At 40.9% G+C, this 144,179-nt stretch overlaps 2 protein-coding genes and 1 long non-coding RNA gene across 5 annotated transcripts; 1 reads left to right on the top strand and 2 right to left on the bottom strand.

Moving 5' to 3' along the window:
* Positions 1–31,261: 31,261 nt before the first annotated feature.
* AQP9 (aquaporin 9) lies at positions 31,262–60,653 on the bottom strand. 2 transcript variants are annotated; one of them, XM_037393491.1, is made up of 6 exons: positions 60,316–60,653; positions 48,064–48,190; positions 42,483–42,620; positions 39,821–39,939; positions 37,925–38,142; positions 31,262–32,605 (listed from the first exon to the last, which is right to left on the bottom strand). In XM_037393491.1, the coding sequence occupies exons 1-6, from the start codon at positions 60,415–60,417 to the stop codon at positions 32,443–32,445; spliced, it is 867 nt and encodes a 288-aa protein (XP_037249388.1). In that variant the 5' UTR covers positions 60,418–60,653; the 3' UTR covers positions 31,262–32,442. The 2 variants fall into 2 exon arrangements, with proteins under 2 accessions (XP_037249388.1, XP_037249389.1); XM_037393492.1 differs by having other exon boundaries at positions 60,165–60,332.
* ALDH1A2 (aldehyde dehydrogenase 1 family member A2) lies at positions 48,357–130,248 on the top strand. 2 transcript variants are annotated; one of them, XM_037393488.1, is made up of 16 exons: positions 48,357–48,538; positions 62,987–63,089; positions 64,394–64,476; positions 69,924–70,041; positions 96,836–96,940; positions 97,124–97,264; positions 98,868–98,997; positions 104,874–104,935; positions 107,676–107,804; positions 107,938–108,051; positions 117,391–117,493; positions 120,339–120,523; positions 121,249–121,413; positions 121,864–122,021; positions 122,812–122,886; positions 128,021–130,248. In XM_037393488.1, the coding sequence occupies exons 2-16, from the start codon at positions 63,087–63,089 to the stop codon at positions 128,091–128,093; spliced, it is 1,644 nt and encodes a 547-aa protein (XP_037249385.1). In that variant the 5' UTR covers positions 48,357–48,538; positions 62,987–63,086; the 3' UTR covers positions 128,094–130,248. The 2 variants fall into 2 exon arrangements, with proteins under 2 accessions (XP_037249385.1, XP_037249387.1); XM_037393490.1 differs by lacking the exons at positions 48,357–48,538; positions 62,987–63,089; positions 64,394–64,476; positions 69,924–70,041 and adding an exon at positions 72,465–72,684.
* Positions 80,857–97,175, bottom strand: LOC119150748. Its single transcript, XR_005105195.1, has 4 exons — positions 97,097–97,175; positions 87,365–87,430; positions 82,893–84,346; positions 80,857–81,109 (listed from the first exon to the last, which is right to left on the bottom strand). It is a non-coding gene; the product is annotated as an uncharacterized LOC119150748 (long non-coding RNA).
* Positions 130,249–144,179: the final 13,931 nt, after the last annotated feature.

The following is a 144,179-nucleotide window of genomic DNA, read 5'->3' as shown; positions in this document are numbered from 1 at the left end:
CAGACTTAAACACATGGGGCAATTTGCAGGCTGAATTTGAAGTTAATTTTTGACATACAAAGGATATTACAAGAAACTGTGGTGAAGTTTCAAAAAAATCAGTACAAAGCTAAAGTTTATTGCCAGTACTGTTCTTGCAGATGAAGGCTATGCTAATGAGATCTAGGGTTACTTTAATATTTTGCAGCCTGTCATTCCCTCGGTGTGTGTTTTAAGCATGCATATCACTCACTGACTTTTATAACAAAATAACTTGAAAAAGCCTTCTGCTTTGTGTTGGCCTCCTGAGGTAAAAAGTCACAGAGATGTTAAGCCTCACATTGCTTGCTCCAGCTTCATTAAGCTTGATGAAGGAAGTATCTTGGTCATATCTCATAACATGCAGGACTTCCTCAGAAACTGGATTGTTGTAAGGAAGCACACTTTTTACCTGCATAATGAAATTACATTCTAGTTATTTCCCTGGTCTTCTTCAGATTATACATGTAGGAGGTTGGCAACATGTTAACAGCTGCTGCACAGCATGATGGAAAGCTTTGAAAAGGAATTTTGTCTTTAGGAATGGATGAGTTGAATCTTTACAGTCTTCCTGAAAGATGTACTGTGCAGCTTTTTATTCTCTGTGCAGGAAGAGGTGTGTGTATATTCTAAATATAATTATGGGTCGGAGTGTAAATGTTAGGCTCCATGAACTCCATGGCTAAAACCAGACCTTTCAATTATGTCAGTGGGAGGTTACTGCCAAGATCAAAAGTAGATTATAGGCTTAGCTAAGTCTGCACTCATGCAGCTTCGCTGGTGCAGCAATCTTGTGCTACCCTAGCAAAGAGCGTGTTACTAATGTGGATGCAGCATATTTCAGATTGCTGTGAGTGGAAGACCCTCCTTTGGAAAAAAAGTCCATATAACTGTCTGTGCGCTACAGCTTTTGCTTAAGCAAATAGTCATCTGTCAGTTTTGTCCATGCTTGTGTGAAGAGTATTTAACAGCTCTGATTCATCACCATAGAAGCCTGGCCTTCAGTAAGTGGACTAACAGGGCTAAGCTGAACCCCATTGCCTTATGCCCTGGTGAAGGGGTTGAGCAGCCATAAAATTCTGTGCCACACATGGGGCAGGGATAGAAACAATTACTCACCTGGGACAACCCCAAATAATCCTAGGGCATCCGAGTCCCCAGTTAGTCATCAAATTAAAATTGCAAAGGACACTTTTCTTTCTGATCTTAGTTTTGGTAAGGAAGTAGAAAAAGCAGAAAAAGCAACACCTAGCAGAAACCTAATTTGTCCTAAAAACATTGGATGTGAACTTCTTGGCATTCCTCATGGGTATAAGACAAAATTAATAACTTTTAAAAAATGAAGGCTTTTCAGTGTGCACACTACAATGTAATTACTCCACTTTCTTAATTTTTGCCATACTAATGCATGGGGTATATATCTAATGGATTGCAAGGCATTGAATGTAGAAGGACTGAGAGATGATGAATGCAGAATCTTTGTTACACAAAGAAATAGACAGTATTGATCAAAAAATGCTCTGAGGCAGACCAATTAGGGACCCATTGACAGCAAAATGACCTGCTCATCTGTCTTTCAAGTGAAATGTAAAACTTAGGTCCACATCATTTGTGGCCATTTTAAACACTTGAACATTTTCACTGAAGATTGAATGCTCTTAGTTTTGGTCTCCTGGCCAAACTCCAAACTGAATAATTATTCTGCTTACTCCTTTCCTAATTTACAGCAACAGCTTCATTAGGAACAAATACATTCATAGTTTGCTGACCTAAACTGCTCTTATATTGCTATGCACTATTAACTGTTATGTTGCTGAATTTCAAACCATTGCTGGCTGTATTTCCATGGTGGATTAAATGACTTCTGGACAAAGCATGTATATCTTTAGCTTGTTTAAAAGGTGCTGAAGTGTGGTCACTGAACAGGGGAAGCTGTTGGCATTTGGTGATGTAGTTGGTTGAAGGACAGAGACTGTTTGGGAGCAGAGGGTGTATGTTCATGGTGGGTTGTGGAGCTGGTGGCAACTGATTATCATGAAAAAGGTACTGTCAGTGAAAGGCATTACAAAACTACAGAGCAAAATAGGAAGCAAAGGGAGAGTGGATTCCTGTATAATGAGGCCAGCTAGCAGGATGTACTTTGGCTTTTTTTCAGAAGTGAAGGAGATCTAATTGTTGAGCAGCCTGATAAACTATTCCAGAAATTCTATTCATGGTTTCTTAAGGTTCTCTATTTCATTCCAATTATGTTATAGCTTCTTTTAGAAAGGTCCATACTCTGCCTGAAAGGTGAGGGAAAGCCTTAAACAGCTTAAGATATGAGCAAGAGGCTTTTACAGGCTTTATCTTCCTACTGTACTGGTTACCTACAGCATCACCCTTGGCTTCCAGTGCTCTGGTCATTATACAGAACCTGAACTACTTGCCTGGAGTGCTTTTAAGCTTAGATGCTCAACTCCACAGCTGTTTCTGAAAAAAGCAGACTAGATTAAATGCAAACAGTGAAATTAAAAAGTTATTTATATGAACTTGTTCTAACTGTGGGAAAGCCGCATAGCAAGCAAGCACTCTTTTCTAATCCACAGAATGGCTACAGTGGCAGCAAGGAACAGATTTTCACCCAAAGGCCTTGGCTTTTGTTGACCTTTGTGTTGTGAGTAGAAGCACTGTCTAATCTTTTCACATAGCCTGAAAGTGGACTGCACTGTAGAGCTGGAGAATTTTCTTTCTGTAGACAACTTGAGTTTAGCAAGTACAAAGCAGAGCTGTGCTCCCATTCTCCTGAGTATAAGCAGCTTCTTTCTCCTTCACTGGTTAGCAGATTTATAGTCAGGAAAAATCAGAAATTTATTTCCAGCACCAAGGCTGTTACTAAAATATATTTTTAAGTGTCTAGAAGTCAGATCAGTACTTAGCAAAACCAAGAAAATACAACCTTCTACAGAGAACTGGTGAGGTCTTGACCCAGTAATGTAGTCCAGTGTTGTGGTTTAACCCCAGATGGCAACTAAGTACCACGCGGCCGCTTGCTTGCTCCCCCCATGCTGCGGCGGAATGGGGAGGAGAATCGGGAAAAAGGTAAAGATCATGGGTTGAGATAAAGACAGTTTAATAGGTAAAGCAAAAGCCATGCACACAAGCAAAGCAAAACAAGGAATTCAGTCACCACTTCCCATGGGCAGGCAGGTGGTCAGCCATCTTCAGGAAAGCCGGGCTCCATCACGCGTGTTTGTTACTTGGGAAGACAAACGCCATAACTCCAAGCGTACCCCTCTTCCTTCTTCTTCCCCCAGACTTATATGCCGGGCGTGACGCCACATGGTGTGGAATATCCCGTGGGTCAGTTGGGGACAGCTGTCCCAGTGGTGTCCCCTCCTGACTGCTTGTGCCCCCCAACCTGCTCGCTGCGGGGTGGGGTGAGAGGCAGAAAGGCCTTGGCTCTGTGTGAGCTCTGCTCAGCAGGAACTGAAACATCCCTGTTACCCACACTGTTGTCAGCACAGGGCCAAAACACAGCCCCATAGCAGCTACTATGAAGAAAATTAACTCAATCCCAGCACATCCACTGGCACAGACAGTCCAGGCCCCTGTGTAGCTTCCCATCATCTCTGCATGAGTGGCTGTATCATATCTGTGGTGAGAAGTACCACTGGCTTGCTCAGGTACTCAGGACCCAAATGGGAGGCTGTCTGGATGCAGATGTTTATCAGCAGTAATAAGGTGGTCGTTTGTGCTCCCCGGTTTCTTTCTGCCTCAGTGAATGAGGCTGCTGTCTCCAAACTAGAGCTAATGGTTTGAGCATTAGCTTTTTGGCTGTGATTTTTAAAGTGTAGCATAAACCAGTGGGGAAGTGCAGTACTGAGAGAACAATAAAAATATATATGGATTTTAAAGTATTATATGCTTTGGAATAAAGGTGCTATATTCAGTGTGCTATATTCAGGTGTTCATGGTGAACTTTGATATGAGTAATCTGTCAGTTGTTGTGTGACTGGTACCAGAACTCTAAATCCCTACAGTTTTTCCTTCCTACATTGAAGCATTTATACCAGAAGTGTTCAGTTCATTAGTTGTTACCTGAAATTATTATCATGCTTCTATACGTTGCTAGGATCTATTCCTAGTACTGTTAGGATGTGTTGGTACTTCTTTCTTTTCTCTCTTATGGAACTGTACTGAAAGTACACTGTTCTTCACAAATAGGAAAGTATCAATTCCCCCCAAAATTCAAATTTCAAATTTCATCAACGTTTGTCATCAGGGAAAAGAATGAAAAATATCATATTGTGCACATTACCAGTCAAAGGGACTGTGACCATTGTAGATGGTCTCCTAATCCCTACCAGACCAAAAAAGGAAAAAAAAAAAAAAAAAAAAAAAAAAGCAACATTTAAAGAAATTGAAGGATCTTTGGACAGCCTGCTATGAGTAAAATGTGTTCATTTTGCAACAGACTTCATTTGCTGTGGATAATTTGATGAGCTTTATTTAATTGGCAGACACAATAATAACCAATCATGTCACATTTCCCACAGGCTCTGAATCATGTTATAGCCCTTTTGCACTGTTAAATGGTTACTAGTTTTCCTCTTTTGACATCTGTTTTAGTCTTGCCAAGTATCCATTCATTGATGTTATGATGTTAAATATTCAAAATTATAAAACAGCTTTAGGATGGTGTCTGCACAGCATTTACCTCTCTCTCCTTTTACATTTTTTTTTACTTTTTATATCATGTACAGAACTTTAAAAGAAAACACAGAAATCTATTAGTAATTGAAAAGGGAAACAGTGAGTACATCATTAACAATTTCAATAGAAAGATTTCAAGATTCTCATTTGGATTTCAGTAGAATATAGATATCTAAATCACTTAGGAAAATCAGCAATTTTATATTGAAACAGAAACAATCCACAGCCTTTTCCATCCTTTCAATAACAGTCCAATTCATTGATGTTAAATTATACTGGAAAACCTAAATACAATTCACATGTCAACAATTCTCATTCTGATGTAGTAGATAATGGAGACTCAACACTGCAGTATTTGGGTCCCAGGATGAGTCAGTTCTTTTTGACTTGAAAAAACCAGCCATGGATATAAACAGTAACATTAGATTTCTAAACCTCTCGTATAAACCCATTAGTCTTTTCACTAATATTCTCATTCATAAGCAACAAGGGATCTTATGCTGATTTTAAGCCTTCATCCTACCCTCTCTGTAAAAAAGCAGCTTAGTAAAACAGCTTCAGTCTGAACAGAATTTGGACCACAATGTACTTCTTATTATATACAGAAAACATGCGCTTACCCAACTTCGCCTTACTTGATGATATGTTCCCGTTTGGCATAAACTATTTTACAAAATGAAAACTGAAAAAAGACGTTAATGAAGATTCCCTCCTAGAAACAGTGGATAGATATCACAAGCAAACATTTCTCAATTTTATATCCTCTTTAACAGAAGGCACAACTCTGCCACATATTTGAATGGCTGGTTTTTCAAAATTGGCATGTTCTTAAAAATATTGCTAAGTAAGATCATTGTGTACCACATTCTTGTGCCAAAATACACTATATAAGTAAGTCACATATGCCTTTAGGCATCCAGGGCAGGATCGCAGAATTGGCTTTTTTTAACTGTAAAATAACAAGCCTCTATTACGAGCTAAATGCTGTTCTCTCTGTGAGACAACCATAACATTTATCTACCCAAACACAGCAGAACTGCTTCTCTCAAATTATAGCAAACTGTCAGAGACAGAAGAAAAAGACAGAAAAGATTTAGGCCCAGATCATGGGCATTTTTAAGTCAAAGGCTGATCTGTAATTCCCTAAAAGAGACCAGTATTTTGCCTATAATGAACAGTTTGAAGATGGCTTTATGGCCAAATTAAAGATTAAGGAATTGTGTATGAGGGAGATCAGATTTCCTGTTATGACCAAGGATGCATAAGCTGGTGTGCAGATAAAAATGTGCACAGTAGTCTTCTACGTGCTGGATCTTGTATAGGAAAATAGGTACATGTAATAAGATACTTATTTTGAAGGAAACAGAAATAAAAATGAAGCCCTAGCATGGGATTTAGTTGATCAGATACAGGGACAAATATAAAACCTCTCTTCAAGGAAGGGTTTATGTGATGTACAGGAGCAGGTAGCAGGCTTGTTATCTTACCATCAGTTGTGACTGAGAATATTGTAAGTCTATTTTGCAGGATTTCATGAAAGAATACCCAGAAAAGTATGATTTCATGGAAGCCAATCAACCTGGGCTTCAGACAGAAAGGTTTTACCTCGTTAATTTTCTTGATTTTTCAAGGATACAATGTCACAGCTGTGGCTGGAATGGATGATGCAGGGGATGTAATGCAGTGCATGTTGAAATGGAAGAAGATGATTCTATGCTTTAGTGAGAATTGCACAGCAGGAGAAAAAGCATGTAATGGATAAAAATCCATCTTTGAACAGGGTACTGACTGTGATTATTAGAAAATGGTACGTTTCCTTAAGGATCCTAGAGACACCACTTTTGTTTGTGACTACATATAACTACATGGGATGGCAGTATCTATTTTAAAATAATCAATTGCTTATGAAACCAAAACGGAAGGTAAAGAAATTGCAGAACAGTGCAACTATGTCCTAGGAGACTTCTTATTTAAGATTATAGCAGAGCTAAATGATTGGTCAAGCACAATGCAGATCAACTTCAATTAATACTCTCACGTTTACATAAGTACATACTGCATGTATTAAAAGCATATTCACAGTAAAGCTGACTTAGAGCATTTTAAGAACTCTGGCTGCTTTCATCTTGAAAAAACCAATTGAACAGCTGTCCCAGTGAATTAGAGAAATGAACCCTGCAGAGGGTTTGAGGGGAAAAGGGGCTTAGCTGAGAGTTTCTGAAGAATATATTTCCTAGCCTAGGGAAATTATATGAAAATGAAAATGATGCTTGGCTAAGACAAGGACATTGCTCTTGTTTGCTTTCCCAGGGGAATTTGCCTTTTGGTTCAAATGGAAGAATCCATAGGCATTTAACCACAGTTCTGGAGATTCTACTCCGGCATAAAACATTCACCTCTCCAAATTGCAGGCCTGGCATATCGCTTTCCATATCTCTTACAGTTTCCTTCCTGTTAGGAGCCCAGTCACTGTATGTTTGCAGATCAAAGTACACTGAAGTCTCAATCTCTGAGGCACTTTAGAGCCACAGCACTCTAGTAAAGAGAATATTCACAGCAGGTCGGACGGAAATAAAATGTGAGGAGGGAGAAAAGATAGAGAAAAAAAAGAGGAGGCTGAACAGAAGTGTTAAACTTTCATCTCTGGTTTGTGGGATAAATGCAGGCCACTCTACTCAGTAGACACAGCTTTAGCTCTCCAGGTTTCATGAAGAGGCAGGAAACTCAAGTTTATAGTTTAATTCATAGCCCTGGATTTTACTCCCCCACTACACTGCCCTCGTGTGGTCTTAGTTCCAGCACAAAAAATGTGCTAGAAGCACAAAAAATGTGCTAGAAACACAAAAAATGACACAGGGGTTTGGAGTAGCAGGAAGCCAGTCGCATCAGGGTTTGAATGTGATTTGGGTGCTTAGTTCAGGAAAATTTAACCAATCCTCCTGTTCTGGGCTAAAATCTCATATTGAAAATTAGAATCTATTGTTATCTGATCAGAACAGTGCTTCTTAATCTGATTGTCAGCCGCTGTGCTCTGAGAACAGGCCTTACTAGGATCTAAAGGCTGGTTTCTTATCCTATTTTAGCCTCTGGGTTTATGTCCCCTGGTTGTTATTGTGTGGCTTGTGTGAAATGAGTTGATGATTCCAGTCCTTTGTGTAGGAAATGGGTGGTTATATCATGAGAATCAGTATCTCGAAGCAAAATGGCATGATTATCACCATCAGATCCCTGAAACAGAGCGGTGGAGGCTTTGGGGTAGTGGGACTGCCCCACTTTCTCTTAGATGTGACTCTTACAATGATCTATGTCATTAGTTACTGAAGTTAAAAATCCCCCTAAGTATAGAATGTGCTGGATGTGTTTCATTGATGTATAGAAGAGTTGGTTTCCAACACTCACATCCTTTCACAGCTCTAAACTGTCTAGGAAGCATAAAGGAAATTCCATAAGACTGGCAGGAGGCGAGTGTGTGTTGTAGTCTTGCCCATCAGTCACCGCAGGGTGATTTGGGGCTCCCCTTCACCCCCAGCAATGTCTGAACAAGATCTGACAAGAGCCAGTGGGAGCCAGCAGGTTGTGGCTGTGTGTAGTGTTGCAAGCTATTTTCTTCTCTTAAAAAGATGGGATTGCCTGACTGTCAAAGTCACCTCTTCTTCCTTGGATTCCAAAGTCACCTTCTCTTTCTTGGATTGCACCCAGCTGCTGCCAAAGGAAGGATGGCGCTTTTCAAGGATCGAGGGCTCACTGTGTCTGCAGGATAGGCAAGTGTAATTCTAATAAATCCAGTGGCAATGCACTGGCTTACACTGAATTGTGGCCTATAAATATTTCTACACCAGTGACTTGCTAGGCAGTGTTTTTTACTTTAACTGCTGCCTTAACTATTACTAAAACAGAGCATGGAGAGGGCACTCAGCCAGAGCCCTGGGTTCTCTTCCTGGCTCGGCCATGGTCATGCTACATCTGGTTTGCTGTCTGTCACATGGGAACAGTAATACTGAAATTCCCCTGTAAAGTGCTTATATAGCTACAACACACTATGTAAGAATTAACTGTTATTACTGTAGACATTGGGAGCCAAATTTTGACCTTCCCTTGCACTTATATATCATCAAATTGCCATAAGCCTGTCTAAAGAAATAATTTAACCAGCAGGCTGTAGCAGAGTGAGGACTGCAAAAACGGCTCACATCACAGATCTAATTGAAGGCTGTTGTCCCACCATCAAAATGGAACAGGAGAGAACAGATCTAGACAACAGCAGGTCTTAGCAACTATTTCACACCAACTCCTCCTAGGAGAGGTGAACTGATGGAAGTTCATTTGTGTGTGATTTGAAGAAAAATCTCAAGAGAAGCAATGGATAAAAGAAACAAGTGTTGTGAAACTGAATGTGATGACACTTGTTGGGCCACGTGACCTTGGCTGTCTGCTTGAATCCTTTTCTGCTTGTTAGTGAATGCCCCTTCAGTACACGCATTCTTTTGTCTAGGCAAACACAAATAACAGCTATGTATATTTGGTCTAAGGGAGAGAACAAAGAAAGCAAAAAGAACAAAAGTAACTTTTCTGTGAGAAACCACAGCCTGATCTTTAACAGGCTGTAGCGACTCTGACAACAAAATGGCTAATGCCTCTGCTAACCAAGCTCTTACAGCTTTACAAGAGGGAAAAGGCATGGCAATTTTGTGGCAACACACCTCATGCTCTCACTTCCATACTTAAGAAAACGCAAGGGGTACTGGTAGACTATATGAGAGCAATAGCCTTAGAAATCCGTAAGAGAATGTGAAAAAAAATTCCTTTTCAGTTATGAGTCATGATTTCTCAACAGTGCATCCATTATACAATAAAATACTACCATGCATACCCTGATTGTCAGTATGCAGGGATTAATTAATCATGGAGGAAACATTTTAACAGTCATAAAAATGAAGGTACAATTATTTGAAGATCATCTGGTAACAACTGGTTTGTGGAAAGAAGGTTGGATTTTGGTAACTCCCTCCAAAGAGAAATTAAACCTGGAGAGAATATGATTTGCAAATAGCAATGACCTGTACATTCCAGTTGTATCAGAAAAGAAAGCATCTGGAATACATAGCTGTGAAAACAGATTTTACAGCTCTTCTTCTATTTGTTCTCCCTAATTTTCTGCAAATTTCCTGTGTTTGAACCAATGCTTCCCAGTGTTGGCCCCAGTCCCCTTTCCCACTGGGATTCTCAGATGTTCCTTATTGCCTTGCTCTATGCTAAGTTATATGCAAGATTGCCACAGGTGCTTCTAGCATCCTTGATTGCAGTGATTATCAACAAATACAAAAGTGGATTAGCACAAGTGAACAACATAACTGGACACAGAAACACATGGAGAGAGCAGGTAGTAGGTTAACTGCCCTGCTCAGTGAAAGGTGTATGGACAAATACCTGAGATTCTGCAGCTAAACTATGCAATGAATATGTTATTGTTATAGAAGGTACGTTTAAGCCATCACTTGTGGAAATAATCTGGTGACAGGAAGATGAAGAGTCTGCCATACATTTTGGTGTTACCTAGAATTTGTAGATATTTGTGGATTGGTTTTCCTTTGTGTTCATTAAGTGATGTGTGTAAGTGTGTATGTAACTTCATTCCTTAGAGATGGCCATCATTATTGCTCCTCTCCTCCTCCCACAAGTCACTGTCAATGAAAGTGATCAATTCTAATGAAAGAACTCAACTACTATGTATTAATTTTAGATGGCATCTCAGATATACTGGCAAGTTAGATTCCCATAGATCCTTTGTGCACGTTTATTAACACTGTGCTAAAGCCCATCTTTATTGTATCTGGATGTTGTGCTTTGTGCTATGAGAACTCTGACAGCAAAGCTTTTGACTAAATCCACAACAAAGCTCTATTTAACACTCAGCAATCTGATCTCCATTACCCAGCTGGACCATTCCTGTGGGTTGTGCCTGGAAGTTTTATTGCAACTATATGGACCTAAACTAGACATCAGAGTGGAAAGGAAAATTTGAGAAGGAAGAAGCGAAGAAAGATTACTGCTTTTATTTACAACAGAAGGCATTTTAGTGTGTGCTCAAATAGGAAAGGGAACAATTTGAAATACAGCCTTTCAAGATGTAGCTTTCCATGTTATTTTAAATTTGAATCAATGTATTTCTGTGACAGTCCACCCCCACCCCACCCCCATTTAGAAGAATAGTAAATTGCTGCATCAGATTCTGACTGTGCAGGAGCGAAGCTTTTCTGGTGCTCTGCCCCAGTCCTACAACAAATTAACAAGCCAGGGAACAAACTCACTTTTGAGCTGCAGGCTTGTTACAGCCCCTTCTCCTATGCCCTAAAGCAGAAAAGTAGGGTGGAGGTTAGTGCACCCAAGCATGGGATCTCACCAACCTGTTCTCCACCAGTGAGATGATGAATTTGCAGGACAGAAAATACCCCAGAACATTTTACCTTTTGTACTGTGGGCCAAATTTAGCTTGATTTCCCTGGTATGAGTCAGAAATGGCTCAGTCACAACAGTGTAAATTGGATAAGCCCTATTTGCCTCAGTGGGATGGCTGAATTTGGCCCATTGCTTTACAACTGTGTTATTAAAACAGTCAATCTTCTGGCTGCAAGGAATAACATAAAAAAAATGAAATTTACATACATTGGGATATGCTGTGGATAGCAGTGTAATAGGACAGAATATCAGACTTCATCTTGTTTTGTACTACCATGCTGACAACATATGTGTGACAGCACTGGAGCCTCCTCATTATTCTCAGTGTGTTTTGCAGCACATCGAGGCATCTGGGCAAGGAGACTCTCAGAACCATGGCAGGGCTGGAAAAAATTGCCTGAAAAGAGGTGTAAAGATCAATAAAGAATTATTTCCTTGTTTTAGCTTGAAGAAGAAAGTTTTTTTTTAAAAAAAAAAGCAGGAAGATGAATTAGAAAGATTTGCATGTAATGTGAACAGTTCCATGTATCTCCAATTAACAGAAAAAATACATCAAAATGTATGATGAATGATACATCTGCTTGGTCCTGTTCTCATTATACATACATCTAAAGTGGAACCAACGCCATTTATAAATAATTTAATTAAAATAATGACAAGTATTATTTTTGTAGTATACTAAACTGTAAACATTAATTTAATAAGGCTGAGAATCATGAAATGCAATCTTAATTACTAGAAACGAGAATTATCAGCTGAACTGAGGCAAACAAGACAATTAACTCTTTAGAAAGGAGTTTACAGCTGCCAGGGTGGAACTAACATCCTAAGAGAGTTAGCACAGTCATTATTTTGGAGTGCACAATGTTTTGGAATAAACCATAAAAGCCACATAAGATCTCTTCATTCTGCATATCTTTTGAATTCCCTACAGGTCCTAGGATTTCTCCCAATATGTTGTTTCTGATGCCTGCCAGCCCTAGGGCTTAATAATAAATCTTCAGTCCAGCTCTTCGTCATAGTGGTGGCTAAGCTGTCATGCACTGAAAGCAGACCAGGTGATACCCCTGGATCATTGCAGGATTTGTGCCATGTTACCTCTCTCCTATCTATAACTACCAAGGTCTGCTTAATAATGAGTGAAATTTCTTGCATCTTGCAGTCTCCTGGGAGGAACTCCACTGGCTTGCTAGGTAGAAACCTCCTTGTGATTTCCCAGCTCTCCCCTGCTTTCAGCTGGGGACACTTTTTACAGCTACTTCTCTGTGCAGGTTTTTACCCCTCACTCTGATGTATTTAAAGAAAACAAGGATACTTTTGTACTGTCAGGATAAGCAAAGAAGTTGTTAGAGCCTCCTCTTGTGAGATGGACTCACCTTTCCCCTGATTATTATTTCTAGTATGATTTTGTCTACCAAAATCGTGCAAAGCCTTCTGTCTGGCTGTAGGGGAGAATGGTTTTCAAACCGGGTCATCCTCTGCAAGGGCGAACTTTTAGTCCAAGTTCAAAGTCAAAAGCATCAAAAAGCTGAGAGTTATCACCCTGAGGATAAAATATATGGAGCTTTTAAACCATAAATGCTGTGCTTGGCAGCACCTCTTGTTACTTACAGCAGGCCAAAATGACACCGTCTACTCTGCAAGTGGCACTGTGTTTTTTCCTCAGTGTGTTCATTTCTCTGCTTTTCATTCTTGGTGCCTCATTTCTGACTCATCGTATGAACTGAGCAAAAGAAGAATGGGGACTGGTAGCTGAGGCTTCCAAAGTCGCCACATGCTTGCTCTCATCAGCCATGCTGCCCCTGCGTGCCAAGGGCCAAGTGTTTCCCAGTTCTCTAATTCCATAAATAACAAACAAGGAACGATGTGGATTTGTGGAGCTAAAATTCTCATCCCAAGTTACAAATGTGATAGCCACATTTAGACGATGTTTACACTTTCTGAATAAAGGGGGTGATTTAACCTTTGCCACGGTGTTTTGAGAGATCACATTTTGGAATATGGAATAATCACAATTATTAAATTGGGTAAAATATTTTTCCGCATCGCTAGTCCTTACTGAAAACGATTTAAAATGAGAAGGAAATTAAGAAGTTATCCTCTAACACGAACGCAACTCACAGAGTAGAAAAAGCCTCTTAATCAAGTGACATCTAGTGGCTACGCTGAAACTGAGCGGCTGGTCCCCGAGCCAGGCTGGGCACAGCCTGTGCAGTTCAAACCAACACAGGAGCGGCAATAAAAGCAAATGCCATGGAATTTTGATGGGAAGATACCTGAACCTGGCTTTTTAAAAACTCTGCTGTTAGCTGGCACCCGTGTCTCCAGAGAACGGTGCATCCCTGGAGCACAGGGCAAGTCACGTTCTAACATGAGAAGTGGGTCCTGCTGTAGTCTGTGAAATATTAAAATTTATGTCAATGGGCAAGGATTTCTGACCCTAAATTTTAATTCCGGATTTAATACTGACTAATTCTGTGAACCTAATTCCTCCTGGATTGAGTTTCTCTATCTGCAAACTAGGGACAACACAGGGAGATTTTTTATTTCACTGTGGCTTTCCAGCAGTGCTTTATTAGGTCAATTCTTACAAAATGTTTGCCATTTTCAGATGCAAAGTGCTACTAAAGAGCTTGATATTGTCAGGCATTATAAAAACAGTCTTCCAATGGCAGGTAATTGAATTGATCATGCACAGGAGATGGAGAAGCTGGTATGCTGCTCAACCTAAAGGGAAAGAAAGTGAAGACAAGTATTGTTAAAACAATAAAATCTAGTCTTTCTCTCTCAGAAGTGGCGTATTTGGAAGACTTAGAAGAGGACAATTCTAATTTCACCACTGTTCTGTGCACACCTGTGGTATTTATTAGCCAGTGTGTCTCACCTTTTAAAAGCTGATGGGGTCATGCTGTGTAGCCTTTTTTTCTAAGCACAACCAGACATCTTTCTCTGTAGCTTCACTAAGAACACCAGCATGCAGGAGCAAAAGTATTAACGGACTGTGTACCAGTACAATAGAGCTGTCCGGTGTTTCAGACAGTGCTATGGCCAAAGTCCAGTTTACGTGAGTAAGACTGTCAGCTATTCTGACAGACACCTGGAATGATAATGCTGCTTCTCTCACAAATGTGCAGAGCAGTATGATGCTGCCAGGAATGGGAATGATTCCCGTCTTTGTATTCTGCTGAAAATCTTTTATCCTACATTTATTAAAAACAATTTTTTTTTCATTTTTTAATTAACACAAATTTTGCTGCTCTTGGCATTTTCAGTGTGTGTCAAAGTTTCCCTTCCCTTTTTATTTTGTGTTTTATATTTTCTTGAATGTTAATAGGTTTTTCTAGTACAATTCCAGCTTGAGGGAATATAAGGAGACTAGAATTCGGTGGTATGAAGTACTGAAGTAGTACAAATTTCAGCAATATCTGAAATGTCTGTTGCTCCTGAGTTTGAATATATGGTATATTTATTAGGTTTTATTTCATTCCATGTGCATTCATCAGCTTAGAGTCTCTTCAACAATGGCAACTTAGTAAGTCACATTTGCCAGGAGCACTGAAGTTTGTATGTTGCCAAGAGCAGTTTTACAGAGAAGATGGATATACCAGGGCTCTTAAACATAAACAAGTAAAAATACAACTGTAGTTTACTAAATTTTCCGTTCATGTGTAATAAAACTATGTTGGCATTGGAGATAATTTCTATAAGAAAACGTATGTATTTTTTCCTAGAAAACAAAATATTGTTGAACAACCTTGCACACTAAGGATTGGATCACAATTTCTGATGGTTTACATGGTGCATCTCTTTCTTTAAAAAATTATTATTTCCATAGTAAGTTACAATGGTAATCAGTAAGGTTTGACAGTAAGTAAGTTTTAATGACAGCAAATAGAATTGCGCTTTTATATGGACAGGCAACTGATTTCCTGATGGGCAAAAAATATCTGAGGACACTTCAGAACTAAATAATGGGGTTGTGTTGGTACAGAATTAATCTATGTTGAAATACATAATTAAATTCAGGCTTTGACTCAGGTTGCAAAGTTTTGTGCATCTGTGAATCCATGGGGTTTTAGAGGCACGACTGTAGGAATCAAAAAATTTAGGAGGGCTGGAAATACCCACTCAATGGGAAATGAGAATTCAAGCTGTGTGGAGTTTTGTCTTCAAGTGTGAGTCCAAAAGAGACCTTGGTTTTCATCTCCCCTACCCCTCCCTTCAGCCAGTATCGGATTATAAATGGAAAGAAAGCTTCAGCTGGGTCTAACCAAATGCCCCAATTCCAGTTCTTCAAGAAGTCTCAGCTGGGATTTTACTTCTTGTTTCTGGCCTAATGCTTGATAGGTTGGGGTGCTAGGTAAGTCATTCACTTTTAACTAGTGTTAAGAAAACAGGGCAGGGGAATCAGTTTATAAAGGCTGCCTACAGGATACGTTGTAGTGGTGGCCAGAGAACAACCTACTGCTGATAAACACAGAGAAATTACTTCCTAGTTTACCACAAGTCTTAAATGTTTCTGTAAAGCAGAAAGCCAATGACTACTGTGTTAAGGCCTCAAAGCATACTTGCAAATTGCCTGATTGGGCAAATAAGGACATCTCACAATCCAGTCTTCACAATTCTTAAACAAGAGGGAGAAGCAATTTATTGTATTGTTGTTAGACAAATATTCAGTTCTCAGATACAACAGTATTGAGTATTTTATTGAAACTTGTAGACATCAGCCTGCACTCTCTGCATGCTCAGGGGTTTACAAGCTGTTACCATTACAAAAAGAATAGGATGCTGAAGCCAGATAATTAATTGGTTTAATCCTTTTTGTTTACCAAAAAATGTAGACAAAACACCTTTTCCCTCAGCACATTAGGCAGATTCCTTTTCCATGCTTTCAAGTCATCTTTTCCAGAAACTACTCTGTTTATAAAGTTTTCTCTGAGGAGGATGATTCTTTTGCTCTCTCTTTACTTTTCTGTTGCTTTGTGGTGTTTTTTTTTAATTGCCTCCCATTAATTAGGGCAAGGAGTGTTTTTCAGCCATACAGAACTTCTAAATCCAACGCTTTAACAGGCCTGTTCAGTTCTGCTGTCTTCTGTGAGAGCGAGTTTCCAAGGTAGTCTATATTTTGCATGGGTTACTAATTGTTGACACTAATTATGGATTGGTAGAAAGTATAACCTCCACTGTCTGTATAATTAATGAAAGTGCTGGAAAGTTGCTGTAATCAAAAGAATGTACTCCTGGTTTTTGGTTTGTATTTTTTCTTCAGGATGAGTAGGACAGGACAAAAGACTTATCCATCCACTGGCCAAATGATAAGCTAGAACATGCTTCACAAAGGGGTTATCATCTTGTGAGTTTTGTGGAGGGAAAAGCTGTCTGCAGTAAAAGGTTCAGGACACTAGTTGGCCCAGCTGCAGTGACTCTTCAGGTAGAAGTGGCCCCATGATTATTCAGATTGTCATATCAGTCATAGGTCCACTGAAAGAGATTAAATTTTGGGTATGCAGGTAAGCTACACACATTTCAATTTGTTAATTGATACTGAGTGTTAATGTTTAAGTTGTTTTCTAACTTTTGGTGGCATCAGCTCACTTACCTGAAAGTTGAACCAATGGAAGAGATCAATTTAGGAGCTCTCAGGGGTCCTCCCAGACTCTCATTCTGCACCGTGGTGAAGGTAACCTAGATTGCATCTGCTACAGTCACACCCCTCGTTGGCACTGTGGAGGAAACCAGATGGAGCAGCTGCTGCTTACCTACCCTTCCTAAGCACCAGTGCTGCATCACAGCCTGCTTTTTAGCAACTGCTGGGAAACAGGGACAGGAGGGCCAGCAAATTAACCATCATTTTAAAGTGCGCTGTCCTTTCTGTATAATGTCTGTCTCATAATTCTTTCCCTTGCCCTAGATTTAGAGTAGCTTTATGTGTGAAAAGCTGTCTTGTTTCCTATTCAAAAAAAACTCAAGAATTTCTAAACTGCTGAATATTTCTTGTGAGGCAAATCCAAACATAAAACACCTTGTTACTGATCACAGTGGTGTAATTGCTATTGTGGAAAACTTAATTTTAGATTTTTTAAAATAAAAAAGGTCCATCTTGTTTGACTTTTCTGGGCTTTATAACCAGCAGAGGCTCAAGTACATTTCAGAGGTAGTTTTTTCACTCATACTTTTGTTCTGTGAAGTGTAGATCAGAGTGTGCTCTATAAAGTGGAATAGCCAGCTATGGTCTTTCCTCAACCCCTTTTTACAAAGTGTTCTTTGAACACTTTTTTTTTTAATCTCATCTTTTCAGCACACATGGTACACCCTTTCTCTGAAATGCAGGGTATGTATTCCCTATTCTGGTAAGCAGTGTTGCCTCTTTGAGACTACTTCTGAAGATTGTGAGATTTGGAGCTATAACTCTGCCTTGCAAAATTTCAAAAAATAAGTGCTATGGTGTTTTTATTTTTTAAGTCAGTACTTTTAAGTCAGTGATGCTCCAGATAATCTAAGTTCTATGTAAGACTTTTTTGCTAATTAATAATAGACCATGAGGTTCCCTGGCCGGCTTTTAAGAAATCCATTTATTGAAGTAAATTAGTTACACAATTGCCTTAAAATTTAGGGACAGCAGAATGCACTTCAGTAGGCAGAATTTCAAATAAATAATTCTGTAAAAGAAAAAAAGGCTAGTCAGAGGGTATAGTCATTCCTTTAAACTAACCTCTCCTGGAAAGTTCTTTGCATCACCATTCAGCTGATCGGTACCATGTGGGTGGAAGGGTTTTATTTAGAAGGGTGCAGCTGAACACTCAGTTGACATGCTGTTAGGTGTGTGCAGTTTTACTGAAGTGAATGGAGTCCTGTGCAGGGAACAAGGTCTTAGACCACTGTAGCTCATGTGATTTCCCAATACCTACAGAAACCCTTCCATCCTCCATGTGCATTACAAAACAAATAGGGAGAGCAAACAAAAAGTACCTTTGACTCTTCAAATACAGGCAGTACTTGTTTGCAATAGGAGATGGCCAGCTTCATGCCACCTAGGGAGAAGTAGCATCCAGTTCTTCACAGATCTGCCACTGGCTGCACTGATAATCTACAGAAGGCCAAACTATCAGATTTTTGTACTCCATCCTGCAATTCAAATGGAAAACATTTAATTTGTAATGAATATGAATGTTTCTGTTGATTTCAATGGTCTTCAAATCAGGAGCTTGTTGTGTAATCAACATGGAAAGAAAATGAGAAGATACATGTTAAACAGAATGGTTTTGGCTATAACACAAAGACTGAATTATGTTTAAAGAGAAAATCTGGTTGGCAGTTATGTAAGACTATTTTATTATGTTTGTTTCTGACTTGGGAAAGGAGGAGAGCTTGGCAAGGGAATGTTTTGTTCTAAATCCTAGCAAACATGTTCATATGCCAAAAATGCTGGTTTGTCTACTTTTCGTTTTTCTGAATTCTGTAGACATCCGAAAATACCCACGTGTGTTTGTGGACATTTGTTCTGTTGTGAGAATATAGATTCATCATGTGAATATGAAATCAGAGCATTAAAAAATTAGGTATCACAGCTATCTCACATGTACATGTCAGAAACTCAAAGTTTTCTCATTATGCATTCTGAACAGAAAAATACCCAACTCGGTAGAAAAATTGCCTTGATTTTCCATTCACTTATATGAGTTTTACATTAGTGCAACCTTAATGCTTTCATGGGACTTACTCCTGATTTACCACATTGCACATGAAAACTGAATCAGGTCTATATGCTTTTGCAGACTTTCACTGATTTTTGGTAGGTTGCTGATTTAGTTGGAGAGAGAATACTGATCAAATGATTGTTATCAAAACCATCTCAATTTCTTGAAGACATTTTTCATAACTTATCTGGCACCTTGGCTCACTTGTGCTTTGGGTTTCAGTCTGCTGTAGAGTAATACAAATGATCTATAAAGAACTGGAAATAAGGTTTTATTAAAAATTTGAAATTGTATTTACTAAAGGCAGTTTTCTTAACTGTTTGGTTTGCAAACTTGATGCTTCATTCTAGCCTTACACATTCTTCCTTTTAATTGTTTTATTGCAAATGTTCTCTCTTTCATCACAAGGAATTGCAATTTCACAGTCAGCAGCTTGTGATTTCAAACGAAGGAGAAGGAATTGGGGCTGATGAACTTCAAGGAAAAAAACCTTTCTGTTGTGTAAATCTTAATAAATGAAGAACAGGGAAGCAGAAAAAAGAATGTAGGCTCTCAGCAGACTCAGTGAGATTGCATTCCATGAAAAATTACTGGTTCTTAATGAATTACATGAATCTGTTTAACAGTACTCTCCCTTTTTTCAGCATATAATATCATGACTTTCTGTGCAAAATACAAAACTAGTCTGATTTGAAACCATTTAGGAGTGTACCAAAATAGTAATCACATACAGACATCTGAAGGGAAAGATGAATCTCCAAGGTAGTGCCTGACTAGACCTGTTTGGACCTATTTGTATCAAAATTCATCCCTACCTTTGCCCTCCAAAGTCTTGTTGACTGAAATACTTTTTCCTTTATGCTTATGCATAAACCAGCAAATTGAGCCCCCGAAAGCCTATCTGCCAGGCCCTGCTCTTGCTTGCTGTCCTGGTTTCAGATGGCATAGAGTTGATTTTCTTCCTTGTAGCTGGTACAGTGCTGTGGTTTAGATTTAGGATAAGAATAATGTAAATAACATGCTGGTGTTTTAGTTAAGGACTTTTCAACTTCTCTTGCCCTGCCAGCAAGAGGGCTAGAGGGGCACAAGACGTTGGGAGGGGTCACAGCCAGGCTACAAACTGGCCAAAGGGATATTCTATACCATATGATGTCATGCTCAGTATATAAACTGGGGGGTGTTGGGCTGAGGGGGAGAGGCTGAGTCACTGCTCAGGGACTGGCTGGGCATCAGTTAGTAGGTGGTGAGCAATTGTATTGTGCATCACTTGGTTTTCTTGGGTTCTTTTTCTCTTGAGTTTTATTTCTCTTTCTCTTTTCGTTATCTTCCTTTTCATCCTCATCCTCATTGTTGTTATTATTATTAATAATAATTATTATATTTTATTTTATTTCTCTTATTAAACTGTTCTTATCTCTACCCATGGTTTTACCTTTTTTCTGACTCTTCTCCCCATCCCACTGGGCAGGGGGTGAGCAAGTGGCTGTGTGGTACTTAGTTGCTGGTTGGGAATAGACCAAGCATGAATTTCACCAGCTCAGATTATTCCTGTGTCTGCTTTCCCATTTAACCAGCGCTCCCCAACCACTGTGGACCACCGTGAGATTTGTGAGCAAAAAGCATTATTTGAGTACTTGATGGCCAGTTAAATCGAAGGATACCTTTTCTGGGAAGAATTCTATTCATTTCAATAGACTTTGCTAATGTGAGCATTTAATAAATACAAATTCCTTGGGGAACCTAATAACCAGATTTTCATACCAATGACTGATGAATGCACCATAGGGCTTGACCTGGCTAAAAGCATTTAAAATATTGGTCATGTTGAATAGTTACAACCTGACACGAATCTCTTGGGGTATATTGCTTCTAAATAGGAAGTTCCCCATTGTAAATGGTTTCCCTGCTTTAAGGCACCAGACTTTTAATTCAGCCTTTATTGCAAATGTATCTGGTTAATGTTAAATTAAAACACCCCAGGAAATCTGTACTTTTCACTGTATTTGTTATTTATGTAAATCTTTGGACAGCATCCATTGCTCCAAAACCAAGTTAATTGGAAACACAGAGCAACAGGCGTGAACACAGTCCCAGTGTTCTATGTCAGATGCCGAACTGTTAATCCTCATTATTCTTCTAAGACATTCTCCAGATTTCCACCCTGTGAAATCTTCAGATGCCAGACAAAAGCACAGTCTTTTATACCGAATGTCGTCTTTTTTCTGAAGACCATTCCTAATCAGCAAATTTTAGGTAAATATTGTAAGTCAGATTGACATAAAACTAAATCTCTGCTTTGTTGACTTGGGGCTTTGGCTTGTATTTGCAAGGTCTGAGTAGATTGAGAGGTCGGAGTCCATGTCTAAAGCCACAGATGCTATGTTGATTCACTCATCTATGGCCCGTGGAATGTGATTCTCTGAAGGAATGACAACTCACTGTTCAGATCTGCTGCATCTCTGTGATGTTTCAGTGACATTTGATACTGACATAAGACTTTGTAGACTGCTCCCAAGGTTTATAATAGCACAGGTCTGTGCTGCATGAGACCATTTCCTCCACTGCAGACTCATGTAGCTTTCACAAAATATTTCTCTGCTTGGCTGAAAGACTTACTTTCAGCATGATGCATCCCATGTTTGCCCAGAAAACAGCACAGCAGCAGAAGCAGCAGTAAGTAACCATGGGTAAAGATACAGAAAATTTGGGATCTATCACTTGGCCATATTTTTTTCCTACTATGATGAGTCCATTTGAGTGAAGTGGCTTATTCTGCATGGAAGTGCTTTTGCCAGCATAGGCCAATCTAAAGCTTTAATGTATGTGCGCCTTAACCACAACGTTAACCAGCTGTCTGTGTGCTGAGACTGGGGTAGTTAGCATGGTATTTTGACCAAGTGAAACTCAGGCAGAAGAACAGGCCAAGTGGCTTTTTGGGACTGAGCTCCCCCACATGTAACATGCCACCTAACTGGCAGAATTAGAATTAACTTGAGAATCACAAGATTCTCTGAGACAACCAAAACTGCGATATAAAGTTAGTGTTTGTATCATAAAGTTTCCCTTAAGTAGGCCACAGTGATGACAGCGAGGGAGGAAGTTTGTTCTTGGATTGCAGGCATTGCCATGGCAGTTTGCAGATGTTAGTTTTCAGGAAAAGCAGCTTTCATGGAAATGAGCTGTATTTGTGGAGAGAGGCTTTCATTTTGTGATACTGGTTTTGAAATGGGTGCAGGTCTGAGAAGTGGCACATACAAGAGTAAGGTAATCAGGATTCAGCCCCCTGTTGCTTAATCAAGAATTACAAATCATAGCAACAAATAACAGCATGTTTTTACTTCACAAAGTGAACACAAACTTTACCACAGGACAACACAGCCCTCAAACTGGGGCAAAATGGAGGCATCAGCAGGGTGTTCCACCTTGGCCAATTAACTTCAGGAACAGGTGAGGCTAATTAGCCACAGCTGAAGCCTCATTAGTATGTCTATACAGCTCCTGGGGCCCAAACTAATACCTTCAGTCAGGCATGCAAAGAGCTTGGTACTGCCTTTGGAGAACTGCAGCTTTTTTAGATAACAAATGTTGCTCAGCTACCTGAGGACACAGGTATGTGCTTTCAGTCAAAGTCTTCAGCATTTCCACTTTGGAGAATTTTTGCTCCAAATCATATAGTTGTCTCCCTGCCTCCCTCCCTCCCTCCCTCTTGGCCACAGCTGCGTCTTGTTTTCTTTGCCTTTTGGCAAGTGTGGCTGGTCAGCTTGAAAAAGCAGAGAGGTGGTCTTTTGTACTTGCAGAACTGCTGCTAGGTAAGATGAGGGTATCTGCCCTGTGTTTCTCTAGGTCTGTATGTTCTAAAAGCTCTTTCAAAAGCCTTGTTTTTTGAGCTTTATTTCATCATAAGCAATCATAATTTTAGGGAGTGCTGTCTTTCAATACTTCAAAACTAATGACATGGGGTTTTTTTATGCAAGTACAACAAATAACCTAAAAACAGAACTGTAGCTGGAATGTGAGCTACTTAGCATAGATTAATGTGTTTATTAAAAAATCTAGGGATTTTGGATAGTCTTGTGAGATACACATGACCTTTTCATGATACTCCCCAGAGATACTAGTCATGCTGTCCAAAAGCAGCATAGGGTAGTTCAGTCTCATACAAACAGTATAATTCAGGCAACTTTGTGTCTGCTAATGGGTTATGAACATAGTAGTTCTGCTCAAATCACCTTTCCAAATATACCACATATTTGAAATATTGCAATTATTGATGCAGAAGGCTTGTACCTCTGGATGTAAGTTTTGTGCTTTCATTGTTAAAGAATCAGTTTCTTCTCTTAGCTTATGCTAAACGCTTCTCTGTGTGACAAGGAACCAGAATCTGCCTCTGAAACTCCATGTGGTAGAGTATGGTAATCTCAGTTTACTGGAAGTTCTTGCAGTCATAAAACTTTCTGCATTTGTTGGAAACTATATTATTGGCAAAGAGGTCAAGGACTGCAGAAATGGTGTAGGCTAATACATCTCCCCTATGATAAATGGCTAAGTCTGGGGTCAAGGATTCTTGTGGGGCAGCACAGAGAAGCTACGTATTATCTTATCCACAGTACTATGGGGCCTCATCATTGTGTTTAGTATCATACAAACACGTAACAAAACAGTCTGCACTCAGACCTTGAAGTCTAATTGTTGTCCTCCCTGTCTGGGCACAGAGGACCTGAGTGACCCAAGTGTGGCATCTCCTATTTGCATTATGTTTGCTCACTCTGTTTTATACTTACGCTACTATTGACTACTGAAGCCACCTCTGTAAAAACAGTAGGATCAATAGACCTTGCTCTTACAAATTAATTTTTAACAAGCTGTTAACATTCGAAAAATGTTCCAAGACAGTCAAATAAGCAAATGGCTTAATAAAGTACAGACATAATCAATGTATTTCAAGATTGAGACAGATAAATAATTTTTAAAATTAATGTGATCTTGCCATACTCATCACACTTACAATGTATATTTTTACATTAAAATGATGTTTCTGTAGCATTTACCACTGTGTCACAATCTCCAAAAAATAATATAGTAAGTAATGATGACAAACAGCATCCCGTCCAAATCAAACTAAAACCAGATTTTGTTTAAAAATAAATAAATAAAAATAAATAAATAAAAATACATTGGTGAGTATGGGGCTCATTATTAAAACTTGAATTGCTGTGGCTTTTGATACGTAACTGACAAAAAATATTCTAGGTGGTATCGCAGTGTTGATGTTCAGACAAAAAATTGGGGTCTTTAAAGTACTGCCTTCTGCCAGGAGCTGCTCTTTGCCAGGTAAATGCTTATGGCAGCAGCCTCAGCAACTTACATTCACCTCTTCTGCATGTGTTTGTAACACCCCTTGGCCCAAGGTGTCCCAGAAGAGGAACTGCATGCCTGAAGTACCTCCTTATGCTGTAGTTTTACATTTGGTACCATAGATTTTTTTTTTTTTGTCTAATCTTTTACCTGCCCCTTACTGCAGAACAGCTGGACACCCGTAGTCAGCACTGCACCCCTCCTAGGCAGTCTGGCTCCCCTCTTCCTCCGTAACAGTGAGGCTGAGGTACTGCTGTGGCCTTTGTGCTGGATGCTGCTGCTGATAAAGCTGTCCTGCAGAATAAAGGACTGCTTCTGACAGGGAAAATATTCCCAAAGCCACTTTAGGAGGAAGGGCTGTGGGATGAAGCCCTCTAGGGCTGACTGAGCTGCTGCAAATTTTTGGAAGCCAAGTGTGTAACACATTGCTCTTCCACGGTCCGACACAGCACGTGCGTAGTGTCAGGGAGCTTCACTATATACCAGAGTTGAGGAGTGAGATGATAGTGAAGGACGATGTGTTTATTATTGGACCAAATAAAACCACCAGAAAGAACTGCATTTATGTGTTGGGGTGGTTTTTATTATTTTCAATAATAAAAAAAAATATTTAACAGTTCAAAAAAGTTGGAACAGAGCAGAACACCTTCAGGAGCATCGGGGAAAAATGATGACAGAAGCAAAGTTCATAGCCAGACACTATGAAGTTAGAAATCTATTAAGGAAAAATAAGTTTGAAAGTAAAGCAAACTAATTATTTTTGAGCATGCTTATTTCAGTCATGATAATGTTAAAACACCATCAAAAAGGCTCAGATCATAGGAGTTCTTTTGCAATGTTTCATTTTTCTAAACTGTACACATTTGCTATTTGGGAATGGAGTGAAGTCTCTACATCTGAAGAGAGATGGTTTGGGCTTTTTTTTTTTATACCTATGCTCTAAAGTTTACTTATTACTTTTTTAGGGATATATGTTTGTTTCTGGCTTTCTAATTTCTAATGAAATTACTTGAAACCAGATGTACAAATAAGAACTCTGTTAACCTTAAACATTTTCCATCCAGAAACTGCAAGACCAGCTGATTCTTACTGATTTATATATAATAACCTGTAACATGATTTAGCTAACTACAGTTTCACAGGGTCAGTCTTTTATAACAAATAAAAATTGCCAATGCCTTGGGGGAAATCCAAATCCCAAGTACTGTAGATCTCCCTTAGTGAGATTATTTTTGTCCTGCCAGGTTGCTGTAAGCAACACAACTGACCAAAAGCAAGGAAAAAGTGTGCCAGATGAGTTGTTGGAAACCCAGTTTACTAGTACTATAGATTGTATGGAGCCATATGCATTTTGAAATATGTCTTGAAATTGTTTGGGGGGTTTTTTTGTTGCATCATTGAAATGGAATCTTTTGGATGGGGCCTGGTGTTCAATGGATATGAAAGATGAAAGACCAGTGGCACACAGTCAAGACAGGAGTCTGAGAGAGATCCAGAGGCCTGCTGCGGGTTGTACTATAAACCAGGTAAAACACTTGGAAGAAGAAAAGGCTACAGATCTACTTGCAGGCAGGGTGGATTTTTGTCCCTTGTTTTAAAGCTGTACTGTTTGGTTTCTTGTGTTACCCTAATTTCAAGGAACCACCTGTGATAGCAAATGGAGCTTATAATGGCTTCCAGTATTCTGTAACTTTTAGTATTTTTTATTTTTGTGACAGAGCAGATTGAAACGTGTCTGTGTTCATATCCATATTTTGTTCCAACATTATATTTTCTTGGATCAGAAGCCTCTGAACTGCTAGTAGTGTTTGCGTTGCCTTACGTTTGCAAATGGCCTGTGTCTTTGAAGCATTATTATGTGAAGACTATTCGTAGGTATAAAGGCTTTCCATCAAGGTTTGTCTGTTGTTGCTTTTCTCCTCCAAGACTTGCTGGAGTAGCCTTTGCATTTGCTTTATCCCCTGGGATTCCATGGTAATCTGGCAGCTGGATTCACGTTTCTTTTTATTTGTGTTTCTGATAGCTGTTCTTCAGTGCTAGCATCTTCAAAAACATGTGTTGTTTCTACAGCCTGAAAAACATGAACCCACTGGGGATTACACATGTATGAGGTGAAATTCTCTCTGCGCTGAAGCCAGACAGGCTTTCTGCCTTAGATGGCAAAATGGTTACGTAGCAGAAGTTTTCTGCAGTGCGTAGCTATCAGTTGCCAATGTCTTGAATGTCTGAGATGGAAACTAAGATAAAACAATTCTAGTCTTAGTATTGTGCAGTTTTAATAGAAAGGTCCTTAGTGCCTTTTGAAGGGCTGCAGCAAGGTTCACAGGGCTGGAAATTAATTAAAGAACCTTACTCCCTTTTTCCCACTGAAATTTGCATTCTATCTTTTTTTTTTTTTTACTTTGATTTGGTACTCTGTAAAATGTTCAAATTGTCAAATTTTGCTACTTTGTTATGGAAAACAACACCATGGTAGTTTAGTCCTTTTATTCTCAAATATAATTTATTTTGTTAGACTATTTAAAAGGCATTGACAAAACACCCAAATCCATAATTCAGCAATGTTTGTTGCCAAGCATGTGCTGCTGCTTTGGCTTAGTGTTTGTTATTTGATGCCTTGGTCATGCTACAGAAAGCGTTGCATCTGTTCAGTTCTGGTTGAGATGGTTCATTTCCTTCTATTCAGATGCTGACTTTTCAAGTCTTAACGCATTGTTTGCTTTGTTGCTTTTTCATTTACAACCCTGTTAATAACTGGAAGGCAGGCAAAAGAACTCTTAATGAGAAGAGTTGTGCAGTGAAACAAAGTACTGTTATTTCTGAGGGTGTGGAAAGTATTCTTCACGTATTACACTCTTATGTGCCCAATGCTGAGGAATAAGTAGTAATAATGTGCCCAAACTGGTCCTCTTGGTGATAATAAGAATGTTAGAATTTGTATCCAAGGCAGACGTGAGGTGAACATGTCTAGTAGGTGAACAAAAAGACGATCTTTTGATGGTGTTACTTCACACTGTTTATTTCTGTGTTCCTTGGTGAAATGTACACTATTTTTCGGAAGTTACCAAGCATTTATCAATCAACCTTCTGGCTGACCTCTGGCCAAAAGGGCTTCCTTTGTTTTACTAGCTTTTGAAGTTTTCTCTCTTCTTTATTATTGCATTATTAGTCAGCGTAGCATGTAGCAGGATCCTTACTCTTGATTTCTGTATGGTTAGAGCAATGTTTTGAGTGTGAAAAGAAAGCTTGATTTCTAATAACTTAAAGCAGGCTGCTCAGTCCCTAGGCAGGTCAGAGAGGGACTGTATTAGTCTGTCCTCCCCTGTCATGGGAAAGGAGCTAACTGGGTCATTGGGCCAGAAAGCTTGATCGTAGGTGATTAAAGGTGCTGTAATATTCATACTTCATCTTAGTAACACCTTTTGAAAGAAGTTGTGGTCAGCAAAGAGAGAAAAATGACATAAACGTTATGTCTAGCTCCATACTATATGGATTTCTTTAATGTTAGATTCAAATATACAAAGAACCATGAATGGCTAAAAATATTTACCTATTGCTTTCTCCTGTGAGACTATGCTATTAGAGTGTGCAAATCAGTGGAAAGACACTAACACTCTCAGTACAACAATTATAAATGTTCTTTTTAACAATCTGTAAGTGCGAACTAGGAGATAAAAATCCAAACTACTAACTGATATGTTCGGTTTATTTTTTCTGGATGATCTTGCACTATTTTTAATAGTAGCTTGAAGGAAGGCTTTAAAAACTATACATGTTTGAAAGAAGTAATCTGTCATGCAATAACAATTGTACTAAACAGAAAAAGAACAGCTGTTACTGGAAGTTACAGTTAATTGTTGTATTTTCCAGCACAAGGTTGCTTGGTGGGAACAGTGGGGGGAAAAATGCAAGTAACTGCCAAAAAACAAGCATGTGAGGTGAAACTTGAATTTGCTCTCATGAGAACTTTCTAAGATTCATAAGTAACTGAGAAAAGCATGCTATATTTAAATCTCCGGAGATCTATTGTACTGTATAGAGACAGAGCACAGTACACTGTTGGCAGGAGAAAGGAGAACAGAAAATCAGAAAGACTGATGGGAAGGTAAGGGTCATTGAGATGGATGGAGGATAAAACACCTGATGCCACTTCAAGTTGGTTTCTTTTGTGCCTTCCTGAGTAAGTCTGAGGTTCCTAATCTTTCCCTCTCCCCTTGCCCCCACAGAGCAGGTTTTCATGTGCTTTTTAAATAAAATGAGCAAAGCCTGTCTCTGTTACGAGTCTGTAGAGTAGAAGAGAGATAAACTGACTTGAGGCATCTTGTAAGTGCTGTAGGCCAGCTCTGATGTGATATATACATGCCTTGAAAGCCATCTCTGAAGAGAGACTTAAGCAAAATATCTCACCTAGGTTTTGGCCATCGTTAGACCGGTGGGAAAGCTGTGGCAGAAAGCATCCCTAGGCAGGCTGCAGACAGGAACGGGAAAAGGTCCAAGAGGCAAGAGGCCTTGCTCTCTCGCTGTTGTTTGGGTCCTCCTGGCCCAGCAATGGCCATTACTCATATGTGAGCATTTGGCACTGCTTCTGACCCCAAAAAATCTGCCACAGGGTCTGCGCTTCGGGAATACAGCTTGTTAGTCAATGTGTTTTTGCAGCACAAGGCTATAACACACTGTAGGTCGTAATAGGCAGCTCTTTATTTCTTAATATGTCCTTAGGTGCCAGAGGGGAGATTTCTTTATAAAAATAGTACTGGAATGCATTTATTGGGGATTGACTGTATTTATTTTGAACCACAATACATTCATCCAGATCCACAGTCAAAGCTACAAGAAAGTACACTTTCCACTGTACTCTGAGCACTTAGCCTTGCCTGTATTGCCTCCCGTTGTGAGTAATTCCACTGGCTTCTATGAAACAACATGCAGTAGCCAACCTTTAACACCGTACTATTTTCAGGATCATTCTCAAAATTACTTTGGTACTAAGTTTAGCTCTAAAGAACAAACACATTGCTGTTCCACCCCCACCCCACCCCCCAAAAAAAACCCCAAAACCAACCCCCCCAAAAAACAAAACAACAAAGTTGAGCAGTGCACTAAAACCTATATTTTTAGCATTAAAATGAGTAAGCCTGATTACTATTAATTCATTAACCAGAATGTCTTACAGCTGGAAAAACTACTTCTTGCCAACTGTATTAGATTAATTCAACATGAGTGTGACCACTGAATATCAGTTGATATTAGAAAATTGCATAGTTTATGCAAAGTAAAAACACGTTTTTGTTTTGCACAAAACAGATCATGATGTCTGTGTAAGTTTATGGCATGAGATGATTGTGATTGTTCCCATTTTATTACGGAGAGACTGGTCATGGTTCTTTAGTGAAGATCCAGCTAAGTTTTTGTCTCTAAAGCAGGAATTCATTCTTATACTTACAAATGTAAACTATGTAAAATTTGAGGCAGGTCTGTAACACCTTGTTCCTGAATGAAATTCTGGCTTTTGTGAAGTCTGTATGGATTGTGGTATTAGTACCATGTGTCTTCAAAGAATTCACAAATGTATTCAATGAGTAATTAAAACTTTAAAATAACTTTTTTAAGCAAACACAGAACTGACAACAACTTGTTGAGAGCATATTTTAGATATTGCTATGCTATCATGCTAGTGTGTCACTGCTTGCATTTTGTGTGCTGATTACTTCAGCTAAGTAAATATCAGTTATATAGAAATTCAGTACATAGGAATGGCATAAGTAGGAGAAACAAGGTTTTGTGTTGTTTTACAGACAGAACCTATTGTGATCAGAAGGATTTTGAGAAAATGTGCAGCTTTATGTACCTTGATCAATGCACAGCAAGTGCAGGCTGGTCACTCAGTAGGTTGTATAAATAAACTATCCCTTTCTCATTCTTGACCCTAATTCTGCTTTTCCCCATGTTTTCCATGGTGTATTTAAGGAAGCAATACCACGAGGTATACGAAGCCTACTGAATGATAACCTGCCCTTACCATTTTGGAGAAAATCAGTTACTTCTGGTTCATCAGCTGTCTATTTTGATTTTCTAAACAGATATTTCATTTAGATGTTGGCATCAGTGGAAGAATAAGTGCCTTTTAGACCTGAGGGCAGCCCTCTGACTGTTCCTACTTATGTAATCCCCCTCTAGACACCGATGGCTGGTAGCCACCCAAGAGTGCTCCTGCCAGGTATCACCAAGGGGTGAGAGACAGCACACATTGCAAGAGGGAGGAGCAGTCTGCGATTGCTTGTACACACCACCTTGTTTTACGTAGTGCAATTTATCAGTATTCAGGACAGATGAACTAGTTTGTCTGTGCTGCCAATGTAGGGTCTACAGTTAGGAATAATTTCCCTATTGTGCTCTTGATTGTCCTGTATCTGCCTCTGCTCACACCGAGGACTGATTCTGTAAACGCTCCCTCCTTCTTATTGCAGCTCTCCGGATAATGATACAATGCAGCCAAATGTGCATGGGTATAGCTATTAGCAGTTTTTACCCACAGCAGAGAAACGCTGAATCAAATGAGCATTTTCATTATAACAACTCATAAAGGGTTGATATGGTCTCTGGGCAACCTGAGTTCATTACAGTTCTGTAAGTTTTCTTCAAAAACATAATTAAAATTGGAATTATGCTCCCTCAAGTATACAGCATCATCTGACTTTGAGCCACAGCAAGCAGAGCTTTGCTCAGCCTGCTAATTCAGCTCCTTTGCTGCCATGAATCTGGCAGGGAGTATGACAAAGGCGTGCAGTGGCACAGGCCTGATCTGCCCAAATACTGGGGCAGATTCTGACCATGATATTTTCCAGACTGCTTCTGTGGATTCCTTGCCAAAGTGCACAGGCTGTTACTGGCAACATGAAGGGTTCCTCCCTTCAGGAGTGAAATTGGAGAAGTGTAGAATTCTAGAGCAGAGCAGTAGGCATTCAAAGGGAAGGGCACCCCGGAATAAGTGCATTGAACTAGTATCCTGAAGTTTTGCCATGAAAATAGCTCGGTAGCATCACTGAATGGGATGTCTCTTTTATTCATAATCACCACCAACAACCATATATATGTGTACATATTGGGAATGAACTTTGATTTAATCGGATACATTCAACTCACAATGATTCAGCAGAAATAATTCCATTTTTCAAGGCTGGATATTTAGGAAGTGGCCTATGTCCAACCACTGCTGTTTGGCGAGAGAGAACCGCTTCAGAACTCTGCAGAAGCGGGCCTTTGGGAATTCAGACCTACGACTAGGTCTGAGACCAGTTTCTAATTTTAATTACTGCTACCAAGATAAAAATTACTCCCACAAGGCAAATGAAATCCCCCCATGCAGATCAGCAGCAGAAGGCCTCTTTAAAGCTTATACAGATGTAGGCCTTGTCCTGACCTCTGCACAGCATAGGCCGGCAACAGAGGCTTATCTCCACAGGAATGAATTTTATCCAGAAAGCACAGTGGAAGATGTTCAGATTAATATTCTAGATTAGCCTTTTCATATTGGGTAGTATAAAGGTCAAGTAAATAGTTTAAAAGTAACTGAACATTACTGCTGTGAAGAACCTATACAGAAGTACAGCTTTGTCTTTTTTGGTGTGGATCTTATAACATTTTACTGGTTTTGATAATATTCTGAGTTACTTAACCTCATCACTGATGAGCTGATTCCATGCTGTTCAATTAGTGGCTCCATAAAATTAAGTTATTTAAAAATACTTCAATGGACATTTAGGCAATTTGGGTATTGTTCTTAATTTTCAGACAAGCCATTATTAAATAATGGCTACAAGAAGTGAGCAATGCTCTTACACATTAAATCAGCACTGAATCAATTAGTTACAAAACTGCATGCATAGGTAGTTATCTATTTTCAGTCAATTAGGCAACATGATTAAGATCATATGTGTTGAATTAACAGGTCAGTGCATAATCTTGCTACAACTTAATCTAGAATATAACTTGATCTGAAAGACATATGAAAAAAACAACAATTTACCCTTCCCACTCCCAAGTTCCCAGTTTTGAATGCGATCAGCCCAGTGTTTCATGGAAAGTGTTCAGTTCTGAACTTGTCTTCTGTATAGCTTTTCTGCTTTGAAATGTGAATTTCTAATTGAGGCATTCAGGTTTTATAACATGGTCCAAACAATCATTCGCATAAAAACTGCACAAGACAATGAGAATTCTTTACTTCTTACTCCATATTGGTTAGTTCGTATTTATCGTATGTATCATTTTCTTCTCCTGGCTGAGTATCTGAATGATGGATTTCAATAAAAATTATGTAGATCATTGCTCCAAGTACGCCTCCCAGCATAGGTGCAACTATAGGGACCCACCACCAATTGTTTCCAGCCCTGTAAGACACACACACAGACAAAAAAAATAATTGTTATTCTAGTGAACACCCTGCCTTATATCTGGCAGTGAACAAACATGAAGGTGTGACACTTGCTATATTGTAGACCTTTCTATTTTGACTCACATTTCTGTAAAGGGGTGAGACCCCTGTCTGTCCTACCCCTGTTGTGGTTGAAAGGCTAAGTAACAACCACAAAGCACGTTGGTCTACGTGCTGTATTTGTGCCTTAGAAACAAGGCCTCTTTACTGCATGTCTGTTTTTGGGGGCAGGGGATAATTTCTCTCTTGTGGAAAACAGGCTTCATTGACTTACAACGAAACAAACAGGGACATATTTATGGCACAGCAGTCTTGACTGATGCTGTTGCCAGATGCTCATGAATAGGTTTTCAGGAGTGATTGATGCAAATGCATGTTGCAAAAATGCGTCACCTCATCTGCATGGAAATTTGCAGGTTCAGGTCTGCAAAGTATATATGGTGTTCCTCTTGACAAATATAACAGATTATACCTGATTTTAAGTAGATTTGCCTTAAGGACTGTAATAAAACACTGACTGTAAAGTAGATTATACTTGACCAGAGCAGTCAAGAATCAAATTTCATGATGTACTGTCTCATCCCTGCGTTTAAAGTGTGGGGTCTTTCAGTAAGAGGTAGATAAGCATTTAGAAGTTTTATACACCTAAAACTTAATCATTTTTAGAATGGCTGTGTTCAGTAAGAAAGTCTGGTATATTGACTCCACTGAAATGTTTACATTCACTTTGCACAATTACTAGGATTTAATTTTAAATGTGAAGATTTATGAACATTTTTAAAGAAACAAGTCTACTGTTAAATGATATAAAACAATAATTAACAACCTCCTTATGCAGGAGACTTGGGCTTGTAGAATTACTCTCCCTTTCTGGAGGTCTACATCCAGACAGTAAATTACTGAGTACTGGTTTCAGAGCACAAACTTTCCTAACTGTACTGGTGCATGAAGGTTTTTTTGATTCAGTAACATGCTGTATTAATTGAATATGTGAGTCTGCAGTGAAAACCCAGCCACCTCAATTTCATGCATATTGAAAATGGAGAAGTAATGTATTTTTTTTTCTCTCCCAGAAATACAAAGGGACAAATTAATCTGTGAGAAGAACTTTACAGGAAGATGCCAGGGGAATTTTTAAACTGTAAGGATAATTATGCAGCACTCATTCTATAGACGTATGGAGAAGTGAACTCATGGTTAAGAAAAGAACAGAGCTAATCTCAGTGCCCTGTTCGTGATAATATTACTCCTTGTTCAGAAATGCCTTGAATGTGTATGTTTTGCCTTTGGAATTATTTATGTTTTGCCCTGAGGATATAAAAAAGGTCCTGATATTGTTCTACTGTGTTTATAGATATGTCTGTTGTTGAGTCATGAATGTCTGAGCCCCTGAATTCCTGGAACAAGCACGGACTAAGGTTTTATTGACTTCATCAGTACAACAAAATCTCTATCAAGTACTTGCATGCATTCCTCTGTGTGTGCCCGTGTGTGTACGTCAGCATATGATGGTGTTTCTGGCAGGTTTTTCTAGTCTTGTTCCATGAACTGACATGTGCCTTGTTGGCTCCTGAATGACCTTCCCCAGATTGTGGCCTGTATTTGCACCAGCTGCTGTCAGCTGCACTTTAGGCACCCTCTGCTAAGGCAACGTGTGTAAAGTCTTTATAGAGGGCGATGCCAAACCTGAAACAAGATCAGGACACAGCTGAGTTACAAGTTTCCATGACGCTCAATCCTCCTTCACTGCCGCGGGAGCAAGAACTCTTTGTGACAAGCACAGACAGCTTCACCAAAGCTCCCTTTGGTTGCCCTATGCCCTAGCTTATAGCTTTGCTGCCAGGTTAGGGGGAGGGCATCCAGCTATGCCTGGGTGGCCATCAGGTAGCTTTGCTGTGGAGCAGAGCAGGATGGAGCTGGCTGTGAAGGGCAGGAGGTGGTGTGCAGGGCGGGCAAGGGGTGCTTGTGTTAACTACAAAAATTTCTGGGAAGCTGCAGCGTTTAAGCTATATGGACTGGGAGCCGTGGTCCGTTTTAGGCTGGCAAAAGGGCATCTTGCCTAGCCAGCTGCTGCTGGGCGGTGGGATAAAGCAGTTTGCTTAGGGAATGCCGGGATAATTCAGCCGTTCGGCAGCGTGGAACGTGTCTGGCTACTGTTCCATGCTCCGGGAAGAATGCAAAATATTTCCGAGACCCTTGGCAGTCCGCATCCCTGTGCAGGCGAGAGGTGCGGCTGCTGACCCTTTCCCAAACGCCGTTCAGTTTAGCCCGGGCGACGTGTCCCCAGTACCGGCGGCCACGAGGTGTCACCGTTACCGCGCCGGTGGCTCCGGGCGCTGCCGGGTGCGCTGCCCGGCACAAAGGGACCCTCGTACCCAGGGGCAGATGTGCTATGGCCAGCTTCAAACGCTGCTGGGAATTTACTGCTCTGCGGGGCCCTTCCTGGCGTTCTCATTGCCGTTTCACCCTGTTACGCTTGTCAAAATCCAGGCTGGGGTTTGTACTCGGAGCGCTGCTGCCTTCTCACTGCAGACAAAACTGCGGTGTCCACCATTTATCTTAAACTTGTTAAGCATGTGCTTAAGAAAGGCTCCTGGTTATCTCCGTGGTTTTAGGACAAACAATTAGAAATGTTTAGGTCTCTAAAACCAGCTGTTCCCTCTAATGATGGGGACAGTTGCCACCCGTGACGCCTACCCCAGTAGGTTGAGCAGTTTGCAGGAACAGGCCACAGCGCTGGCTGCATCTGCTGCATGGAAAATGGTGCTGTCTGTAGGGTGCTGGAGGGACACCCCCTTTCCAGCTGCACTGGGTCAGAACAGCTTCTGATGGGAGCTTTTAATGAACACAGATCCAGGTGCACCATACCATAGCCTGTGTCCCTTAACTTGGGTCTCAAGGAAACTACACCTTCAGGCACCTTTGTGCAAAATGTAGTAACAGCAACGTTTAGCAAACTCCTGCTTAGCTGCGTCTCTGTCCTCTGGACAACGCCATGGTCCAGCAGATGTGCTCCCTTCCAGTCTATTTGAAGTTCCCTGCCTGAGAACATGGCAAAACCAGAATTCACTGGACCTGCAAGCACAAAGGAGGGTAGAGGGTATTCCTCCCTGTGAACCAGTTATCTTCATGTTTAGAGCATTTGCTTGGGATCAGGGTGTAGGGAGTCTCACCCTTTGTATCTGACCTGTTCTGAAGTAGGGCTGGCCTGGTCGTCCCTGGCTGCTCTGCAGGCAAACTCGCACACTCACTGATGCACACAGGGAGCGACTCAGCCGCCTTGCGAGGTCCTCCTTGTTCCAGTGAGTGTCCAGTGTCTCTTCGGGATTTCCTATCACTCGGTTTGTGCAGTGCTCCCTTGTGTCACTGCGGAGGTTTCATGCTTAGGTCCCAGTTCTTGGGCATGCCTTTTACCGGAGAGCTTAAGCACCTTCCTCACAATTGTGAATTCCATTTAAGCTGAGACATCTAAGATTTAGCTGTCAGCTGTAGCTGCATCACTTCAGCCTCTCATGCACATGTAATGCCAGGAGAGCACCAGGCGGTTCAGGACCCTAGCCACAATCGCTCAGGCTTTTCCCATGGCCTGCAACTGATGCACAGCTTCCAGCTGCCCAACTGAGCTCAAGTTCCCCTGAAGTTCCACTTGGATCTGTACTGTAGACAAGAACATATTCCTGTTGGATCATTCCCTTGAACTTTGCTATAGCTGTAGCCTTAAAACTGAAGGTAGGGAAGAAGACTTTAAGTTTACCCTAGCAATGACCAGAGATCTTGTATCTTGTTTTTTATGTTTCCATTTTCAAATTTCTTAGTATAGTCTTCACAGTGGGGATGCATTCCCTCTCTGTATATAAATCCTAAAACTAAATTAAGGAAGAGCTCGTATTGCTACAGATATAGTTTGCTGGTGGTTTCTTAAATGTAAATAAGTAAGACCTTTCTGTTAGAGAGGGGGTGAGTTCACAGGTATTCTGTGACTAGACTACAGTACAATTGGGCTTCCAGTCTGTTCCAGCAACATAATAGCCAATTTAACAATATATTACAATTTTAGCACACGACACTAATTAACATCATAGTCAACAACTACTTGCATTAAATAGTCATGAAAGAGGAGAATCCTAGGTATAGGGTGTCACTCTGTGTGCTGCTGCCTTTTTTTTCCTTAAATAAAAGTGTAGTCTAATGGTACAGTGGCAGGAGGTGCTGGGAAGGAAAACTTTGGAGGTAATCAGGGCGAAGAGCTGACGTCCTGCCAGTGGCTCACCAGAGCTGCACTACATCGGAGCTTTGGATCTGCCCTATGGCATGACTCGCTGCCTGTTTTTTCTATGCCATGCCTAGCTTTTTGTTGTTGCTATTCAGATGAAGCTTTGCTACTGCTCTCCTCTAAGGCACATGATTTGTGTAGATGGAAGTCATACTAAATAAATACAGATTATTTGTACTTGGTGAAGTAGCTAAAATGAAATCTCTATTAACCAGAGCTCTCTAGTGGTCTACAGTACTTCTGGAGATTTCGACTTGTAAATAAATGGAAAAACAAACTGTACAAAAATAAACCGAAAGATCTACCTCCTGATGACAGATTACTCTTACTTAGATATCCCAGAGTGCCTCTTACACTGGATATGTGTAAGCTGTGGATTTGATGTGCAACTAATTAGCTGTGCATTTGGCCAGCCAAAACTGTGTGCGTGCACACACGCATGCATAGGGATTTGAGAGTGTGCTCTGAAATGTGGGAAAATGAAGGGAGCTTGCTTTCATTCACTCCTTCGCTCCCAGGCAGGAAATCAGGCTCTTAGATTGTTGTGTATTTCTGCAATAACTCGGTAGGAATAATAGCCTAAATCAATCTGATATGTCTGTGTTTTTTACAGCACTCAGTAAATACTTCCAATAAATATTCCCACCTAACTCTCTCACGATTTCCTTTTTTTTCTGAAAGCTGCAGGACCAGAGAAGAAAGCGCTTTTATATTTTCAGTGACCTCTAAGAATCTTTGATATTTTGGGAAGGGTCTGCTTGAAACAATGATTGATATTGGGGATAATGTGTGTTTGATTTGCCCTAGGAATAGGAAATCCTTTTTAAAGCCCAGTTCCTAGAGGATGTCTGGCTTAAAGTGCATGAATAGCTTCTTCTGGTATGCAAAGAATTACCTGTATGTATATAAAGTATGACTTGGTACCATGTTGAATCAGGATCTTGCTTTCCTACGAACCAGTTTTAGTTGAGAGCATTTTACTTCATATCTAGGCATACTTACGTGAATACTTCCATCCCCCATCCTGCAACGGCTGTGAAGAGCCTTGGGCCTAGATCCCTGGCCGGGTTCATGGCACAGCCACTGTTCATTCCCAAGGAGCACGTAAGAACGATTATAAGAAGTCCTACTGCAATTGGCTCCAGGCCCTTTGGTACGCTGTTATTTCTGGTGTCAAAAATAGCAAATACAGCCAGAAGAAGAACAGCTGTTGACATCACCTGGCCAATGCAAAGAAAAGAATTTGTATAAATATGTGCAGATTCCTTCCAATAATGAAAAGAGGGGTTATGGCAGCTTGGAGGATTGTGGTGGCTTAGAGCTGGTATTTAAATTTATCCCACCATACAGAGTAGCAACATTTTGAACCCGGTGCCCCTCTGCCTCACACTAATAAAAAGTTTTAATATCTGTGCTGAAAGGAAAAGATAAGGAATGTGCTGAGTACATTTGGGGGGAAAAAAAAAAAAAAAGGAAAAAGCAACAACCTGGTGTGGAAAGAAAAGGGATTTAAAAGGCATCTCCTGTGTGAAGTCTAATGCTTTGTTTCCACATTTTTTCCTATCAATATAACACTTCCATTTACTTGATTTTTTGGTAGTTCTGCTATGCCAATGCAATCAATTACACTGATACCAAAGTGTTTTATTTGACTGTATCCTGCACTGATAAATGAGACTACATATGTGTGTATAACTCTTTATCCAAGTATTGCATAACATAAGAAGAAAAAAGTGACGCCTACAAAGTCAAAACTGAGCACCTAAAACATTAGGAATTACCTAAATTAAGGTTGTATATATAACTAAAATGTGCATTCTGTATTGCATATGCTAACTGAGCTGATGAAGTTAATTTTCTTGGAATTACTTTGATGGAAGTGATGCTCTTTATTTTTTAATTGATTTAAATTGAGTGCTTTGTAAATGTCAGTTTTGCTAATAATTAACGTGGGGAAAAACAGACAAAATTTTCAGTGGTGTCAACACATTAAATTCCTATATTGATTTAAAGAAGTTTAAGTTTGGGGGGTTTAAAGATTATTTTGGTTTCATCTGTTTTTAATTTTGTTTTTAAACATCCATGGGCAAAAAAGATTTTCTGGAAAAGTCTGCTGACTGATCCAAAGACCAGAATTGTCTGTCTTACAAAATTTCAAAACAATGTTTGGATTTTTTTGAAGCCAAATTGAACAATCTTCAATCTTTTACGTAAGAAATTCCTGTGCTCCAGTAATCCCTGGTTTTTCATAGCGTGCTTATGCAGTATTTATTTCACATATGCCTGAAGAAGATGGTTAAACTGATCAAAGTAGGCAGAAGATATCAAACAGTGAAAAATGAAGTTTCATGAATGGGATTAGAGGATGCAGATTGGAAATGGAGATTTTTTCAGATTCAGTCATTTGAAAAGTAACATATAATACAAAACTATTTGCAAAGAGAAGGTTGGAGAGGAGTCTTACAGAAGCAAAAAACTCAGTTGTTCAAGGTGTGTTAAACTGTCTGCTTAAGCATTGCTTAAGAAACACTAGGCCTGCAAAACGGGCTAGACTTTGACATAAATGGACATGGCTCTGCTGAAGCTTTTGTAGAAACATTGATTTATGCTGGGGAAAGCCTCTTATACATATTGCATTAAAGACATGTAGAGTGCAACAATTAATATGATGTATGTGAAAAGAACAACTTGAAATGATCTTACTTGTAAAATACGACTAAAATGTAACCCCCACAAACAGCATTGCATTCTCATTGCTATTGTACACAGTGATATATGACCAAAACCATGAGATTCATCATACCCATTAGAGACCTTTTTTTTTTTTTTTTATTACTGCTTGGTTTTACAGTTTTCAGTATGTTTAATTTGTAGAATCAAGACAGCAAGTGCACTTACCTGATCTGCAAATCCATTTATGAGGGAAAGATACGGAGCAGGATACGTTGCAAAGATATGTGCTGTTGCATTAGGTCCTGTGACTTCAAGTGTTCCATTGCTATACTCCATAAAGGCATCTATAGAAAACAGCCATTACCTGGATGCATTCCTCCATGAACAGTAGATTTCCTAGGACTAGAATGTATGTGATAGGTCTGTGCGCTTCACATTCTCAGCTGAAATCTATGCTTTTTTCTGGGAGCAAATTAATGGATTTGAGGTAATTTACTAATCACACCCACCTCCTGTGACTTGAAGTACTCTTCTTATGGACACCAGCTTTCACCATGGGGCTGGTTTTTCCGCTCCCCCCCCTCATTACTCCAAACTCAGCGCCAAGGAGTATTTTCTGATTCTGAACGTAGTTGCATTATTCAGTAAGCGGTCCTACATTTGGCATGATGCCCCTATAAATTCATAGTGTTCTGATTGTACTGTTGTGGATTCCCAGCCGCCAGGAATTGTTGTATTCCATTTGACAGTTGTGCAACGACAGCTTCTGGGAATGATCTCTCCTGAGAGACCTCCTTTTTTAAAGGAGTTTGAATTTTTCACTCTGTGTGGGCTTTACACCCAACTGCTATGCTAGTCAGCCAAGACAGGAGAGGGGTGGCAGGGCCCAAAACTTCAGTTCTTAGTATACTTAAGTTAGTGCATTTTTATATGTGTTGTAAACATTTATTTATATTGTAAAAACGTGTATATTTATGTTAGACTATTTAAAACGTATTTGAAGTAGTATAATATGACTTCTGTACTGAAATAATTCACTGCCTTGACAAGCCCTGAAATGGTAGAAATAAGAAGACACTAAGATGAAGCACTCAAAAATCTCCGTAGGCAGGCATGAATAATTAACACTATGCCTTTATTTCACGAGTGGGTCCAGTGATAAGGTGATACTTGTGGGTAGAGAAACAGCTCCCCATCTCCCATGGGAAGGCATGGTGAGGATCATTAGCTTCTCCTGAAGATAGCAGACAAACCAATTTTTCCTTGCCTCTGTTTTTTCTAGCTTTGCTTATAGCCATGATGTGGCTGCAGAGAGTATTTAATTGTTAACTGTGGTCAGGCTCTCTCATTTGCAGCGTCAGATAATTTTGTTGCATTTAACTATTAGAAAAAAAGGATAAGAAAATTTCTATGCTGTGGATTATTTTGTACACCTTTGGAAAGGCCCCATGTTCAGCAGCCTAGCATGTCTATTCATGGGCGTTGCTGAAAATGAAAGCACCTAGCTCAGATATGTGTGTGTGTGGGGAAGATGATGGTGTTGAGCACCTTTGTCTATATTTTTACTGGTGAGTTTTCAGTGGACCTCAGTGAGTACACAACTCTCTTACAAATTTGCAGGAAGAAAGAAATACAGAAGAGGTTTGGGAATTAAAAAGAGCAAGAGGAGGGCAAAGTACTTGAGCAGAGATAGGGACATGAGAAAATCCTGCGCTCCTGAATAACAGGAAGAAGTCTCTAACCCTAGCCCTAGGTCCCCTGTCTTGGCTCCCTATCCTGCTGCTACTCTTTGGCAGAACACAGCAAATCCACCCCCAGCCCCATGTGCATGTCGGCGTACTGCTGCGTCCTGGCCACAGCCTTAATCCTGGCTGCCTGGCTTGAGGGGGACTTGGATTCAGATGCAAATCCTGTTCTGGACTCCCACAGTCTCCAAATTATGACACTAACCTTAAAACAAAAACCCAACCCTCCCCTAAACTCAAATAAACAAACAAACAAAACCCCACTAAACCCAAAAGAGCACAGTTCCTGAAGATTTTTCTGTTCACGATTGCTACTGGTACTGAGCACCTAGCTGGCATACAAAAAAGCATTTCCATTTTTATACTTTCTCTGTTGCACCTAGATCCAGCACTGTCTGCAGGCGTAACACCCATAGGAGAGATGCTTTGGATGAGGTGAGCAGGGTCAGCAGAAGCAGAGTTTTGGAGTAGGCGATTGAAGCAACTGATCCAACTGAGTGTATTGATCAAGTCAGGAAGTCTGTTACTAGGGTTTTTCCTTTTGTGGCACACCATGTAAAAGCAACATGCCTCAAGGATGGGGTAATTTTTTTTTTCCTTTCCCCCACCCTTCTAATATGTGACCCCTTTATCACTCTACCTGGAGTTCATTGCCTTGGAGAGCTACCTCTCTAGGGTGGTCTGAAGTTTAGTCAGGGGGGACTTGATCTCATATCCTGTAACCTCAATGAACGATGTTGGTGATACTTGCCTACAGGCACTTGGATCAGGTCTTTAATGTTTTTAATTTGCTTGGAAGATGAATAGCCCTATATCCTGGCTATTAAGTAATTTAAAATCCTTACTGAGAAATACATGCTCTCAGAGTATCTGATTTCCCCTGAATAATTTTTCTAAATTTCAGAACATTTCTTGGAGTATTATTGTTTCAGAAAAGTTGTAGGATACCTGTAATGTTTGAGCCTTTTTTTCCCCTTCAAACTCTTTATACTTCTTCCTTTCCTCTTTATTGGCTTTAGCTTCAGTCCTGCCATTAGCCCTGTGTGAAGTCCTCTGCCTGCTTGGCATTCATTGAAAAACTGAGGCCTCAGAGACTGCCTGACCTCTAGGTTGTCCTGTGAGCATGTCTAAGGTGCACTCACCGTAATAAATCCCAAAGACAGCTGCTGCTCCAACAAATGCTCCCAGGAGTTGTGCTAATATGTAAATTGGTAATTTGGTCCATTTTAATCTTCCAGTCACGCACATGGCTAATGAAATGGCTGGGTTTATGTGACCACCTGAAAAATAAATCACCACATAAGTCATATGGATGACTCGGATACATGAGAATAGGTGAAGGGTTTGTTTAAATGTGGACACTTTCGAGCACAAGACTAGTACATGCTTTTCTAGATGTTATTTTGCAATTAAATGCTGACTGCAATTAAACTTAAACAAGTTGGATGGAATTAGAGTGGGGGGGAGGGGGAAAGCCACCAAGATCCAGTTTCCCTCTTGATGTCTGCAGACTGAGCTATTTATCAAACTGCTGCCCTACAGTATATAATCTATAGATCTATAGACAACTTTTCTAGAAAAAGCCTAAATCTGTCCTATTGGTTGTAATGGGAGGGTCCATCGTTCTGCACATGTTTTTTCTCCTCAAGAGTCGGCTTTTTATTTTTAAGGGTGGATTGGGGCAGTAGAACATTCTTTCAGTTTAGCAAGCATGTATTAAGATTAAGGACTATTACTGGCTTGATGATATATCTTGAGGCAGATCTGGAGTACCCTGCATTTAACTAGTGTTTATGTCCCTGTCTTTGACCTGGTCATGAACATAAAATAATGTTAAGGCTGTACAGCTTCATGCTGACTGTTGGTGAGCTATGCCTACGTGGGATCTGGGGATAACAGTGCGTAGTTCTTCATTACAGGTTTTCATCAAGCTCTTACACCCTTCAGAAAGGTCCACAATAAGGAAACTGATAAAGTAGCTGTGCTGAAACGGAGTTCTATTTCCTGTGGAATTTCCTTCCTTTATATTTAGGAGTAGCTACACCTAAAGTCACACATGGAAAAGATTTCAGCAACATTGGAATTCTCTGTGAGAATTTAAGTTTCTAAAATACATTCATTATTATATCACAAGTTAGTCACTTCCCTCAACATCTTTTATCAACATGGAAAAAATGTGTTGAATGCTTTTGGGGTTTTTGCATTTTTTCCAAAACACTTTTTGCATTTTTCACTTCTTACAAGTACGTAGCTGATACTTAACAAGTACAAATTGCCAAATAAACAGATGAAACAGTACTCCTCAGTAAAAATACAGTAAACCCCAGGTTTTGCAAAGACCTAGGGGATCCATTGCTTACTTTCCAGGTAAAGTCTAATTTCAGCCTGTACAGTTATCAGAATAAAATGGCCTTTGTCTTTAATAAAATAACTAAAAGAGCGTGACCTTTGTCTGTCAAAAGCCTAGTGATAGAGAAAGGGCCTCTATGTACAGTTTCTGTGTTTGTTTGCACTTCAGGTCAGTGAGTCATTATCTTGTGAAATCCAGGCACCTTTGATACATAATGAACTGACAAACACAGATAATGAGCTGGATAAAACCTTCTTTGTATCATTTCCAAAACTCTGACCTAGTAGCATCAGTCTTGAATTAATTTTGAATTCCTTACTGTGTTTCAAATTCTTCAGCACAGAGCAAATAGATGGATGGCACCTTATTTAACAACCCTTCATGTGAATGTTGATAAATTGTTGTCTTGTCTTTTGTTCTTTACTCCAGCTGGAATGAACCATTTTCCTTTCTTTCAACACCTGATATTGTTCCCCACCTGTGTATAATACAGGGTGATTGTGATGGCCAGGACAAGTCATAATAATATTAAGATCTCTGATTAACATTACATCTGGAAAGGAAAAGTCTAGTTGAAGGCTCTCATGCTGACATAGGGAAGTTAAAAGCTTCTTGGTTCCTATGCCACTGGTTAACCCAAGTTTAAAAAAAAAAAAATGTCCCCTTTGGACAGTGCATTCCCTACTTTTTTGTAGTTGCAGTGATCATGTTAATTAATTTGTTTCAAATGTTAAGTTGGAAAAAACAGTGGGAAATTATCTAGGTAATATAGAAGAAAATTAGATAGAGGAAAAGCTAAAAGGGGAATTTTCCCCTAGATAAAAACGCTCAAATTCACCAAGTGTACAGACTATGTATTTTATGCTACCATGAATTTAGAATTTCAAAACAAACTGATGCAAAATATTTTAGCAGTACTTAAACATGAGACTTCATGGCCAAAAAGGCACAGAATTTGCTAACAAATTTTGTGGGAACTGATGTTCTAAAACGTCTACTAGTAATCATATGCTGGATAATCACAGCCTATTGAAATATCTGTTCCTATTCTTCCACAGAGAAAACGCACTGCAGGCAGAATCCTTTGTCATGGGAAAACCACAGGAAGCACAATACTACAACATCTGCAACTGCTCTGCCCTGTTGGGATTGAGCTCTAATCTTCTATCTAGTGGAGATGAATATCCCTTAAAGATTCAAACATAGGGCAGGTTAGTGTCTTTCCAGGGTTTTGTTGTGAGTTTTGGGTGGATTTTTTCATGATACTGCCTTAGGAGAGTTTACCTGCCTACATGTAAACCAAAAGCTGTAGTTTAAAGGTATTTAGGTAATAGGAATGTACTGCTGAATTAACTTTGTGTGGTATTAAGGAACCGTTCTGGTCTGTTTCAATGACAGTAACAAGACCACCTGTTTTGTGGTACCTTGAGCACTTTCTAATGTGAATTTAGAAACCTCCTCATGCATGGTGCCTCTATAAAAGAGATTGTAAAGGAGAAGAGAATAGGCCATGCTAATTTTTGCTATAGCAACTACTTATAATGGCCTAGTTATATGTACAGATATTTGCCCAGATGGACATTACCCTCTTTATGAAGGGTAAGAAATGTCTCTATGAGAACTGGAGTACAAAGGCACCGTTTACTTTAGGAGAGTAATATAAACTCCACATACAACATGGAACATTATGTATTATAATACATAAAATATGTATTGTTACAACTTAGAGTTTTCTATTTTAAAGGGAGAATTTAAATGTTAAAAGCAGTTATGCTGATGTTTCTGATATTAATTTGTCCAAAAAAAATTGGTGGAAATAGCAGAGAAAGCACCATCCAATATGGCACATGTAGACACTGATTAGCTAGCCAAGCTACAGACAGAGGACAGATGCCTGACCAATATACATTGGGGACATGTTATAGCAGAAACAAGGGCAATGCATTGACATTGTATCACAGAATGGATCTCTAGTACTGAATCTTTTTGCTGTTTCTGTTTTCTGTAATCTGCTGCTTCTGTGAATAAGCAAACAGATAGGAGCAGACTTGCTACTGCCTGTCATAGGACGTGAGGAGAGAAATTGCACTCTGTAAAGTGAACGCTGCTTATTAGACCCACTAGCTGGTCATTCTACCTTCTACTTAGCTGGAACCATTTTAGCTGGTGGCTTGGATTCCATAAGCTTTTCATGGTTATTTCCATAAACACAGTGCCTGTGCTGTCCAGTATCATCCCTCTTGACAGAATTTTCAAAGCAAGATCAAGATTTCTGGTTTGCAGAGATCACTTTCCATAAAAGCCAGAGGTCTGCCAAGGTTTGCACACTGTAGCTCAGATCAGAATTTGGTGGAAGATTTTGTCGATCACAAAAAATTGAGAGAAACAAGGACAAATTGTTGACAAGCGAAACAGGCAAATTGTTATTGCCAAGCTATTCCCCATCATCTCTGAAAGGCCATGGAGAATGGCAGAGGTGCCCGAGGACTGGGGCAAAGCCAATGTCACTCCAGTCTTCAAAAAGGGCAAGAAGGAGGACCCGGGAAACTACAGGTCAGTCGGCCTCACCTCCATCCCTGGAAAGGTGGTGGAACAGCTCATCCCGGAGGTCACCTCAAAGCATGTGGAGGAAAAGGAGGTTATCAGGGGTAGTCAACACGGATTCACCAAGGGGAGCTCATGCCTGACCAGCCTGATAGCCTCCTTTGATGGAATGGCTAGCTGGGTTGATGAGGGGAGAGCGGTGGCTGTTGTCTACGTTGACCTCAGCAAGGCTTTTGGCACTGTCTCCCACAACACGCTCACAGGTAAGCTCGGCAGCGCGGGTTAGAGGAGCGGGCAGTGAGGTGGGCTGAGAACTGGCTGAACGGCAGAGCTCGGGGGGCTGTGACCAGCGGCGCAGGGTCGCGCTGGAGGCCTGTGGCCAGCGGTGTCCCCAGGGGTCAGTGCTGGGCCCAGCCTTGTTCAACTCCTTCACCAGTGACCTGGGTGGAGGGGCAGAGCGCGCCCTCAGCACCTTTGCTGGTGACACCAAACGGGGAGGAGCGGCTGCCCCCCCAGAGGCTGCGCTGCCCTTCAGCGAGACCTGGGCAGGCTGGAGAGCTGGCGCAGAGGGACACGGGGAAGTGCCACCAAGGCCAGCGTAGGGTCCTGCCCAGGGAGGGACGGCCCCACGCAGCAGCACAGGCTGGGGCTGCCCTGCTGGGGGGCAGCTCTGCGGGGAAGGGACTGGGCTGCTGGGGGACAGCAGGGTGCCCACGAGCCAGCAGTGTGCCCCGGTGGCCAAGGGGCCAGCGGTGCCCTGGGGTGTACGAGGAGGAGCGTGGCGGCAGGTGGGGGGAGGTGACCCTCCCCTCTGCTCTGCCCTGGTGAGGCCGCAGCTGGAGCCATGCCCAGTGCTGGGCTCCCCGGTTCCAGACAAGGAACTATGGGAGAGGGTCCAGTGAGGGGCTACAGAGATGATGAGGGGACTGAAGCGTCTCCCTGATGACAAAAGGCTGGGAGAGCCGGGGCTGCCCGGCCTGGCGAGGAGAAGGCTGAGAGGGATCTTCTCCACGCACACAAACACCTGACTGGGGTGTCAGGGGGACGGGGCCAGGCTCTTGGCTGTGGTGCCCAGCGACAGGGCAGGGGGCAGCGGGCACAAACTGGGACACAGGCAGCTCCAGCTGGGTGTGAGGAAGAACTTCCTTCCCTGGAGGGTGGCAGAGCCCTGGCACAGGCTGCCAGAGGGGCTGTGGAGTCTCCTTCCCTGGAGACATCCCAAACCCACCCAGACGTGACTGTGCAGCCTGCTGGAGGGGACCCTGCTGTGGCAGGGGTTGGGCTGGGTGGTCTCTGAGGTCCCTTCCTGTTGCGACGGAGGGAAGACACAGTCACTCAATATGAGTGATCAGCAGACTTCGTTTATTGTACCTTACAGTCACCTTTTATGCCTTCTTATAATTAGCTCATACATATTACAAAAGTTAAGCTCATTATTGGTTAGTTGCCTAAATACCAAGCCCACCTCTAGTTTCTCTTCTGTAGTTTTCTGTTCCCACCTGCAACATTCTTTTCCCACCAAAATCTTCCTGTTATTGTGTAACAAGGACAGCCAAAGACAGTGTATTTTGCTTTACTTCAGATAAGCTGAGAGCGATGTGCATTTTTGTCCAGCCAGCTGGACTATGTCTATGTGACCCTTTTCAGCTAGCCAGTTATCCACACCTTCCAGCCCTGACATCCTGTGAAACTGATGCAGACTCTGCTGTAATGGTGCTTGCTATTGGTATATAAGTAACTGTTTATGCCATGAAACGGAAGTAATTGAATAAGGTAGCCTTAAGACTGTGGCAATAAATGCTATATAAGGAAAAAAAAAAGTCACTTACCAGAAACTCCCCCCGATACATACACTGCTATGGTGACTGCCATTGCAAATCCGACTGATATCGTCATGGGTCCACCATGGGCTCCTCGGCTAAGGACAGCCTGTCCCACACACCCACATCCAAGTGCCTGTATTTTGAAAGAGCAAATGTAAAACCATGAGTGTGTCTGTCAAATGTTATCAGTTAGTTGCAATGCCTGCTGCTGTCCAGATATAGCTGAAAACGTTATTAAATATTGAAACAATGCTCAGATTTAATATTGTTGGCACGTATGCCATTGTTGCCTTTGCTGCAGTGAACATTTGCTCTTTATTTTCCCCTGCTCTGTGACCAGGGACAATGTCTGTTAATAAGGACCTCTCTCTCCCCAGAAAACAGCTTTCAAGTACAATGATGGCATACAGGTCGGAACTTGGAGCCTAAACAAGATCTCACAGTCTCTACAACAAAGTGAGGAGGGAATTAATTCTATGTGGTAAGTCTTCAGTTCCAGACTGTAGTTCTAAGCAATGAAAAAACTGTTATAAAAATCATGAAAGATAGTTCAAAATGCTTTTAATGTTTAATGTTGAAATTCTGACAACTTTCTGGAGATTAGAGTGTGTGTTACTGTTATGCTGCCTTGATGTCATATATTGCTCTATCAAAATATTTCACTGGCTCTGCAGCTTGAACAATTAGTTGAAGCGGGGATACCTGAATAATTCACATTGGGGAATTCTCAATGGATTTAAACTAGCTTCCATTTTGTGTTGGTTCCCCTCAGAATGAAATTCAGCAATACATTTAAATGTATGCTTGCGATCATGTTTATTCAGTTCTAAAGCTTCTGCTTAGCTTCAAGCATATGTTTAGGTCCTATTAAAGTGGGTAGGAAAGCTTTTCAAAGGTACAACAGGCCTTTAGTTTAAGATAACTAGCTGATCTGTTTCTGCCAGAAATCAATTTTTGTCTTTGAAAATCTCCTTTTAAAATACATGCTTAAGTGCTTTTACTGAATAAGGACCCAACACTGTAAGATATTAAGTACTATCTATAGTATAAAACTTTTACTTCTCTGCAACTCTAAGTGATCTGAATCAAATCATAACATTTCTGGGATGTGACTAGATTTATCTTGAGCAACCTTAATTACTTTTATGTTAAATTGGGGATAGATATATTTATATTATATTTCTCCTTTGGTACATGTGAATCTGATTTATTTTTTTTCTTCCTATAAAAGTGTTCCATCTTAGCCAATGCAGTTACTTTGGGTAATCTCCTTGCTTTGCTTTACTGATCTGCCATTACTGCGTGTCACCAATGACTGTATTGCAAATATTCTTCCTAACTATGCATATTTGAATACATAAAATATAGGTTTTAGATGTGCTTATTTTCAGTTGCAAGGCAGTTGCATTCAGAAACTGCGAAGTAATGGGAAAATCTCTCCTGCCTTAGAAATAGATGGTACTAAAAAGATGTGGTGATTGAGGTTTAACAAGCAAGTCCTGATAGAATAGGTGCAATTTAAACAGGCAAACTCATACTTTTGTTTCGATTATTTCCCCAAGGGTTTTAACTAATACAAAAATGTGACAGAAAAGCTCTCAATAAAATTACACTCTTAACCAGCTTTGCAATGCAGATGGAGTTTCTGTTATAAAAGTGCCCTGAGACTGTGTCATATACCCAGGTGCAGTTCTTGCCTTGAGGTCATAATCATGCAAGCAAACAAAACATTGTCTGGTGCCAAAGTGTTACAGCTGTCAGATTACGTAAGGGTAGGGTGGTGTTAGATAGCAGTAGTTCATTGGACTGTATAATTGAAAGTTACAAGACATATTCCGAGCTGCAGTGAACTGCTGTGCGATGAATGACATATGCTTACGTTAGGCGTTCTCATTGCTATTAGTTCTATATACCTAGCAATTCAAATGGTAAGCACAAATGCACCTACAGATATTAAACCAAAATGAAATACCTTGTAGTTGTTTGCAGCTGAAATGACAGGATTTTTTAAAACTTCATATGAGACAATTCTAGGCATCATGTATTTATATGCTTATTTAACGTGGAAAGAATGGGTATGCAGGAAGTTTAAGATGAAGGCACAGTTCTAAAGGAGGTAGAATTAGAAAGCTCTAGCCTTCATTTTTCAGACTTCTCAAAGGGAGTGTGCCAGAAATTGCGCTGAGTAAGATTTCGTGAAGATATGGCTCAGACGTGGAACAAATTTAAGTAGGCTGGTCTGGGGGCCTGTGTACACTGGGGTGCAATTTGCATTCAGGCAAGCAGGTAGATCTACATGTATGCACTTGTGTTCTGAAATGGCATCGGCAAGGTTTTGCAGATTCCAAGAAAAGGCCATTCTTTTGAAAATATTACCCTTCCTGTAAGGACAAAGAGAAAACAGGAGTGGCAAAGAAAGGTATAGAAAAGGATAAGGGACAGTAACACACTTGTGTATATCAACTACGAATTCAGAAAAGGGAAGGAAATAACAGAGGGAGGCTGTGGCTTCCCTTCTCCGATTACCAGAACTGAGGAGAATCATAGAGAAACAGCTGTATGGTCCTCTTGCAAAATAGCTTCTGCTCTGCAGGTCATAGGGAAATATGCAACTCCAGATGCTCCATTTTTGTGCTAACCAGTCTCAGAAAGCTTGGTCTACAAACAAGAAGGGATACAAACCAGCCTGAACACAGCTGCACTGGCTTCTTGCTTGGTGGAGGCTGGTAAAGGACTGCCTGCTCATGCGCAATGAATGAACGCTACTGCAGGCATTGTCAGCGTATGCCTGCTCTGGGATGGGGAACCTGGGAACTGAACTCACACATCTGAACCATGTCACGATAATATTTTCTCCATCTGCCGTCATTTTAAGATGGAGAGAAAAAAACTTTCTCATACCTACTGCTGCTAGGTTGACATAACTGGAAACTATCACCCAATCATGTAATTACATGAACAGCAATTTAATACTCTGTGAATCTTTGCTCGGCTGAGCTAAGACCAAATAGATCATCAAGTTGTAAATAAATAGTCTAAGTTTCTAGGCCAAGCTCAGCTATCAGCTGCACCCCCACAAACTCATTGACGGAAGCACATGGAGTCAATGAGAGTTTAATTTACAGTAGAATATAGCCAGATCTCTTTATCTTACCTTGTTTTATCTTATGTTACCAAGTTTTCATTTTAGCAGTTGTCTATAGCTAGATCTACTTAAATTTATTGGAGTAGCTTTAGTACTGACCTTTTTGTTCACAAAGTAATTGGATTACTGTTGTAAATAATGTGTTTGGGTGTGGAATAGCTGTCTGCACGGTCTCTGCCAAAAAACTTGCTTCATAGATGTTTAGATTCTTCTCTTTGTCTTGAGTAACAAAGCTAATGTTAGGAAAGAAAAACAACTGGCCTCCAATGAGCATAAAGTCCTGTTACTCCCTGGAAGCTTGCAGAACTTTTATCTCTGTCCCACTTATCGGAGAGACTAAAGATCATTTTGCCTCCATCTGTGCTATTTGCAGGATTTTTGCAAATGCTTGTAATAGCATTTTTTGGTGTAAATAGGTTTTCCTGCAAGATCCGAATCCAGAACTTTAGGGAATCTATTTTTCTACATGGCCTGTAAAGCTTTAGACATCTTAAAGCAGAATGCTTATATATATATATGTATATATAAGAAAGCCCCTTCTTATCAAACAGGTCTAGTGGTAGTGTGCATTCATAGCCATACATTCTTACTGTAACATTAAAGCAGCAGCCGAGCCTCCTGTGATTTAGTGGCGTGGAGACGATGAGGTGTGTTTTGCTGTGCCTTGTACCCTGCCAGGCGGTGGGTAGTCACATACCTACAGTGGGGTACCACGGATGCCCCTGCAGGCAGGGCACAGCCTCAATGGCTGCACAACTGCTGATGCTCTACATGAATACAAGAGTTGATGTGCTATAAGGAATACAGAGTCAGGAGTTATAAAAAAATCTGATGGTAATTATAAGCCGTATAATTGCAATGAGGAAAAACTAGAAAAATAGTTCAGAACTTCCGGTTTAGTCAGTTTTCAGGATAGAACAGTACTTAAACAACAAACAGCTAATTACGAAGAACCTCCAAGGATCCCTCCACCAATTCACAATTTTCTGTAAGGGTGCCTTTGTTCAGGCAAGGCACCAACGCTGCCCCTTTCCCATGCCACGCTCACACCAGTGTTCTCCTACTGTTCCCCAGACAGGTGTTTCAAGCTCGCCTGTGACTTCTCCACTCCCCTTTTCCAGAATGGATGGGCTACAGTACCGCTCTGGAAGAGTCAGAGAGTCCTTTGGGGGTTGGGAAAGGTGGTTGTATTTGCTCTTCACGGTAGGTAGGGATCTCTTTGACCAAAACTGCCTATAAAAATATTAGAGGGTTGTTTATGATTTACTGTAGTCATGAATGGTTCCCCCTGTGCCCCATTAATATTTCCATTTACAGTTAGTTTGGGTGCTGCTTATAGAGGTATAAATAAACTTTTCAGATAACAAGCTGATTTCTAAATTATTTAGAAAGCAAGTCTGCTTAAGAATGTATCTATTATGTTTCATAATAATGTGTTTTATAAAGAATTAGAAACTCTTCCCATGCAGAGCCATATTTTTGCTATGTTTGTGTATTATGTAGGGCCTTAATTCAGACTGGGCTTCCAAGCATTCTTTCAATGGGGATGGTGATGCTAACAGCAACAAAAATAGAGACATGTTAGATCTACTAAAACCCAAGGCTTTAGCTCTGCAAGAATTCAGGTTGCAGGAAGCTCCTGTTCTTCCAGGAAAGAGCAATCTTCATCTAATTTAATACTGAATATTTGCTATCTTTTGTTAAAGCAGATAGCACTTAAGATTTTTAAGGCGAGATAAAAATGCAGCTTGCTGGTCAAGTAATTTTTAAATACTTTAAAAGCACATGGCTCTTATTTTATCGTTAATTAAATATTTTGGTGGGGCAGAGAGGATTTCTGTATATCACAATTTAATCAAACTTGGAGTAATAAAAAAATCACTATTTCCATTCTCCTGATGATCTGGGACACAACCAATATCCTCTTGGGTTCGAATGGAATTCCCTTTATTTTTTTCTGACTTGCTAATAAAATAAGGGTTTGAAAAAAAACCCTTCTCATTTAGTTAATTAAATAGTATAGATATAAGCCTTAAAATTATTGCCGTTTTGAAACAATTTTTTTAATGACAGAAATCATTACTACATGGAGATAAGAATGTAAATTTAATAAGGCTTTGGATGAATTGTTATATAAAGCTTCTAAAACATATAAAGATCTGGTTCAAATTGTTCTGTGGGAAAACATACAGTGAAAATATTGAGGGAGAGACTATGCTGTGTTATATAAACTGATGCTTTTAAATTTTTATTACTGCTTTTGGACATGCAATAGGAGACAAATAAAAGCTTGAAATCACCTAGAGAGAATGCAAAGGTCTGCATTCTCTCATATGTTATTATGATTAATATTGCACTCTTCATCCTGAGATGCTAAAACACTTTTCTTTCCTGAATTATATAGGGCAACTGGCTTGAGTCAGTATCTTCAGTGACGATTATTTTCTTTTTTTACTAAGTTATAGAAATTCAGGAGAGAAAGGAAATTAAACATTTCATATTCAGATACAAACATTCAGGAGTGAAATGTGGCCCCTTGCAAAGGGACTAGGAAGAAGAGGCTAAGCAAGGGAAGAAAATCTTGCCTAGCAGCTTCTTGAGAACAAAAAGAGCCTATTCAGGTGCTGGTTCCCTCCTGGGTTACTAATTCGTTCCTGAGCTGAGGTGTGCTTCTCTGCTTTGCTTCCTACAACAACTGAAAAGTTTAAAATCTTTCTAAACTCTTATTAAAATGCATTTAGTGTCTGTAATGGTGCTCCGGGAATTGTACCATTCAGAGTGCAGGAGCAGGCGTTGCAGCTGCTGAGAGAGGTTTGCTGTCCTCTCTTATGAGTACAAGGGTACGTGTATCTTTTCTTCTACTCCTCCCTTTGGGTGCAGGAACAGGGTGGCTGGATCTTTGCTGTGCCCTTATGGTTGGAGGTGCACAGTTATGAGAAAGCCTCAGTATGTTCTCTTCCTAAGCTGTTTTCTATTGGTGGAAAAAAAAGCAGAATGCCTTTAGTAGTAAAGAAACCTTGGAGGAATGGGTTAGAGGAGCTGAGTCAAATTTGCCTTTAAACCAGACCACAGGTTGGGGAGCTCCTTGGAATTCACTTTCAGCCAGAATGGTTTATTGAAGCGTTGAGATCACAAAGATATAAACTCACTGTATGGCACGAAATGCATTTATTATCTTTTATACTGTTCTCCAGCTGTTTATGACAGTTTTTAAATGTTATTACTTTTATAACTTTTTTTTTTATTTGGTGAAACTTTTGAAAAAACAGCCTGTAAATTTGTGTCTCTAAAACATAAATTCAAGTTCTGCAGTTGCAGTTGTATGTTGGAAAGATGCAAGTCTTCTGTGAGGCTCAGGGAAAGTACCTATACTTCAGTCCTATAGATGCAAATTTTTGGGAAAAAAGTGAATCTACAGAAAGGTCTTAGAAAATTAAGTTCAACTTACTGGAACCTCTTGGTTAAACAACAAGAGCTGAGTTATGTGTTGGGGCTGATGTTGCAAAGATGAAGATAATTCTCTTTTAAAACTTTCACATAACACAGAACATCTGAGTCACCTGAAAGTTTAAAATGTCATATACTGGAAAACTTAAGTTTGTATTGAAAACAAAAGCTTTCCTGTGACTTTTCAGAATTATTTGCTGTAATAGACATTTCAGGGTAAAAGAACAATTAGGTCACTTTCCTTTCAGTTCTTTCACACTGCTAACTATGCAGCTGAATTGAAGAATGACTTCAGGGAAGCAGAACTGTTGACTAGAAAAAAAGAATTATTTTCATTTGATAATCGTAAAATTATAAAAATAATACCAGTGTGCAAGAACACCTCCTTAACCTCAGCATCATGAAGGGGTCTTCACTACCACTTTGACTTCTGCTTGCAATGCTGATTTAATTAGTTGCAAGAAGGAGGAAGAGTTCTTATATCTTCAGGAGAATCATTAGCAAAATTTCATGCCTTCAAAATATATGCAACTGGTACAACTTCAGAAAAAGAAAGGACTCTGAGTTGGTGACGACAGGGAAAGGAAGCATCTTATTCCCATAGAATGAGCAGGTTTGGTCTGGAAGTGCAGGATTAATTTCTATCACATTAGATTTATGAGTGACTTCTATTATTTATTGGTCGTACTGTAGTATTGCTGCTAGAGACCCTAATGTATGGAACTCTGACATAGGAGTCGCTTCTCAGAGTGCAAACATTGCTAAAGCCCATGGTATTTGTAGTGTTACATAGCATTCTAAAAGCTGTTGAGTGACACATCAAAATACCAATTATAAATGAGTTTGAATAACCTTTTTTTGTCTAGCTTTAACAAGCTTCAGTTCACTGTTTAAGAGTTAATTATACAAAATTCTGTACTCTGGGAAATTCATTACTGATGGCAAACGAGGTAGCCGTTAGAAGCTACTGCTATTTAATTTCCTACTTTAAACAAGACTTGCTGTAAGCAATTTCATCCTATACAAAGAGTCTCCCTTTCACAAAAAATTAGAACATGGAATTTATCTTTGTGTAAAATTTCTAAGTAGTAATTTTGTATTAAATGCTAAACACTTATTTAAGGTATAAATTATCAAAAGCTACATTTGCTTTCATGTAATACGTAATGAGGATTCCGATGCATGTTTGGAATAAGGGATATATTTTACTGTACAGTATTGTAATTAAAATGCATTGGAATGGAAGGCCACGAAGACAGATATAGAAAAGTTGTTTAATTTTTAATTGTCTGGACTGAGCAAACCCATGGAATGTCATACTTAAAGATTTTTTTCAGGCAAGACTAAACTCTGCAACAAAGCAGGAGTGATAACTTACATGATTAAGTGGTCAGCATATGAAAAAAAGACAAAAAGGTTTTGATGAGCAAAAGATAAGCATCCTTCCTTCTCATTAGTTGGTCTATTTGCAGCGTGGGGTGTCATGCATTCAATTCATGCTCATGCACTGCATCCTCTACGCACACACAAGCATCTGCTTCAAGTGGGAGTTTTGGGAGAGGCTCCCCACCTCCAGCTGGAGACCAAGCTTTTGGATAAGAATACATATACTACCCACTTGTCTATATATGCTAATTGGAAACCTCTGTTGTCCTTCAGCAAGGAAGCACACACTGCTCTGTACTCGGGAGATACTGGCTCCTGTGCAGCTCCTTTCTGGGAAACTGTGCAGTCAGATGCTCTTTTCAGTGAAAATGAACTACAAACTACGTTAGGTGAGCAGTAGCCGGTAAAGGAAGCCACATGGCCCATTTGGCATCTGTTTTTGGAACTGTTCCAATTCAGATATACTTAATAGCATAAACCAGAGTAAATCCCATTTTGTTTGAGAGCAATGCAGCCAAGTTCCAAAGGGGAAATGTGGAGAGAAGTGTGAGTAAAAGCAGAGAGGCAGTTGGATAGGTGAGTTCCAGCCAGATTCACTGAAAAGTCACGTAAACCATCCATCTGATGCAGCATGGCTTCTTGAGCCCTCTGTGCTGGCACCCAGGTGTTGTCCCCCAGAGTGAGCCACAGGAGCTGCAACAGGGAACACCCTGAACCAGGAGACATGCTGGAGAACACAAAGAGAGCTCCAGAGAGGTTGCCCCAGCCGTAGAAGGCAGAGGCAGTGCCAGAGGCTGGGAATTGTGTATGCACCCTGGCCTTGCACCCACCACAGTCCAAACGGGCGGCTGTTCTCCCACCTCAGGGACCTGTTGCACAGGTGTAGCCCAGTCCCACACGTTGGTTCCAAACACAGCGTAAAATCCACACTACTCCTTAACCATTTTCTGGAAAACAGTTGTATCCTTTTGAAATAGTAATTGACAACTTTATGGGTAGGTTGTGGGTTTTGTGGATATTTATTCTAGCTTACAAATGGCGCAATTATACTTTGTAGGCTGGGGGTTTACCATGTGACAGCAGCCAGGTAAATACAAGAAATGGGCAGGAGTTTCCAAATCATTTGCGAATACAAATACCCAGCATAATGCAAGCTCGTCATTGCCCATACATGCAAATGTAACTTAGTTATGTTAAAACTACATCACTTCATTCTTTTTACAGAAATCACGTAAGAGGTGAAGTGCAACATTTTCTTGGCTTGCTGGAACCTTATAAAGTGAATATGATATAGTTCAGGATAGTAACCAAAACCATGTGCAATTTGCATTTGGTTATGGACTGACATTTTGGGTTTTCTGCCCCAGTTCCTGTTCCAGAGTGTAATTAGAGAAGCTGTGCTATGCCTTGGGGAACAATTCAAGGCTTGATACTGAAAGAAATATTTGTTATCCCAGCAGAACAGGTCTAATCACCAGCAGGGTTACCCGGACAGGCGATAGCAGCAGCTGCTCTGGATACCATCGGATCTGCCTTTACAGCGGGACACCTCCAGGTTCCTAGAGCTTAGTGTTTCTCACTGAACCCTCAGAGGTTGAAATCAGGTGCTTTGATAAGCAGTGAGAGGGGCTCACACAGGCAATACCTTTATTATCAAGTTATGCAGCGCAAGCAGCTGGTTCAGAGAACCTGACTATGGACATCTCAGGAGGGATTACTTGGGACCGCCTCCAGTGTGATCCATTGGACTGAGCATCCATTAAGGGTCAGCCCATTTGCTGTGATTCTGGAGCTCACCTTCCACTTCAGTTTCATCTGAAAAGAATTCAGCTTACGTGCTGAGACCATGCAGCAAGGCAAACCACAGCATATTGAGTCAGGATGACCAAGAGATGTTATCCAACCTGTATACCCAGTGACTCTCACGGCCTGTTGCCTCAAATCTGTTCAACACTGCAGGCAGAGCCCTTCTCGCCCCCAGGTGAAGGCTTGGTTTTTGCCTGATGAGTGATTTCACTTTCTAGGTGTCCTGAAATCAATCTTACAGTTGGTAGATTTTCTGGTTTGAAAAATAATGTTGCAAGGCTTGAGAGTTACCAAAGATGGCAGTTCAAGCTCTTAGTAGTATATGGTCTGTGATGTTGTCGTCCAGAAAAAAATAGAAATAGGTTGTTTGGAGGGACAGAATTTCACCCAGCAAACTTCCAGAGGTGCTAGATTTGTCACAGATTTAGGTACAGACAGTTAGCGCTGGCTTCCAGACAGAGCCTGTGGGTAACAGAAGGGTTTGTCTCTGCCTTGCTCCCTGGTGCGGGTGCTCCCCACAGGCTGTAAAACCCATCAGTGACATGAAATGGCTTTCGGGAAAGATCTGAAGCAATGGTGCTCTAGGCTGTGAACTCTTGTCTCACTTTCACTTTGTAACAGGATTAAGACATAGCAATAAAGCTATCACTTCTTTTGCATCCATGCTGTTTGTTTTTCAAGGATTTCTGCCCTCTGGCTTACTAGGGTGCCCCCTTCATTAGCTCCAATTTAAGTTAAAGGTTTAATATTTATCTGTTCTTAAAGAGAAAGTACTTACTAGCTGACAGAGCCAAAAAGCAATAGCAATAAATAACAGCAGAAAAGTCAGTTTCTTCATGATAAACCCTTTGTCCTGGCACTAACTTGTGCAATCTAAACACAAATTGAAGGATCCAAGCACTAAGAACGCTGCAGTTTAATCCACATGAGGCTCTGCTCTGCTTTAAGCTAAGGCTGGAACTAGAAAGGGTAAGATAGAATTGGGAAACTCAGATTATCAACAACAATCTTGTAGTTTGCTTTCTACTATATTCATGTGGTAAATATACAAGAAAATAGGCTCTGGGTTTGCATTTCCTTCTAGTCTTAAATACTTAATGTCTTAGACATTAAATAATAGCGTATGTGGTCTAATCTGCACTTTCGTAAGTCTTCTTTGCTTGCTTAATTGTATTAATGGAAAGAGGAGGATGATCTTGTGGTGAGGACAGTGTACTGGAAGTCAGGTGATCTGGGTTATATTCAGACTTCTGCCACAGGCTTCCTGTGCAGTCTGCTGTAATCAGGTTTGCTAATATATAAAATGAAGATAATGACATTTCCCCTCCTTAGCAGGGTGTTTTGACACTTAATTCATTAATGTTTGTAAAGTGCTTTGTGCTCCTTGCTTCTAAATGTGCCCCTTACTGTAATAATGTCTTATGGATGGTATTAAATTTGAGAATAATGTTACTTTACTGCCTGTGCACGTCAGTTGGCTGAAGTGTAGTAAAGACCATTATTTTCATGTATTTTATGAGCTACTGGAATATTTCAGATGACTTACTTGAAATTTAGCTAATATAGTTACAGTTATAAAATATACTTTGTCAGTATTATGCCATGCCTGCTTCTTATTTTTTTTCTGTCCTTTCGCTGTGATGAAATATTTAGCAATAAGCAAGACTGCCTTGTTCAGACTAAAGGAAGGAAGAAAGAGTTTGGCATAAATACTGTAGCTGCTTGGCTTCCAGCTCTGCTACAGAGTCTACCCTGGTAAATCACAGGGTAGAGCTCTGTGTCCCAGTGTAAAATGCACAGAAAAAATGAGCAAGAAATTAGGTTAAAAAAACCCTGCCAATATGAAAATGGGGAGTTTTGGTATTTAGCTAAATTATAGCAATACTACAAGACCAACAACTGTATAATTTACATAGTGCAGTTAAAACCAAAACAAATAATAGTTAACTGGCATTGCCAAACCTTCAGAGATTTTGTAACTCCCAACAAATTCACTACAAATCACACAGCTAAATTTTTATATTGCACAAGAAAATAAGTCGGGTAAAATTCTCTTAATGTGCAACACTATGTTTGTTAAAGCAAATGGAAGTTACACATAGAAGTGAAAGTAGAAAAAACTGCTGATTTTTTTAAAAAACAAAAGCAAGATTATTATTAGCATTCATTGTGCATATCTGGATTTTTCAGAATGTGATAGTTCACAGAAATTCTGCTCCTGTATGAAATGAAATGCTTATCAGACAATTGTAATACATGAAGCTATCTGTTTTTAATAGCCAGTGATAATTACATCGGGTGAAGAAAGGAATTACAAACTTACCATAAATAGAAGCAATTCATTCAAGGCTGTACAATGTTTGTCAGGCAGTAACCACGCTGCTGGTACAGTACAAGAAAAAGCATACATGTCCCCTTGCATGCACTGTCCAACATTAGATTAGTAGGCAGAAAGGAAAGCAGCTGACACTTACTATCAATATAAAAGTTCCCAGGAATTCTGAGAGGGCTTCTTTAACCAAGCTGTTCTTCAAGGCAAATCTCTCCTTTAAACTCCTTTTGCTTTTCCGGCTCATTTTGGCTTCCTCTATTGCTCTGGTGCCCTAGTTACAAATATACACAAAATTTGTTCTGTAGTCGTCCCTGCTTCAGCTGAACTTTGACACTTTTACTTATACATTGAAATATGAGATTTCATCTTGTGCAGCCAGTGAAATCATCTGACTGCAGGCATTGACAGAACCAATTCAACATGCCCTAACAATTCATCATGAGTTTTCCATCCTGTGCCTTCTCTGAGTACACGTCTATTTATACTGGTTAGATAATACCAGTAAGTTTACAATCGGAACTCTTTTTTTTTTTCCCCCCTCTCTTGCAGAATAGATTCATTTTGGATAATCATTACCTTTCCTGCTATGTTACTTTTTTTTTTACTTTTTTTTTCTGGTAAACATGAAAAAAATGTTCCTGTCACACTGATCAGAAAGAAAAGCAAAAAGAGGAACCACAAATTAAGGAACCAAAATATCATTGCAAATTTCTCTCTGACCTAGATTGGGATTTAAACCACGCTACTATTGGCTGTCCCAAAACTTGTCAAGGGGAGGTTGTAAAAGAGTGAATGCATGTGAGAATGCTGTGCTCTACCCTGTAAACAAAAGTGCCTATCTTGTCACTCCTGAGGGATTTCAGTGGCTAATGAGGAATTGTACTTCAGTGTAGTATGTTGAATTTGTATATTCACTCATAATACTCTTTTTGGACTAAATGTCTTGATCTCTAGTGACCTGCCCTGTTTGCAAAAGAGCAAAGAGGCAGAATGAATTAGGAACACTTAATGAAATCTGCTACAGTCCAGTGCCTCCTTATAATGTGGTATAGGCAAGTGTGGCACCGAGTGACTGTATGCCTCCGATGCGTGTCACTTAAAAGTGCATAGGTGCTACAATATGAAGCATTATAATGCCGTTTTCCATGGTCTTAAGACATAAAGTTGGTGAATATCTTAAAGAATTGGGCCTCCTAGAGAAAAATACTACATTCTTCATCTCTTCAGCATTTTGAATGGTTTTATCAGATGCGATACTGATTTGACTAACATGCCGCCTGGTTGATTTACAAGTATTTTCTGTCATTTGACTTGACACCAAAACCTTAGCCCTGTTCTAGTAGATTCTTTTGGCATGTGTTGTAGGTGCTCGGTGCCTACCTCCTAAACCTCTTCCACCTTGGTGGTGAATATGCACTTAGGTCTGTCAGTACCGCTGTCTGCAGTGAGTAGGACAGAGCTTTACAGGACTGGCCAAATGCACCGCTTCTGTTACCCCACCAGTGCTCTTCCTTGCCTCAGCCTGGGACCTGGTGCATGTTCCCTGCAGCTGTAGTCACCACCACCAGTTTCATCCCCTACCTACCTGGTTTACCCCCTCCTCCCAATTTTAATCCTTAACCACTTTTCTGTGTCCTTTTACTCACCTTCCTCTACTTGTGCATTCAAACACCAGTCTGCCTTTAGCTGACGGAGGAAAGGCTGGCCTGCAGACAGCCACACAGCTGATGAATTATGAGGTGGCTGCAGCTGGACTGGTGCAGCCTGAGCCAGACTGAGCGCCCATGCAGCAGTGGGCATGCTCTGCTGCAGGAGAGCTGCAGGGCTGGTCTGTAGTGCAGGGCTGCACTTGCACAAACAGCTGGGAGCTGCCTCTGGGAAGCCCCTGAAAATAGCCCGTGTATGGCAGTTTGAAAACCTCTACCCTACACCACTGCAAAACATTACTGAGGACTTAATTATCACAGCATGTGAAAGTATATGCTTATTATGTCTGTGAGAGGAGTCTTTCAGAATTATGTATACAGTAGAACTGCGGGAGCATGCTTGGGAGGCCATTCATTACAGCAGGAACAAGATAAACCACTTCCTTTCTTCCAGGAAAATGATAAATAAGTATGTTTATAAAAGCAATTTTTAGTTGCTTGTCCATAGCAGGTCTTTTTCTTATGCAGATTCACGTCTCCCTTACAAAGTAGCATGCAGAGACCTCTTAGTTTAGTCTCGTAACAAGCGTGAAGGCATTCACACCAGCTAACAACAGGGCAGTAACTGGTCAGAGACAGAAACCCCTGCTCACTTGCCCGGATCACATTGCTTTCCTTATAACAATTTTCTGTCTTTACAGGGTGACACAACTATGTATATTTTACATTTGCTTTTTTTCAGCTCCTCTTCAATACTTTCTAGAAACCTATGATTTAATTCCATGAATAAGAACTGTGATGCTAAGTGTGACCAAAGGTCCTCAGCTCCATAACCAATTTCAAGCAGATACTCTAAGAAAGTGTAGAAGAACAGAGTACGTAGGGGATGATTGCTTCCTTGGTAAATCCTTCCAGCTTTTGAAAATCAGCAGTTTAAAGTCACTGCTGCACTTTGGAATAATTTTCAAATAGAAAAGGGGGCAGCACAGAAAATTTGAATTAAGTTTCTTCTTTTATTCATAAAGAGGTTCTAAAGAGACCCAAAATCTAACAGGTATGCACATAGCATTACAAGAAAGACAAGTAACATGTAAAGACAAACCCCATGAAAGCTTTGACCTTAATTACTAACCCATGTGAACCCTGTTCCATGTTACTGCCTTTTAGTCACATGCAATGGACCACCTGGTTGAACAATGGAAAGAAAATCCAGTGATGACTGTTTTCTCCTGGTCTCCCTCACCTGGGCCCTGTTCCCAGAGCCATAATGGTAAGGATACTGGCAGTGCCACCCGTAAGTATGGACAGCTGTGTCATCTGAGGGCAGAAAAGGCAGACATCCTTCAAAAACGGAGGTTGTACGTAAGCAAGGAGCGCAGAAAGAATATAAACTCTGTCATATTAAATGTTGAACCGCAACAGAGCTGACCAAAAAGATTCCAAGGTTTTGCCAAGAATGTGGAAGTAATAATATAAACTTTTCCAAATTCCATCACCAGAGGAGTCCTGCAAGAGAGTAAGTAAAGCTATAGAGGATGAAAATATAGAAGTAGCCTTCAAGGTGGCTAACTCCACAGCTAAAAAGCTAAAAGAATTATTTGCCTTGCTAAAGAACCAAATGCTAGGTGGGCTGAGCATGAGGAACTGTCCTAAAATGAATTGTCAGTAGGAAAGACTTCAAGAGAAATTGTTAAGTTAAACAGAAACTAGTTGCTGGAGCTGTGCAGTGTTTCCGCCAAAGAACTCGCATGTTCAGTTAGTGAAGTGCTAGTTTTTCACTGAACCTGATCCTAATGCCAGCAAATTAGAACATAGGAAACGTACCACTGATCCACTGGTCTTTCAAGAGTCCTCCAGGGGTGATCATGAGAACTACAAAACTGTCACTGTGACTGCTCTGCCAGGAAAATCAGATGAACTGGTGTAAAGAATAAAATCAATAGGCACACCAACACAGCTGATACACCGTAGAAGCATCAAATGTATTCTGCTAAGGGAGGTTATGCCTCGCAAATCTATTTGCATTCTTTGAAGACATCAAAAAGCATGTTGATATTATTGTTCATGCTTGAATGTGTGATCAGTGTAACCTTAGATTGCAAGACTAAGCCCTTGGGACCCTTACCCCAAGGCAATCTGGACTGAACTATTTCTTCTCTTCACCTGGATTCAAGCAGAGCCGGAATTCACACAGTGTATATAACCCAACCATTTTTATAGTAATCTTCACTCCTATAGAAATAGGAACGTAGAGAATAATACACATAGCTCCCACAGTTTAAATCCCATGGGTAAGAGTATATACTGTGCTGAATTTTTAACAGCACATTATTCAGAGTATCACATAAATTGTTATTACTGATGTAATAAAACCTAAACCAACACAGCTGGAGAGACCAAGGCTATAAATATACCATATATTTTTTTGTATTGTAATAATATGGGCCAAATTATTTTTAAGTCTAAATCTGCTGATTTTAGTTGAATTAGACAAAGCCTGAATGCGTACATCTACTGTAATTCATGTCCCTGGTCAAATGCCTCTGCCTAATTTATATTTATGTTTTCATACAGAAACTGCTGCGTGGTCCTTGCAGGACGTTCTCTGTTTTATGGGTTGATCCTGCTGCTGGGGAACTCAAAGGAAAAAAATTCAGGTGAGGAAGATCTGAGCCCACTGTAATTCTAAGCTTTTTGCGTACAGAAACCGCCATTTTCTTTAGTCCTTGTTTTTCTGGCCATCCCTCTGTCTCTGCTGCAGTCCCTGGTGAAGAAGTGCTCGGGGGGGGCACACATCTGTGGTGTGCAGCTGAGGTCTGGGGCGCCCACCTCGGGGGAGGGGCAGGGCACACAAGGTGACCCCTCAATAATGTCTTTGTTCTTCCTTCCCTGTTTCTGTGATCCTGGTCTCCAGATAAAACATTTCAGTCTAGATCATGAAATAAGATCAAGCCCACACCACGCAGGTGTGTTTCAGGCCTTTTCCCAGTAAGCTTTAAGGCCCGCTGCAAAGCTCATGGAGTCTGCCGCTGGTTGGTGATGCTGGTTTCAGGGAGAATTAAATTGGACTTTCCCTAAAGCAGGACCCAAAGCTTTTCTTTATTCTTGCTTGGCTGGGTACACCGTTGGGCCTCTGCATGCTGGTGTTACTACACGTATATACCTTACAGAGGGTTATATAGTTGCCAATAATAAATCTTAAGATTCATCGTACCGATGTGCCTGTGTATAACATAGGCCCTGAGAGTTTCCAAGCCCGTTTAACGCCCTGGCATTGTGGGGCACAGATAACATTCCACGCCGAAGGGCTCCGTGACGGGACTGTCAGTGCTGGCCAAGCGTGGAAGTGTCGGGGAAACGCTGTGCAGACGGTTCCATGCTCCGCCGTTATCTGCTGCCCAGGCTGTGCTTCCCGCTGACGGTGCTGGGTGCAGCTCCAGTAGAGGCTTATCTGGGGGCTACAGGACGGGCAGGTGTGACTTTCTGAATGCATCTGGAAAAAGACTCTTTCAGTACAAGAAGAGTTTTGCTTTTAAGGAGTAGATGGATTTAGTACAGAGAAATGCTTTGTTGCAGCCAGTTCCCTGCCCTTTTTTCTGCATGTTGCCTTTTCTCGAACAGTTCACATACACGAGAAATAAATATCAGTGAAGATTACTGACAGCATGTTCTTTTTAAAATAACTCTTTCAAAATCCTTATAAAAAGCCCTCAAAATGGAGCTCAGAATTTTAAATTCAGCTTTGCTATTAAAAACAAAAGATACCTTGGCAAATACGTCTACGCAGCATGAAGAAGACTTGAAAGTATAATGGGCTTTGCAGTGATCTAAGCCCTATGTTTTCTTAACCCGAATGGGATACGTTGTCAAAAGCTTTCATCTTTCTACAGGGCACAGATTCCCTATAGCAACAGGCCCTCTGAGCCTTATTATGGTCACCTGTAAGGCTGTGAAGAGCAGGAGATCTGAGCCTACCTAATTAATAAAAGAGATTTAACATGAAAGCCAAAGATAACGACAGATTTGACTCTGCTGGCACAGGAAGGCCAAGCGGCATGTTGGGCAAAGAGATGGAGCTGAACACGACACCCGGTTCGTGGTCCTGAAACCTAATTACCATCAGGAAAGTGAGAGTGTTTCCCGCACCTGACTCGCTGACCCACCTGCCTTCAGCTGTCTCCCACCCGACCGTGAGAGCTGCTGTTCCCGGCGCTTTGTCCCCTCTCCCGCAACAGGAGCGTTTGTTTTCCATCTGTGCTCCAAACACTCATCCCTCGTCCTTTAGCAGGTGAGGTGCCAGTCTGCCTATTTTTCATTCTTTTATTTCCCTTTCATTCATAACGATTCAGATTTGAAAGTCTAAATCATCTGCCTTTCCAGAAACATAAGCTTTGCTTCTGGGATTCCTTTTACATACTAAATAATACCAATATAGAAGATAAATTTATCTTGGGCTCCTGTATAAGTATATTGGATTGTCAGGCCCCATTCCTTTGGAACTCCCCAGTCAAGACTTTTTAATTGAAAAAAATTGTTCTGAGGTTCATAGCAGACCCTTTATAGGGTGTGCTTAGGAGCAGACCCAGGCAGCAATCTTTTGTTACTTCTATGCGGTATCTATATTCATTAAGGTAATGAAGCTATTAATTGAATATGTAAGTTCAGGTAATTAAATATAAGACTTATTTCTTTAGTTTAAAGGGTAATAATAAAAAATTTAAACTTGCAAACTAGATCACACATTTAGTGATGATAAATGTGATCTGGAAAGTGCAATATTCCAATATGAATTAGTTAATTGCATCCATTCATTAGGTGATATACATTAGCAGAGGGTCAATCCATTTGAGGTTTGATGTGTTTTACAAATAATAAATTCAAACAGGTAAATTGAAGAGACATTCAAAATAGAAAGGTGGTTTTTTATGTATTTAAATTCAGAATAGAACCCCTACAGGCAAGCGCCCTTTGCCTATAATGTGGCTGGCAGCGGCACGCCGCCTTTGCAGCCTGCTCCGAGGCACTGCCACGCGCTGCCCTGTGTTCTCCGTGGGAGGAGACGGGGCGATTTTGCTGAGACTGGGCTAAAGCACCCCACGGCTGTGAGGTGCTGTGCGCAGGGTGGTGACCAGCTGAGGAGCAGCTGGAGGGTGTCGGGAGGCCTGCAGACTGCAGCAGTGGCACCCCAGGCTCACTGCCCGGCCAAACCAGCCTCTGCACAACCCTCTGGTGAGGGACACATTGCATTTCGACTGTTGACTTAAACTATAATACTTGTTTTTGAAACGGTCCCAATTATAAAGTCAAACACTGATAGTCTTTCCAAGCATATTCTGCTTTGTCACTGTCACTGAATTATTTGTGGCTTGCTTAAATCCTTACATTTGAGTTGCAATTTAGGACTGAATTTACCATAGCAGCAATTAACAGTTCTACTGCCTATAAAATGGCCAGTGTCACAGGTAAGAAAACTGATCCATTTCATTAATTTTTAGTAAAAATTATGTGAAATCATTTCTTCATTAGCTCTTCCTGGATTTTCAGTAATAAAAATGGTTATTCTTGATATCAGCATTTATTTTATTTTTTACGTTAAAGATAGTGTAGAAATAAGGAAAATAAAAGTAGATGTATTTTGTTTCTTTCAAACTTAAATCCAGACTAATTCTTAAACAATTATTAATAAGATTTATAATATTAAGACAATTCATTGGGATACTTGAATAATTTCTGAAATAATATTTTTTAGGGTTATCATTGTATTGTGAGGGTTGCTTTACAGCTAATACTGCTTATGTGTATAACAGTATTTTTACTTTGGATGTATAAAATACCTCTGTCTGGAGCAGGGACTGATACCATCCTGCACACAATTCAAGGGCCATAATTCTTAAGAGATTTCAAACAGTGAGCCTCTTTCAGATCATCAGGCTTAGAGACATTTAGAGAATTGATTCAATTAACCTAGAGGAAAAAAGTGCTATAATGTGTGATTTATGTTTGCAGATAAATTAAAATACAAGTATCTCCTGAAGAGCATTTGCTGCCATCATGGTCAGTAATGAAAATAGCAGGCAATTAAAATAGGACACCTGAGGCTGAAGCTTTTACTGTATCTATCAGAAAATGAAGTTCAGATTCCTAAGTGGAAATCTGAGCTGAAAAATAACTTTGTAAAGTTTCAGTCGGTCCCTATTTTTCTTCCAAAAGTGATTTCTAAAGCACATGGGAAATAGGAAGGGACATTTCCTGAGGCAGGAGGCGAAGGGTACAGAGGAGTAAGCTCTCTCAATCAATACGGAATTTGTGTGAGGAACCAGGGATATCTTTGCTAAATGGTAGCAGGACTGCTGAGAGAAATACATAAAAAAACCTTACGAGTCAGATTGAAATAATTTTGGGGGCAGGTTTTGAAGTTGATCTTGAAATGAATCACTCGCAGTGTCTGTCAGAATGGTGTGATTCAGCTCCTTCACGTGTGTGACAAGGTGCTGGGAGCCCGGAGCTCACCAAGGAGCACCAGAAACATGCACAGGTCTGAAGTCGCAAGAGCGAAGAGCTTGTGTCGGGGGAGTTGCTGTAGCCACTGTCCGTTTCAGGGTGCACCAGTATATGCTTTGGCACAGCTGCTCTTCCTAAAAGAGGTTTTTGAGATAGAAATTATTTCACCCCGTCCTCTAGTTTTATGACTTCCTTTAGGCAATGGGGACGCAGTAGTACAGAGCAGAAAAATACCAGTGCTCTGACTGAACAGCTCAGGAATGCCTTAATTACATCTGCATTGTCTTCAACACCACAGCTCTGTCGTTTGCACCCTCTCCAGCTACCAAAGGTCCTGTTTCCATCAGGTGGTGCTGGTATAAGCAACGTTTATATCCTTGTCTAGAAGTAATACCAGGTGCTGGGGGCGGGTGGAGAAATTCAGCCTTGTTAACGAAACAAAGTTATTTCTTCAAATTATACATTCAGATTGGTCTGAATATAAAAATAAAACTCTTCAGGAATTATTTTGATCTTGGCTATATACTAGCCTAAATTCTAACACTGAAGTAAGGAACAGAGTCACTTGGTTGCTCTTCATTTTTTTGACAGCCATGTCTTCACCAAGTGAGAAGACGGTGGTATCTGTGTCATTACAGCCTGAAACAGAACATGTTTGTTTCCTGATTTGCTGCCTAAGTAGGAGTTTGTGGCACTTAGGGATGTGGTTTAGTGGTGGACTTGGCAGCGTTAGCTTTACGGTTGGACTTGATGATCTTAAAGGTCTTTTCCAACCTAAATGATTCTATGTGAGAGAAAATAAGAAAGTCTGACTTAATTGCCTGTTGATTTAGTACTGCCAATTCACACACACACACACACACACACAAAAGCCAACAAAAATCAACCTAGAAACTACAGGACTGCAGTAAGAGTAAGTGGTTTCTCTGCCCTTTGTAGGCGTTTAGGGACCACAGAACTTGGGCTGAACCTCTGGTCTTGTTTCTGTTCTTCCACCTCTTGGCAGTTGTTGGACTCCATTTTTTTTCTTTCACAAATTAATTGGTTTACTGATGTATTCATTGTTTTTACTTAGTTATTGTCCTTATGTCCAAGTCAATAAGGGTAGTAATCCCTTCCATGAAGAAATTGAATTAAATATTAGATGTTCACTTGCAGGATTTGAAGCCATGAGGTTTTGCTATCATAAAGCGGCCAGTGCTGGGCTGGTTCCTTGAAGCAGCTCACCGGGCTGGATCCAGAGTGTGCCCAGCTCACCGGGCTGGATCCTAAAGCGTGCCCAGCTCACCGGGCTGGATCCAGAGCGTGCCCAGCTCACCGGGCTGGATCCAGAGTGTGCCCAGCTCACTGGGCTGGATCCTAAAGCGTGCCCAGCTCACCGGGCTGGATCCAGAGTGTGCCCAGCTCACTGGGCTGGATCCTAAAGCGTGCCCAGCTCACCGGGCTGGATCCAGAGCGTGCCCAGCTCACCAGCTGGATCCAGAGCGTGCCCAGCACGGGGTTATGGACCTTGCTCCTAATTCTGTCTGGCAAAGCTACTGGTGTAAGCGACGAGAACCCTCCTGCGGCCCCGGCACTAAAGCCTACATCTCTGTCTTCCCAGATGGTGGAAAAGGAGCTTCGGCTGGTCACTGGCTGTTGGGAAGAGCGACAGCACAGGACCGCCACGTCCTTCTGGGGAGCCCAGTGAGGCTGGCTGCAGAGCAGGAGCCCGCAGCACGGTAAGTGCGGTGCCGGTCCCCCCTGGGGAAAGCCGGCCAGGCGTGGTTAGCCCAGGGGTGCTTGGCACCCACTGAGTTCGCAAAGTGAATTGCTTTTACATGTAAAGGGAGTGTGGTTTGTACCAAAAGTGGTTGGTGGAGGTTGCTTAAGCAGCTCCAGATTATGTGGGTTTGAACTGCGTCTCCACATGCACCGGAATCCCTTCTCACCCAAATCTCCTCAACTTTATTGACTTGATTTAATAATGAAACTGTTTCCTCCTTCCTGAAACTTCTTTAAATGCAGTCCCTTTCTAAAGGAGCACATCCCCACTCTGATTTATTTTAAAACAGCTTTTAGAAGGTGTCATCCTTGTGATGAAGTGTTAGGTCTAGGTTGCCAGTGTGCCATTAAAAATTGAATTTCTGACGTTTAAAAGTCTCACTCATCCCAAGTGTCACAGTTTGACGGCTCTGCATGTCACATTACAGCAGAGTATTATGGATCCATTTCCTCTGTTGGGGAGAAAGAAAAAAAAAAGATGAAAAATGAAAGAAAGCAAAATCTGCAGTCGTCTTTTTCATTATTGAGCTGGAAATTTACAGAGATAGGCATGTTAACCCTGGAATTACTTACCTGGCGCTCTGGATCTTGTGCTGCCTGCCTGCGCAGGAGCAACCTTTGTCCCGTGCTCCTGTACAAACACCAGGAGAACACCAGGACAGTCTTTTCAATTGTCCATGAATTTGTAAAATATGGAGCAGGGAATATATATGGAATCAACAGATTTGTAACAAAATCAAAACATGGCCGGGTCCCATTGTTTACTCTTGACTAAGTCAATAACCAGGTCATGTGGTATATTTCTTGTTGCTTTGTTTTGCCGACTTCAGACAGCTGTAGCTTTGGTGTCCTTTCTCCGTTTATCTGTCTGCAATGTGATAACTTCAAAACATGACATAGGAGCCGTTTCAAAACGCTGGGAGTATTTGCATCAGTAAGCAGAACTTCATTGATTTTGCCTAGTGAAAAATGGTCTGGGCTTCACGTGCTTGCTGCCTGGAAGAGCAGAGGGCTTTGACCATAAATTTCTGATGCCCAGTCAAGGTGCAAGCTCAAGCTGTTGGTCATTTCATCCAGCCAGCTAGGGTGGATGGCCACCGTGTGCCCACTGTGCACCCACCATGCGCCCACCGCTCGCTGCACATGCGGTGACACAGTGCGCGGGTGAGCCCCCCGTACGGCACCCCCGGCCTCTTGCATCGTGTGGCCTCATGCTAAGCCCCCCCCCGCCCCCCAAAGGGAAAAAACAATAGTAGCTGAGAACAGGGGAACAGGTGGCTTTTGCTTGCACAAATTATTCTGCCCTTCAGGCCTCTTCCTTTTGCAAAGAACTTTCAAGAGCAGAGGCGGCCGCAGCTGGGCTGGGGGCCATGCCCTGGCAGCGGGCACCGGCTCCTCCTGGCCGGGGAATGCGGGAGCGGGGGCTCGCGGGTGCCGCCGCCGCACGAGACCCGGCCCCGGGGCTTCCGCGCGGGCGGGGCCGGGGGGCGCGTGGGACCGGGGGCGCGGGGCGGCGGAGGGGGCCGGGGCAGCCGCGGCAAAGCCAGTGCCGCCCGAGGGGCACGGCCCGGGGAAGCGCCCGGCCCCGCGGGAAGCCGCGCACGGAGCGCAGGGGGCACGGCCGGGCGGGGGGACCGGGCTGGGGGGCGCTGCCGGGGGGCAGCCGCTGCAGGGCGGCGTGCGGCCGGCAGGGGGCAGCAGGCGGCCGGGGATGGCGCCGCCGGGGCGGCAGGTAGTGCCGGGCGGGGGGGGCGCATCCCACCGGGGCGGCGCGGGCGCTGCGCTGGCAGCCGGCGCAAAAATAGAGCCGAAGGAGGGCCGGGGGCGGCGGGGCCCGCGGAGCGGACACGGACACGCCGGGCTGGAGGCGGAGGCTTCGCCCCAGCGGGCCCGGGACCCGCCAGGGGCTGCCCGCGCCCGAGGGTGCCCCCCGCCCCGGGCCGCACTGCGAGGCGATGCTGCCGGCGGGCCGCCCCCCTCCCCGCTGCACCCCCACACACGCGCACCCCTCCGCATCGGCCGGGGCTCCCCGGGCGGCGGCGGGCCGGGGCTGCCAGGTCCCCGCACGGTGTGCCCGGGCGGGGCATCTCGGGGACGCGGCGCCTCCTAGCCCGGCACGGGACAGTCGGGGACGGGGGGAGCAGCGCGGCAGCTCCGTTACCCCCGCTCCCCCTCCGGCCGTGCCGCCCCCCCGGGGCGGCGGGGGAATCCCGGCGCCGGGGCCGCGGCTGCGCGGGCGAGCGAGCGGGGCCGCGCCGTGGCCCTGGGTAGGCCGGCCCGGCCCCGGCCCCGGCCCCTGCCCCGCGGCCAATGGGAGCGGCCCCGGCGTGACACCTGCCTATATACAGCGGGCGAGAGCAGCATCTCCAGCGCGGGGCGTTGGAGGGGGGGGGCAGCCCAAAACACAACATCAGGTCAGAGCGGGGGCCTCGGTGGTACTATAAACCCCCCCCTCCCCCCCTCCCCCCCCCCCCCCCAAGACTATGACTTCCAGTAAAATTGAGATGCCAGGGGAGGTGAAGGCAGATCCTGCAGCTCTGATGGCATCTCTGCATCTGCTGCCTTCTCCCACTCTCAACCTTGAAATCAAATACACCAAGGTAAGTTGTATTTGTTTGTTCTGGCAGGGAAATTCACCGCGCTCCCTCCAAAGGGGGGATTTTTGCTTAAAATCAGTTTCATTCTGCCCTACCCAACTTGAGTCTAGAGATAAAAAAAGCTACTAAAAGACTGCCTCGACTCTGTAATAAAGGAAACAAGATTTTTAGCCCTGTAATCATCTGAAAACCCACAGGATAATAGAAAAGCAAATTAGATCTGCTGGGACTGGCTTTGTCACTTGTCTTTAAACATAGTATTTTCTACGGAGCTGCTGGGGTTTATTTTCAGTGCAAAATCATTAGTTCTCGAATATGTTTCAGCTGCTTTTGATGTACTTCAGGAGAAGTTCCTATACATACCTGTATATCTTCATCGGAAAATTAAAATGTTTTCTTTCCTGAATTACCCTGTGTGCCCAAGGGACGCTTTTACGATTCCTGGAGGACTCTTTAATACTGCCAGGCTGTTCCAGCACTGGAACAGGTCGCCCTACTAACTTCCGTGGTACTTGAATACACCCTTGCACGATGTTGCAGGAGGGCATGTTTTCCCCTGCTGCCCTTTAAGACTAATTTTCATAAAGCGAGGTTAAGAACAGACCTAGCAGGGTCCATACGGGACTAAATTGTTTTTGTCAATTAAAGTGGGCTTTAACAACAGTCGTTTGTTTGCAAGTGCAATTTAAGTTTTAAAATTCGTTTATATATTTTGAATCTTTGCATCTTTAGTTAAAAATGTTTGGAGAAGGGTTTCAAATGTATTGTGTAAACAGATTACAGTATGTCAGACTTTGTTTCTAATTACTGAGTAACTTAATAGGAAAATAAGCACATCAGGACTGGAAAAAGGTGATAACATTTTTATCTACTGGAAATACAACTTCAGGAGCTTTAGAGCTGATAGGAAACTCATTTTGGCTGATGTAGTGTAAATTTTTCCTCCATATCATCACTTTAAAAGCTTTTCATATTTTCTCTTTTTTTAAGCGGGTGCCAAAACTAATTTGTCCTCTAATTTGCTACAGCAATCGCATGTTCTGGAAGAATGTTTCAGACAAAAGTCAACTATTTTAGATTTCATTACATTTTAATGCAGACTGCAATATGCAAATTAAAAGATGCATATGGTTTCTTGCATATGATTTCTTTGCAGATAGTTTAAATGAAGAGTTTAAACAAATAGTAGTTATTTGATGTTGTGTGGTGTTACACTTTGGGAGCAATCTCACTGTGCAAACAGTATTTGGCATGAATGTTGTTTGTTGCTGGTTTCAGTGTAAAATGTGTTTCAGGAGTGTTCAGTAGATAACAACTTGGGAGTAGTATCACTGTTTGCATTAATAAGTGTACCTGCATTTCTCTGTGCAAAAACTAGAGAATGGGTTCTAAAAATCTTTGAAAAAGGTAACAGTCGTCAGCAATCACCTCTTCCTGTCTGTGAGAATGTAAACCGGATAGTCACCTTTAGTAATTCAGCATATATAGTGCTATCATCTCAGAAATATGTAAGATGTTACACGTTTTATGCTGATGGAACAAGTAAAAGAAAATGACTTTATTTCAATATTAAGCCAAAATCAAAACGGGCAACATGCTTCCACTGAGCTTGGTTTTGAGGTATCAGGTAACTCCTGGCTGCTTTGAGAGAAATTTGGTTTAGGACAGGTATCAAATATTTCACTTGGCATATCCTCTGTCTCTGTTTTTCTGTCTGTCTCGCTCTTCCCTCCTTTTTCTCTTTCTCTGCAGGAAATACAAGTGATTTATAGATAATTGGAGTCTTCAGCTTGGAGTCTTGTCTTGGGCAGGACTTTTATCCAGGATCCACTTTCCCACTATTACAAAGAAAAACAATCAAAAATGAAATAATGGATTGTAACTTGATTCTTTCTTTTGGGGGGAGTGGTCTCTTCATGTCTTAAATGACAAACAACTTCCATAAACAATAAATAACATTAGACTAAAGGACTTTGGGAAAAAAAACAAAACAAAACAAAAAAACCCTCCACCAACAATCCCAAAGCTTGTAAAATTGGACATCTGTAAGCATTCCTAGCAGCCTCTCTCCTGCTTGTTAGCTGAGAATTTTAAATACACAACCAGGACACAGAATTCTTGAACTCTTTATTACAGCTGTCTCTGAATGTAAAATCTTAAACCATTTGGGAGTTAATTTGTTATGAAAAATAGAGGTACCTGTGAACGTTTAAACTGAGTGAAGTAATTTTAAAATATGTTTTGCCAATTAATTGCCATTTCTAGAATTCTAAAATTAGGCAACAGTTTTGGTAGGATGGATCACGTTAAAATTCCAGGAATGCCTGAATGAGATTTGATAAAGATTTTTAGTATGTACTGGAGAAAAGTAAATTTATGATTCATTAATCTAAAACACTACATTGTCCTTGGAATTATTATGAAGGCTCCTTCCAAGAACATCAACAAAACAAATACCACCCATGTAAATTTCATGTATTTGATTATTTACCAGAATTGCTGAAACTTTTGAAATAGTCTGGTAGGTTTACTGCAGTAAGCAGAAATCCGTGCGTTAGGTCCTTCCGACCTGTACACCTGATGTGGCACATAGAGGCAATGCACTTCACTGCTCAGAAAAAAATGTTGCTAGCGATGAAAAGTTATGATGCCATGGTTTTATGTAAGATGTGCAGCAGTATCTAGTGTGATTTCAATACTGGGAGTCAGCCTGTGCTTCTTTTAAAAAACAGCCATTAGAAATATTTTTTCCCAGCTTTTTAATACCTTGGCATGATCTCTGTGAAAATAAAGTGTTTCAGATGTGAGTAGTAAGAACTGGTGAAAAGGCTGCGAAGCAGACATGAAGACGGGTGTTCAGGCACACAGGGTTAACCTTTTCTTTGTGGCTGGCAAGTACTAAAACTGCTACATGCAAGATTCTCTCTTTTCCTTGGGGTAACTCTTCTAATTCTCTACTTCTTAACATTAATGTCCGGGGAGGGACTGCGTCTGCAGAACAGGCGACCTTCCAGTATTGCAGGAATTGGGTTATTCTGCAGCCCCGTGGCACAGCGAGCCCTCCTCAGGCTTCTCGGGCATGTGCTGTGCTCCATACGTAAGGGAGCACGTAGGTAGGAAGGGGATCCAGCCTTCTCCCCGGCAACAAGTCGTACTTCTACAAATGTCAGCTTCATGCCAGAAACTCTCTCAGAAGGGGCTGCTCTGGACGCGTGATCAGACGTGTGAGACAAGCCGTAGCATGGCGTCCAGCAAGGCCAGGTTGTTAACGTGTTCTGTACAGGAAGCCCACCCCTGAGCTGGTGGCTCCCAGAACCTGAGAGCTTCTGAGGGTGATCAGAGGGTTCCCAGCCTCCCTCTTCCAGGCTCTTACGGAACTCCAGTCTCATGCCCGAGACTTGAGCGTCTCCCAAGTACCTGACGGTAGAGATGGAGTCAGCCCAATGGATTGAGCCCTTTGCAGCGTCCTCCTCTTGCCATCTCCGTTTGAGGGGCTAACGGTGTTTCTGCAGGATGTGGATATCCTTCCGTCCTTGTGCCATAATCAAATCTGACTTACTAAGTATTTTCGTAGTGGGTTTCATAAGTGACGTTGACCTTAGAAGGCAGCTCAGTATAAAATGAGGACCCTGTGGTTCTGCCCTCCCCGAGCTCTGGCAGCGGGCAAACATGCTCAGTTTGCACCGCGCTGGGGACACCAGTCCAACTGGATGTTTTAAGTTTTGTTTCTTGCTTGCCAATTGATTTAAGCCTGAGAGGGAGTCGAAGAACTTTAGCATAAGGAAAAGCTGAAGAACTGTGGGTTTGAGAGTTTTTTGCAGAGTTGCTCTGAAGGGGTGAAGCTGTAGCGCTGTGGTGGGGAAGAGGTACAGAACTGTTTCTGTAGTAGTAGCCTGCAAACTGGCTGACAACCGTATTTTTTTGTCTTGTGTAAAAGGGTTTGCTACTACTCTTACAGCACAGGCTAAAATCAGGTCAGTTTCTAAACACAGAGCAGGGAAACTACCCAGCACTGCAGCAGCAAGCTGTAGGCAGCAGTTCCAATTAAGCGTAGGCACACTGGGCAGACAAGAACTAGCAAATACATTTCTAATTCTCGTATGATAAGCATTTGAGTTTGAACTGTTTTGTAACTAAGTTTCTGTATTTTAATTCCCATTATGCTTTCTTGGCATCACCCAGAAATGAATGATGCAGAACACCATTAAAAATTATTTTTGCCACAATTTCCAGCACATGTTTTCCAGATAAAATTCTAGACAGACATTAAGGTAGGAGGCAGGGAATCTATTTTATTTAGAATAATATGCAGAACCTTTGCCGTTTTTTTCAACTAAAGATGAGCTTTGGCAAAACTTGGCTAAGCAATGACACGTGCCATTTCCCACCAGTCTTTCCCTGAATGAGCTCACTCCTTTAATGTCTCCTGAAGTCAGATTCAGTGACTGATACTTGAAGAGATCAGCTGGCCTTTGGGTCAGCTCAGCAAGCGCCGTCTGGTTACAAAAGACAGGGCACAGAAAATTAGAGACGTTTGCATGAAGAGCAGGCAGCAAGAACAGCTCCTTACCCCGTGGTGGAACACTTCAGCATCTGATGCTGACACTAGGTGTGTCCCTCTGTATCATCATGTATGAAGGGTATCTACTGTAATTAGATTTACTTTTGTTTAAATCTACAGTTTGAATTCTCTTCTAGAGCGTTCATACTTTGTAGCTAGTATTGCAAGCCATCAACCCACGTATCAATTGCAAACTATTTATGTACTTCCTTCCAATTAACAGCCTGGCTAGAGGATTCTTTTTTCCCTCCCAACCTTGAAGGTTTTCTGCACAAACCCAGTTTACCCAGCTTCTGTGTGAGGGACCACAAAACAGTTGTAGTCTTATGCATGTTCAGTCCCCTGCCTTTGCTTACTCCAATACAGCTGCTAAAACCATGTTAATTTAAGAGCATTAAAAATACAGAAACTACCAGGCTGAAACTGGCCACGGCTGGATAACTACTGCATTACTGAGCAGGTAACTGCTGTAGCAGTGACATCTTGCTGGGCTGAGTTTTTAGGAAACGACTGAGTCTTTAGGGAAAATACAGACTGCTTTGACACACCCAAGCTGTACAATACAGTATTGCTGGCTTGGGGGAAATTTTTGTCTCTTTCTCCAGTCTGTAAGGTCAAATGATACGCTGAAAGATAAGAGCTATGCAGCGAGTGTTTTTCTCATCTTTGCAGAAATGTTTACGATTAAAAGTATTCCAATGCAAAAGGTGTGTGTATTTGTTTGCACACCAAAACCAAGTCGGTAATAGAGCACTTGCCCCAGCTGAAGAGTAGCCACGTTCACACGCCTGCTCTGAAGCAAACAGGGCAGAAACTTGACTGTGGATCCCTGATTTCTGGTGGTGGCTAGGTCCCGATTTTGGACGCTATCCACCTTTGGCTATCCTTGGAAACAGTCTCACGTTCTCTCCTGTTGGATGATTCACTTGTATTTATGAGGCCTGAGAGATACCAACTTGATAGCCCAGTACACAGCACACTCAGCGAGGAAAAGTAGGATTCAGATCTCTGCTCCAAGAATACTCACGATGTCAGACAGAGCAAGGATTTGATCAAAGATCGGTGGCTGTCCAGGCACTGACCCTAACTATTGGACTATTGAGTTGGGACAATGTGTCTGGAACATACACTTTCAATCTGATGTGAAAAAAAAAAAAAAAATTTCCCTCTTTAATTCTCCATTCTGTTCTGTGGGAAATGTTTCTGAAGGACAGAAGTTCACCAATCTGGTACGTTTCCATATTAAACTGCTGTCTTGAGGTATCTGCATTTTTCAATAAAGCCCAACAGTCCACAAATTCTTGATGATCTCTGCTCAGCTCGCCCATCTCCCTCGCCGTGCAGAATTGTTCCCGACAGACCGCAATGGGCTCTGACAGTCTGAAGTTACTCACCGCCATGACCTGCTTTGTTCCTGGGAGCACCACACACACGGCCACTGTATCCGTTTGTCTTCCCTTCTCTACAATGCACATTAACAGTTGCCTTCGATGAGCTGTCCATGGGCGCTGCAAGTCGCTGGGAACATACCAGCATCTAAAAGTAAATTGAACCCTTCCTTCCAACAGGCTTTGCTCTGCATTTACTACCTCTGGCATATTTCATCTACCCTTGAGCTGCCCAAATGCCTTTTCACTTTGGCCCTAGTGATACTTTCTTCAGTACTCTCACTAGTCTGAATATTTTTATCTGCAAACTATGTACCTTACTATTAATGATCTGCAAAAGCAGGTGAACCAAGATATCGATTGCTAGTCACAGTAATTAAGGGGCACCTTGCTATTAACCTCTTTCCAGGGAGAATTATCCATTTATTTCCAGTCTTTTTTATCTTATCTCTTAACCACTTTTTAATCCATGGCAGGACTTTATCTTGCACCATATGGTTACTAACTTTCCTTAATAGCCTCTTGCTAAGGACTTTATCATCAAAAGCCTTTTTAAAGTCTAAATAAATTATATCCACTGATTCATCTTGGCTCCTCATTTGACTAACTATCTTCCAAAAAATCTCACAGGTTTACAGAGATAAATGACAAAAGATGAGTTCAGTGGTCCATATCATAAATTTTTAGTCTGATCCTGCATAAAGTCACATTTCTTCTTTTACTGTTTTGCAGCTATCTTCCCTAAGACTGAACTGTAACATTTGGCTCATTTTTTTGAAATCGTTTAATTCTCTCCATATCTAAAAAAATACAACTTTTTATCTGTTTGTTTCTTTTCAAAGAGTAGAATTTACTCTCTGAAACAAGCAACAAAACATCGACCTTAGTTCAGCTGAAAGAAATGAGAGACAAAAAATGCATTTATACAGAGACAACATTATAAGGAATGTAAATATAATACAAGCACAGATGTGCAAAGGCTTAAAAAAGCTTCAGCAAATTGCAGTTCCGTGCAGTCCCCTAGTGAGGAATCCTCAGACAAGCGCTGGCATCCCTACTCGAGCACAAATAAGTGCATAAATAGCTATGTGAAGACTTACTACTGATTATCATATGGAGAAAGATGAAGTCTAAAAAATTATTGCCATCTAAGCGCCCAGCCATTCATTACTTTTGTGCTTACTCAAATGAATAGCGGAATTCCTGTTCAGACTGCACACACCTAATTGGTTTTTCTCCAAAACTCAAGTTCTGTATTTCAGAATTTGTCTAAAACCATTATTTCTACTGACCAGCATCTTCTGCTACTTTTAATAGCAACCTACCTTTGTGACACGAATGCAGCACATCAAGGTGGAGTTACGCAGTGTGACTAAGCTTTAAGAGCACTCCATTACTAAAAGTATCGTATGTGAAGCCACATCAAGGTGTTGCTGTGATAGTGTTGCTGAAACAGTCTCCAACCGACCAAAGAAAAGAAGGACTTCATTCTTGTTCACGTCACTGGACATCAGTTCCTTTCCCAGAGAGCCTAGTGAACGAGATTTTTGCCTTATGACTTGAAATATAATACGCTGTGGCTTTGTTAGACTGAAGTGGGAAAATACTTCAGAGAACCATCCACATCACGTTCTGTGACCCAAATGAAAATGTTTAAGGTCAGCTCGATCTCAGTTGACCTCAGCTGGAGGTTAAAACACAAGGACCGTGCTGACCACTAGAGTATATAGACCTTAATCTGTCAGGGATTCATAGGTAATGAAGACTCTGAATTGAACTCAGAATCGAAACGGATGCTGGTGGGACAGCTGTGGAGCAGCCGGCAGCAGGTGGTGCGGTTATAGAAAGGATATACTTTGCTAATTTCCATGTGGATTTCCACTGTGCCCCAATTTAAAATAAGTGAGTTAGAAAAATCCATTTGGAAAGTCACAAAGACATAGGAAGTGTTGCACAGAACAGGCTGCAGCCTCTTTGCTGCACTTGGATGGGAAGAGGATGCCAGAGGGACACTGGCCTCTTACCGTGCTCTGGTCCTCCAGCAGTGATTGCACAAAAGCCCTCAGTTTTGACTCAGAAATGATCAGAAGGTGCCTTTCCCTACAGAAATTCCAAATACATTTACACAGGTAAAGGCTTCAGTCTAAAGTGAGACTGATTCATGTCCAAAGCGGAGCTATTTATCATTTCAGGGAAACACTGAGATTATTTGCCTGTCATGTAAAAGCTGATCTTACCTTCTTATGAATAGGTCAGCATGTCAAATTTGGCCTCAAGTGGCAAGAGCTGGTCAGAACCTCGGGTCTGCATTTAATCTGAAATGGATCTCTCCAGCTGGAAGGTCCTTCCAGGTCTGCGCTGTGGCATCGTTCTCTCATGCTTCAGTGGGAAAAACACCACTTACTACATCATCATCACCACCACCCTGGGATGTCCTTCGTGCCTTTTGTGCTGTTCCTGATGCCTCACCTTTTGAAAACTGGAAGAAACAAGATGCATTAGCATTTGGAGTTTTTTTGCAGGAACTTTAGTTCAACTTTTTGCAGCACAATTAGTCCTTGTCTTGAACATGCCCTTTGAATGGCCTTCAGGGTACTGCTGGTGTTAGATTTTTAGTAAAGACGATTCCTCAGAACATCATTGTCTAGTACTCAAACTAGTGGCTCTGCTTTTCTTCCCTTGGCCCTATAACATACTAGATTTTGGGCAGAAATATAATCTACTGTGGTATAGCCGAATGAAGATTCCCCCAAATGAGCAGCCGCCTCTGGAAATATCTTCAGTCTGCCTTTTATGCCTTTCATAGGCAGGTTGTTTTCAGAATCCACCGACTCTCCCACAGCCTATACTTGCTTAGTTATGTAACTTAGGCTTCCCCTGGCTGTTTTATTAGTGTTACTTACATTTTAAGTTTTTAGTTTTTATTCTGTGTGTTGTGACCTTGTAAAGTTAGCTTCCGCCTGCCACCCCCACCCACCCCACCCCACCCCACCCCACCCCCGTTTCCTCTTGTATCTTCCTGCTTAGCCACCCCATTTATTTTCTTGCCTGTGCTTCCAGTTTTTAGCCTTGGGAATGCAAATTGTCTTTGACTCTTTCACATTCTTAAGCCTCCATGCTGATTCTGTGGATTTTAATTTCCTAGCTTCAAGCAGGGAGTTTCTAAGTTACTTCCTCTTTTAAAAAAAAATCTGCTTCTTGAAGTTTAGTATCCCAGACAGTAGGGCTTCTTCATATGTTTCTCTCCAGCAATGAAGCTGAAATTATTTATGTGGTAACCATTTCTCAGGGGTTCAGACACGCTTTTTAGTCCCTGACAGGCCTACATCAAACCTTGTTTAGATTAGGACACTGAAAACTCTGCTCTTTAGACACTGTCTCCGTGCGGCTCTCGTTTAACTAATGCGCAGTTACTTTTGCACCAGCCTTACTGCCTTTGTATTCTTTTTCCACTTCAGTGCCACTCCAATGTCACTTCAGTTGCTCTTATCCAGAAGTCAGTACTTCACTGCTGCTGTTATCCTTCATGATCTACACCGCCTCTGTATCCCTGGGTCTGCGTTGTGTGATGTTTCTCTTCCTTGCACACAGAGCTGCTCCCCCTGGCTCTGCAGCCTGACTTGTCCTCCCTGCATAGCTTATACCTAGAAATTGTGGTATGCCTCTGATAATTCTCATCCCCGTGTGCTCAAAAAATGCTAGGTTTTTTCCTCTCCGTGATACAGTCCAGATCACCCATTTTCACACTTAGATTTTAGTGCTGGTTTAGGGGCACTTGCAATTTCATTTCCTAACTATAAGATGACCTAGATGAAAATTGTGTTCTAGCTAGCTGAAAAATCCTGTAAAGTCTTTTCAGCTGAACCACTAAAGCACCTCCTATGACATTGCACCTCACTCTTATTTACCACTCTGCTAGTGTAAAAAGTCCTTAAAATAGAAATTAAACTGCCTTTAATACTTCTGTATACTGTCAAATTGATCTGAGAAGGCAGTTATGTAACTGCTGGTTGGATACATAGATTTTTATTTTATTTTTTTAAGGAACCACCTAATTTTGTTGTTTGAAACATATTTGGAGTTTATTTTAAACATTCTTTGCATGCAAGCATAAAAGCAGTGTCTTGATTCCACTGGGTATTTTCAAAACTTACCAGTATACCATAACATACACGTTTTACATTTGCTTACGTGGGTTGTTTTCAGCTGTAACAGAAATAGTTTATTCTTGAGTAGCTAAGAAAGTACTAAGAAATTATTACCTGCCTTTCCAAATTAAGGGGGTTATTTTATTCTCTCCCGGTTTCTTCAGTTGTGGCAGATGGTTGCAGCAGTCCTGTACCTGAATGGCCTGCATGGACCTTGAGAAACATGCACGCATGTTTTGCAGGAGATCTGGCTAAGCCTTCACCCCCTTTTCTGTCAGTGCTCGATGTTCTGTTGGTCTTCCTCTTTTCGTCCTTATCACACTTTCTTTACCACAGCTACTTAACGGCTTCTCTGTCTTTTGTGATGTCTATGGGATGCTGTTTCCATGAGAGGTGAGAATCACGCTCTGCTTTTTCACTTGTCCATCTGAAATGGTGATATGAGACTAACACGAAATGGGTTAGCTGTACCGATGGTGGCCTCGTCTTGGTGGTCCAACCCTTTGATAGTGATTTTAAAACATATTTGTTAATGTTACTAAAGACATTTTTAGCTAGCATCGCTCAACTGCAAGTGTTAATATTGTGCTCCTTCCATCAAAGCTTTTAGAAAGCATTAATTGATTCAGTCTCACAGTAAAACTGGTGACAAGGCTCCTTCACAGATGGGGGAGTTTAAATTTGTTGGAGTGTAACCATGACTAACTGAGACTGTAGGTCAGTGTCAGAGGCAGGATCTCTTGCTAAACCAGCCAGGCTACTAGAAGATAAAACCTCTTTTTCTGTACATGCTATTCTGGGAAATGGAAATATAGATGAATTTCAGAGCCAGTGTTTACATGCGGCTGCACGCCTACAATTCTATACGGTATTAATCGCACACTTCCATGTGCACTCACCTACACAAGCACACACAGCATAGATGAAAAGACCCCTTTCTTTGTGCTGCTTGCTCTCTTTCTGTGTCACTTGATCGGGAGTTGTCTCCGTTACCATTCCCTTGAGTGCTGTTTGGGAGGCAGTGCCCTCCTTGCTGGAAGAACTGGATAATGAGTTCAAGTGAAGTTGGGGCTTGCAGTGTTGCTCCCCTCTGGGCTCTTCTGTTAGGAGGGGGAGTATCTATCTCCACTGGTGCAGCCCAGTGATGGCGCTGGCAGTCCAGGTTGTCATCTCTGGTATTGTTTCTGTCCGCTTCTCAAGGGTTTTGTTTTAGTAAGGCGCTCCACCATGGAGGGGGAAGGCAGGCCCTGCTATTTAGATGGCAACCAGGAGCCCAGTGCAGACATGCCCAGTGGCTGGTGCAGCGCAGCTCTTCCACCCGCCAGCCAAGACGATCACTCTTCATGCTGGGATTCTAGCTGAAACACAAATGTGTTCATGCTCTTGCTCTCTGCCTCAGTTCATTTCTCTCCTTGAAGGAGCAACAGAACAAATCCTTGATAACTTACTTCCTGGTTGGAAAGCAGGTAAGGGCTTCTTAGGGCTGTTCCCTGTGACTGGGAACCTTTGTAGTCAGCTCTTCCAGCTGTTTGCCTAAACGGTCTTCAGGGAGACTAAAAGCAGTGAACCTGGAATAACAACATTTGACTTCAGCTAGGTCCCATGAGAATTTAGTTATTACTTAATGGATTGAATTGGCGACATACCTTATACTAGATAACTGCCAAAGGTTGCATGAAATTAACCTTCACAAATGGCTAGTTATTGGTATACTCCTTGCAGAAAGCAGGAGCATCGGGTGACATATGTTCACTGTAATTAATATTGGTTTTCATACCTTTACATGCCAATAGCATTTGCAACGTCTGGGTGAAAAATTTCTCAGATTAAAGTCTCGATGCTGATTTTAGCCATTTAATGATCATGTCTCATTGTGTTCACTACACTGAGCATAAATCCTGTCTTGTAAACAGCAGGGAGACTAATGAGGTTTGCCCACATTCTGGTATCATTACAAGGAGTTCCAGCAGAGAAAAAGGGCATTTGGTTAGAAAGGGGAAAAGAAACATGAATTTTAAAGGAAATGCGGGGGGATCTCAGGACTGCATATATGAACATTCGTTTTTAAGGAAGGCTCTTTATTAACAAGACTTAGAACCTACTTTGCTCATTTAAGGAAATCTCTGTATAGTTAGGTTTTGGTTTTGCCTTAGTCTATGTTTTTAATGCTGCGTGTTTGGCAAAAGTTGAGGGTCATGTTTTTAATTTACACACTCAAAGTTATTAGTCTGCTTCTATTTAAAGGTAAACAGAAGAGCTCATTTTTCATGCAGGCCTACATCTCTATGCAGAATAGCTTGCCAGTCACATATAAAAATGTTAAAATCTATTAAATATTGGCATTATTTTGCTATACCCTGAAGTGCTTTATTTGCTTGGGACTGTAATCAGGTCTTGCAAGAGCGCTTCACATCCAATTTTAGTCTTAGCACCACAGTGTACTTTGGGGTGTAAATTTGTCAGGTATCCAAGCACAGCAGGATGCTTTGACAGCTTAAGCCTGGTTCTCTCCAATCAGCCTTATGAATAATAAAAAGTAGAATGACCTGTGTTCCAGTTTTGTATATGTAAAGTAAACGGCTTATCAACAGAAAGAGCTGGCGGTGAAATCAGAACTGAACTCTGAGGAAGGGAAATCTAGCTAAAGGTTTCTTCTCTCCAGAAGAATATTCTCAAGTAAACAGATCGGTACTGCCCAAGACTTTTTATTAAAAGAATTTCCAGCCTAAGAGATTTCATTGTAGCACTGGAAGAGAGGAGAGGTGGTAGGTTCCTTTGCACCTTCTTGAAGCGCAAAATGGGTTTATAAATCAGCTTTCTGGGAATTGTTATCTCACAGCTTCTTCTAACAAACACAACAATTTGTTTTAAAGGCTTTCACCGAAGATGTCATAAGTGGTAATCCCTATGTTGTAAGTGGGTACTTAATGTGATTTAACTTAATGCTGATGATGCAAAGCTATTCTCCCCCAAAGCCTATTAAGAACATCCAATTTTCTGGTAGACTAACACTCCTGCTTACTATCGTAGAGATAAGTGACTGTTTAACCAGGACATTCGGGAATAGTTTCAAACCAAGGCCACAAAACTGAGTGGCCACAAAACTGGTCTTTGTGACAGTTCACTTGAATGCAAGCGTCACAAGCTGGATAATTGTTGTTTGTTTAGGAGTAGTTTGAATTTCTGTTTGTTCAGACACGTACATACAGGCACTTTCAATCATCTTAGTGAGCGTGCTGGTGAATATCATTATTTATGACATTAGTAAGCACAGTCTAGGTAGAAAAGGGCCAGTGCAAGCCATTTATGTAAATGAAATAAAGAAACCGATAGTAAATACTGAGTTTTGTTTCCTGTTGCCCTAAAGTGCAGATAATTCTAACAGTTTATCCAAGACATGCTTCTCGTGCTGCATGCTTATTTGGGTTTTTTGATTTTTTGTGGGTTCTGTATGTGCAGAATGACATGAAAGGAAATGTCACTGGCATGTTAGCAAAACACGCTAACAGTAATATTTGAAAATATTCAGGATGCAAAGTAGAAGTGAAGGCAAACTTTCCAGGAGCTTAAGGCTGCTCACTTGGGTCTAATATAGAGTTAGCACTTTGCAGGTCAGTGGCTCTGCTATTTGTCTCTGACCTAACAGATCTGGAGTTCTTCACATCAAAACCAAGTCTTGCTGAGCTGAGATCAAACGTGTTAAGGTAAGGATCTTGCCAGTGATTTATCGTGCCAGGGAGGGTGATCAGGCCATAAGGGGCCACTGCAAATGAAGCTGACATTCCAGCAATTTCTCATGTGTAGTTATAAGGTAATTTTCTCAGACAGAGCTTTTAAGTCAAAATAAATTTGCCCATTGTATTTTTCTGTGTTGCCTATAGTGTCTGAAATCCTAGTTTTATGCAGCATAGCTGAATTCTAAGGAAGAACTTGCTCTTCGGTGATGAACATTTAAAATGGCCATTACCTACAAATGATGATCTGCTTGATTCTTTTAAATAGCAGAACGTGTCTCCCATGCACAAATAAATAATTATGCTGTTTTATGTCCACACAATGAGCACATAAGACTTGCAATAAGCAAATGATGCAAAACACAGGAAAACGATACAGACTAATACCAGTCTTGTTTGTACAAACCCCTCCTCATTCCCACCATTTCAAATGAGTGCTTGTGAAAGGGTTTCCAGGATCAAGTTCTTAACAGCCACAACTTCATTAAAGCCCGGTGACAGCCTAAAAATTGATTCTGTAAACAAATACTCCCTCCTCTCCACTCCTGATTTAATGAATTTTTAGAACTTTTTCGTTATTTCATTTTTTTAAGTTGCAGTGCATGATATCAAGGATCATACTCCACAAAAAGCACTGCCATCCTTACCCAAATCATTCAGTGATGGCTTTTCTTTGTTATTAGTGGATTTGTAGAGCATACTCAATTCTTTAGTCACCCTGGCTTCAGAAACAACGTTTTCTGATGCAGTTAAGCAAGACAGTAAATGTTCTTCTCCAGCAATTAAAGCCCCGCAAGTAAAAGGATAGGTAAGCTTAGGAGATTAGTTTCTTAGGAGTAGATGAAATATTACCTGAGCTACGGGAAAGTGTTATTGCTCCTGTATTGTGCCAGTAACAGCAGATAAATTCTTCATTACCTGAAAAAAAAAAAGGTAGAAATTACTTTGAGGAAAGTCTTCATGTGCTGTAAGTAAAGTTTCTTCCCACAGGTTTAATAAGGCAGCCAAAAGGAGTAAAATGTTTGTGGTGGGTATACTTCAACAGACAATACAATCTGAAGTCTCTTCTCTTTAGATTAATTTTCTTGAACGACCAGGCACAAAATAATCCCTTTAATGAGACTGAATTGAAATAACGGATGCTGTATCAGCATGTGGCACAGTGAGAAACTAAAATAGAAAAAGGTAACATCACAGTTTGGCAGCCTGGGTTTTGTGCAGGAAATACTTGTGCGGTGGGGGGGGAGGAGGAAAGTAAGCATGCTACTGCATGTTGTTAAGACTTATTTAATCTTCTTAACTAATTACTCACACTTCCTAATTCAAAATCATACAAACAAAAAACGTTTAGATAAGCTGGGAGTTTTTTCAAATGGGTGCCCCCTACAGCTTAGAAAATAAACATGACAGGTTTCCCCTCTCTGATGTGCTGCCATTTGCAAGAGAACAGACCCAACTCCCAGAAAGACAGAAGACTAATTAAGACAGGAAGACAGGCAGGTCAAACATTTGGTGTGAGGGATTTGGGACATAGGGGAGAAAAAATCATGTTACATTCCACTTTCACAGCAGACTGACAGGAGGCTTCAAGCCCTTTCTCCCATTTGCTGCTCAGAGACCCGGGGCTCCCCCAGTGTCTCCCCCCGTCACACCTGTCCCTAGCGAGCCGTTCCCCAAACCTGCACTCACGGTGAGCTGGCTCAGGGGGCACCCGCTGTACCCCCCTGTAAGCACCTAAACATGATGCCTAGAGGAGCGGGCCAGTGCAACAGCCACTGGAGGGACAGGCCCTTACTGGGGGCAATGGGAGCACGCCTGAGGTAGCAAGTACTGCCCCGAGGGAGTGCTGCCCCCTCTCCTCCCACCCCACGGGGAATGGAAAGAGACTGAGCTAATGCGTTAGGTCCCACCATGAGGTGCTAGATCATATGAATCCTCCTCCAGCTTGTGTCTGCCACGATGCAGCCTGACTTCATTTACACATGCTGAAATGTCACTGAGACCTTGATGTACTCCCTATTTTAAATACTTGGCTTCTGAGCCGAAGTCCGCTGATGTCAAGGACTGTTTCTGATTTCAGTAGGCTTGGCTCAGGCCTTACTACTTGGAAGTTACAGCCCGAGAAGCTGAACACTCCAGCCTTCTCATCCAGACGTGTACCTTTGGCACAGGACTTGGGTTGCATAAACATAATCCTACTAGATTTCGATGTACTGCTGCGCTGACAGCGAAACCAGAGCAGCCTCATTCACTTCTTGTGCATTTTATTTCCGATTCCACTTTTTTGATCCTCCTGCCGTAGTGCGTTTGTAAATGTTTAAAATTTTCCAGCCTTTGCCATACGCTCTGGAGCTTGGACTCTAGATTTCTTGAGTGAAACTTAAAAAGTCTGGGTTTATGAAGGAACTGCCATTTATAGTAAACCATGTCTAAAAGCCATGACAGTATCCTTCTGGCTCTGAGGTCCAAGTGAGTTTTAAAAAAACCCAAATACCCCAAAACACACAAAGCTTTAGAAAAAAGCTCTTCTTCCTTTTCAATTTTTTGGGTTTGTTTTTTTTTTTGAGGGGTAGAGGGTGTCAGGTAAGGAGAGGTAAGGAGCCAGGACAAGCCAGCAGCCACAGAAGAAAAATAAAAATCAACATGTTCTGGTTTTGTATGGCCCTTACAGGTTCTAGAGCAGCTGTCAGGTTTCCAGTGACACAGCTCTGTCTCCCAGCACAAATATCCTTCTGGAGGCTGTTACCATTGCTTCCTCTTCATCAGCTGGGGCCTGATTCAGCTTCCACTGAAACCAATTTGATTTTTCCTTTCACTTTACTGTGGGTGGGACTGGACCTCTAGTGGCTGAAAACCAGCTACGTCCACAGGAGCTTGCTTGGCAGAATTAAGTTTAGTGCAAAGTTCAGCGTTCTCACGTACAGTTTGCTGTTCCTCTTAAGACAATTACAGTTCCTCCACAGCTGAAAGGCACCTCATTACAAGAACCAAAATCTGGGTAACTTCTGCAGGACCAATACTGCTCTGTGGTAACCGTGGTGAGCAGCATGATAACCATTCCTGTTTGTATGGTCAAGCCAGGCAGCCTGCCTTGATGTACATAGGTGTACCATTTGAAAGCAATGCAGTCATTGGCACTGCCCAGCATAAGGCTCATTCATGGACTGCCTTGAGAAGCAGGATCCTGCACTAAGCATGTCTGGGGAGGTTGACCTTGAGGTCTGTGGCCCATTCCTCATCATCTGTGAACTTCCAGCTAGGAGCAGTGACTCTCACTGTTCACCTGAACAATCTCCTTCTTAAAAATACAACAGCACTGCTAATCAGTCGCTGGGTGGTCAGCAATCAGTCCACTGGGATTGGCTTTTGCTTTCCTAGTGCCTACTTACAAACCAGGCTTTTGCTGATTTCGTAGCCAGCTGCTTGTTTCCAGTCACTCCCAGGAGCGCCCCGCAACATGCTCTGGCTAGAACGTGAGAGATTCGTTGGATCGAGACAGCCATAAAAGTGAAGGAAAACAAAGCCTGAGAAAATAAACAAGCTGCACCTCTGATTGGCAATCCCATCTACTTCATTCCCTTACAATTGTACTAATCGTTAGGAGTCTTGAAATGTTTCCAAAGGAGAGGAAATGAAGTTGCCGAGATGGGAAAGGATATGAAATTTCCTGACCAGACTGAGGCACAGGTGCCCGGTATCTGGGATGTTATGCAGTATTTACCAAGGGAAATGCTGCTGCTGGATTTTTTGCATGCCTCTAAAATTGTTTTATGTCCTCCCCCCCCCCCCCAAAAAAAAAAAAAAAGTAAAAAAAAAAAAGTGCCACTATGTATTACTTAATGCCTCCAGCTATAAGAAGATGCTGAGGGCCAAACAGCTGTGATTCTTTTATAAAGTACTTTGGCATCTGATGCCCCCTCCCCCATCCTTGCAGATTTGATGTCAAAGGCTCTCTAAGGAGAAAGTCACATATGAAAAAAAGATCTTTGATGGAATGAAATTATAACCAGCTACTAAATCAATTGAGTTAGGAAATTCCCATTCCTTCCTCCATTCATCCAGAACCATATCTCCTGTGGGAAGCCATTATTATTTGGATGTTAAAATCCTCTTCCTGTACCAAAAAACATTTCTGGAGCTGCAACAGCACAAAAACATTGTTTATTAAATCCATGGGAAAATAATTCTACTTCCAAAGAGCTGAATGCTAGGCCACTGTCTGTCCACTGGCTGAAGTTCTTATACAGCTGGGGAGCCTGAAGAAAATGTCTGATGACATCATTATGAAGCAGTATCAAATTAAGAATGTAGATCATCATTTCACTCACACATCATTTGAGAACATTTTCAAGAAAGGAAATGAAAAGTTACATTGTTGCCACCTGTGTTGATTACTCTTATGAATTAAGGGAGCCCATATTACTTTTCTTCTATGTTTTAAGGGAAGACAACATAAACAAGAGAGGCAATGAGCATGCAGGAATCCCCAGTGCATTTAAAAATCAGTTCGATTTTCCAAATCCAGGGCTAGCCCCTGGGTGAACATCAGAGGGAATCCGTAGTGCCATGACACCAGGTCTCGTTCAACCAAAAGCTGCAAAGAAGGTATTAGTTCTGTGCTGATTTTTAATTAATAATACTTATATACACACCCACAAAGACAGTTGTTTTGTACCTCCTCAGTGGTAAAGCAATAAAACCACAAAATTCTATCCATTTTCTCCCTGCTCTATATTTTGCTACTACTGCATTGCAGATTAGATTGTTCAGCCTGGTTTTGTACACATCCCTTTCTCTTTGAATGCTTATCACTACAATTACCTGCATGGTTTGAAATGAACATTAAGTTGCTAATTATTAGTAAGCCAACTGGGACAGATGGCTACTTAAACAAGATATTGTAGTTGTTTATTTGCAAAGCTTAATTTGCTTTGCTTTATGCTAAAAACATTTACTCTTGGCTTCATTTCAAAACTGATGAGCATCCAAAAATGCTATTGAACTCAGTGCATAATGCTTTTGAAAAATCAGTCTTATGCAAAGTGCAGTATATGACTTCCTTCTAACTATATGTCAGCAGGGTCTTGAAGTAACTTGAATTTTATGTAAAATGTTGAGCTTTACTTTTCCTTTGTATAGTTTTTTTGTATGACATGGCATCTCAGAGGCTCTGAGCAGTCTTGTAGGATGGGTCAGATTGCTTCCTTGATTAGTCCTGTGAAACTCTGTCAGCAGTGGCTGCATGTAATTAGCTGCGGGCAGAATTTGAACCTAGCAAATATGTGGTAGGGCCGTTATATTGCAAAGAACTACCAAAAGGTCTCTGGGAATGTGTGTGTGCGCGAGGAAGAGGGTACTGTCAGTACCAGGAGGGATGTGCCTGTCCTTTTAGGCAAATGGCATGCCCTCTCCACGTCCCACTTGGAAAGGAACAGAAATTACCAAGAGGCCTTTATGATGAGATCTCAGGAGCATGATGACACTCCAAGGGCATGTTCAGAGGGGCAGCTGGGGGCTTCCAACTGCACCGTTTGTAAGGCCTGTTTGAACCTTCCCCATCCTGCAGACATACACTCCTCACCCACCCGCTCCCTCAGCTGCTGCTCACGCTGCATGCTGCCTCAGGCAGCATCGCTGGTGAACGAAGAGTATTTACCTTAGACCATTGTGCACCAACTACAGCGAGGCTCCGCACAAGAGGCAGTGTCTGTTTTGCCAGTTGGGTTTGTCCTTGGCCAAATCCCTGTACTGACAGGGCCACCTAGGTAAAACGGGAGCGCTGGCCTGTTCCCCTCCTGCTCTGGCACTGCTGCAGTTGTTGGCTCTACTGAGAGTACATGGCAAACTAAATGTGTTCCAAAATTTCTCAAGTGTTCCTTCTTCCCTTTCCATTTTGGCACGGGTTTGTTGATAGCACCCAACAGGCCAGATTATTTAACTACTCACAATACCGCATAGCAAATACATGACATACTATATACTTTTTCTTCTCCTTACTGCAAATCACAAAAGGTAAGGCTAGGACTCAAACAAAAACAAATTACCTCAGTAACTCCTGGAAAACTCAAGTGGTTAATCAGTTACCTTTTATTTACATATATATGCTTAATGCTGAATTAAGTTGTAAAAACCAAAGGCTGATTTATAGCCCCAGTCAGCCTTAATTAACATTGATTCCAGGGGAATAGTAAATGTGAATAGCCTTCACAATTGAGGTTGAACAATGAACTCACTGGGTGTTGTCCAATTTGTAGCATGATTTACATGGAAGCAAGCCCTTCTTTTTTCTAGGGTTACCCCTTTTTCATCTGGTGTTTGGGATGGGTTATATATAATCCATAGATAGGAACATTTGCTGTCAAATATTTTCCCTGATTTACAGTTAGCCTTTCCATGGTCACTATAAATAAGGCAGAAAAAAACCCCAGTTTGAGGCTTTGCAGGGATTCCTTGTTCTTGCAATGTGTCATCGCTTGTCCATTTCGTGGCATTTTTACGAAGTGGCCATAATGAAAGTCAGATTAAATGTACAGGATATATACATTTAATCAACAGCCATTGGAGTCAGTAGTGCTGGAAGAGTTATAAAAGCCCCTGTGAATGCAAATTTATTGCAAAAGAATCTGCGTCTTGGTGGTAGGAATATCTGCTGAATGGTACTACCTGACACAGAACACCTAAAACTTTCAAAAGTGAATTATTTAAGTGTAAGGTTTTGCTTGTAAAGCCGCCAGCTGCTGGATTTCAAGACTTGAAACTGTTCCAAAACATGGGACTAGGTACTTTATTTGTGCACTAGAGTAAATACTCTGATTTTACTGCCAATTTAAATGTGCTCAGTTTACAGTAATGAGCTTGTATAGGCAATACCTTGTTTATAGAAAGTGGAACAGGAAGAAACTAACATTAACCATTAACAGTAGCAATTTCTCTTGCCTTCAACTCTAACTTTATGCCAAATAGATCCTTCCCATGTCCTATCTGAAATATTTGCTATTACTGTTCTTTTTATAAATCTGTGGGCTAAAATGGAGCATTCAATAAAATAATACACCTTATAGTTCCAGTCAGCTTGAAATGCAACACTCTCTTGTAATTCCAAGACACTGTTTCTTATTCCTATGGTGAAATGTATTTTAAGAATAAATACATGTCCTGCATACTAGCAAACCTGATAATAGGTGTTCATCCCTGCAGAATGTAGTTAACTTTTAAAAATCTTATTTTAAAAAGAACAGACCACTCTGTAAGAGAAGAGTACTCAATTGCAGTTGCCACCACTTCTCAGGTTCTTGCACTCAACCTACTGTTTTATTCTTGCAAGACAGATCACGCGAGGAACCTATGTGTTTATGTACATACTGAAACCTTAAACAAACATCCTTCCATCACCTTGGGCCATCTGCTCCTGAAGCTGCAAGCTTTTCTCCCTTCCCCTCCTCTTCAGTGCACCCACACACACTCTGGGCATGGAGTTAACTCCACCAAACTCAGTGGAAGGGGTGACAGTAAAATCCTTCTTCCACACAGATCACAGATCTCTGAGTTTCTTTGTTTCACTTACAGTCTAAAAAGTGACAACGATATGCTGGAGGATTTTGGCTTGCGGTGTAAGTCACCAGATATCATAGTGGTGATTCTTTCATTATCTTATTTTGGCTGGGTTAGTTCCAAAAGGTTCTAACGGGGACCAGTACTTCGGTTTGCAAAGCAGTGTAATCACTGAGCAGGAAGACACCACCCACAATCTGAGGAGCTTGTAGTCCAAGGACGTGGTCAGGCTCGAGATAAGTACAGTGTGCAAAGAAAGCGACAGACAGTAATGGTAATGGTGCAGTAGGTCCTTGGTTCAGCTGCCTCTGAAAACCAAAACAAAAGTGGAGGGTGGGGCGGACGTGAAGAAAGGACAGATTCTGAAGTGGGTGGAAGGGCACATGGCAAAGTGGCTGAGGCTGGAGGCACAGGGAAGATGGGGAAACACAACAGATACACATCCATAAAAGCAAAAGCATGTGTAATTGTTGGTTTCTACACACAGCTGTTATATTGCCAGAGTCTTTTCCAGGCAGGCACAGGTTCCTTTATGCGCATGTCCTCAGTCAGCCGGACATGAGTCAGCTTGGAACCAGAAGCTATGTCACTGCAGTCAGTGTGGCACTAAGCCTGAGCTAATAAGCCCCGCTGAGAAGAACACAGCTACATGGCTTCTATTTGGCTTGGAGAATAGGTTGAGCAAGCTCATGTCTGGTAACAGAAAACTCTACAGACACATCTTCGCCTTCCCGTGCAAATATGATCACGCCATTTCTTTCCTTTCTGTAAAATGCACAGGCACACTGGCATCCTCACCATGTTCTGTTCTTTTATGGACACTTTATTCCCTTTGGTGTTGCAACTGTCCATCTTGAGCTTTCTGACTGTATTTTCTCTTGGCTGCTTTTTTTTTTGCTACAATAGTGCTGGTTTTTTTCCCAGCTGTTTTTTCTCATCAATTTATGACTAGCTAGAGAGCTTGTTTCCTTCCTTCCTTACAGATCCATTAAAGCTTTGGAGATCCTCTTTCCTTAAACACCCAGTATTTTGATCCTGATGCTTTTCCTTGCCATCAGAGAAGTTTTAAATGCTTAAGTTAGAGTACATTTTAAACTATTTAGTTGGCAGGGTGGAGTGGCTGTCTTTGTTGTACTATTCCAAGCCTAAAAACTCAGCAGCTGATCTATAATCATACCATACTGTTCTTTGACTAGAGAAGACAGGTATTACATTCCATTCATTTCCACATGAAAAACATGTAAATTTTTTGTCCTGGTTTTGCCACATCAACTTTGCTATAAAGAAAACAAACAAAAAAGGAACCAATAACCTGACACCATTTAAGCAAAGCCCTTACATAAAATTGTCTTCCATCGTCTCCCTGAGCTCATCTGGCTGACCTGAGCCATGTGCCAATACAAAGGTAAGAGCTTCTTTATTTCATGGTAGTAAGACAGCAGGAAGAGCAAGATTAAAGAGGTGCCAAAGTGCTGCTCTGGACGAGTTGTTTGCGGTGTTTAGTCTGCCTGATCAGCAGGACAGATTTCTGTCCCACTGTCTAGAGTGTTTCTGTGAGGAAACTGGACCGATATTTAATACATCATTCAGTCTCGTTCTGTAGCCATGCTAGAAGAAGATGGGCCAGTTTCCACCACCTCGGTATCTCTGACTGAACAGAGACTCCTGAATCTTTCAAAGGGTCCCTTGGCTTTCTACTCATCCAGTCGTAAGATCCGTGTGGGGTATGGGGCTTTGCTTTAAGAAGAGAAAGGTCCCTGTCTCTATAAACACAACTTAACCCCTCAAGCAAAAAAGGGTGATGAACATTCCTTCTACCTAGGGGTGAATTCCTGCCTCCAGTGAAGTCAGTGGTCCAATTCCTGTTGATTTCAGTGAGGCCAGATCTCCCCCTTAACATTTTAAGTTGTATTTCATGGAATACATTGATACCTGAACTCCAAGGAACCCGTATGGTGCCTGGACTTTTTGAACACTTTCATTCTTAGAAAGATTTCAAGGACAGGAAGAGTCTGAATACCTGGAAAACCTTTCACTCTGTCATTTTCCTAGACTGACTTCTTTCATATTTGCTGATAAATAGTTGCATCCTGTTCTTGAAAGTAATTCAGCAGAAAATGACGGCCATGTATGCAGTTATCAGTAAAAATCTACTTTAAACAAATTCATTTGTCATTACTTCTCTCAAGACAGCTGTTGTCAGCACCATTAAAATTCAAATTTGTTTGCCTATGACAATTAAAATTATGTCAACACTGAGAGATTTTAACAATTTCCATTGTTCTAAGCAGATAAGCAAGTTAATTCTGTGCTGCAAGCCATCACTGTAGCCATAACCAACTGACTGTGTACTGAAGAACTGCGATGTTTGAGATTATTCAGCCTTGACTGGGTTGTATCAGTGACCAAATGTTTACTTACTGAATTGAATGATTACTTCAAATCCTTGTCTTGTCTCCAGCAGTTTCAAGGCTTTTTCTCTGATATAGGTGTGGGCTTTTTTTAGTTTTTTTGTTACAGATTTTGAACCAAATCTGAACGTCAGCCAGGTTACTTAGTTTAATGTTGCTTCTGTAATGATACTGCCACAGAATACAGCAAGACATCGGGGGCTGACCCTCAGCCTGAACTCCCAAAAACTGTCATTTTCACAGGCATAAATGAGTTTCAACTCTTTTGTATTAGAATCTGCAGCCTCTCCCAGGAGTCTGTTGTTATATACATTACTGTTTGTTCATGCAGGAGGATTGATGACTTTTCTTCCTTTTCTAGATTTTCATCAATAATGAGTGGCAAAATTCTGAAAGTGGGAGAACATTCCCAGTATATAATCCAGCAACAGGAGAGCAGATCTGTGAGATCCAGGAAGCTGACAAGGTAATACATCCCGTGAATGGGTAGAAATGTACAAATAGAATAAAGCAACAGGTCCAGAATAGCAATGCTGGACATTTATTAATCGCAGTTCCAAACCCCATCACGTGACTAAGGTTGTAAACCAGCAAATTTCGTAAGCCTGGTAATGTTACTTACCTCTGCGTCTTTCTTCCTTCTTGGCAGGTTGATACGGACAAAGCAGTGAGGGCAGCTCGCCTGGCTTTTTCTCTAGGTTCGGTCTGGAGAAGAATGGATGCATCGGAAAGAGGCCATCTTTTGGATAAGCTAGCAGATTTGGTCGAAAGAGACAGGGCAATTCTTGCTGTAAGTAGCACATGAAAATCAACAGTCAGATCACCTGTCAGTCTTACATTTTGAAAGCAAATTAGTTCATAAATGTGGTAATATGAGTTATATTTGAAAACTACACTCAGCTGATCGTTAAGATGGCTGACTGTCTACTTAAGACCTGATCCAAAGCTCATAAAAGTCAACAAGTCTTCCAATTGTCTGAAATTAGTTTTAAATCAGACATCAGGCAAATGAACGGGTGTATGCCTGCGTATGCACACGTGTATGCCTGATAGGGGTGCTTGTGACTTTTCTAAAATAAAAAACAGAAGACCAAGTGCTTTGTGCAGATCCTCATGAAATGGCAGGTGAAATGCTTACTGACACTCAACTGGTAACATGAATTCTGGGTACTGCACTGTTTTGTTCCCGTAAGAAGCCATCTAAACGGTGGCATTGTTAATGTTGTTTTCCGCATGTCAAATGCTTTGAACTAAGCTGGTGAACATCTTAATTCCAGCTTTGTCAACACTTAAATCATCTTACCACCAGTGTATACTGTAAAATCACCACAGGGAGAAGGAAGTGCACAGCAAATCAAGTTTATTCTGCCTGTCATTTGATTTTTATTTCTAGAGCCAAGTTCTTTACTGAATTGCACTGCAGGCAATGCCATTAATTGCTCTTGGGGATATAAGTCAGTGCAGAATTAGGCCTCCATTCTTCTCTATAGAAACTCATTTGATGGTTGGTGTGTTACACATGGGCGTATTTTGCCCGTTCTTAATGATTTCTATTAGACAGCTATTGAGAATGAGTTAAGCTACTCAACATCTTAGGATATTTTATTGGATTCTTTTCGCTAAATGATCTCAGGAACCCCTAAGAGGATAGCTTATAAGATACTTTAAAAATAGGAATATTAACTTAAAAATAAGGACATTAGCTCGTTAATTTATGAGCTTCCCTAGAGGAGAGTTTGTTTATTTGATGGCAATAAATAAACTGGCTGTACAGTATAGATATCTCAGGCCTCAGCAGGAGTCTTGGCAGCCATATAGAGAAATTTTTATATTCACATCAATTATATGAAGAGGGATATGTCCATTCTTCTCTTTGCAGATTCAGATCATTAATATGGGGTTACAAGGAGCCCCTTCTCAGCTGTTATCATTAACATAACAGAACCGAGTTTGACAGGCATTTTTATCTTGGCTCCTGATTAAAGCAATTTAGCATTTATATATCTGGACCAAACACAGTGGCTATTAGGTCCAAAATACACACAGGCACATGTACATGCATGTGGATACACACGCAAACCCACAAGACACACAGACACACACACATAAACACACACTCACGCACTCTTCTTAAAATCATAGTAATTCCAGAATACTCCAGAAGGAACCAGATTTTTTTTAAGGAAAATTCTTTTTGTTCACATTTGCAAAAAGGACCAGGTAGTTGTTCTGAATCTTCTAGGCTAAGACTATGCCAAGGCATAACCAATAATGGTTGGTCTTCATTAAAATCTTTGTCGTGATTGAAGAGCTGTTATTGCAGTGAATTATTAACTACAATAGTCTAAAAATGCTACTGTACTTATATCTCTTTAATTTTTCTTGTCCTCTAGACTATGGAATCACTGAACAGTGGCAAACCTTTCTTGCAAGCTTTCTATGTTGATCTTCAGGGAGTCATAAAAACCCTGAGGTATTATGCCGGTTGGGCAGACAAAATCCATGGAATGACCATTCCTGTAGGTAAGGAGGATCAAAGCAGAGGTATGCACCTAATCATTCTCATGGCCAAATGGCTTAATAGATTACAGCTTTGTGAAAGATGGAAGAGAACCTTGTTTTGGTCTCATAGTGTGTAGCATGTTGCTGAAGCAGATGTTTAAAAGTTAGCAAGGGCTGGACAAGACAGTTTGCTATTGTTCTGCCCTGCGAGCACATCCCAAAGAGTGTTTTGTTTCTCTTGCATGTGTCCATCTGAGAAGGAGATGGCTCAATACCTACATTTAAATATTATTATACTTATAAAAAAGGATGCAGTATAAGCCTGACAAATACCTTGTAACACATGAAAATAGTGTTAGCTGCCTCTTTAAGAAATGGTAGCCTTGTGTCTGTATCTTTTTTTATATATGTCTTCTTACCGCCTATGAAAATCATTTTACTTTGGATTAACACTGGATCCAAATTCGTGCATTCTTTTGAGAGAGTTTGCAATGTTACTACAGAGAACTGTACACACTCATCAGATAATTTTGTTATACATGCTTCTTCAAATTATTCAGTGGGATGCATTTTATATTGTAAGTATGAGATACATCTTTATGAGTGCTAGAAAATTAGGTACTCTGCTCTTATTTTCTGCTAAAGAGACAAGAAAAGAAAAAATCCTTATTATTATTTTTATTTAACAAGTCTCTTCCTCCTGCCTCTCCCTCCTAGCTGTTTAGCAAATACAGGCTGCATTTTCTGTTATGAACATACTCATTTTCAGTCTGGACTGCATGTACCAACTTCTATAATTATGTAAAATGGCACATGATGGCAAAGAATGATTTTATGCAGGTGCAGTCATTAAGATGAATGTACTCATCTTCTACCCGCATAAAATAAATCTTTGGAAAATCAGTAAGGAAAACAAACATTTAGTCTATGGATTTGTTTTGGATTCACAGTGTGCCCTGTTCATTACACACGTGTGTTTGTTACACTTTACTGAAGAGACCAGGAAGGCACACTCACCAGGAAATGAATTTCACTGTTGCCCATCTATATCCATAAAATTGCATAATGTAACACAGTACCTGCAGTACACTAGCTTGCCTCTATACAGCAAAGCACAAAATGACCAGTTAGTCAAGCAGATAAATTGAAAATTTCACCCAAAATTTTCAGGAGCAAAACAGATCACATAACTCTTTATCGCAGTGTTACTCATTGTGGTTTTTCAGCTTATTAAAATTGCAGTGTGCACTGACTAACGTTTATCAACACTAGTATATTTTCACCAAAGAAATTACCATATTGGTATTTAAGGTGTAGACTCCCCTGTAAGGACTCCTGAAGATTTGCACAGTCATTTAGGCTGAGATTCATAAATCCTGGTTTTGCTGCATGCACTTCACTTTTAAACATGCATACCATAAATTCATATATTCAGCAGATTTCCTGTTCCCTAATCTCTTTCTCCCTGGTCAGTGAATGCCTCCTTCTCACTTGTTAGCCCAGCAGGTACACAGAATTTTGGTCAGTCACCAAAAAGCATTGCCAGGTTAAAAGGAATAAAAATCCTCTGCTTATTCTTGTCCTCAAGGAGTGTACCAGATGAAAACCCTGATTTTTTCAGGAAGGTGGGTTACACTGGGGGAGAGGAAGGCACATTTTCAGCATCCTTCTTAAATGCAAACTTCAGTCCTAACAAACACAGTTATCAGTAGTGCAGAATCCCAAGTCCATTCACAGATTTTCAGGGCATCAGTTCTTCCTCTTGGTTTAATGCTCCTCTATTCCTCTAGTGTCACACCATAAATTTGTCGTTCTCATAAAGCTATTTTAGAGCAAGGCCACTGTTAAACAACAGTGCTCTTTACATTCATTTATCATCAGCTCATCAAAAGAAACCAAACAAGACGACAAAACCAAAATAAAAACCCTATTAAATCTCCTTGTCTTTCTGTTCAGTAAGTTAATAAATCTGAAACCTCTCAATCTTTTATCTGTTTCTGCTGAGGTTTTCCTCTAAAATAAAAATAGGCAAGTGACAGACAAGTAGAAGAAGAACAGTGCATTTTACAGTCACATTCCTTTTGGTCACAGAGCTGCTAAAATCTTCAGACTGCCCTTTCCTTGCTGACATGCGTAAAGCCTTAATGATTTAATCTAAAACAGAATGAGGCTAGACTAGAAACTGTTAAACTAATAAACTTAATGCAAGCAAAAATTGTATCTTTAAATCAATATATGGTATGATACAGCTTAAAGAAACAGCTCGGCTCTCCTCACCCACTTGTTTGCTGTGTCCCGCTATATTAGGCATGTGACTCTATTATGACTGTTATGCAAATAAAATATCTAGGACAGAGACTCCTGATGGAAATCTGAGCAAACACATTTGTGGAAGGTATTGCTATCCCAAAGTGAGATCCCTGGGCTTTCTTTCTGATTAAGAAATAAAGATCTTTGGGCCAGGTGCTAAGCAGCTTCAAATTGATCCAGCTCTATTAGTATCAGTGAGGACTGAATGCTCATTTACATCACCTGAGAATATTAAAAAAAAACACCCCAAAACCCTTTAAGACTAATTTTTAAGTTGCATGTGGGATCAGACTGTGAGATCCCTCTCAGGCAATGTTCTTCTGGCTGCCAGCTAGTAAAAGGGTAGGAGTAACAATCATCAGCAATAACATCTTAGAATGTGTGATTAGCGCGACTTGTATAAACTAATCTTGAAACTCTAAAATATTTTTAAAGTCTCCTATTTAATTTCTGAGCACGGGGGAGCCTTCTGTGCTCACTGTTCAGAAAAAGGGATTCACTTCATCAATCTTGAGTTATTTTGTCATGGTAACAGCTTATTTTACACTATGGTCAAGGCGGCTCTTAGACATATCTTTGGCCTGTCCAGAGGCATCTGAAGCACCTGAATAACTTCAAGTCACATACATTCACAAAGATATTGTTAGAAAGCAACCTCAAAAATCAAATCTTAACAGTAAGTCTGTGGATGCTGAGCTTTGGAAGTAGGTGTCAAAAAGGGCAGCTGTCTAGAGTCTAGTGGAAGAAAGCAGGGCAAGCAACTCTGCATGGGAGGTATTGCTCTGTGAAATGTTCTGCCTACATTTGGTAGAATTAACCACCATTTGTCTGACTTGGCAAGCAGGTCCAGGTTATCTATAACTTGATGTTATGAAGCACACAGACATGTGGCAGTGATTATGCAGTGACAATCTAAAGTCAGACAGTGCTAACGTAACTGTGTTACTGTTATGTTGTCACCATCCTTCTGGCTGAGAATCCACCTCTCACAGTACTACCGAGTACAAGCTGGTATTTTTAGCTGACTCCTCTATGTGCCTCTTGAACACTAAGACAGTTTTGCCTGTATGTACTTCTCTCTGTTTTGACTTCTACTTTACTTCTGTCTGGTCTGATAATTCTTCCTATGGTCTGTGAACCACTGCTAGCATCCATGAAAGATAACCTAGAAAATCAAACTGATCATCTTGATTTGTGAAACATGTTCTCACCTCCACTGGGAAGTTGTTAGGCATCTAGAAAACGCTGCAATGACATTTTGTCAATGCAGAGCAAACCAACTGGTCAGCTACTTTCTTCCTCCTTTTCCTGATGCAAATCTCATTTTCTCTCTCTCCCTCGCTCCTTTATATCCTCTGCTCTGTCCCTGTCTTGGTTGCAGACTGTGGTTACCTTTCTGGTATTATTCTGCGCCTGGCCCCCAGCTGACATATTAGCTACTCTAGCTCAGGTTTCTACTGAGCAAATCCTGTAAAGTAGATGTACAGAAATAAGCAGACCTGAAAATAAGTTATTTCTAATCAAATTTAAGTTGAAGTCTTTACTTAAACCCAAGAAGCTTTATGGATTAACCCATTTATTGTTACCAGATGTTCAGTACAGGACATTGCAGCAGGTTCCCAAAATGTACTCTCCGTTGTGAACTTAAGTCTTGCCCTGACATCGGACAAGGCTGGCTGCAGCTCTACACTGAATGGGGTAGAGGCCACAGCTGCCCACATGCCAAGTGCTGGAAAGCACATACCTCTGCCTTGGACAGGGACAATGGGAGCAAAAGCCCTGGCATCTCCCATCCTTGTCCTCCCTTCCTCCATCTGACCATTTGCTATCCTGGCAACTCATGGCCTGTGACTGAGCCTAGGTAACCTTCCCAGCATTTTCACAAACTTAGTTGAAATCATTTTTCTAAGTAAAGAGATTCAAGTTTTTTCTAGATAACCAAGCACTGCAGGCTAAGGGGCACATTCAGCTCATCCCTTAAGTATAGCTATTCCCTCAGCCATAGCCTCACTAAAAACATTTAACCTAAATCCAGAGGTGGTTTGAGCCTGGGCTAGTTTATACAGCTGCAAGGCTCAATTTTAGGTATGAAAGTGCTGTAAATCTGCTTTGCATAGATGCAGGCCAGGGACACTAACAAAGCTGATGGTTAGACAATACCGTAACTGGTTCTTTAAAAACCAGGTTGATTTTTTTTTTTTAAAAAAAAAATAAAGGTCATTTCCCTGCTCTTCATCAACTGGGAAGAAACCTACATCGCATCACAGCACGTATAACCTCAGCACTTACTCCCAGACCACAGGCAAGTGCTGAAGCAGCAACAACTGTGCGGCTTTGTGAGAGAGCACAAACTCCACCAGCCCCCATGACAGTCACTTATACCAGCTGTGCAGAATGAGCCAGCGCAGAGACCTGCCGCTCTGCTCTGAGCAGGCCAGGCCATGCGAAATGTCCTGCAGACAACAGGCCTGACCCCACATCACAGATCTGTTTATTTCGTGACCTGACTTGGGCTGCCCTGAGCTCAACAGTGCTTTAGTTAAGGACTGCAGATACTGCTATACTTACTTTAACTAATGATACCTCTCACCCGTGGAGATTTTTTGTGATTTTTGTTCGTCAAGACCTTAAAAACAATTACCAGATCAGAAAGTCGAGTAATTCCCTTTAGCCTCACACCATCCATATCTGCTGTTTGTGAATATGCAGTCTGCTTTTCGTGCATCTTCATTTGTTAGGATCTTTCTTAGTCCATATTCTTATTTCTGTCAAAATTCCAGTGAGAAAAGCCCATGCTTTCCAAGTTTTTAGTGACTTGGTCCCTTCATGTATTTATTCACCTTTGCCTTGTCCAAAAGGTTTGTGAAAACTGCTCCTATTCTCTGTTGTCTTGTTTTCTAGCTGCATCCAACTATTCCCTGTCAACTGAAACTGCCTCTTTAGCTTGAGGCCATTTCTGATACAGGCCTTGTTCTATAAGTCAGCTGTACAAGCATGGCTGTATGATGACCCCTGCATTCTCCTTAGCATTGTCTCCTGTAGTAAATCGTGCTCAATTACACATCAATCACAGGCTTCCCCTCTTTGTTCCATACCTACAGATTGTTGTGTATCATTCCATTACTTCAAACTGCCTGTGTCTTCAACGGACGATGAGTGAGATGTATGTTACTCTCTTATTCCCCATCTGCTTGTACATATACCTTTATACTGCTGTGTTCCAGTCATGCCTTTCAGGAAATTGCCTTTGTGACTTTTCCTTCACTTCTCTCACCCTGAAATCAGCAGAGGCCAGTAAGTGGCTTCCTTGCTACTGCCCTTTTTCGTGTGGTACGCTTGTCCTCTTTCTCAAGGAACAAAGCGGGTTACTTTCTGATGGGATGCTTGCTTCCTTTGTTCTACAGAAAGAACAATTAGGTTGCTCCTGAACCTAGGTTTCCCATGCTGGCTCATGAAAAAACATTTCCATGACTTCTTTATTTCTTTTACTGTCATCAAAGGCTGATCCTTAGAGCTTTTTCCCTCCTCTTTTTTTTGTTCTGCCAAGTCAAACTGCACTTGAGAGTAACCATGCTCATCTGTTTCAGATGGAGATTATTTTACGTTTACAAGACACGAACCCATCGGAGTGTGTGGACAGATCATCCCTGTGAGTATCTCTACTAGCGCTTTCTATTTATTTTCATTTGAACCAGCTCTCTTTAAAGACACATAAAACATGGTCCTCAGCTATGTGTGTTTTCCATTACGAAAAAAGCTGAGCTCATATTGTTGACATATCTTTAACAGCCTCCCTGCAAATGCTTATTTGAACATGCTAATAGGGTTTAGGCTCTGTTATTAGGAGTTAAGTTCTCAAGTCATAGAATTCTCATGATTAAAACAAGCAAAGCAAAACACAGTGTTAATATGCTGCCAGTGGTTATGGATGTTCACACAACTTATGGAAAATTGATGCTTTGCTGTGGTAGTCTTTTTATTTATTTAGTTTTTACTGTGATTTAACAGGCTCCTCAGTTCCTGGGAGAATGTGATGCATTTTAATTCCATTCTTTCCTGCTATTTCTTTTACAAGGCTGGAGGAAACTCCAGGAGACATATCATTACAATTAACATTGTGCAGCTAATAAAAGACATGAAATGTTTATTTTATTTGTTGAGAGAGAAACACAGCGTTTCATCAAATCTAGTACTCCCCCTACACCTCAATATACATCCTTAATATACTCTTGCTGAACACTGCATGGGAATTACACGAGAAGCTAACTTTTTCAGAACCAGTAAACTGGCTTTGGCAGAAATTTCAATGGGAGGCTCACATATAGCTATTAAAATATTGTGTGGAAGCTTTTTTCCTTGACAAAGCACTGGGGAACTAATCAGGACATTCTCTGAAATCTTTGTTGATGGGGGTTTTTTTTATTATTTTGTTCATGTTAACCACAAAGCCACTAAACAGCAACACGCAGCAATTCCATTAAAAGAGGAGCAGCCAAAAAAGATTACTTTAACAATGTTAAGCCCTTTTCCCCTATTTATATTTGTTGTTATTTCATGTCTTTGTTAAGGGGTGGCTATTGTGTTTGGCACTCAGTAGAAACTCAAACATGCAAATGACTCCGAGACTGTGGCTATACCTGTCCCACAAACACCTTCACACTCTCCTAACCTGACCCATGAGTGGTCCTTATGAATGAACAATTCCACAGCTCTGTCCTCATTCTTCAGCCAGGCACATGGATAAGCATTTGCAAAATGACAACCCCAACATCTAACTCCAAAGTTGCTGGACATCTCTTAGGCTTGTCTGATTGAGCTTAACTGAGGTGTGTTGATGAAACTTGGCCACGGGCTGAAGATCATGCCAAAAGCAGGATATATTTAGCTTAGATTTGTAAAACTCTTTGTTCGGGATACCAAGCCATCGACCATACTTGTTCATTCTTCCCCAGGTTTGTTCTCCAAAACTTCAACATGGCTGTCATACGCATCTATTCTAACACTGCTGCTAATCTGTTACATATTTCCTCCACAGCTACCAGTCACAGAGTACAGCCCCCGTGCCACTGCATGCACTTAGCCATTACACTAGCAAATATGGTATTACAAAAATAAAATTAAACAGCATGCCTAACACTAAACTCCTCATCCTCTTTCACATCCTAGCTTCCATCAAAACATATGCTCTTTGGCAGCTCTGTAGCATAAACAGGGCTATATACTACCCTATAAAACTCTTCACAGAGCTCTCCTTGCAATACCATTAGAAGTGCAGGCTGTCAGCACACTGTTGGCCCTACAGCTCCCCTCCCAGGTTTATATACTGGAGATGGAATTAAAACATCACTTTGTCTCCGGAGTTTATAAACAACTGAGGGAGTAAAAAATTGGGTGTTCGGTGATGGAAAGACAGTTGTGTATTTTTTCAAGCTAGCCAGGGGCTAGATAGATGTCCATGAGAGTGGCAGCTGATATGCATCAGGCACTAACGTGTTCTGGCTAGTGGCTGACTCTTTCTGACTGATATTTTCTATTTTCTTTCCAAAGGAAGTTATTCTATGCATTTATAAGACTGATTGTGCAAATGCAGTTATTTTATTACTATGGCATTTCCACGGAAATCAGCGAGACTATCCACTTAACCTGTTAGGATCAGGCTTTGATACAAAAAAGGCTTGTTACTCTTATCTTTAGCCACAACTTGTTTGTCCACTAAACTAATATAATTTTCTACATCTTCTACTGCAGTTAAATGAAGTTGAAATTAATGATGACACAAAATTTTATATCAGCCAAGAGTGTTTTTCAACTTGTGTTTTACTGTTCTTTTAACATCTTCCAGATAAATGGCTCAGTAAGAAATTTTCAAGAAAATTAAATGCTTTGACCAAGCATTGACATTTATGGGTTTTTTTACTGTAATCCCATCAATTAAGGATTATATACTTTTGAGTATAATTTTTGTATCTATCTTAAAATGTATTCAGGGATAGGAAATTTACATGCAAAAATGCTTCAGCATGAACAAACAGTTCTTTCCAAATGTACCAGAAGCAAGAACTATTTGTGATGGGGGAATTAAAAGTGCCAATTGCAATACAGTAAATGAAATAAAAAGTTGTGACTAAAAAAATTAACAGATAACAGAAGATTCTTTTATGAAGACTGTGGGTGGGGGCTGTACTTCTTTCAACAGGAGAGAAAGAACTAAAAGGTCACTGTTGTCGCTTTCTTAATGGCAGTAATTAAAAAAAAATCCTTGCTTTGTGCTGGGAAAGATTTATGTTGCAGATCAGCCTGAGAAATAAGTGAGGTAGCAGCTTGACATCTTGAAAACAAAACACCACTGCAATATTTTTCCATCTATCAACTTTTATTTTTTCCTACAGTGGAACTTCCCCCTGCTGATGTTTGCATGGAAGATTGCTCCAGCTCTGTGCTGTGGCAATACAGTAGTTATTAAACCAGCAGAACAAACACCACTCAGCGCTCTCTATATGGGAGCCCTCATCAAGGAGGTAAGAATAATTGGCAGAAGTAATGTCTCTGTCTCTCCTTGTGGGGGAAGGAACTACTAGCACATGCCTAGTTTAACGTGCTCTATCAGTTTTCATAAATCATGCTTCCCTTCATTCATTCCTATTTTTACAGGCTGGGTTTCCACCAGGAGTTGTCAATATTTTGCCAGGATTTGGTCCAATTGTTGGTGCGGCCATAGCATCTCATGTTGGCATCGATAAAATTGCTTTTACTGGATCCACTGAGGTAAGAGGATTCATGGATACGTTACTGTAAAATGTGAGTAAATACTTACGGAGATAGTAGTAAGCCCTTGTGCTACATTTCTCAATGTCACTGAGTAAAAGGGCTACATTTAAATCAGTGGTCTGTCCTTCCCAACTAAAGGGAAGTATGTACTGCAGTACTTCTAAAGCAGAAATGGCTCCTTTCCTCCAGCCCCTGCTGTGCTCAGCACCTCAGCACAGGAGATATGCCTGGAAAAATATTGCTGGGATTTCCTGTGGGCTTATGAGGATGTGAATCACATGCAAGTAGGCAGAACATCCCATGTATATCACAGCACACATAAATGCTGCTTTAGCATCCATAATTTGTGTATCTTGGCGTACTTAGGGGAAAAGGGGAGATGACGGGGGCAAACTGGGGCAAATGTACTTCAATTTTGGTGTTGCATTCAAATATATTGAGGAGGAAGTCTAAAAAGGAAGGAGTGCAGGGAGAAAAGGAGACTGTCCAAGGTGTCTGTTCCCAAAATGATGGGAAGAAGCTGGCCAGAAGATGAAGGGAGTCAGTTGTCTAATGGATGCCAAAATGTCTCGCTATGAGTCTATAATGCAGATGTTACAGAGGAGGTTCAGTCTGAAGATGAAGGCTGTAATCTACAGAAAGTGTAATGAATGCCTCAAAATTCAGATCGTTTCTTGCTCTCAAACATGTGCAAAGCCGGCTGTTATCAGGGTTGGGGTGGGGATGATAGAGGTACTCCAGACTGAAGTCACAGGAGAAGGGGCCTTATCTCATCGTCTGAAGGCAGACAGAAAGGAATCTCAGTGGGAGTTTCAGGGCTGGTTATATTTAGAGAGTGCTAAACCCGACCCTTTTCAATTCAAAATCTGACAAACTATTGTATGGGGGGAGCTAAACCCCAGGGATCCTGTCTGTCTTTGATATGTTCGACTCCCACTCATGGCAGTGGGAGGCTTTATGCATCCCAGGGATACTGCTCTCCACAGTGAGTCAATTTGTTTTTGATTTAGGTTGATAAATTCACTGACCAAGCAGCCCTACTAGATATGTGTGGGTATCTCCCTGGTGGACCCAGGGATTGCAGAGACCAGCTCAATTATTTCAAATAAATTATTCTGGTGGATTTATCCTGTAATCGAGTTTGGAAGTCACCATACATGAGCTTAAATTACCAGTAAAGCACAGATGCAGTCGCATGCCTAATTTGCACACACACAGTTGTTCTGCAATTACTATATGCCTGTACATTATTTTTTTCCTGGCAATTTTAGATTGTAATATACACAGGTTACATTCTAAGTCGATGGCAACATCAGATTTCAGAGTATTCTATGGAATTAGCCTAGTTGTTACATCTCCTGTAACCAATTTATATTAGCATCCTGGAATATTGAAAACTTCAATATGAGCTGATTACCCCCCATAAATTAAGTTGAAACAATTGTTTTCATAAAGATATGTGGTCTCTGTTTAAGATAAATATTCTATTATACAGGATGTTGCACTGTTTGGAGGAGGAAAAATACAGATGGGTTAGGTTTCAAAGTTGTCTTTTGTAGCCAAAATAAATTTTTATTGTAGTTCCAGACAGCTTTAGTTTTAATAGGCGTTTAAACTCAAAAGCTGTGGGTTTTATACTAACTCAGTGCCTACCTTTAAAAGCCTTACTAATAGGAAGTGAAAAGCATTACAGAGATGAAAAAGCAATTCTCTAAGAACCTAAAGCAAGAACAGATGGAACGTTTTAATGCAGAGTTAGTGTAAACTATTCCATATTGTTTCTGATTTCCTGTAACACTGAATTTTTGTAACAGCAAGTCAACATTGTAACATTTTAAGCACAATGCTGTGATATGAGCTGTACTATAGAATCTTTGACTTCTCCAAACCAGATTTCAATTTCTAATGAAATAACAATGGAAATATTTTGTCTCTCTGGTCTTGTCTGAGGCATGTCAACTGTACACTCCAGTGATGTGGATTTCCAATAGCCATCAGATACATAAACACTACGATATTAACTTCTATTCCCCCATTTCATCCAGGTGCTAGTTAAGGCAGTTAATACTTTCAACTTGAGCAAGTTAATGATGAAACCTATCAGTACAAAAGGAAGGATCTTCGAGTTTATATGTTGGAAGCACAGGTTTTTCTCAAGTTCTCACCATGAGGTTCTTGTGGAAAAAAGTATACATTCTTTACCTTTGAAGTATATACTTATGGCTAAGGAAAACTCCCCATTTGCCTGTAAATATCACAAAACTCAGGCTACTACTATCTATTTCCTGTAAAGTTTTTTTTTTTTTTAAGGCAGAAAACAGGCTACCCTTCCTACAAAAAAAAATAATACTGTTTCCCAAAATCTGTAGAACCCAATCCATAGAAACATGAGCCAAAAGGCCAAGTTCATGACCTTAAATCAATAAAGCCTGACATAGCCACACTAAAGATCGATCCAGCCTAGCACCTTATCTTGCAACATGACCAGTAACAGATGCTTATAGAAGAAGAGAGCATGTGTAGAGTGATCTTTCCTGGCTGTAGCCTCACAGCTTCTGGTAATCAACAATTTAAAGACTTCCTGAGCCTGAAGGTGCATGTGGACAATTGTATTTAATAGCAACCAATGGCCTTGTCATCCATGCATCAATCCCATACCTCTTGAAACTCCTGACTATATTGAGGCCTCAAGCCCATGTCTACGCAATGAAAACACATAAATGACTGAATTTACAACACTGACTTCCAATTTATGATGCTGGTCCAGTTTGCACTATTTCTCTTCTGTTTCTTAGATTCTGTAGTGCTTTGAAAATTGTTTAAAGTACTACTGTTTACTCCTCATACACTCCCCCACAAATAATGTATGAAAAAACATAAGGAGCTCTTTTCCTTTGGTACCATTACTGTTTGATTCCACTTCTCTCCCTCTTTCCTTCTAACTCCTCCTTTTATGGGTTAGCTCACGCACACCAAGAGTAGTGTGACAATTCTTTTATCGCTTTGCCTGCCTGCTTCTTATGAAACACCCTCCCATTGACACCACCTCACCCAGTCCCCCAGTGCACGGCTCTCAAAACTCTTCCCTCTACAGCTCACTAAAAAGAGTTCTGCAGACGCTCGGCAGGCTATGAATTTCACTTTGACAACTGTCACACTGAAAGAAAGAAAATCATACTGAGTACGAAAGCAAGCCTAAAAATATTGTACCTTCTTGGATTCCAGCAGCTTTCCTGGCTTCTCTGCTTGCTTTGGTTCATACTCTTCAGCAGCTTGTTTGATATGGGCATTTTAACAAAAATGTTTATTTTTACTGTGTTGTTTTCAGTGAACCAGGGCTAAGCCATGATCCTCCTTAATTACAGCAATCTCCTCTCAGGCTTCACTGACACATTTTTTCCTCATCTTCCGCAATCAGATGAAACTGAAACTGCCAAAACCAATCTTTCTTCCAGTCAATCTGACCACATCAACACTTGCTCCTAGCCCTTTCCTACCTCTCCTTGAAAGCCCATAATCAATTTAAATATCTCATTACATCTTACTGTATTTCTCCTTGATCCTTCTGGTTTCTAGCTGTAGGTGAAACTCTCACTCACCAGGACCTTGGGAGTGGTTCTCTAAAGCTCAGCTATCTCCCACACTATCCCAGCTGTTCACGGTACATGCCCTTTCCCTTTTACTTTGCCTTAGTTTCTTCACTGTTCCATGTCTTCCTGTCTATTTGAGTTTCTTTGAAAAGATATGGGGAACAATTTAATTAAAATAAAACTCAGTCATTTATATTTTCTGGGCTTAAGTACAGATCCAAACTCAGGATGTCTGGCTTACCCATGTGTCTGCTGTTGGGCTGCAGAGCTCAGAAGTATGGGAGAGGTTATATATAAGTCTCTTCCCCAGTCAAATGAACAGCAGACTGACTTTATTTCCAAGAGAAGTGCTGCCGAGGGGACCATTTTTACACATATCAGAAATGCAGAAAGGGTCTTTGTATTACCTTCTTATTTCCTGAAAGAACTTTTGCTAAGTAGCAAAGGTAAGAGGCCTTCAAATAGCAGAGAAAAGCAGCCATCAGAAACTGCTTTACTCTTCATTTGCCTTTATTTCCACTCAGATCTGTGCATTCACTTACAGGTTTTGCAAATACAGCCCTATTGACTGCTGTGAGCTGTCTGGCCATGTCTCTATATGTACACCCATCTAAATGGGAACTGTGTACTTGTAGGTTCCTGGTGCACATGGAATAGTTGGGTTTAGTATGTTCTGGGCTTAAGATCAGAGATGATTATGGGGAGCAAGAAGTTAAACATTTAAAATATATGCAATTAAAGCAGTGGCTGCCTGAGAAACTGTATTTTGCTTGTTGCCAAAGTTTAATGAGTTCTAATAACTTCTGTTCAAAAACAAATGTTACCTCCAAATCCGAGTAGCTTACAACTCTCTCCAGTTGTTAAATGCTCTCTAGATGACAATTATAGATAGCACACAAAACATTTGAAGCCCTGGCCAGCAAGAAATGTATCCTAAGTGGCTGGTTTCCACTTTGTTCAAACCATGACCCATTAAAATGCAGACAGATTAAAGATAGGATTCAGGTCTGTGTTCATGCAGTTCTGTAGAGTAACCCAAATAAATATCCGACAAATTGGTTTGGATGCCTGTGTAAACAAAAGGTCTATAAACAACTGCAATAAACCCCAGCAAAAGAGTCTGCATTTTGCTTGGCAGAATGTTTTCTTTATGCACTTAGATTAACAAACCATGATCTCATCATTAGTCAACAAGATACTAGAGAGACCATCAAAGCAAACTACAGGAGAGTCAAGATTGATTCATGCCAAACAAATGTTTGTAGCTAACAGCTGTATTACCACTGATTCTAATTTACTCAGCAGGATTCTCCTTTCATTTCTGAAGTGAGATGAATGTCACAGTGCATGATGTAGACAGAATGTCTACCTACTGCACCAGCAATGAGTTGTGTCAGCTCTCCTGGCTCACACAACCTCTTGCTGGGTTTGGCTATCATGAAGAATTACATCCTGGCATTTTCTACCTTAGCAACAAGAATCCTAAAGATGATTTGACCGGTTCCGAGAAGTGTTACACACATGCACTGTTCAATATAAGGAGGATTTAGGGAGGCTACATTATCATTCATTCCTGCTTCTGCTGAATCTTTTTGATCATATCTTGGACAGCTTGTGCCTCCTGAATGAAAAGTAGTTGTTTCTGTTTTCCTTCCTTGGTGGTTTTGGTGAAACTTAGGGAGCTGTCCTTGGGCAACTCTTTGCCTATAGAAGATACATGTCAAGAGGATTTGCCTGCTTAAAACTGAAAAAACAGGGTGGCGTATCAGCCCTGTCAAAGTTAACAAGAGTTTAGCCACTGACTTCCATGGGGCTAGGATTTGACCCGAGGAACAAATAAGCCATTTATAGCTTAGGATTCTCTCCAGGAATTTCTGTTTGGGATTGCTTTTTTACTTGTGCTGCACTATTCACTGTGTTCTTTTCAGGGCTGCTCCTCACACAGAGCATTGTACAGTTAAATAAAGCTGCTCTTCTTCATATCAATATTTCAAAATTCCCTTGTCTTAGCTGAAGACACACCCTGAACATGCCATGCGGTCTTAAAATGTTTCTCAGAAAGATTTTACATACAATCTTGAATTTTTAAAAAATGAGACAAAGCAAGCAGCGACATGGGTTTGAAGGTTTTGCCGAAACACTGACATCCAGTGCTTCAATAGCTGGAGAGAGAAAACTGCAATTCCAGAACACACAGAAAATTTCTGTCTGATCATACTATCTCCCCAAACTTAATCAATCTCTTGTAACTTAAAACACTTACTGTTCTTCAGATATTCTCTCAATATCCCCAAAAAAGTTTAATAGCAAAGACAGGCAGCCCAGTTACTTAAAAAGCCTAAGTAACTGAAGATGTATGTCTCCTCTATCAATTTTTGCCCTGTTCATTCAATCTTTTAATCTACATAGCTTCCTGTGCAGTCTTACCTTCACAGTCTTGTCTGTGGCAGTGTGCTAGAAAATCAGCTGCTATTCAGCTAGACTGCCGTTCCCCTACATTGAGGTGCTCCCTAACGACTTAACATGTATCTGCGATCAAAGGAAGGTTCAGAGCAGAGAAGCAGCCAGACATTCTGATGGAGCTGTAGAGAAACTATCACAAATCTTGCAGGTTTGCTTTTGACTCATGAGACTTCCAGTGCTTTAACAGTAACAGACAAACCCACCTGTACCATTTAGAAACATTGATTTCTGTCTGAGAACAGAAAATTAAAAGAACACGAAGGGCAACAGACGTTTTTGAATTTCTGCACAACGTACTTAATATCTGACTAAAAGTCTCCTCCTGAAAGAGACATTAAACTTCCAAACACAGAAGGCATAATAAGGAACAATCAAATGTTTTATATCACGATACACTCTCATTACCTAACATCACACAGCTCACAGTCCAGAAACAAGACCCTTCCAGGACTGTTCTCCAAACAGCTTTTTTTGCACAGGAATCCTGTAAAATGCTTCTTTAATCTTTTTTGTTGTTGTTGTTCTGAATAACAAACTGTTTTCTTTGAGATGGGCCAAATTACATCTGCCTCACCCTCCATGCAGCTTACAAGGTTATGGTACTTCACAAGCTATCCAGGGATACCTCTGATATCAATCTTGAAGCCTATTCAAAACAAGGATGGGGAGTCAGGGCTTTCTCTGCCAACATTCCTGCTGAATAATCGCACAGCTCCATTATCTGTGGGGGAGTCCTCTCTTCCAGTGTTCCCTCGCAAGGCTGTACTGCCTATTGGGAGCTCACAGATATAGCTGACAGACACCACAGGAAATGCATGTACTGAAAGACTGTACAGATTGCAACACTATCACTTATCCTTTTCATGCTGTCTTGCTCCATAAAGAGGAGGGTCAGCCACAAAAGGCTGCCTTTGTCACTAAACAATCACAGCGTTGGTGCCTTCCCTGAGACTTCTCTCAACCTGTAAGTGCATAGGGCACAACAGGAGGACAGGGAACAAAAATGCTGAGCAGCATGAGCCCTGCCATCCTGATGTCTACACTGATTTCTAACAGGAAGGACATAGTGAAGCTGTCTGTTAAGTTTATACTTGGAAACTTGACAACCACCCCCCTGTAGTAACAATACTCTGGACCATACTTTTCCAAACGAACACCATTGTCTCTATGCCCTTTGGACTTTAGTATTTGCCATATACATCATACTTGGACTTGCATATTTGTCAATCGTTTTTTTGCACAGAAACTTTTCAAAATCTTTACTTGCATGTACAAAAGAGTTATGATATTAAAGTGGTAGAACGGAAGGTGGAGAGATGGTGGACACATTGCTCTGGCTTCCTCAGTCTGTTCTGCTCCGTGATTTTTTGAGGGGAGATAGGTGGTGGTTGTTCTTGGAGAGAGAGAGGTTCAAGGTAGTGAGGGTGTGAATGGCATTGGCTGGCACTGGCTATAAACACAGCACTCTCACTGGTTTCCAGTGCACATTTTCAGCACAGTTTGAGGTTGGAATTTCCAGATGATGTGCTCGATGTTTGTGGTGGGGGTGGAGGGCAGAAAGGATCTTTCTTTTTCATGTTCACTTCTGGCTGTCAGTCAAACATAGCAATAAAATCAGCTCCAATTAAGGGGATATGCAAGGAATTTCATGATAATGTCAACACTCCATTCCATCAATACAGGGGTAAAGAAAAGCAGCTAATTTATTTTTTTTAAAAAAAAAAAGAAATAACCTCAGTCACACTCAACTGTGGTATCACCAGATAAACAGTTAATCACAAAGGTACATGAAGTGGTTGACAATTCCTTCGTTATCCTGTGGGGGTTTTGCTTTGTTTTTTCTGTGGGGGCCCTGGTTTCTGTTTCATTTGCTTTTTGATTACTCCAGTGCTGACTTAACTTTCTCCAGCAGACTGCCTTCAGTTCTCTGAAAGGTTCAGCTTCTCATCCATTAACCCTTTACTGCAGGGAATCTCACTCACCTGATCTTAGAAATAGAAAACAGCTAGAAGAGACCAGAGTACTACACGGAGAAAAAAGTCCAGCTCTGGACCCACTCCCATCTCTTCACATCTAATTTTCTGTGTGACCTTAAAAGAATGTCCCAGTTAAAAGAAAAGATTCTCAAGCTTCTCAGTATTCAATGGATACTTTTAATCCTGTGTTTCACCATGTAGAGGCCTAAACCTACCTGTGATTACTTCCTTAGCTGGCAAAATGGCATAGTTACACTGCAAGTTTAGAATTTGATCTATTTTGGGTTCATTGATCCAAGGAGGAGAGAATTTCCAGGGTGCACAGCTGCCTCTCCAACTGTACCAATGTGGAAACATGTCAAATATATAGCTGTTGGATTGCTACTCTGTTCAGTCTACCCTCATATCCCTTGGTGAGATCCGCAATTTGCAGCTGCTCCAGCCACAGGGCTGCATTCTGCTCCAGCTGACCCCACAATCTACAAAGACATTTTGGGGGTGCTTTTGACCTCCTCAACCCATATTAAGATTATCTGTGGTGCAGCTGAGTGTCAGGTCTGGGATGGTGCTTTTGTAATGTCTTGCTGTACTTGGTATTCTGCTATGTTCTGTTATCCTGCAGAAAAGGCTGATGATTTCATCAGAATTTGTCATATGCTGATCATGATTTCATGGTCAAATTACTTAAACCTTTGGGCACTGAAAACTGTATTTTGAGGAGAAAAATATGACCTCCTATAGTCAAACAGGTTGGCTAGCAGTTTAGTAATTGTAAGTAGTAAGAGTAGAATAAATTCTAAAAGCTGTGATCATCCAGGGTAACTAATACCTAGACTATATAAAGAAGTATGATAGCAGTTACTACTAATGAATAGTAATAAGCTTAATACATGCTTAATACATGTTCACATATCAGATCTATACTTTTCCACTAAAAAATTATGTAATTAAACCTCTTAATAATCTCAAACCTTGTGAACATACCACTAGTTTGGATGGAAGTAATTGTAGTTACACCAATTTCAGAGTTTTAATTCAGCCCTCATAAAGCACCCTAAACGAAAGCCCCAAGCATGTTTAGCATAGGTACAAATGGGTGAAGGGTACAAACACTTTGTGCTGTGCCTTATCCCTTCTCAATTGCTAGAAAAAAAAACTGGAAAGCTGTCCACTGCTGATGAGAATCCGTTTGGATTGAAGAACCTGCTGGATTATATAAAGCTCTGTTCCAGTGATAGCCAACTTTGACTGTTAAAGTGAACTGTATGACTACATTCCCTGTAAAATGTGTCTCCATTTCCTTTCAGGTTGGGAAGCTGATCCAAGAAGCAGCTGGAAGGAGTAATTTGAAGAGAGTTACACTGGAGCTGGGTGGGAAAAGCCCAAACATTATTTTTGCAGATGCTGATTGTAAGTCAGCATTTCCATATTTTTCTTAAAAACATGTTTATGTAGTGTCTTTTTTTTTCTTGCTTTTTTTTTTTTTTTTTTTAATTTTAGGGCATATCTGTCACACAAAGTGAAATGGACCAATATAGCTGTATCTAATCGCACTTTCTAATCTTACAGAAGCAGCCTAACTTTATATGTTTACAAAAAGACAACATTTGAACCCACACCCATTCACAGACAACAAGAAAACAAAAAAGTTATAACCATGCATACAGAATTGTCATCCTAAATTCTCAGCAAGGTGGTTTAGTGCTTTAAATCTGGAAATTCTGTTATTTTTTTGCTTCACAGTGATTATAAAAAGGGAGGGCTTTAATTTACACTTGAGTTGCTCATCTAGTCAGTGCGGTATTCCTTTGTTAAGCTGTTTTGATAGTAGCTACAAACGGAGATTGTTCTATTTTTTTAATTTTCACAATTGAAGAATTGTGTATTGAAATATTCTCATTGCCACTGTCAGCAGGGAGCTGAAGATTTTGGCAGCTGGATGATGTGCAGCTGAGATTTTTGGCACCTGAGAAGGTACAGGACACCCGTTTAGGACAGGATAAAAACACAAAACGAAGTTTCTGCTGAAATTATCAGCAACAAAATAGTTAAAAATGTTGATATCTAAATTGTCAGCAGGAGGTTTTGAAGTTAACACCCCATTAAGATGAATAGGACAGTTCACACCTTGCTTTGAGCTATTGTTTCAGGCTTTGTCCAGGCACACTGTACTCAATGCATTTTCTGGGAACTTTGTAACCCAAATAAATAGACATGTAAGGATTTGGTCTTTTAATTTAAAAGAGGAAAGTGAATAGAAAAATGATTCTGAATAGCATGAACTACAAAAGTTGGTTACAATTCTATATGTGTTTTCAAAACTTACTGATGTCTGAAAGACTAGGGAAAGCTTGAGAACTTTCAGCAGCTTTTCTACATAGAAACGTTTTACAAAGTTGGGGGTCTAAGTTACAGCCAGAGTCATCCCAGTAAGCTAGAAAGGCTCCTGTCAACTGGAGCCAGATGCAGATGTTACAGCCTTCTACCCCAGTTACTCATCTCCATCTCTCACCAGAAATCATCACATCTCAAATGTCCCTAATGTACTAACTCAGACTGGATCACCTGAACACTTCTACTAGAGTAATATATGCTGGGGGCAGCCTGCGTTACGGCCTTGCGCAGGGGAAAGACAGATGCTCCCAGCTGCCACACAGAGCTGTAGTTTATCTGTGACTTGCTGTACCTACCAAATAGGGTTGAGGACGTGGGGAGAAGTTACTGGCAACAGGGGAATAACAGGGTACAGAGGAGAGAGCACAGTCTTCTTCAGGAGGTCTGTTCTACAGTGTATCATACTAAAGCTCTCTGGCTCTCCCGTAATTACAACCACTAGCACCTGACCTGAGACTCAGACTTCAAAGAACAGCAGCCGATTTGCTCACCATTCCAAAGGAGCTGTTTGTTGTTTGAGGAACACTGTGTGCCAAAAGTTAGCAGAAAGCATCACAAAGCTGTTGAAAGTTAAGCGCACCAAAAAACCAAAGAAGAATGGTTAGAGCCCCTCATGGTGAAAAACTGCGTTAACAATAGAGGAAGAAACATCAGTTAATCAGTTCTATCCACCAGTGTTTTCAATCTCCATGGAGCTGCCTGGGAAAATTTGAATGTGGTTCAGGGAATAGCCTGTATTTACTTTTTTTTTCTAGACCATGCTGAGGGCAGAATAAGGCATTTCTGTTAGATGGAGTTGTCTAGGATGTGCTGAAAGTAAAGCACTGTTGCTTTGCTTATTCCATAAAAGACTAAGCAATGTTCTGAAGTGCTACAGCTGATAACAGAGGTATTATAGTATTGTAGGCCATCACGGTTTAAGGATGAAGTCAATATTCTTGTCTAGTCAGCTATTACGATTTAGCTAATTTAGAGCTAATTTAGCACTGAATGTCTAAATATGACTAGATCCTCTTTCCTGCTTGGATAGTGGATGCATTAGTTGTACCTCCAAGGAAATTAAGAGTAGAAATCAAGGGTTGATTGTTCTATACTTGATCTGTATTTTTAAAGCCTTACCCGGTCACCTGTACAGGCCAAGAAGATGTTTCTGTCTTGCAGAAAAATAACCTGGCTTTTTGGGGAGCATAGGTCTTGCCATTATCAAAGTCAAATTTTCTCAAGTATTTAGTTGGCTATAATTCTCACATATGAAGTATCAAACCAAGTGCAAACTTGGGACCAGAGACAAATTGTCCCCTTCTCTACTGACCCCACTCAAACAGACTTGTGGGCACAACCCACTTCCTAGAGTTTCTTAGGGGTTTTAGTTGATAAATTACATGTTGCTGGCACATAAGACATTGGTGACTCTTGCATACCCTACTCCTAGACTGCTAGAACACTGTCTTGATTTAATTTTTGCAGTGGGATATTAAGCAATATTTTGTGGCTTGTGTCACAAGATGGCATATGGAATGTATTAATTACCGATGGTCCCTACTTTACCTAGATGATGTCTGAAGTCCCAAGTGGTCCCTTGCAATCTAGTGTTTCTCAAACAGTTAAATGGGGAAAAAATAATTTTGACTGTTTGCACAGGGATTATGACACAAAACAAAATCAATCATCTTCATTTATGACCCAACACAACAATAGTATGTTTTGATTTGGCTACTGTTCTATGTTTTTTAACCAAATCCTACTTCTGCTTTGAAGTTTTGGGAATATGGCACTGTGTAATTAATACACATGACACTGGTGCAATAGCAGAAGTGTCTATGATGTTTCAGAGCAACATATGCTGTCTTGGTTTTTTCAGTGGACTATGCTGTGGAACAAGCTCACCAAGGGGTCTTCTTCAATCAAGGTCAATGCTGCACTGCAGGCTCACGGATTTATGTGGAAGAATCAATCTATGAAGAGTTTGTTAGACGAAGCGTAGAACGTGCAAAGAGGAGAGTTGTGGGGAGCCCTTTTGACCCAACTACAGAACAAGGTCCACAGGTAAAGGGACAGTGCTTCAGCTTTACAGTCCCGAAGGTGCCTAGAAGCATTTAAAATTTAAGATGGAGGTCAGTCAGTGCATACTCACTCACAGTCCAGGGTAGCTGACATGATAAACATTTTAAAGATTAAAATTCTACGGGAGCAGATAATCTGTGCAGCTCAGAGGTGTTTCTTGTTAAGTAAAAACTCTCGTCTTAAGTATCTTGCCTCCCAGCTTTAACAGCAATATTCTGATCTTCAGCCCACAAGATACAGCTGTAAACTGTGAGAAGCTCTCAAAAGTCTCTGCGGACACTTAATTTCAAGAACTGTCTACAACTGTATCTGTGCTTGTAGACCACTAGAGAGACAGGAATTCCAAGCAAACGATAGGCAGAGTTAGAAATAGTTCTTTAGAAAATGTTCCTGCCACAAATACCCAGCGGGGCTTATACCATTTTCAGGAAGATAACCTGGGAAAAAAAGTAATGATCTGCTTCATTTGTGCTTATAAACCACATTGCTTAGCAAGAATGTGGGTTGAGCCACATATGTAAGGGGACACATCCTTAAGAAGACCAAACCCTAGGTTACAGTCAGCAGCTATTTGTAGATCTTTTGCATCTCCAGCTCAAGGAGTAGTAAATATAACCATGAGTCTACTCACTGCAACATTACTTGCCTACAAAACCAATTTTGTCAGCACATGGTCTGCAAGTCAAATGGCTTTTCCTCTCTTTCAGATTGATAAGAAACAGTACAACAAGATCTTGGAACTGATTCAAAGTGGCATTACTGAAGGAGCAAAACTTGAATGTGGGGGCAAAGGGCTAGGAAGAAAGGGCTTCTTCATTGAACCTACAGTGTTTTCCAATGTAACAGATGACATGCGGATTGCCAAGGAGGAGGTATTCACTCACACGAGATCATTTTATAATGTACTCTACATGATTTTTTCTTTTATTTCCTGAGACAAAAGCTTTAAAGTGAAAATTACCTCTCTCTCTCTATATATATATATTAAAAAAAAAAAAAAAAAAAGTAAAGCATTCTCAGAATTCCTTATGCACACAGCAATTGACATCAGGTGGGTAATGGCACTCCATTTTTGTCATTGGTTGTAAAGTCTCAGACCTCAAAGAAGAGATAAGGGAAGAATGGATGGGTTCCACTGAGGCAGCTGCTTTGGGAAATTCATAGAGTTTTACAAACAGCTATTATCACTATTAAATGTTGATGTGGGAATTTGTAAAGAGTACAACAGGAGAGAGAAGACAATTTAAAAAAGCAGAATAAACCAGGAATAAAATGCCTCTGAGTGGGCTGGTTTATTAATTAATGATTAATCTTTGTTGCAGATTTTTGGGCCTGTTCAAGAAATACTGAGATTTAAAACCATGGATGAAGTTATAGAGAGAGCCAACAATTCTGATTTTGGGCTGGTAGCTGCTGTCTTTACAAATGACATAAACAAGGCCCTGACAGTCTCTTCAGCAATGCAGGCTGGGACAGTCTGGTAAGGCAGAAGCTATCACACTCCTGCTCTTGGAGATAAAAAGTTTGACTTGTTATCATTTTGGCACCTCAGTTTTACACCCTTTGTCTGAAAAATGTTTATCTAGACCATTCTAGTGCTGAATCACAAACCAAGATACAGAACAGCTGTAGGGAGGCATTGGGACTCTGCTCACTGCGGGTGAATGCTATCGAAAACTGGAAAGTGCCTTGCTTTCCATTAGCATGGCAGCCATGCTGCTGAATGGCATTACTGAAAACAGAGTATAAACAATCTTTTCCGTGGAGCAGGAGTACTGTGAGGTTTCTGCTAAAGGCACAAAGAATCATGTACTTTCTACAAAGTTAGGGAACTGAGGGGACACCTCTCTAGTGCTGAGGAATAGGTAATGCTGCTTCCAGAGTTTAATAGCTTGCAATTTGATATATCAAGCCTGGGTAAACTAAAGATCCATGAAAAATCAGGGAGAAAAAGGACAAATTCAAATCTAATAGCTCTCTGTTATAAACTGGCACTGAGGTTTGTCAGCAGATTTACGAGTTCATTACTGAAGCTGCACCTAAGTGTTCGGTGTCCTCCTCCAGTCCTCACAGGCCAAACCCCATTCTCCTTACGAGTAAGGAGCAGAATGTTTTTGTGGCATTAATGCCTCATTTCTTTTCAACATAAGACGTTTGTTATTACTAAGAGATACACAGTGTCCTTAGCTCCACGAGTTTCAGCCCCTCTCTGAGTTGTCCAAAGGTCTCTCTGACAGCGCTGTTGGACTTAATGCCTCTTCCTGTTACAGGATAAATTGCTACAATGCCTTAAATGCCCAAAGTCCTTTTGGAGGATTCAAAATGTCTGGCAATGGGAGAGAGATGTAAGTATTACACTGCTGTCTAAACTGTTTTCAGCTCTACAACTGAATAATTAGTGACTCCCGGATCAGGAAATATTCCCATCTGAGGATGAGGGCATAACATAAGATGACTGACCATCAATGCCAGTTCTAAATGCAATTGATTTACATGGTAAGATTTTGGGGGTTTGGTGGGGGTTTTTTTGTAATAGCAGAGTAAGTTACTGGAACTCCCTTTTTATTCCAAAAGGAACTGAAAATCTCCAGGTATTTTTCTGAACTTGTAACCTGTGTTTTCTGGGAGTTTTTCTTGGCCATATTAACCAGCACTTTTGCAGAAAAATTCTCTTTTTGGTACTGCTGTGTGCTTGTTGACTGGTTGTTCAAGAGCTGTTTTGCCATATATTTTGTGCCTCTTGCTATTTTTTCCTTTCTTCACTTTTCCCTACATTTATTAATATAGGGGCATCTGAAATTTATTAAAATGTTATCTGTCTCTTCCAGATTCATAAACAATGTTAAATGAAATCAGACCTAGAGAAGGATAGATAAATGTGTTTACATCCCTTTCAAAAAGTCACCTTCCATTACAAAGCTTTCTGTCTTTTCTTATTCCGTTTAGAACTAAGTGCCAAATATTTTGAAATGGAGCTCTATGCTCAAATACTGTCCCATGTACCTAATTTAAAAGTCTTAGCAGTTTTTAATTCTTACTACAATCACAAGGAAGTTTAGCAATTGTATCAGACCCAGATTGGTTACACATACAAAGGATTCAATTAATTTCTGTGCAGGAGGCATGTATACCAGATATGTCTCACCTAAGCTTTCAAAATAGCTTACGGCTAATGGCAAACTCAGCAGTAAAACTAAAGTAAGGTCAAACTCTTTAAAACTTTAAATATGTTGAAGTATACAACTTGATCTATAAAATAAGCTCTATGTAGTCTGAAATATTTTCCCTCATTAGGGAGTACTTTGAATAACACATTCATACTATTCTCCACATTCATGAGTTATGAGGTGATCTCACACTGGCATAAATATGTCAGCTCATCTAACTCTTATCATTGTGAAAATATTCTAAAACTACTAAGCTCGATAGAGCACATGAGTAACTTGACACCGAGGAGTGACCCCATTGACTTCAGGGAGGTTAACTGTGCAAGCAAAATATTCACATATTGATATCGTAGGGTTTTTTTGAAAGAGGGGGAAACCAGGCAGCACCCCAGCTCCCATGGAAAATTCTGTGGTAGTTGTACACTTGATTCCCATCTGCAGCTTTGAAAATATTCATCACAAACAATAAATGTTTGGAATGGCAGTAATCTCTATCTCACAAAGATGCCTGAAAACTTACGAGTAATTATTCTACTCCTTTCAGAACCTCTTTGATCAGATATCACCTCCTAATTCACCGCCTCTCCCCCTGCATTAATATCTGCATGCTTTTTAGTAAAATGCCACAGTTTCTTAGATCCCTGTTTTTAAGGGCCATGTTTTACAGCATAAATAATGATAAGTCAGGCAATTAAAGAAGAAAAAAAAAAGAGAAAGTGTCCATACATACGTGTGTCATTGCTAAGCTGTGTTACAGCCAGAACATCATTGTGCCACTGTGCTGTCTGTGCTAGCACTGTATTATCTGGGACTTGTTTTGTTCCTCCATTTAAATTCACAGATTTTTCTCACACATGGGGAAGAAATGAACACATAATGTTGAGATTGCTATACTCACTTTACACTTCCACAAAATGTAGCAGGGTATGTGCATACCAGTAGAGAACCAGAACACATGTACACAGTACATCTGATTTCTGTCTACACTAAGGCTACTTACAATATTCTTGTATTCTTAAAGGAGTCTAAAAGAGGGTTGTTTTTTTTACATTTACACCTCTTTAAAGCTTCTTATCTCAACCTGAGTGATGTAAAATTTAACTCCTGTAACTAAAAATCAGGTGACTTATCCCAGATAGCCACATGTGGCCATTTTGTATTAGATTGAGTCCTCCACAAAATTCTGGTCTCTGTCCAAATGTCTTCAAGGGAAGAAGGTGCCATTCTACTTCAAACCTATCTTTTAATGTCACAGGAATTGCTATTGTCTCGATAGCTCTGAGATACAGAAGTGCATAGTTGCATTCCCGAAAAGAACTGCAAGCAGCAGAACAGCTTGGAGTTATAATTCTTTTCCTTATCTTTTTTTCTTTTTGAATGAACAAGGGAAGACAGCATGTAACGCTTCTTTTTGAAGAGTAGTTTGTTCCCCTTCCCTCACACCTACACGACCAAGGGATAGCATCATGCGAACTTGACCCATAGGCTCCTTCCTTTTCACAGACACAACCCCTGTCCTCACCCTGATACCAAACTGCAATTCAAGAAGACCCGAAGTGGCCATAGAACAGGATGTCATTGCTCCCTGCTTCCCTGTAAAAGGCTGTGGGGACAAGCGAGCCCTTTAATTGAACACACGCTGACTCTGCTGCTTTGAATGTCTGGCATAACCCATCTTTCTATTCAGCAAGAGTGACTTTTTAACTTTTGAAAAATACTTGCCTTAGAATTCATCACAGTTGGCCACTTCCAAACTTAAGGCCAGAAAACAAACATGTAAGGCCCTGAAGCCTTAAGCTGAAGAAATAGACAATAAATATATCTAATTTTGTTTGCCAGACCAAGATAAGAAACCAACCAGCAGCTGGAACCTACATAAAGGCGCTGGATACTCTGTTGGCTAGGTTATCTAGTGAGTTGCAAAAACATGTCCAACAGGTGTCTGGAGCCAAGTCGCAACCCTAGTGAATCAAGCACAAACTTTCACACAGACAGACTTACTAGCATTAGATACTGAGCTCCATGCGGCTCCTGGTGACAGCTTCCACTGAGCCATAAGGGAATAGTTCTGGGGCTGCGCTGAGTCTGATAAATAGCTAAAGCTTTTGGTCATTCTTTGGAGATGAATCTACCACTTTCTACTGAAAGCTGGGGGTGGGGTGGTCCAAATCAATGGGAACCTTTCACATTGTCTAAAAATCTTTACTAATATATTTCCTTGCATATACTTAGATTCTGATAGATCTTAAAATGCTACTGAATTATCAGCCTGAATTAGTTAAATATCAACCACTACATCACACGTACATCTTACCAAGCCAACAGGCACATCAGAAAGTTTTCAAAACTGCAGGTGTAGTGAAATGGGCTGGTAAATACTGGTATTTCTACCCAAATGAATTAACGTTCCAAGGAAGGTTACAGGAGATCCTCCCCCAGTGTTACATTTTTTGTAAAATTTACAGTGTAGAGCTAAATACCAAGTAGGCTGTGCAACACCAGGGGTGTGCAGAGGAGTTTAACTGCTTTGAACAGTGGCCCCTGTTGTGGTTTAATCCCAGCCAGCAGCTAAGTACCATGCAGCCACTTGCTCACCTCTGCCCCACCTTCTGACTGAATAAGGGAAAGAAAAAGGAAGAGGAATAAAACCCAACAGAAAAAAAACCCCATGTGATGCACAATACAATTGCTCACCACGCACTCACTGATGCCCGGCCAGTCCCCGAGCAATGATCAGTACCTCCTGGCCAACCCCCCCCCCCACACACACAGTTTATATACTGAGCATGATGTCCTGTGCTATGGGAATATCCCTTTGGATAGTTTGGGTCAGCTGTCCTGGCTCTGCTCCCTCTGGGCTTCTTGTGCACCTCCTTGTTGCCAGAGCATGGGAAACTGAAAAGTCCTTGACTTAGTGTAAGCACTACTTAGCAACAACTAAAACATCCGTGTGTTATCCACATTATTCTCATACTAAATCCAAAAATCACAGCACTGCACCAGCTACTAGGAAGAAAATTAACTCTATCCCAGCTGACACCAGGACATCCTTCACTCCATTCTGAAAGCAACACTTCTTAAAAGGGGGTTCTGAAGAGCTCCCCTGAAATATTCTTTATGGTGCAGCTGGCATTAAATTCTGCACAGGAGGATCCAGAGGGAAGACAGTGTCAAATATGCATGATATGCATGTCGGTACTTTTTAGATTTTAATATAAGTAAGGGAGCAATATTGTGTGTGTTGTAGGGGTGGGATAAAAATTTAACCAAGAAACAAATGTCTGCAAGAGCTTGTACAAAAGTATGAGTTCATATAGAAGAGAAACTCTATTTCCAGAATTGGACTGCACCTGTTTCTAAGTGGGGACACTGTCTGCTTTACATACACAGCATCCGGCAGACATACTAGAACTTAACTAGTGACTTGAACACACTTCTCCATTGCTCAAAACATGCACAGCAAAATACAAATACCTATACTCCATAGAGGACAGAACTGACTCCCAAGAAGCCAAGCAATATCCCAGTCTAAACCTCAGCAGAGTTGCCAAAGAGATGAGCCAGGCCAGAGCTGACCACAAGAAAATCTACATAGCATTCAGAAACACCCAATTCTTAAGCATAATTTATCCAAAGCAGAACACATACCCCGCAGAGCCATGTGTCAGATGCCTGGGACCTAGTAAGTGGCTAGCTTCTAGCAGTGCAGGAGATCTTACGTAAGATGCTGTGCCAGGACCAAAAGAAGTCTTCTATGTAAATGCAGCGGAAATCTGAGCAAGCTCAACACTTTCACAGTATGTGCAAATGCTGATTGCTGCTGCTGGATATTTCGTCTGGGAAAAAAGATCAGTGGATTAGGAGTCAAGGTCATCTTTATCCAGGGTTGTGAGTAGTCCATTTTCCATAGTACTCTGCTTGGACTTTCTCTTTCTTGAGTGCAAATATAAGCAAGTAATTTCACTGACCAGTGGTGTAGGTCTTGGTGTTCGGATATTTTCAAGGTCTGCAGTGGACAGAGGACATCAGTTTACTCCCAACTGTTTAATCAACGGACCATGAGTATTTCTAGATTTAATATCATTCTGTGTCTTCTTATCAAATGCTGGAGGCATCCACTGATCTTTTGACCTAAACTGAAACTTCGTCTTCAGGTTTTCTGAAAGATGGCATGAAAGGAAAACCTGTATAAAATTATAGTCCAACAGAAACCTATGCTGAGAATTTTAGGTTGTATTTTAACTTTATCAAGGTTTTTGCTTAGTGAAGAATTAATGGCTGGCATAAGCTGACGCTGCAATTTGTTTTTTAGGGGTGAATGTGGACTGAGAGAATATTCTGAAGTTAAAACTGTGACAATAAAGATCCCTCAGAAGAACTCCTAAAATGACAAAGGACCACATTGTGCAGAAGAGCACATGATGCCACCCTCTCTATTCCTTATGGAGACCAGCACTCAGGAACAAAAAGTGTTACACAATATATATATAAGAAATTAAGTTGCAACATATATACCGGGCACATAACTACGTACATAATGCAAACCAGCTCTGCATGTTTTCATAACACTCGCCTGAGAATCATTACATCTTTAAAAAACAAATTATAACAAGAGATAAAATTGTTATCGGACATGATTTAATAACGGTTCTAGTATAAAACTGTTAAATGCAAATGCATGCACACACACATTTATCTCTTCTTTAAATAAACAAAGTAAGTCTTACTGCTTTCAGGTTGCCTTCTCAAACAGACCTGCCTTGTACTGATACTCTAGTTTCAATCAGGGCTTTGCAAGACAGATTTAATCCATAATGCTAGCAATGAACAACATAAACAAGTACCATTGATGTTCTTAAAAAGTAAACAGACTGAACAGTAACGAGTCAAAAGCTGGTATACTGGCAACTTTCCAATTAGCATGCTCCCATAAAGAGGTCAAACTGGGGAGGGAATCAAACCATTACATGGCAATGGAATCCAAGCACTTCTCTGTGGGATTTGGCTGTCATGACCCACAGCGATTTGTTTTTCAAAGCGTATTTTCATAATTACTTTATGCCTTGCTAAAGCAAAAATCCTCCCTCACTTACAGGAACTTGAAAGGTTTTACCTGCCTGCCAAAAAGCATGGCCAGACAGGGTGCGAGGGTGTTAAGGAGAACAGGAACAGATCCCAAGGCTTCACAGAGTATCTCAGCTTTCACTGCTTGTCTAGTTCTGTTGTTGTTGTTGTTACTGTTGTTGTTTTCACCTTTCAAGTATATGCACACAGACTCCCATTTATTTTTCTGCTATTAAACTGCCTGTGATTACACTGGGAATTATTTAAGTACTTGTTACAGCAGGAGGAACCCAGCAAAAGCCCACCTGACAAGAAGTAAGCTTGACTTTCTTTTCTTGCTAAACGATGGCTTGCCATCCTCAGCACGCTTGTAAGCCTCAGGTGACCTTACTGGCTGGTACTGGCTTTTCAATTATGTCTGTTCTTTGTTTTTGACCCAGGACAAAAATATGAGCAAGTTCTTTTAGAGTGAGGTGTTTAAAACCTGTCACATTATTACCTGCTGCCTACAGAATCTCTTCCAACTTGTAACTAACAAACTAAACACCATCTCTTTCTTCTTTCCAGCTGCAGAGCTCATCGATTCCCCAGACTTCTTTTAAAGAGGTTTCATTTTATGTTTTAACTTAGAATTAAGAAAATTTATTTTAAAAGTACAGTAAATCATCTATGCTGCGTAGCTACATTATCTGGGGTATAAGGACAGAATTACGGCCTCAGGTGTAACAGTTTTCCTAGCTGCAGAGTCTATACTATGAACTGTTGAAAACTCCAGACCTGATCAGCAAATCATTTCTGCATGTTCTTAACTTCCTTTACTCTCTGAGGAATTCCTCTTAGATTTGAAGTTGTGTGTGTCCTTAAACATACTGCTGGATCAGGACAAGAGTATCCAGCACTTTGTGGTGTGGTGGCCCTCAATATTTTGTATTTCTAACTCATGTCAAACGTGTGTTTTTAAAGCAATATGTATACATGATGTTATTCAGAAATGACGTACATTCACAAACATGGAGATGAATCAAAATATTCCTGAGTTGTTAACTGCAAATGCCATATACTTCTACTGTAGCATATGTCAGAGTGAAGAAAAACAAAATACAGCAAATAAGAGATAAATTATCTTTTAAACTGCAATATAAATGTGAAAAGGGAGATTTTACTTCTTTTCTCCTATTTACTTAAAAAAAGAAACTTCCTGTGCTAACAGCATTTACACCATGTACTCTTTTGTATTCTTTTTGTGTATTTTGTATGTCTGTGCTTTATTCCCAGTACATTCAGGTAAATAATATAGAGTTGCCATTTTTTTCAACCCTGTCATTGCAACTCCATTTGATGTACATGGATTTGTGAAATCCTTTTTTAAATGTACCATCTGCATGGATCCAACAAAACATTTTTCCAGTCCCTGCAGCTTTTTGTTACAGTTTTTAATCATGTATATAGTTATATGTTATTAAAAAAGTAAAAGGATATTTTCTATGAAGTTTTTTCCATTAAAAAGGTTTAGAGAAAGACTTTAGACTGTGAGACTCCTTTATTGTTGACAGAGCTATAAAAATATTTAAAAAAATATTTTCTTAGCAAAAGATCTGCTCTCACAGTAGCTTTATTTTCATTTGCAAAAGTGAATGAAGTAAAAGGCCAATTACATTTTCTGGAATATTATTGCAGCTGTATGAAAAACACTTGTGAATTGCAGATCTAGGTCATAGCCAAAGTTCATGCTCACCCTCATGGTCGTAAAGTTTAGCTATTGGGGAAGGTCTGAAATCATCAGAACCAGTGGGGCACCCTCGCAAACTGCTGCATCACAGCTTGAGTTTTGGATAGTGTTTTAAAAAATCATGATGCCTTTTCTTTCTCGAGTAGATGAGTCACAGGGATGATTAAATTAACACTCAGATCTTTTATGGAGTGATATTCTACTTGTCTTTAATTTCAAAATGCTAAAACAGGGGGAAAAGGACAAGGAATGTCATTTGACAGCCAGTAATATTCACATGGCCAGGTACTAGACAACTCTCCCTCAAGCAATCCCTTTATTCCAGGGTTACTTTCATTGCCAGGAATGGCATTCCTCATTTGAAATGGTGCCTATTTAGAGAAAGTAACTACTCAGTTAATAAGGCCAAGCTACCTCACTGCATGGCAAGCAACGGTCATACCTCAGTGTCACAGAATAATACTGTTGGTTTAATGAACACTCTGTAGGCAATCACAACAGATAAAGTAACTCGACTAAAACAGATGGGATAAAAGAGAATAAAACTTACTAACGGGAGACTGAAATTGCAGTTTTCAAAAAGGAGCACTTCTCCTGAAAGTCTGGGATATCAGGAATACATTAAGCAGAGTTTAATTTATATTTAACTAGTGTCAAGACAACACTGTCATGGGGCTGTGAGTGGACAATTAGCACTTCCCATATTCCCCATCCCTCTGACCTGTTTGCAACCTGTTTCACCACTCCAAGCAGTCACATAGGCACAAGTAATGGAGTGCTTTTCTGAAAGCAAAATGAAGGAAGGAAGGTTGGTCTGGAACCCACTGAAAACAAGGAGTGTTGTCATCTAATGAAATGAGAAAACTTCAGTCCACAGTAAATAAGCACTCAGAGGAGCCTCAGCCAGTGAAAGTAAATGTATCAATAAACGTGTACACAGGTGTAGTAAAGGGAGAGTCTGGAAATAACTGTGCATTTCTTCTGGGAATACGATGTGAAGAACGGCAAAAAATTTCAGTTCTGTGGCCTTCAGACAAACTGATGGGTATTGATACTACTTGAATAGCATTCATGCATTTATTGGTGTCCTGTTACAGAGAACGCTCTTTCTCTTCCACCCCACAGAGGCCAGGACAAAAAGCTTGCCTTGCCTATGCAGAGGGACTGTGTTACAGTGCCCTCTTATTTCACAGTTCTGTCCTAGAAAAAAGAGAACCCATAGTAACACCTGAATTCAGAGCACCAATGTAGCTAGAGCAGAAATCAAAGTCAAGCAATACACTGTACTGTTTACTCATGACCCTCTGCATGGTCACACCTAGAGCTCCAGAGAGCTACATTTACAACCCACCTTACATTTGCATCTATACATCTCCGTTTACTGCATGCTAAGTCCATCAACACAGGAAGTTATTTTTCTCATAACAACTTCATACCACAGTGACTGATATTCACAGTGGTGTATCTATCAGGAAGCAGGAAAAACCTCTGTGGCTATTAGATGCCATCAGCATTCCCAACCCATTCAAACAGACTCCTCTCAGCACATTAGACTACAGCTGCATAAAACACATCTTTCCTCCTCATCCTCATTAAGCACAGTTGATTAATTCTTTCTGTATCTTCATTGTATCTTCTGTGTCCATTGACAGAATACAGGTATCAGGGAACTATATGTGGCTCTTCCAGAAAGCTTGGGAACTCCTGAAGCAAAGCAGGGGACTTTAGCATGCAGTTGGGCCATTTATAAAGGGTAGTTAGGCTGATGTGAGAGTAGTGGTAGAATTTCATGTGACTGAAGTACAGCTAGAATATGCTACTACTAGGGCTTGGGGTCCCACTTTCCTCTTCCACAAAACACAAAACATGGAGTGCTGGGATGCTGGTTTCAATAAGCACTTGCCTAATTTTTCTCAGAGGACCAGAACTGACACACTGGAATTCAAGGTTAATACAAGCAACAGATTATTACAGCTGGCTGCAGTGCAAGTTCAGTCATTTTAGCGGTGAAGAGCAGGTTAAGCTGTCTGTGTAGCCACAGCTGCTACACCAGAGTAGTGCTCTGCGCCAAATGCCTGGTTATCTAAGATTGGGGCCTAGAAGCTACACATACACATATGACTGAGAATCTGTCCCAAAGGCAGTAAATAGAGGCACAAGGGTGATTTGCCTCTTGGAACAACTGGGGTAAGTCACCAGAGCTGTTGCAACATGTCCCTAATCACCATAGCTTACTGCTAGAGGGGGGAGAAAAAGCATCTCTACGTGCCCCTCGTTCATATGAATGGTTAATTCTAAAACAGTTCAGCCAGATGAGTTTAAATCCTGAATCCTCACCAAAAGCTGACCTCATCCCCCTAGCACAGGTAGTTTAGAACCCAGTTGCATCGTGAAGACCACACCTATTTTTTTCTGATATTAACAAATGTAGATCCACGCAAGCCACTACTGAAAAGAGGGAATGCACCCACAGTCCACTGCTTCCCTATGGTTAGCATTTGCGCTGTTACTTCTCATGGGTTCACAGGATGAGCTGCATCAAACAGCAGAGGCTGTCCTGTACGGTGCACAGGACATTAATTTTTGGCTGTGCCTGCAGTGCCAGGAAGCACTTCAAGGAACGTTATTTCACCTGATTTCAGGTAACATTTATAAACAAACACATTATGGAGGGCCCTCGCCATCAGCTGTAATGCCCTGAAGTGACCAATGCCTAGGAAGGCTGGGACATCTGCTGGGACAATTTGCCTTAAGGATCAATGAAGTTTGCATTACTGATATGTTCCCTAGTGCGTTACTGTAAGCATTCCTTGTACTGGCATTTAATCCTGGTATTTAACATCAAATCCTGCAAGTCCAGGCTGGTTTTGAGGTGGTTTTATCTGCTTGGAGTTCCTTGACAAGACCTGCTAAATAAACCTGAATTGTGCAACCACAATAGCAATAGACTGTAAGAAAAGCTCCAGCTGCAGAGGTTGCCAAGGAGGCTGTGCACACAGCAGGCTGAAGTGACCCAAAAGGGTGCTTGTGAAATGTTTGTGCTGCTGGCAGGCAGCACATTGCCAGGACAGATCACACATCATGCATTTGCACATCAAATGAAGCTGCACTGGTCTGAGAGCATGGGAAAGGCCTGTCTTGAACGGCATGTGTCCTACTTCCTAAACATGTATATTTTACACTTTACACTTGGTTATTGGCCAGATTGAAAGTACCGCAAGTTCCCCAAAGCTTGTCGTTTTGCCTTTGAAGTAGAACTGTTTGGATAATGTTTCCTTTGGCAATTTATCTATGTAACAAAGCAGGAACTTAGCTGCATTGGCCTCTCAACAATCCACCACTAGCTTTGCTGAAGTATTCATGCATTTGTGTATATGCACTCACACAATTTGATAATTTTTCATGACCTTGCTTAGCCCTTCTCCTTCTCCCTTATGGTTCCTCATGATGAGGTTGGTGTAACTTGTGCTAATATTAACTCGCTTCATTTTGGGGTTTTCCCCTGTACTTTGTACGCCTGGCTGAGATCCCATTTCCTACAGCAGCTTAATTAGCAAGACATTTGTGTGCAGCTCACTCCTGCTGCCAAACAAAAAGAAAATGTGTTTGCACTGCTTCCCCTGGCTAAAGGGCTCTAGCGCATGGTCCACTGGTTTTCTCAGACTCTCTTGGGACCACAAGACGGGACATAGAGCGGGATCTCTTGTGAAATTTCTGCTGTTTCTTGCTTTCTATTGGTCCAAAACCTCTCCCACAGTCTTTGGCACTTGCCATCCAATGTCAAAGCACAGTTAGTGACTGGCAAGAGACATCTCCCTTCAGTTGTTAATTTTGAAGTTCACAAACACTCATGTTTCTGAGAATGATGCTGAATGAAAAGGTACTTCTCGCTCCCACCAAGAAACTGCAGATTAAGGATGACAGCTAAAGCATTCCCCTTGCATCTGATGGTCCTGCCACTAGTCATAACTTCCAGCTCATTCATTCACCATGAGAGTGTAGCTCTTACTCAGAGCTGGCTAGAGAGATGCCCTATACCCAGGCTGTACAGCTATGGCAACTAAGTAGACAGCCTTTATTCAAATCAAACATTCCAAAAAGTCCAGAAAACCCACCAAATACTCTTCAGCCTTATTCTTCCAGCATCACATGCATATCCTCTTTTAAATACAACCTGGCTGTGAAATTAAGAAAAACACATTGTCTCCAAAGAAATGGGCATTCATAAAGCTACCAAAGCATGGTTCCTGAGCAGCCTGGAGCTCTTGAGAAGTACAAGAAAAGGTCCTACACTACAGTGTTGCATTGCGTCTGAACTGCCTTGTCACAGGGGCTGACACATCCAATACAGGGGAAAAGACAAGTCTAGTGATGCTGCTGAGAACACTATGCCCCCTCTGTCCTGGCATGAAACTGAACTGGAGCAATGGACTCTTCTCTGAGAATCTATCCCATGTTTCTCCCGAGTGCATACTGCACACCTTAAGCCACAGGAAGCCATTGCTAGAGGGTTCCTGGGGACTGGTAAGCTGGCCAGGCCTCTGATCACATCAATACATACAGAACCACCTAATCCCATAAATGAAACTGCAGCAAACCACAGAGCAACTCCTGCTTTGTCTCTGCTGCAGCTCTGCCTCCCCAGCAGTCTTCCCCTTGCAGCATTTGTCCCCCAAGGACAAACACAATTTGCCAGACATTTATGGGAAAAAATGCCCAGGAAATGCCACTGGTACAACAGGCTTTTACATGAGTCTGCTTAGGGAATACAGAACATTTGACCCTTTCCACAATTCCCATTTGATTCCCCTTTGTGAATCTCTCTGATGCCACCATTTCAGATTGCTTTAGTGTGGAAAATGACAGTAGACTCCAGCTGCCTAATGCCTTTCAAAAAGGCTCAGAAAGATGCTTACATCTCCTGCATCTACAGTGACTTTATAGCCAAGGCTCTGGGACAAATGTTTTAAGTTAATTTCATAATCCATTACAACAGACATAAAAATATGATGACAAAATCACCGCAAATACTGTTTCTCAGTGTTTCAAATCACCTTGCAGCTCTTTCCTATGAAAATGCCAAACTAGTTTTCTTCCCCGTAGTGAACTGCGCATGTATTATAGAAAGGATGGTGCAAAGTTCTGCTAAAAGACAGGGCTGCTAGTTGATTTCTATTTTAAAGACACACAGAACATCCTGAGGTCTTTCTCAGGGTTTTGGCAAAGAGGCTCTTTTAACTAACTGTGTTCTTAGGTAGAACAGCAACAAATGGCTCAATGATTTGTTTTTCCAGTGTCCTCTCTGGGAAGACTAATTACCAACTAGCCTTCTAGCATGCAGTTTCAAACATTTGGGGCCCCATTCTTTCTCAGGCAAAATTCATGCCATGGGCTGCAGAATCTGTCTGGGTGGGGGCATTTTGCTGAAAGTTGCTAAAAGCTTTAGGATTATGAGTTGGCCAAGAGATTTCATGATGCTTCTAGAATTTTGAAAAACTAAGCAGGAAAAAACCCATGCTTTCCTCTGTACTACTGTTTGTCTCTTTGCATTAGTAACATAATCACCAAACCAAAGTCACTGCAAACACTGTTCACAGCTGTTTTGTACGCAAAGCTCAGAAGAGCGAAGGTAGATTCCATGAAGTAGTTGTGAAAGCTGTGCTCAGCAGCAAGAACCACATTGCACAGAGTAGTGCAGCATGCTGAACCACCAGCAGATGCTGCCTGATGAAAGAAACAAACTGATGGGCTTCTTCCAGTTTGTCTTCTTTTTATACAAGATTTCAGGACAATCAACTTATCATCTCATTATTCTCCTAAAGGACTTCTTTCTCCCTTCTTAATTCCTACTCCTGTTTGGAGTAAATGGTGCCTTGCTAAAGGTTCTGGCTGAGGTAAAGCACTGAATGTTTAACCTCATTCACTGTGCATATAGTCTCTGCTGGTATTTTCCAGCTTTGCCATTAAACACAGGGCCGGCAGGCAGTAGCTTATTAGACTGCGTTCCTGGGTGATCTAGTCTGCAGAAACAAGGCACCAAACATAACTGACAAATTTCCAGACTGAGTCACAGCAGCCAGTGTTCAGTAAGTTATTATCAGTCTCACCTGCACCAGACTATCTTAATTAACCAGTCCAACATGCCTTTTTTCCAATTATAGATATCAATGTTTATAGCAAATAATTCTGTAATCTATTTTTAACAGGAAAAAAAGCAGCAGCAGAGGTACTATATGTTCAGGACTCATTGGTCAAACATGTTTATAACCTTTAAAATAAGAAATAAACAATCACAAAGACTTGCTAGGTTTCTATCCATATTCGAGTCTTTCCCTGCTTTGAATGTTATTAAAGCTCTAGAACACATGCCTGCTCGCTTTAGCTTGAGTCACCAACCATCTTCCATTGCAATCACAGGCAAATTAGTACCTGAGCAAGTGCAGATGCTGCTGAGCAGAGAGCAAAATTGATAAACCAGGATGAAATTTATTGAAAGGAAGGGGTAGTGCAAGTGGGTGGCTTAAATGGACTTTCACTTTCTCTTTCCCCCACAGTCCTTAGCACAACTCTTACAGCCTCATGCCTCACTCCCAGCCAAGCACTCATCACATCTCTGGCACAGCTCCTTTTCTAGAGCCTTCTGCAACCATCCTTTAAGTGACATTATTTTAGAAATCTAAATGGAAAGGTTCCTCTGGGTATAAGAATTCAATCTACATAAACCTCATACAATATTCAGAATTTCCAGAATCCATACAGAATCCAGAACCATGAATTTGCTTCAGCTGCTTATTTATGTCAGGGGTGTTCAAGAAGTTCAGATCTGGAAAGATACTTGTCCTCTCTTCATGAGACTGCAGATACGGGCACTTCCTATAGAATATATTTACAACCCAAATAGGTTTTGGATGGCCTACAAACCAAAGTTACTAGAACTGAGGGAGTTACAGTTACAAGGTAAGCATCCATTTTGAAACTGTTCTAATAAAACCAAGTTATTTCAGCTGCAATGGCCTGCAGGGACAACAATATTTGCTTTCTTTTGTATCATCTTTGTCAACCCTCCTTCACGGCACAAAAAAAGAAAAAGGTGTTAATTGATGACCTGATTATCTGAATGTAGTTGATCAAAACCACAGCCCCACTGTCCTTTACAAACATCATAGACTTGAACTAGGTCTCAGAGGTTTTTAAAAGTAAAATGAAAAGTCAGGAAAAAAGAAAATTATTATTATTACCATTTTACAGACAAGGAGATGATTGAAAGAAACAAATGCAGCAACCCATCCCAAGATTACAGAGGAAAATCTTCTGCAAAGACTAGGACCAAGCACAAATCTGGCTCCCAGCACAATGCCCTACTTGGTACTGGCTTTTTGGTGAGCCATGTTTCTTGCATATAAACATTGTGGTTATACTATTGTAAAGGAAAAATTAATACATGCAAACACATACACAGCTAACTGATGAGACTCTTACAGAGGAATGCAGTTTGTCTAAAGATCTGTAGGAGTAGCACTTAAATACTTCTCACTTCTGACAAACTGAGCTGCAGAAAGCCCTTGAAATTCTTTGGAATTAATGAACTTTTAAGACCTTAAGAGGGGTCTGATTCTTCTTGCTACAAATAGCCACACTAGCCATTCATTTCTACATATTTAGACTCAGCGCAGGATCTCTCAGCTAATAAATAATACCATCAACTTTCACCAGGGCTTGACTGTAGACAAATGAGCTTTTCAGCACTTTTATCAGTTTACTGTCGTTCTAGTGTGTTGTTTCCTATTTCTCCACAGCCAAGTGGCAAGCTCCATACTTAGATAAGCCTGTAAGTTATTTATCTATTTGTTTATTTTTATACATACACACACATTCAGGCTGCAGGTTTTTATTTGGATGCATACAGTTCAATCCCTTGAATTCCCTTTCTCTCCCCATTCCTGCATTTGCTCCCCACAACAGGAGGTGAGCTTGCAGAGGACCTAAGCACTGTTCATCCCTGATGAGTTCACTGGGTGTTCAGCACCTCTGAAAGCCTAGGCTATATAGGTATTTAGGTACCTGCAAGGCTTTAACTCAAGGAAACAATTAAACACCAGATTATGGCTGGCTGTGCTTAACATCAGTTTGTAGTTGCCTGACTGAAAACCTTTGAAAAGTTAAGTCTAGAGATGGACCACTACGTGAGATTTGTAGCAGAGGTCCAGCCAGCACAAGCAGTGGCATGCAGGTTAGATGTCTAGGCTGACAGATGAACTGTTCTCTAAACTCTGTTGACTAGATCTCATAAGACAGCAATAGGTGATTATACCCACAGAGCAGGTGTTAGCACCTCCAACATAGACATAATCAATTTAGGGTGAGATTCATCTTGCTCAGGTTCCTAATTTCAGAATCTTATTTGAAAACTACATCATTACCTAGATTAATTCAAATTATATCCCATGCTTCATTTTTTTGAACTCAAAACTATTGATGACTTGATGGAAAAGTTACAGAATTATGTATGCAACATGCTAAGTTACCCTCAGGGAACTCTGATTAGAGACGCTTTTACTAACTGTTGTTAAATCCTGAGGATTCAAAACACCAAGGTGCCAATATTCAACTGCACTGTAACACAGGTGCAACAATGCCTGGAGAATGTCAAAACCATTTCAAAAAACACCTAAAAATGCATGGTTTTAAGTAAAAGAAAGCTATAATTTTAGAAAAACATATATAGAGAGAAAACACTTAAGCAGAAACAGTAGAAGTTTAAGTTCTTGATAATCATCATCCTAAATGCCAATGATTTTGTAAACTGATCAGACAAATAACGATATATTTTTTCCTAAACTCTTGGCACTTACTCTTTTAGTTCCTTATTCACCTAGTACTTATATAGTGCGATTTATGCGAGCCTGTATGTTATTTTTCTCTGCTCTTTTACTATTAGTCTCAGTACTCTCTTGGTTTTTTGCTAATACTGAACAAACTGCATGTAGTTACACTAGTTGCTTGCTTTTAGCTCCTGGTATTTTCTTTTCACGCTGCAATTACAGTTCAATACCCTCCTAGAAGGTACCAGGTACTACAGACCATTCAGCTCCCTTCACAGCCACAATAATATGCTCAAGCCAGTGCAAACAAGTGATGCAATACAAGCTGTGTTCTTCCCAAGGGTGGAGAGCATCCCCCAGCCAGACTCTAAACTTGTTTCTTCCCAAGGAGAACAACTTGCAAGGTCACTTTTGAACCCTTGCTTCCCATGGGGTGGCCACAGTCCACCCAGCAGAGCTAAGCGAAAAGAAAATTAACCTCTGAACTGTCTTTGCTCATATACAGAGTACATGACCCAGCAAACAGCAATACATAACACTAATAAATTGCAGCTTTACTTGCAAGCATTGAAAGATTCTCCTAAATAATTTGAAATGGTACATGACTAGTACTGAATTCTTGTGATTTTATTTGGAAGCTTAAATTAGATGGTAGCATAAGAACATATAAAAGTCTTGTATATTTTCCAAATGCATACGCCTCAATTATTGTCTTAATGTTTCTATATGTGTTACTGGTGATTCCCATCAAAATCTACCATTTAGAAAACAGTTCAGCTAGAAGAAAAAACACACCACCTAAAGAGATTATAATTTCCATAATTCTTGCTTTTTAAAGCACTATGGAAATAGAGAACACTAGAATATATTAATTAGTGTAATAAAGGATTCGACAGGATTAGTACTACAACAATTCCTTAGTTGTTAATCAGGTTTCTTCATATAACCACCATTGTTTAATCACCTACTATCTACATTTGTTATTCTGATGTAAATACATAGCCTTTTTTTTTTCATTATGATTCTCTTCTTTAAGCAGCTAAGATATGTATCTCCCAGTTGGCCCCTAATGGGATTTGGACTTTTAGCAGTTTTTCAAAATAGTGAGGATTTAATAATAGATTACACAAATAAAAGTCAATCCATATTTCAAATATATAACTGGACACAAGCAGAAAAGCATTTAAAAGAAGACATGCAATTTAGATTCATTAAGAAATAGTGCAAGTTTTTGCAAAATGCTGAACATCTCTGAACTTCATCAAGGTTTAATATCCAAGTACACCTTTTTTCCTGTTCATTCCCCTGCTTTATTACCATTCTGAATCTCTTTCATAGTTCAGTGCACCAGATAATTTTTTCTTGTCATGACTGTCTCAAGTCCATCTGACTCTGGTTAGACATCTTTTCTTGTAGCAGCCCAACCCATTCTCCACACCAAAAAATGGTGATAAGCAACAAGACTTCTTAAAGGCCAGACCAATGTTGTTGCTGCTCCTTTCAGACATTACTTGCTCATAACAGAACAAAATGCTTTAATACCAGCCTTTTGCAATTAAATCAAGATTCTTATCTAACAGTCTAAAGAACCTCAAAAACCTTATCACCTTTTGCCTTAAATGAGTACACACAAATGTAAGAAAAGAATTCCAAACCAGAATACATCACTGCACATAGAAATAGACATGAGAATACACACACAACAGATGCTAGTTATTCTGTACTACCGGAAAGTTCTCAGACTGTACAGGGTCTGGAATAGTCTGCAGGGAGTCTTTTATACCACCTACAAAACATCATGGCTGTGAGATTTTCAAGCATCTTTCAAGCAGATAAACAGCTTCTGCAGTGTTATAAAGGGGGGCTTGGGGCAACTTGGAATGGATTGGACTGAAAGTGTGCAGCTACTATACACAATAAAAATAACAAGTTTTCTTGCACAGTGTAATATAACCTACTTAAAATTTAGTCTTAATGCCCATGACATTCCACAGCATCTACAGGAACTACGAACCAAAGATCAGACTTTCCAGTAGGTGACATCTGTTGTCCCAGTGATGTGTCCCACAACAAATAAGGGCATAACACTAACAAAAACATCTGACATTGGTAAAGAAAAGCAAACAAAAAAAAACCCCAACAACAACAACAAAAAAATACAGGAGGGAGAGAAGACGAGAAAAGACATCAATTTTTTTTGAACAGGGCAGAACAAATGCTTGACTGAAAAGCTTCAGGTCCAGCTGGGATAAGGCCAAGACTAATTTAACCTTTGGTCAAATGGTTGGGAGTTAGCTAGTTTCCTTTTTCCTCTTACATCACTCCCAGAGATTTCGACAAAAATAATATGGCCCCGATTACATGACATTACAGGCTCTCATAATGCACTGGGGAGGATAGTGTTGAAACCCCTTGGAGACAAATTAATCCCAGCAAAGCAACAGCTGTAAGATTGCTATAAACAGGGAAAACAACTACAATGTTTGCATCATATATTTTACGATTTTAATATAACTTATTAAGGGAATTAGATTATTGGATTTTTTTAACAGGTCTGAGAGTGTTGTACCATCATGAAAATATCAGTTGTCAGGTTGAATGTCATTGTTATTAAGACATTTAACCACTCAAAACATTCTTCTAAAAAGCTAAAGCAGACCCAGGTAAAAGATGATTTGTCTGGCTTTCAGAAAACGTATGCAGGCAGAGAGCACATGATCTACAGGGTTTTTTTAAATATGCTGGAACAGATCACTACTTCTGTCACCGTCTGCCTCGTACAGTCCCTGTGACTGATCAGGTGTCAAGCACCTGCTCAGCCTGCCTGCCCTGCTGACTCCAAGCCCCGGTGCCCTGGTACACCGTTCCAGGAACCGCTGCTGGGAGCCCCCTGGGGGTCTATCGCAGAAAGCTCCTTCAGCATTTGCACTTGGACAAAACAAGAATAGTAGAAGAAAACACAACTCTCCTGTCCCCTGCTTTCCAGTTACTCTATATACATACCCCTTTTTTAGTACTTTTACCAAGGCTGATGTGGTATCAAACACATGCTGTTCTCCTGTGCTATAAAACCACTCTGGCTGTAGCCCACACGCTTGTTTTGGAAAAAGACAAGCTCACCTGAAGGCAAATTCCAGTTTAAGCCCCCTCCCTGTAACCGCTCCAGTGCCCAACCCACACACCCCTCCCCGGTTTCAGGGGCCCATGCCCACGTACTGCCAACGGGCAAGTTCAGCCACCTGCACCTAGCCTCGCAGAGGCCCACGTGGGCCATGGCAGGGCCACTCCCCAAGGCCAGACGTGTTCCAGGCCCACTAACAGGCCTCTGGAGAGCAGCAAAGTGGCCTTTCACTTGGGCCACATTGCAAAGGATGGGGTTAACCCTCACCACATTCCTCACCCACCCAGAGTGCTGCACTAAACTCTATGCACGAGCCCCACACACCAGGCAGAGATGACGCTTCCAGCACAGGAAGGATGCAGGACAGGTGAAGGGCAGGTTTACCCCCGCCAGTTCTGGACACAGCCCAGGATAAAGAGAAGTGTTGCAAGGCCACCCTGGCTGGGAGCTGTCCCCAGCCACGATGGTGGCCCTGGCTGCCACAGCACTCTGCAGAGCCCAGCTGAGCCAGGCCGACTCCTTCCCTGCAGCTGCGCACAGGGAGCAGCCTGTGGAGGAGAGGGGAGCGGGCAAGCCCTGCCTCATGGCACTGTCAGGCCGGCGGCCAGGCCCCTGCAGCCCCCCACTGCAGGGAGGGGATCTTGTGGAACTTTGGGGGAGCTCCAGCTGGGGCGTCACCAGGCACTCTCCATTGCTGCCAGGGCCACAAGCGGGAAGCTGTGGCTGTGGTCTGGCACTGCGTGTTAGCCAGCCATGGCCTCATCATCAACCACACCAAGAGCCACTTGCCCACCCTTGCACACCCGCCATGGGCAGCAGAAATCCCTGCCATAGCCCTGGTCTCCTAGCGTGGCCGCTCCCAGCAGCCTGACCCCAGGCACCTGCTGCACAGCAGCAGCTCTCACCCGAGCAGCCAAACAGTGCTTGTGTAGGAAAAACTTCAACAAAATACAGCGCTTTCTTGTGATGAAGCAGCCAAAACTACCTCCCTAAATTTATAGCAGCCGGTGGAAAGCTGTTCAGTAAGCGAGAAATGTGGAGACCTCTACATGCACTATGAGGAGAGGGGGAAATGTGGTTTTTTTCCAAACTGAGAAAATATGCTCATATGGAGGAATATTTTTAGGTGTTTTGTGTTGCTACTTTGAGAACAGGAGCTAGTTGGGTTTTATTTTCCCTTACTTGGTTTGGATTGCGTTTCTGCCTTCCAGTTTGGAGGAGTAAAGATAGATGTTCGTGGTAACTGTGAAATATGGCAATACATTCATTTTTAAGAACTGTTTTTATATATGGTAAGCTTAACTTCATCAGATTAAATTTAACTTGTGATTGCAATTTGTAATGCTTTGTTTAATAGACTAGCTAATAATATAACAAATAGTGTATAATAACACAAATATTGTTATGAAATTTAGTACATATTGCAACTTACACATTTCATGAAAGGCATACAGCAGTTTCATGAAAATTTGCATCGCTTTTGAATAAACATCACTTTTCACTTAAAATTATTCAGGTGAGACACGACATGAATGGATATGCTGTTATGTTCCCATATATGTTTAGCCATTTCATATGTATACTTCATGCGAATGTGTGGATTTCATGACAGATTTTAGGTATACATTACAGGAACTATACCTTGATAAACGCCGTATCATTACATTGTATGTAATCCATAGAGGTTAAAAATGTAAAAATCCACAGGGGTTTAAAAAAACATACTATCTTCTTA

Source organism: Falco rusticolus, chromosome 7 (genome assembly GCF_015220075.1).
Source record: "Falco rusticolus isolate bFalRus1 chromosome 7, bFalRus1.pri, whole genome shotgun sequence".
NCBI lineage: Eukaryota > Metazoa > Chordata > Aves > Falconiformes > Falconidae > Falco > Falco rusticolus.
The sequence above is the reverse complement of the archived record's forward strand: the minus strand, read 5'-3'. Positions and strand labels throughout refer to the sequence as shown.

Coding starts and splice junctions, on each gene's coding strand:
- AQP9 (XM_037393491.1), bottom strand. CDS start 60,417: ATGAGCCGGAAAAGCAAAAGGAGTTTAAAGGAGAGATTTGCCTTGAAG. Junction 38,143..39,820: donor TAAATGGATTTGCAGATCAG/GTAAGTGCACTT, acceptor TGCATTGGCCAG/GTGATGTCAACAGCTGTTCT. Junction 32,606..37,924: donor TGGGGGATGGAAGTATTCAC/GTAAGTATGCCT, acceptor TGTGTCTTACAG/GGCTGGAAACAATTGGTGGT.
- ALDH1A2 (XM_037393488.1), top strand. Junction 104,936..107,675: donor TGTGTGGACAGATCATCCCT/GTGAGTATCTCT, acceptor TTTTTCCTACAG/TGGAACTTCCCCCTGCTGAT. Junction 122,022..122,811: donor ATGCAGGCTGGGACAGTCTG/GTAAGGCAGAAG, acceptor TTCCTGTTACAG/GATAAATTGCTACAATGCCT.